Source organism: Spea bombifrons, chromosome 5 (genome assembly GCF_027358695.1).
Source record: "Spea bombifrons isolate aSpeBom1 chromosome 5, aSpeBom1.2.pri, whole genome shotgun sequence".
NCBI classification, from domain to species: Eukaryota; Metazoa; Chordata; class Amphibia; order Anura; family Pelobatidae; genus Spea; species Spea bombifrons.
In genome coordinates, this window is record NC_071091.1 from 65129494 (window position 1) to 65255505 (window position 126012).

Sequence of the window (126012 nt, forward strand, 5' to 3'; positions counted from 1 at the left end):
TTGCGCTCCCACCACAAGACTTCATCAAGATACTGAATTACAAAGGAGGGGGTAGAAGTGGGGAGAGGAGGTAGATAGAGAGGAGGGGGTAGATGAGGTAGATAATGAGAAGTAGGGAGAGGGGGTAGATAGTGAGAAAGGGGATAGTAAGAATATTGAAATAAATAAAGCATAAGAATGAATGAGAGAATGAATTAATTAATGTGTGGATGAATTGCTTGATTTGTGAGAATGCATTAATGAATATGTGTAAATGATTGGTGTGAATGAGTGAGAGAATGAATGATTGTGTGAGTGAAAGAGTGAATGAGTAAGTGACTGTATAAGTGTTTATGTGTATCATGGATGTTTAAGTGATTTGGGGAAAGGCAAAGGTGGCACATGCAGGATAGGCTGTTTGCGGGCAAAGATGTTTTACGCTGGGCTGTTTGGGGGCAAAGTTGGCTCAGGCTGGGCTGTAATTTGTGTGTGTAATCTGAGTGCTGGTCAAGTTCTATGTGGATGCCAGGGCTGGCCTTTGGACTGTGCAACCTGTGATCTATGCCTGTAATTTAGGGTTTTTTTTAATCTATACCTTCAATGCTGAGTTTATATGTGATTTCCAATTGATCTATACCAGCAAAACTGGGTTTGTGTGCTATTCTTTTAAACCATAAGAAACCATGGTTTCTTTTAAATACCTGCTATGCTATGTTTCCATACATTATTTATGTATACCTACAAATAAAGGGTTTGTATGTCTTATTCAGGTGATGCAAGTGCTGTTTACATCTGTTGTTTATTTGATCTATAGTTCACAGGGAGGAAGGAAAAAAAGAGGTGTGGTTTAGCGAATGAGGGGACAAAGGGTCAAATTTTTTAAATATTAAAAAACAAAATTTTGTTACAAAGATTAGCTGTTTTTTTCTTATATTTAATGTATATTACTGTTACCAGTGTTTCCAGTTATATATTATTGTACTTGTTTGCACTTGCACACAAATAATCTTTAAATTAGTTTTTGTTACAAGATTTTTTCCCTTTCTTTCTTGTGGGATAAGGGGGGAGACAAAGGAGTAGTCCACACATAGGTCGCCTGAACACCTAAGGCCAGCCCTGCTCAAGCCTCTCCAGTGATGGAGGGTTCCGTCACAATGACTGATCTGGGGAAAATGTAAGGCTTATACACTAAATGGACAAAAGTATTGGGACACCTGACCATTACGCCAAGAGGGATTTTGATGACATTGCATTATAAATACATAGGTATTAATATGTAGCAGCTTTAACAGCTTCGACTTTTCTGGGAAGGCTTTCCACACAATTTTGGAACAGTTGGATGAGACGCAATCTCCATCCCAGTTCATCCCAAAGGTGTTTGATGGGGTTTAAGTCAGGGCTCTGTGCAGGCCAAACAAGTTGCTCCACACCAAATTTATCCAACCATGTCTTTATTCACCTTGCTTTGTGCACTAGGTAACCATAGCATTATCCAAAATGTCTTAGAATGCTGGAGCATTAAAAATTTTCTTCACCGGGCCTAGCCCAAATCTTGATTTCAATAATTAAGAGGTGTGTCCTAATACTTTTGTCCAAATAGTGGTCCACAAAGCAAGGTCCATAAAGACATGGTTGGATGGGTTTAGTGTGGAAAAACTTGATAATTTGTTTTTTTTAGTGGCCACATTTGGATAAAAAATCCTGTGTTATCAATGGTGATGTATTCTTTAGGGTATGGTTCATCAGACAAATCAGACAGACTGAGCAAATTACATAAGGCAAACATTAAGATTATATAAAACCATTTTCATCTTAAACTGAAGCAATTATGTAAAATGATGGCATCTCCTATTTAGGAACCTTGATACTTGGATGGCTGAACATGCTTCCTCTGCTACCACTGATCATATATTTCAGAAACGCGGTCTGTTTGTGTCCTTGTACCCAACATTATTGAATGAGGGGGACACATGCTCCTGCAAAGAGTATTTTATTTCTTTTTAACTTTCATCATCCCAATGTGCCAGGGGTAAGTATATGATGGAGGCAAAGGTTTCTATTTTATAACTTTATGCCCATTCCACCAGGAATATTCTTTTTTTAAATATTATATAGGAATATAGGTTAATAAACCCCTAGAGTTTTTAAATTAGCCCCCACTGAGGACAAGGCAGGGGGGAGGGGGTAATTGTTGATACTCCCTTGGTTAATAGGAGGGTCCTAGAGATCTAAATTTATTTTGTTTAATGTAGTAGGAGGGACTTATAGGTTACATTTGGGTGCTCAATGTGAAGTTTGTGAGTTGGAACTCAGCAGCCTACCAAACGAGCTCGAGAGGTTTGCCTCAGCTGCAAGGCGGCAGAGCCGTAGCTAGCTTTTTTTTTTTTTTACAGAGGTTATTTATTTACTGTCTCTACACATACCTGCCCATAAACACACATATACACATACACTGCCCTTACACGCTGCCTTTACACATACCTACCCATAAACGCACATATACACATACACTGCCCTTAAACACTGCTACCTTTACACACACATATGCACATACAGATACACACACCAGCTTACAAACATACATTTACCTACACTGCTCTTACACACACCTGACCATACACACTGCCCTTTCACACACCTACCCATGCATGCTGTGGTTATGGGAGTAAGCAAGATTGATGGTCTGACTCAGTGCACATCTTCCTCCATGTATGCATGCCTGGATGAATCTGTCCAGGGTCCTGTGGCAGGTGTGAGCAAGTAGCTTCTCTGGTAGCTCATATTGGAGATCTGGAGAAGCAGACTTTTAGATTGACAGGAAATCAACTACTGGTTGGGATATGTTATAAACCACCTAATGTTAATACTGATGAGAAAGAACAACTGTTAGAGCAAATTGAGAAAGCTACACATCTGGGTAACACGTTAATTATTGTAGATTTTAATTACATAAATTGGGATAGAGAGACCTGTAGTTCTGCAAGGGGATTCGGGTTTTTGAACATGTTAAATAACACCTTCATGTCACAACTGCTCACAATCACAAGAAATGATTCTTGTCTGGATCTTGTTATAACAAACAATGTTTATCTACTGTCAAACATTCAAGTGGGGGAGCACTTGGGTAATAGTGATCACAATATGATGTCTTTTGAAATAAACTCAAAAAAGAAATTGCACATGGGGGATAATAAAACATAATTTTAAAAAGGCCAATTTCAATAAGATAAGGGTAGCTTTACAACATATTGACTGGCATAAAAACGCTGAGGAAAAATTTTGTATTTTCAAACAAATATTAGAAAGGTATACTTCTCAGTATGTACCATTGGGTAATAAATATAAAAGAAGCAGATTTAAACCAATGCGGCTTAGTGGGGAAGTAAACCAAGAAATTAAAAATGGCTTTTAAAGCATTTATAGTAGACAAATCAGAGGCATCTTATAAAAGAATATAAGGAAGCCAATAATGCATGCAAAAAGGTGATTAGATGGGCTAAACTAGAAAATGAGAGAGGGATAGCCAAAGAGGGCAAAACCAAACCAACCCCAAAAAAATCTTTAAGTACGTAAATTCTAAAAAAAAAAAAAAAAAAAGTGTAGGTACACTAAAAACAGAGATGGGAGTGTTAGTTAACGATGACCAGGAAAAAGCTGAAAAGCTAAAACTTTAAATAACTTTTTCCTCAGTATATATTAAGGAGGAACCTATGGCAATAGTGGCCATTTTATGGAAATAAATAAAATAGACCGAATCTTAACTCCTCGGCATCGATGTGTACTGGATAAAGATGACATCAGTGCTCGGTAGATAATATAGGATAGAATCTTATGTGATGGGATTGGGAGTAATCAGTACACTAAAAAAAAAGTCATCATACATGGGATGCCTGAAGCCACAATTTAGTGCCACTAATCCTTTTTAATAAAATAGAGTAAATAACACAAAACCTGTACTTTTCCTCTCACTGATTTCTGAGCCAAGAAAGTTTTGTCCTCTGAAGTGACTACAAATTCAGGAGGGCGTTTTATCTCTGGATAAGTAAAAATTAAATAGTTCTATTTATTCCTGCAGTAAGTAAAGTGCCAGAAAACAGACAACCAAATATACACCAGGAAAGGTTCTGCCACACTGACCCCAAAACACAGGCACCAGGACAGGCTCTGCCACACAGGACGCCCAAACACACAAACCAGAACAGGCTCTGCCATGCTGACACCCAAACACACACACCAGGACATGCTCTGCCACGCCGACACCCAAACACACACACACACACCAGGACAGGATCTGCCACACCGACACCCAAACACACACACACACCAGGACAGGCTCTGCCACACCGACACCCAGACACACACACACCAGGACAGGCTCTGCCACACCGACACCCAGACACATACACACACCAAGACAAGCTCTGCCACACCGACACCCAGACACATACACACACCAGGACAGGCTCTGCCACACCAGCACCCAAAAACACACACAAGGACAAGCTCTGCCACACCAATACTCAAACACACACCAGGATGGGCTCTGCCACAGTGACACCCAGACACACACACCAGGACAAGCTATGCCACACCGACACCCAGACACACACACCAGGACAGGCTCTGACACGCCAGCACCCAAACACACATACCAGGACAGGCTCTGCCACACTGATACCAAAACACACACACCAGGACGGGCTCAGCCACACAGACACTCACACCAGGACAGGCTCTGCCACACCAACACCCAGACACACACATCAGGACAGGCTCTACCACACCAGTACCCAAAAACACACACCAGGACAGGCTATGCCACACCAATACCCAAACACACACCAAGACGGGCTCTGCTATACTGACATCCAGACACACACACACCAGGACAGGCTCTGCCACACAGACACCCACATCAGGATGGGTTAAGCTACACCAAGCATAAAAAATGCTTTCCGGGGGGCGTGTCCGGCCACCAGGGAAGATGGCCGCTTAACCTCTCTGCTCCGCCGCCGCCCGCCAACTTACCGACGACCGACAGCACGTACCAGCCATGGGTCGCAACAAGAAGCTGCCTGCCGACCCTCCCACCCCGGGTGACCGTTCCCGTGGGTCTTCCTCGTCGCTCCGTGAGTTTTTTCGCACGCCCGCCGACCTTGCTTCCCAGGCCCCGGAGAACCACGAGGCGCGATCCCCTGCCAGCCTGTCCTCTGTTGATGATGGCGCGCCGGCGCCGCTCCCGCCGCCTGACTCCCTTGCACCGGAGATCTCCCGGATTTTTTCCTCGGCACCGTGGAGGAACGACTTCTCCACCTTGATCCTGGAGTTAAAGCAGGTGGTCCGGGACGAGGTGTCAGCGCTTCGTACGGACCTCACGTCCTTACAGCACAGAGTGGGGGCTTTGGAGGATGCCTCAGCACAGCACCAGCTGGCTCTTCAACAGGCCCGGCATTCTGCGGATCATCATCTCCACTACCTGCAGCTCATACGGCGCAGGGTCGAGGACCTGGACAACAGGGGCCGCCACCACAATGTGAGGATCCGCGGGGTGCCTGAGGCTGAGCCTCCTGAGGATATCCATGCCCTCTTGTCAACTCTGCTCTCAGACCTCATGGGCAGATCCATTGATGCAGAGACTGCCGTGGATAGGGCTCACCGTGCCCTGAGACCTAGGGGCTCCGCTGCTCACCCCCCCAGGGACATCATCTGTCACTTCGGTGACTTTCGTTTAAAGGAGGCTATAATGGCCCGTGCGCGGGAAGTTGGCACGTGGCCCTTGGAGGGTCATGCCATTTCTTTCTACCAGGACCTGTCTGATTTGACCCTGCAGACGCGCAGAGCTCTGCGACCCCTGACAACAGAACTTCAAAGGCTCCGTATCCCATACCGTTGGGCCTATCCCTTTGCCCTGTCTATCCTTCACGGCGACTCTTCCCTCGTTTTGCGCTGCCATCAAGATCTTCCTGGCATCCTGCAGGCACTGGGGCTGCCAGACCTTCATATTCCTGATTGGGCCCTATTGGGCCTGGAGCCTGGCGGTGCCCCTCCTAGACCTCCTCTGCCACGTCGCCCTCGTCCCTCTGCAGCACCTGGACGTCCCCCGGTTCGGCTCGGGACTGCCCGCGGCCCTGGATCGTCTCATCGCGCCAGGGAGGCTGAGGAGTGATCAGTGACTGCTACGGTTTATTTTTCCCTTTAAGGGGGTTCTGTATATATATATATATATGTCTTTGTTTTCACGTTGATTTCTCGGATCTTATTGTGATTTCTCCTTATGGTGACCCTTCCACGGGTGCTGCTGATGTTTGCTGCATGCGTTCCTCGGCGCATATGTTATATCACCCACTTCATGGCTGCTACCGCAGTCCTTAATGTGGCTCACCGTTGTGATGACTTTTGCGTGTGCGGGGTGCGTTCGCCTGTACCATACCTGCACCGTACCTGCACCGTTTCTGCACATTGTTTTTTTTTTTTTTTTTTCAGCACTTATTGTGGTTAACCATTGCGGTGCCTCTTGCGGGGGTGCTATGGATTTTCGCTACATGTGCACCTTTGCGGCGCCTCGTGCTAGGGTGCTGTTGATGTTTGCAACCTGCGTTCCTTGGCACGTATGCTATGTTACCCACCTCCTGCCTGCACCGTTCATACCCGCTGCTACCGCGGTTCTCACTGTAGCTCGCTTTTGTGTTGCCTTCTCTGCGCGCGCCATGCCTCCATTCGCACCCTGCCTGCACCGTTTCTGCACATTGATTCAGTAGCTCTTATTGTGGTTAATCATTGCGGTCCCTCTGCAGCAAGGGTGCTATTGATGTTTGCTGCATGCGTTCCTCGGCGCATATGTTATGTCACCCACTACATGGCTGCGCTGTTTATACTCATTGCTGCCGCAGCCCTTACTGTGACTCACCATTGTGTTGACTTTTGCGTGTGCGGGGTGCGTTCGCCTGCGCCATACCTGTACCATTTCTGCACGTTGTTGTTTTTTTTTTTTTTTTTTTTTTCTTTCATTTCTTATTGTGGTTATTCATAGCGGTGCCTCTTGCAGGGGTGCTGTTATCCATTGCGGTGGCCCTCGCAGGGGTGCTATTGATGTTTGCTACATGTGCTCCTCGGTACATATGTTCTATTACACACCCCATGACTGCACTGTTCGTACCCGGTGCTATCGCAGCTCTTATTGTGGCTCACCGTTTTGTTGCCATTTGCACATGCGTGGTGCGGCCGTCTGTACCATGTATGCGTCATTTCTGCACATTTATTTCTCAGCCCTTATCGTGATTCACTATTGCGATGTCTATCACAGGCATGCTCTCGCTGTTTGTTACATATGTTCCTCGGTGCCTGCGTTCACTTCCTCACCTCATGGCTGCGCCGTTCCTGCCCGTTGTCCTCGCAGCTCTTACTGTGTACCTTACTTACTGCGCCATGCCTGCACCACTCTGTAGATTTGTCAGCTCTTCCTGTGGTTGACCTTGCGGTGCCTCTTGCTGGGGTGCTAGTGGTGTGTGCTACCTGCGTTCCTTGGCGCCTATGTTCTATTGCCCATCTCATGGCTGCGCCATTCATACCCGTTGCTCCCGTGGCTCTTCCTATGGCTCACCGTTGCGTTGCCTTTTGCGTGTGCGGGGTGCACCCGTCTGCACCATCTTTGAGCGTCGATCTCTCAGCTCTTACTGTGGTCGGCCGTTGCGGAGTCTCTTGCAGGGGCTCTGTCGCTGTTTGCTGCGCTCTTCTCGGCTCGTGTATTATGTTACCCACCTCATGCTTGCACCATCTCTGGCTGGGATGCTGCTATGTTATATTGCGCACTTTGGGTTTTTTTTTTCTTCCTCCCTCCCTGACAAATGCACCACTCACCCACGTTGGTCCCCCGGGCCCGTCTGGGATGATGCTATGGCCTCCTTTCTATGTGTTAGCTCTGTGGAGGGTCCTATGGCTGTTTGCCACAAGCATGCCTCGGCACTTACATATATATATATCATGTCTGACCCCTTTCTTTTGGCCCTCAGAATTCGTTTTGCGCTATATTATGTTGTTTACCTTTGTTTTGCAATATCTGCTTTGTCCTGTCTGTTCCGTGTTGTATGCAGTTGCGGGCGGCGGCTCGCGTTTGGTTCTGTTTATTGGTTGTTTATTTTCATTTTTCCTTATTTCGCGTAGTGGCCCTCTCTTTTCTCTGGGCTGGTTCTCCCCCTTCACGGTAACGCCCGCAAAATACCGGTTCTGTTTTCCCGGTGGGCGTGGTTGGTGTTTTTTCTATTGGTTTGTGAGCTACTTGCTCCTCCCCTTTCTCTTCTCTTCTCCTTCTCTCCTTTTTTCCTTCTTATCCTCTCCCCTTCTTTCCTTACCCTATTGTCCCCTCCCTGTGCCTTCCTGTCTGCTTCGCTTAAGTTGCTCTCTATTAACGCTCGTGGTCTGAATACCCCCGAAAAGCGCTCCACCCTCTCTCGCGAACTGAGACGGGGACGGATCGATATCGCCTTTGTGCAGGAGACGCATTTCCTCGAGACTTGTGCTCCTAAATTGACCGGCAGGTCCTTCCCAATTGGTTTTTATAGTAATAATCTGTCAGCAAAGACTAAGGGTGTGGCTGTGCTCTTCTCTAGTCATGTCCCCTTTCAAGTGATGGATACCCATGTCGATCCGGAGGGGAGGTTCCTTTTGGTGAAGGGGACGATTCTGCATCAGTTGTACACTTTTGCGAATGTGTATTTGCCCAATCGGGGACAACATATCACCTTACGCAATGTTTTGCGGCAGCTGGAGGGCTTCCAGGAGGGGATTCTGGTGCTGGGAGGTGATTTTAATGTGGCCCTACATCCTCCTCTTGACACGTCTGCGGGTTCTACGAGAACGCCCCGTCGCGTCTTGCGGTCGATCTCTGGTCTTCTCTCGGACCATAAACTGGTTGACTGCTGGAGGGCCCTGCACCCTGCCGATAAGGATTTCACCTTTTATTCTACACCACACCATTCCTATTCCCGCATTGATTATTTTTTTCTCCCGTGCCGTTATGCCTCCCTTTTACGTGGCTTTTCTATCGGGGTTGCCACCTGGTCTGATCATGCCCCGGTTTCCATATCCCTGGCCTCCTCTCTCGCTCGCCCCTCGGAGCGCTCGTGGCGTCTCAATGAGGCAATCTTATCTGATGCCACGGTTCGGGCGGAGGCTTCTAAGTTACTTGCTTGTTATTTTGCTGAAAATTTGGTGCCGGGGACCCCAGGGTTAACTGTTTGGGAGGCCCATAAATGTGTGCTCCGGGGCCACTTTATCAGTGTCTGCTCCCATCGTAAACGCCAGGAGGCGGCAAAGATTGATGAGCTTTATAGTCAAATAGCTAGGGCTGAACAGGCTCACAAGGCCTCTATGTCGGGGGACGACCTGCAGCTTCTGCTGACGCTGCGTAGGGAGCTAGCCACAATCCTTAATCAGAGAATGCACCGGTCTTTCCTGCGCACAAGGGCCTTGTTTTATGAACATGGCGATAAGACGGGCAAATACCTGGCGAGGGCCCTCCGGGCCACTCGGAAGCCTACCTATATTTCCAGGATTCGCTCCCCGGATGGTCAGGTCCGCTCTCCCCCTTCCGACATCTCTGCCTGCTTTCATGATTATTTTGCACGGCTGTATAATCTCCGCTCTGGTGCTTCTGGCCCGACGTCTCCTGATGGGTCAGGGGAGATTCGATCCTACTTGGAGAGGACGATCCGTCGGAAAATCACTGCAGATGAGGCGGGTTCTCTTGACTCTCCACTCACGCTACCTGAGCTTATGCTGGCTATAGCGTCCTCACCCCCTGGCAAATGCCCTGGCCCTGATGGATTCCCTCTGAAATACTATTCGGAATTTAGGGACCTCTTGGGTCCCCATTTCGTGAGCGCTTTTAATTCCATTTTGAAAGGGGGCCCAATTCACGATCATACCCTGATGGCTTCCATCACTCTGCTCCCCAAGGCAGGCAAGGACCCAGAGCAATGTGGTAGCTATCGCCCTATTTCCCTACTGAATGTTGACTTAAAGCTATTCGCCAAGATCCTTGCCAATCGAATAAAGCCTCTTATGATGTCCCTGATCCACCCCGACCAGACTGGGTTTGTCCCTGGGCGTGAGGCCCGGGACAGTACCATCAGAGCCCTATCCCTCATGCACTATGCAAAACTTACCCGTACTCCGGCTCTTCGGACGCAGAAAAGGCCTTTGATAGGGTGAACTGGTCCTTTATGTTATCCACCTTGACGCATATGGGTTTTGGCCTGGGTCTCCTTACCTGGATCCGTTCTCTATATTCCACCCCTTCAGCCCGCATCCGCATTAATGGTTCACATTCGGCTCCCTTTCATATCCGTAATGGGACCCGTCAGGGTTGTCCCTTGTCCCCCTTGTTGTTTGTTCTCTCCCTGGAGCCTTTCCTTCAGGCTGTGCGGTTGAATCCGGACGTCAGTGGCCTTCGGGTGGGGGGTACCCAACATAAGATCCTAGGATATGCGGACGATCTCCTGTTCATTGTCTCCCGCCCCAACATTTCGCTCCCCAATCTCCTCCGGGAGTTCTCGCTCTATGGTGCCCTCACGAACTTTCAAATTAATGCGTCCAAATCGGAAATCCTTAATGTGAACCTGCCCCGTGGCGAGGTTGACTCCTTAAAGTCGTCCTTTTCTTTTGCCTGGTGTTGCCCTAAACTGAAGTACTTGGGGATATGGCTCTCTCCCGACTTCCCCCAGCTGTTCCATTATAATTTCTCACCCTTACTGTCAACGTTACGGGCGGATTTATTATCGTGGCGGCGTCTGACAATTTCCTGGGTAGGGAGGATTAATACTCTGAAAATGACCATCATGCCCTGCATTCTCTATCTCTTTCAGACTCTCCCCATATCTATACCCCCTTCCTTTTTCTCCTCCCTCCGCACTGCCTTTGCGCGATATGTATGGGGCCCTCGGGCACCGCGCATCCGTTTCTCCACGTTGATACTCCCCAAGTCTAGGGGGGGTCTGGCCCTACCTTGTCCCCGCTTTTATTACAGGGCATGTCACCTACTTCGAGTGCTCGAGTGGTCTCATGGACCCCGGTCTAAGCAATGGGTGGGGATCGACTCTGAGTTGTTAGGTCTCCCCGCAGGGGTCTTACCATGGCTGCTCATCCCGACGGCTAGGAGCCTGGCTGCGCCGCACCCGTTTATTCATGCTACTTTGGGCATCTGGTTTTCCATTGTCCGGAAGACCCGGCTGTCTACCATCCCCTCCCCCCTTACCTCTGTCAGGGATAATCCTGATTTCCCTCCTGGACAGGGCATTACTCTCTTTTCCACCTCCTCCCCGATGCAGTCCTCGTGTATTCGCTCGTATGTGTCCCCGACCGGTCTTTCCTCTTTGGACCAGCTTTCGTCTCACCATCCACCTACTTTCTCGGAGGTCTTCCGATATGCTCAGCTGCGCCATTTCTATCGGTCTTTGCCACAGAAACACAACTTGTCACGTGCCCTTACGGCTTTTGAGGAACTCTGTGTGGCCCCTACTCTTCCGGCCCATGGCGTTTCCCGCCTCTATGGTCTCCTCCTTGATGCTTTCAATCCTACGCCCCCATCGTTCATGGGGCGTTGGGAATCCGATTTGCAGGTCTCTCTCACAAAGGAACAATGGGACAAGATTTGCACTCTTACTCACCGCTGCTCGCGGAGCACTAGAGACCAGGAGATGGCCTATAAACTTCTGGCCCTCTGGTACTGCCCACCTGCGGTCATCTCCGTGTACCGTGCGGATGTGCCCAATCAGTGTTGGAGGTGCAACGCCACTCCGGGATCTCTTCTTCACATATGGTGGCCTTGCCCACTTATCACCCCTTTTTGGGAAACTATCTATTCCCAGTTCCATCACTTTACAGATGAGATCCTCCCCTTCACCCCGGAATTCTTTCTGCTCCACCTCACGTCTCACTCAATTAGATGGTTCCGGAAATCGGTGATCCGCCACCTCCTGGTGGCGGCTAAAGCCTTGATCCCTCTGCATTGGGGTGATCCCGCCCCCCCACCTTCAGAGACTGGGTTCTTCGAGTTGAGCAGATACGGATGCTGGAGGAGTTGAGTCTCTCTGCTGACGGGGGGCATGGGCGCTACTTGGCCACGTGGTTTTATTGGCTGTTGTATGTACAAGATCCTCTTATCCGCCCTCTGCTTGCGTAATTCTTTGTTTGTACTGTCCCTTTCTCTCCCCCCCCCTTTTTTTTTTTTTATTTTTTTTACCCCTCTTCCCCTGGTCTCCTTTTGCCTCTTCCCAGCACCTGTACCCCTGTTTCCCCCCTTGTGGATATGCTCTTGTTCTTCTTCTCCTTACCTCACTCTGTTCTTCTTGACTCCCTTGTCGTTTTTCTATCGGTCTTTGCCACAGAAACACAACTTGTCACGTGCCCTTACGGCTTTTGAGGAACTCTGTGTGGCCCCTACTCTTCCGGCCCATGGCGTTTCCCGCCTCTATGGTCTCCTCCTTGATGCTTTCAATCCTACGCCCCCATCGTTCATGGGGCGTTGGGAATCCGATTTGCAGGTCTCTCTCACAAAGGAACAATGGGACAAGATTTGCACTCTTACTCACCGCTGCTCGCGGAGCACTAGAGACCAGGAGATGGCCTATAAACTTCTGGCCCTCTGGTACTGCCCACCTGCGGTCATCTCCGTGTACCGTGCCCAATCAGTGTTGGAGGTGCAACGCCACTCCGGGATCTCTTCTTCACATATGGTGGCCTTGCCCACTTATCACCCCTTTTTGGGAAACTATCTATTCCCAGTTCCATCACTTTACAGATGAGATCCTCCCCTTCACCCCGGAATTCTTTCTGCTCCACCTCACGTCTCACTCAATTAGATGGTTCCGGAAATCGGTGATCCGCCACCTCCTGGTGGCGGCTAAAGCCTTGATCCCTCTGCATTGGGGTGATCCCGCCCCCCCACCTTCAGAGACTGGGTTCTTCGAGTTGAGCAGATACGGATGCTGGAGGAGTTGAGTCTCTCTGCTGACGGGGGGCATGGGCGCTACTTGGCCACGTGGTTTTATTGGCTGTTGTATGTACAAGATCCTCTTATCCGCCCTCTGCTTGCGTAATTCTTTGTTTGTACTGTCCCTTTCTCTCCCCCCCCTTTTTTTTTTTTTATTTTTTTTACCCCTCTTCCCCTGGTCTCCTTTTGCCTCTTCCCAGCACCTGTACCCCTGTTTCCCCCCTTGTGGATATGCTCTTGTTCTTCTTCTCCTTACCTCACTCTGTTCTTCTTGACTCCCTTGTCGTTTTTCCTGTGGCTGGGGTCTTCTTCGTCTCCCTCATTGCCTACTCCCACGGCCGTGATTGCCGGTTGGGTCACATTGTTGATTGGTATTGCCTGATGCTCGCTTCCTGTTGTACTCGCTTGTCGTCTCTCTTCGGGGCGCAGCCGCCGCGTTTACACCTGTGGTATGTTCTTGTGACCGTACTGTTTTGATGTGTTATATTTTACGCCACCTCCAAGGTGTCTTCCTTGCTATTGAGCACCTGCTCTATTCACTTACTGCCTCTCTCGCGGACGAGGACGCTAGGTTTTCGTCTGTTGAATGCTCTTGTGACCGTCCTGGCTAGATGTGTTATATATTTTATGTCAACTACGTTTTGCACTTCTTGCTATCCAGCCCATGTTGTATTCACTTGCTGGGAGCATTGTTGCTCTTTCTTGTATCTCAATTGAATCCTCATGCCATTTCCCCCCCCCTTTTTTTTTCTTTCTGTACCCCTCTCCCTTCGTTAAAATACAAAACTTCAATAAATATTGATTTACCCTAAAAAATGCTTTCCACACTGCTTTGTTGTTTGTGTGTTTGCCCCCTTGTGTATTGATGCCCCAGCCAGGCGTTGACCGCCCCTGATCTATGTGTACCCTTGGTCTCATTTATTTTGCATATTAAGGTATTATATTATATATATCAATTTCGCCTCATGATCTGTTTGAATCTTAATTTATCGGAGATCAGGATTGCGACGACTCTTTTTTTCTTTTTTAGAAGGGATGAATCTGCAACTGAATTATAGTATTGAATTTTTGTTTTTTATTTAGATCTGCTGAAATACTTTACATTTCTTTGTTTGGATTGCTTATATGCTATTACTAGTGATACTCTTGTATGTGTATTGTTGTCATCGTATGCTCCATAACTCAAAATTTCCCAGTATAATAAAATCTTGCATATCTTATGAATTTGTTAACAACAGATTCAGGAGCATAGTTTAAAAGCTATAATATGACTAACAGTTTTCTATTTCTGTTAACACTGGAAAGCCAGTTATTTTCCTTGTTGAAGCCTTGAAAAAAGAAATTTCACTACTTTTTAAGGGCAAAATGACTAGAAATCCCCCTGGATTTTCAACATTTTTTTAATTATTTATAAAGTGTTTTTTTGTCACTTTGATTCCTTGTCTTATCTCCTTATCTGTTTATAACATATTGATCTGGAGGTAGGATAGAGCAATCCTGTCTTCTTGATAACAGTTTGTAGTCAGGAGGGGGAGGTCATCAGAGACCCTAGCAGGGTCTGTACATAGCACATCAAAGTAACCACCAGTCAATAGTTTAGAGCAGTTTATAAAACAGTTTAGACCAGTTTGTTTTCTTTAATAAGAACTGCTTATGACAAAGGTACATTATTGAGCACTACGAATTATAACTTGCTTTTGAAATGAAATCAGAGAAAACTAAATATCAATACAGATTAACTCACTATTTTCAATATGCATAGTACATTTACCAGTGATAGAGCCAGTGTAATTACTTTATACATTGGGTGCATGCTCTGCTGCAGCTTGGGTGTCTGCTTGCTGATTTTCCGAGGTTATTAGGGGAATGGTGGAAGTTGACTGGAAGGAAATCTCATGGGATTGCGTAGCCAGAGATGGTGTGTTAGATTATTCCTATTTTATATTAGATGTTATCATTGTCCTTATTTTTTATTATTGTTTTAACATTTATTACAGTTATGGTCAACATTATTGGCATTTAGTATTTTATACACACTATACTATTTCATACAGAACGGCAAAGTAAAAAATAATAATTCACCAGTGATAAACTGTCAGTACTCACATGACTTGAATTAACTAATCAATGATGACCTTAGTATTTAAAAGGCTACCTTTCCCTGTAAACAATGGTGAAAACAAGAGTGCTCTCTGAGAGCTTTAGAAACACTATTAACACCAAACGTAAATATTCTAAAGGGTCCTAACAGGGCGTGACTGGGAATAAACACCAATATTTGGACACCTGCCAATTATATTTTATTGGGTGGTCAAGCTCATGTACCACAGGGCCCCAGGGAACCCCACAATGCCATCTCTTCCCTCAAACATGTCTGTGTCATCTTTGCCCCAAAGCAACTTCTCTGTGCCATCTTTATCCCCTAAACAGCCTGACTGTGCCATCTCTGCTCCATAAACAGCCTGCTTGTGCCTGTAAGGACTTACCAGGAGTTGGAGCCCAGTTGCAGGAGATGGCGCACACACTTGCAAAACAACACTGCTCAGAGCAACAGAATGGAGAATTCACTTGAGCAGTGAGAGTGTGCACGTAGACAAAACAGGTATGCGGTACAGACAGGGAATATCCAGTAGCAGAGTCAACCAAATGCAGAGGTCAGGGCCGGCAGACAGGGTTCATAAATGTGTTTCAAAGCAGAGGTCAAAGTCCAGTAAATCAGGCATATAATTCTAGCACCTCCAGCAGCAAAAACACACAACCAGATACTGGGCTGGAGGTGAGGCTGATCTTTAAAGCTTGTGGACGAGGCCAGGTGAGAGATGCAGGATTCAGTCCATAAAAGAACTAGGTAATGACACACCAGTGAGTATAATTCCAGCCAGGCCTCTTTAAGGGGCGGCCACACCTTGCGGTCTGTGGGACTCTGGATGATGCCTGACAGTGCCACCTCTCTCACTGAAACTGCCTACCTGTACCACTTCTACCCTCTTAACAGCCTGTCTGTGCCACCCCTGCCTCTGAAACAGCCTCCCTGTGCCACCTCTGCCCCTTAAACAACCTGCCTATGCCAGCACTGCCCTTAAAACAGCATGCCCGTGCCACCTCTGCCCTTAAAACAGCATTCCTGTGCCACCTCTGTCCCATAAACATCCTGTCTCTGCCACCTCTGCCCCTTAACAGACTGCCTGTCCCATTTCTGCCCCCATAACAGTCTATCTGTCCCATTTCTGCCCCTAAAAAAAGTATACATTTATTCACCCACTCAACCTTCCGTACTCCCTTACCTCACTTGAGGATTTCTCTGGTCCAGAAGACAGTCGAACAACACTGGGGCCACATTGATGCCAAGCAGGAACCTGGGCAGCAAAAGAGAGCAGTAAGCTCTAAAATATGATTTCCCTTTATCACTCAACATATTCATCTATATTTTTCCTTCCAAAATTTCCCCCCTTGCATTTGTCTTTGCATCTCAGTAGCCTCATTTTGATTACTTGTTTTCACCCTATATACACAGAAACTCACAGAAATGCAGAAGATTATGGGTTTAGCCAAGCCATGGTGTTAAAACAAAACAAATGTGAATTTAAAATTGCAGCTGTAATGGTGGTAACAGTGACTGCTTCCAATAATAAAGTTCATAAAGTTATAAAATCACATTTTCTACCCCTTTACTAGAAGGTCCGATAAAAAGGCTTGTGGCCTATGGGGAATTGCTTGTCTTAAATTTGGCACCTCTAGGAAGATTTCCATGAACTGTCTCCATGAAAAGGAACATCCAATTGACCTAAATGACCTAAAAGCCAAGCTTGACTAATGAGGTATTATATATCAATAAGGATTCTGTTAAAAAGTATAACAAATGATTACCACGTCACCCCATTTCTCTTAATACAAGTCCCACAATTGTTCCAATACCAAAAATGATTCATAAGTGAGGTTGGTACAGTGAAACTCCATAGTAGAGGAGTCAGACTACACACACTGGATGACAGCATATAGTCGCTGGGCTTAACACCTGTTCAGTATAAGTAATGTCAGACATCAAGCCGGGAACATCAAGTCCAAATTAGAATGCTTAGCACTAGCTAACACTAATGAAAAATAGTCATCTCATTTACTTGATGGAAATTAATACTTCTCAAATACATAGCACAATTAATCAGTTGCTGGCGTTGACAACATAAGTGCATAAAAATAAACCCTCAAAATAAATCATATACTTATAAGAGGAAAACAATGTATTTTTATAGATATCATCCAATGTCTTACAGTAAATTATAATGATATCTGGATTTCAGTGGAATAAGTTCATGCTGAGACTTGTTATGACTGATCCTGAAGAAAGCCTGAAGAAAGCCTGGCATGAAATTCAGGCAATTAGGAAAAAATGTGAATTCTCAATAATACGAAACGTAATTTTCACATATGTCTACTTTATACATACATTTTTATGTGTGCTGTTGCATTACATTAGCTAAAGCTATACAGAATCTGCTGGCACTGTAAAGTAAATCTAATATAAATTATGGGCTACATTGCACGTGCCTGAAGAGGGGATTTTTATATTTAGGTTGATTGTTTTATCTTTATTTCTTGCTTTAGAAGTACATTAGTGTCCATGGGTGGCTGTGGGGGCACTTGCCCACTGGAGAAGCAGCAGGGGGAGAGAGAAATGTAGGCTGTTTAGAGTAGGTTGACATAGTCATGATGCTGCAAACCTGCACACTTTCTGGCTCTGGCTACCCAGAGTCCCCCTTGTGCGATGCTAACATTTGTTGGTTGTTTCTTCACTATTTGACTAAAGCCCCCTGGTGGCCAATCCAGGATTGATCCATCCACACGCATTGTAATTCACATCCATACATTACAAGCATTACTTTAACTTTTAGTATTTTCCTAGATTTGGGGTTTTCCATGGTAAGCCATCTTAGTCAACCCCTTGCAATCCTCTTGTTACTGACTGCTAAAGACACACAAACCTTTTGAACCCCTTAATGACAATACTGTTTCTTACTGGTAGTATATTGTGGGACAATGACTCTTAAATTTTTTCAGTGTTGCTGTTTAGCTGTGATTTTCTTCTTTCTGATTTCGTGCTCCCACACATATTATATTATATTGGGTTTTTTTCAGGACAAACAGGGCTTTCTTTAGATATCATTATTTTTATCATATCATCTAATTTACTATAATAAAAAAATAATAAAATATGGTGACTTTTTTGTTAAATTACTTTTTCTCACTTTTTAAACAAAAAACCTTTACTCATCAGCAAAAACTAATGAAAAAAACCTGCTAAATAGATTCTACTATTTGTCCTGAGTTTAGAAATACCCAATGTTTTATGTTTTTTGTTTTTTTCTGCACGTTATGGGGCAATAAATACCAGTAGCGTTTTGCTATTTCAAAACCATTTTTCCCCCAAAGCTGGTCATTCTGCCCCATGTGCTATTTCGGGTATCTTTGAATCCAGCCAATGAAATTTACCCCATCAAACCATATAGTTTTAAAAACTAGACACCTCAAGGTATTTCAAATGCTGGTATTTTAACCATTTCCTTGCACTGACTTTAACACCAGCCTTTGTCAAACTTTATGGTAGGAGGAGCTCGAGACCCTCTGTGAACTCATTCAGTTTTCTATTGTTGATGCCATCTTGTGAATGACGGCAACGTCATTTACATGATGGCACTTGTGGTTGCTCTTCGGGGCAATCACAAGACTATCGTGGTAGGGGGTTGTGTTGCTACATGCCTCGATATCGAGGCATGTCAGCAAAACAGTTTATGCTTAGGAAGCGATTCTGATCGCTTCCTAAGCTGTTTTAGCCGATCTTTGATGATCAATGCGGCGGCGGCCATTGTTCTTGCGGGGAGGGCTTTCCTCCCCTGATGCACGGTCAGCCTCACTTGTGAGGCTTCCGTGGATGCTGCAAAGCCGGCGATCGCAGAGAAAACACTGCAATCGCAGCGATGCAGTTGTTTAATGGCAGCCCGTACATGCACGGGCTTTGTCGTTATCATGTTGCACTGCAAGCCCGTACATGTACGGGCTTTGTTGTTAAGGGGTTTAAAGCTGTTTCTGTTATACTATGCTCACCTTTTCTGCCATGCAGTGTGTAAATATAGGAGGCACATACTGAGGGATGAACTGTCTTGCTTTCACTAATCATACTGCATTTCACACATAACTACATGAAATGTTCTCTTTGACCTATTGGTATTTCTAGTCATACATTAATACAAGTCACAAGAACACTTAATCCGTGACAGTTTAATATACAAATCCTAGGATAGCACATCTTAAGCCTGAGTATTTAAAAAATGGGTTGCAGTAAATGTTTAAAACCATATAAATGTAATGCAGTAAATGTGGCAGAAACTAGAACTACTTTTACAAAAAAAATAACAAATGAGACATCTTATATATCCAGTTCCATGATACTTGTATTTAACCAATGTCAGTTTTATGTTTATCTTTCTTTAAGGTTAGATATGTTACAGCTGCTGCTACCCCCAAGAGTTTCTTTATAGTAATTTCAGGGGGGGGGGGCTCATATTATTACAGCAGTGTCCAAGCATTTACACCTCTTGTTGCATAGTCAGTTGTTCTTCAGGAATAGGTAACTGTAATGTTTATTGTCAAACATAGCCTTCTTTCTGCTGGTATGTATGGATTTAAAAGATAACAGAGTCTTAAGGCAGTGGCCACAAAGCAGCTCAGCAAACAATTACCCCTTTCCCCTTTAGCCAGTCCTCCCCTGGTTAACAAGCAAGGGCATGCAGGATAGGGGTGCCGGAGACATAGTGTGCTTAGGGTGCAAGAATCCTGGTGGTTGTCTTGTGCAAGATTTTTAACCCAGAAAGCAAAATATTTGATGATTTTGGTGTAATTATTTACATCAATACACATGTATTACAGTTTGTGGTTAAATGAAAATATTCCATTATTCTAAATTAGATTTCCATATTTACAACAGTGGGAAGAAGTAGAAGATCAATTGTTCCGCCTCATTCAGTTATAATTTCTATGACCACCATGTATGTTTATATAAGCAGATGTTAGACCTGTATCATATTTTAAAGGTTAAAATTGTTGATATTTGTTGATACTACCTGGCTTTAAGCACTATTCACATGTGTATTTTCAATATACATTACAGGGGTGGTGCACAACTTCAGTTCTGAAGAGCCACAAACAGAGCACAATTCTTAGATATACCATCTTGAGCACATGCATCTCAATTAAAGATTAAATTGTTTTTAGTCAACAATACACAAAATCCTTGGACTATTTGTCAAATTTTCATAATCAATTATACCTACGTGAAATAGGATTTGGAGGGTATACATCTTCTATGACTTTGACTTCTATCTGTAGAAAACATAGAAATAGATATTATTTATAGCTAATAGTCTGTATTGTGTAATTAGATTATAATTTAACAAACATGGCTCAGCTCTTTCAAATTTAAAAGACCAGTTATTATTCATTGCGTAGGAGTGCCAAAAACAGCACAAGATAACACAAGTGGTTTGAGCAACTGAGTACAGTCAATTATATTACACTGTACTAGGGAACAGTCATAGTTTATTGGTATTTGGCAAGCATTAAATCTGGAACTAATGTGCCTGTGGCAATAAACCATAACAGAGTCAGAGCATAATGACAAAAAAATGAGTATTTCTGGAATTTAAAATAAGGCAGTGAGAGATTTGTTTTCAGTCAAAGATTTATTCAACAAGAACTAAAACAAATGTGACATTAAATCAAACACAGCTTCAAATCCACTAGAGATAAAAATACACCAGCAATGCTGAGTAATCAATCCTCTTATTATATGTAGCTCATTCTGTTACTAAGTTATGATGGAAAAATTATAGCTTAGTAGGGTGCAACTCAAATGAATATAAGTGGTTTCTAGTGTCAATTCACTGTTCTTTAATTATTGAATCACTTTTTAATCTACTTGGCTAGCATGATATTATTTAAATATAATAGCAGCTTATTTTGCATAATTCCTTACATTTAAAATTAAGTAAAATATTTGGCATTGATACATGATACATATTTGTCAATACTTATTGTCTCAGTGTTTATTATTAGCTGTAAACAACTTTTATTTGGTAATTATTATTACTTAGTAATCCCTGGCAAGGAGCAGTCATTATAGAGAGTCTCTGCAACGAATATATTGTCCATTTATTTAGCTATAGTACGATGGCTGTGCTCTTAATTATTATATGTCTAAACATTCAATGTATGCAAAATCTTCGGCTAGAACTATTCAACGTATAGATTACATTTTACCTGGTATACCTTCCCTTGGGTTTAGATATTTTGTGCCTGAAGCAGAACTTGGGAGTCAGATTTTCGATGACAATCCAAGCTTCCAAACATGCACTTTAGAACCAAGTTAAGACATTTAGAGAATGTATTTACTACTGCTCCAGTCAGTGGCCCCCCTAGGTTATTCCTTGCCCCCCGCCGAATTTGGAACCACCCAAAGGATTGCCCAGGACAGTCCCGCAATGGGACTTTAAGTCCCAGGCAGCCTCAAACGCTTTTTTTTTTTTTTTTTTTACGCGGAGGAGAGGGGTGCCTACCAACAGTCTCCTCCACGAGGCCGTACTTTAGCTATAGTACGATGGCTGTGCTCTTAATTATTATATGTCTAAACATTCAATGTATGCAAAATCTTTGGCTAGAACTATTCAACGTATAGATTACATTTTACCTGGTATACCTTCCCTTGGATTTAGATATTTTGTGCCTGAAGCAGAACTTGGCAGTCAGATTTTCGATGACAATCCAAGCTTCCAAACATGCACTTTAGAACCAAGTTAAGACATTTAGAGAATGTATTTACTACTGCTCCAGTCAGTGGCCCCCCTAGGTTATTCCTTGCCCCCCGCCGAATTTGGAACCACCCAAAAGGATTGCCCAGGACAGTCCCGCAATGGGACTTTAAGTCCCAGGCAGCCTCAAACGCTTCTTTTTTTTGTTTGTTTTTTTTTTTACACGGAGGACAGGGGTGCCTAGCAACAGTCTCCTCCACGAGGCCTCTACCTCAGTCGCGGTGCCGGCGTTTCATGCTGAGCACCGGAATATGAAATCATATCTGGCGCTCAGCAGTGAAGCAGCGCGCGCCGCGGCAGAGCAGGAAGACAGAAGCCTTGTTCTCCCGCCGCAGGACTTAAAGGTGAGTGAAATACAAAGAGGGGAGGGTAGATGGTGAGTAGGGAAAGAGGAGGGAGAGGGGCTAGAAAGGGATAAGGGAGGCAGAAGGGGTAGAAAGTCATAAGGGAGGGAGAAGGGGTATAAATGGATAAGGGGGAGAAGGGGTAGAAAGTGATAAGGGAGGGAGAGGGGGTAGAAAGTGATAAGGGGAGGGAGAGGGGGTACATAGTGAAAAAAGAGGGTAGTAAGAATATTGAAATAAGTAAAGTGTGAATGAGTGAGTATGAATTAATGTGTGGATGCATTGTCTGAATAAGGGAGAGCATGAGTTAATATGTGGATGAATTGTCTGAATGAGGGAGAGCATGAGTTAATATGTGGACGAATTGTCTGAATGAGGGAGAGCAAGAGTTAATATATGGATGAATTGTCTGAATGAGGGAGAGCAAGAGTTAATATATGGATGAATTGTCTGAATTAGGGAGAGCACGAGTTAATATGTGGATGAATTGTCTGAATGAGGGAGAGCATGAGTTAATATGTGGATGAATTGTCTGAATGAGGGAGAGCATGAGTTAATATGTGGACGGATTGTCTGAATGAGGGAGAGCAAGAGTTAATATATGGATGGATTGTCTGAATGAGGGAAAGCAAGAGTTAATATGTGCATGAATAGTCTGAATGAGGGAGAGCACGAGTTAATATGTGGATAAATTGTCTGAATGAGGGAGAGCATGAGTTAATGTGTGGATGAATTGTCTGAATGAGGGAGAGCATGAGTAAATGTGTTTGTGTGTATCATAGATGTATAATTGTGGAATGGCAAAGATGGCACTAGCAGGATGTTTGAGCCTTGGGGACCAAGATGGCACAGGCAGGGTGTATATGGGACAAAGATGGCACAGGTCAGGCTGTTTGGGGACAAAGTTGACTTGTGCTGGGCTATTTGGGGACAAAGATGGCAAATCTTATGTGTGTTATCTGGGTGCTGGCCAGGTTCTATGTGGGCAGTGTGGATGCCAGGGCTGGCTTTGGGGTGTGCAACCTGTGATCTATGCCTGTAATTTAGGGGGTTTTAAATATACCATTATTGTCGTGTTTTTATGTGAATTCCAATTGATCTATACCTGTAAAGCTAGGTTTTTGCATTATTCTGTAGATCCATATCTGCTATGTTATGTTTCCATACATTATTTATGTATACCTGGGTTTGTATGTCTTGTTCAGTTGATTAATACCTGCGATGCTGTTTCCATGTTTTTATTTGATCTATACCTGCAATGCTACGTTTCATATATTATTATTGTATACCTGCAAATACAGGATTTGTATGTCTGATTCTGTTTATTTGATATATTCTGAGATCACAAGTGAATTTCAATTGATCTATACATGCAAAGCTGGGTTTGTGTGTTAATGTGTTGATCTATACCTGCTATCGGCAGCAGGGTCTAATATTTATATATATTATATCTAATATATATATATATATATGTATATCAGCAGCAGGGACTAATATTAATAAATATCAGCAACTGGAGCTAATATTAATATATGTGGGCAGCAGGGGCTAACATTTATATATATATCAGCAGCAGGATCTAATATTTATATATATCAGCAGCAGGGTCTAATATTAACGAAACTGCCATTTAAGATGTGATTTTGAAATCATGTTTCAATCATAGTCTTTACTTCAAAGAGATAAGTACTCATTATGTAGTTAAAAATGCATGTCTAACACGTATATGCGATGGGGCCATCACATAAATCAATAATAAAGGGTGGGGCTTGTTGGGGGCATTAATACAAATAGTGGTGGCTGGAGGCGATCATACAAGGGTGTGGGGGCACCACATTAATCTATACTAAAAGGGTGCTGGCTGGGGCATCAGTACACAAGGGGAAAAAACACTAAGGGGGGTATAAACAACAATGCAGTGTGAAAAATCCATCCTAATGTAGATGTCTGTGATGTAGATTGTGTCCTGCTGTTTGTGTGTTTTTGGTTATCAATGTAGCAGAGCCTGTCCTGGGGTGTGTGTATGGGTGTTGGTGTGGAAAAGCCTGTCCTGGTGTGTGTTTGGGTGGCAGAGCTTGTCCTGGTGTGTGTGTGGGTGTGGGTGTCGATGTGACAGAGCCTGTGTTGGTGTGTGTGTTTGGTCATCTGTTTCCTGGCACTTAACTTACAGTAGGAATTATTTCATTTATACTTATCCAGAGATAAAATGCCCTCCTGAAGTTGTAGTGACTTCAGGGGACAAAACATTCTAGGCCCTGAAATCATTTAGTGGAAAAGTTAAGGTATTGTGTTATTTACTCTAATATTTATTTCAAGGATTAGTCGTACTAAATTGTGGCTTCAGGCTAGAGCCCTGCGCGGGACGGCTTTTTTAATCCCGCTCCCGCTGTTTATTTATCCGCTCCCGCAATGTGGGTGTTCTACTCCTGCCCACTCCCGCCACATTTGTGGCCAATCACGCCCATCTCCTTACGTGAACTGCAGAGTGGGCACACAAGATACCACAGTCAAACTGGGGGGGGATTAATAATTTCCACCACTGAAAAACATACATACATATATATATATATATATATATATATATATATATATATATATTGCCAAAAGTAATGTGCTATGGAATGTGACGTCACTTCCCGTGACTCCGCCTTGTTCCTGGGCGGAGCAAGAGAAGAGACGCTGTGAGGGAGCAGCGAGAAGGCAGCCTTGCGGGACTGCGCGGGATTACTGGGACCCGCAGGTACAGTACCTGACTGCCTGCAGCACCAGCAAGAACGCCCGCGCCCGCAAGTCCTCTACTTCGGGCTTCCCATGTTGAATGATCAAGTATTATGTTAATCCAATAACAAAAGTGGTCTTCTACAGGTGTGTCTGTCCTTTTTCTGTTCACATTATATCTATGTGAATTAATCCAACATTTTAGGGTCTGGCCTGTTTCACCTACGTAGAGTCCAGAATTGGGACAGCAAACACACATTATGAGGTATACCACATTGGATGATTTGCACGAGAAGGTACCATTAGGTCCCATTGCACAATGGGCCAGATACAGCGCAGCTTTCATAGACTGCATTAAAATGATTGTGATTTATTTTTCATAAATGTCACTATAAAGGCTTTTTACTCTGTTGAGTTATGAGCAAATGATTCTGTGTTTATTTTGTGCAATAGCTTGTCAATCATACATCTATGAAGCATTTTCATATTAAACCTTCACTCTTGTGTATTAACATTAACAGTTATAATTGGCTGTTTTGTTTTACTAAGCTACCTACCAACTTAGCTGTCGGCTTGTGCACGCCTTTTGAATAATCAACCTTTCCTATAACATAATAATTTGTTATAATACGAATTAATAAATAATCATTTATGGTAGCAGTTTTTTAAGATACAAATTACAGCAGCTCGGCAGTAAGTATGGCACATATATCGTATTTGCTCGATTATAAGACAAGGTTTTTTCCAGAGCGAATGCTCGTCTTATAATCGGGGTCGTCTTATAATCAGACCTCAAATAGGTCTGACTATGAAACTAAGATCCAGATCCCCCGCAGCGATGCGGGGGACCTGGATCCTCCTGTGTTATGCCCCCCCCCGGTGCTTAGTCTGGGCAGCGTGTAGAGCTCTACCCGATTTGCGTAGACAACTTCCGCTGCAGCTGTAGAGCTCTACACGCTGCCCGGACTAAGCACCGGGGGAAACACCGGTAAGTTGGGGGGGGCATAACACAGGAGGATCCAGGTCCCCTGCATCTGAGTCCCCGGTGCTTAGTCCGGGCAGCGTGTAGAGCTCTACGCGATTCGCGTAGACAACTCTAAACGCTGCCCGGACTAAGCACCGGGGACTCAGATGCACCGGTAAGTTGGGGGGGGCACTGGGGACCTGTATCCTTCCCCCCAACTTACCAGTGCTTCTGAGTCCCCGGTGCTTAGTCCTGGCAGCGTGTAGAGCTCTACAGCTGCAGCGGAAGTTGTCTACGCAAATCGGGTAGAGCTCTACACGCTGCCCAGACTAAGCACCGGGGACTCAGATGCACCGGTAAGTTGTGGGGGGGCATAACACAGGAGGATCCAGGTCCCCTGCATCGCTGCGGGGGATCTGGATCTTAGTTTCATAGTCAGACCTATTTGAGGTCTGATTATAAGACAACCCCGATTATAAGACGAGCATTCGCATAGACAACTTCCGCTCAAGCGGAGGGGAAGGGAGTGTTAAACGGGGGGCATAAGGCATTTCTGGAGGCAGAGTGCTCTGTGAAATGCCTTTTACCCCCTTAATGCCACTCTGCCTCCAGAAATGCCTTTTAACCCTCTATACGCCACTCTGCCTCCTGAAATGCCTTATACCTCCATATATGCCACTCTGCACCATAATATGCCTTTTAACCCCCTAAATGCCAGAGTGGCATATAGGGGTATAAGGCAATTCTGGAGGCAGAGTGGCACATATGGGGTCAAAAGGCATATCACGTGGCACAGTGGCATATAGAGGGTTAAAAGGCGTATCATGGGGCACAGTGGCATTTAGAGGGTTAAAAGGCATATCATGGGGCACAGTGGCATATAGGGGGTAAAAGGCATTTCTGGGGCAGAGTAGCAAGCCTGGGGGCAGATGTGCATAACTGGGGGGGGCAGGTTGTAAAAAAAGGAAATAAAAACAAAATATTTTTCTCAATCATAGCTTTTATTAACAAAAAAATGTTCACATAGTTTACATGAATTAACATTTACTGGTAAAACTTTTTTCCTATAGGGTCGTCTTATATTCAGGCTTTTTCTTTTTTTCCTAAATTAATATTCAGATTTTGGGGGAGTCGTCTTATAATCAGGGTCTTCTTATAATCGAGCAAATACGGTAATAAGTTTATTCACACTCTGCATTTTCCATTTAGTGGCACTTCATACAGCAGAAAATTATAAAAATATATAACATCCAGTGGCGTATTCTGACCTAGACTGCCCAGACTTAGGGGTGCAGGTCCAGGAAGGGTGAAAGCGCCTCTGCCTCATAACAGGCAGCCTATAGCCCTCCTGGGCAATCAGGCTTCGGTAGCACCGTTCGAGGGGCCGGTTTAAAGGGATATCACTGATATCATGGGTCAGGAACCAAGATGGGTAATCATACAAGTCAGGGTAAGTTATATGAAGATCAGCGATGTCAGGAACAAGCCAGGAATCAGGAGCCAGGAGGGACATCAGAAAAAGCCAGGTCATGCACAGGTAATCAGCAGCACAGAAGAATCCACTTGCAGCCAGAAACAACTAGGGCAAGTAGGAAATGAGATTACCTTTTAAATTGCCAAGAAGGGGTTGGCTGATAAGAATCAGGTGGGTATCCATGGTAACAGAGTAAAGACAATGTGTTAATATGAGCTGAGTCAACCTCACACAGGGAAGAAAAGCTGCTTGCTATGCATCAGTTGAGTGTAAAAACACAGAGCAGTTCAGTCAAACCATGACAGTACCCCCTGTCAGGGCCAGGTTTGAGGGGAAAACCTGCATGGAAGGCACAGATGAGGATGGGAGCATGCACATCCGAGGCTGGAACCCATGAGCAATCCTCCGGATTGTACTTTCAATGGACTGTCACGGTAATCTGGAATTATGGAGGGCTAAACCCATAATTCACCACGAAAGGGGAGAGCCAGGTGGAGGCAGAGACTGCACTATAATGTGCAAATTTCGCCCAGGGTAGCAGTTCTGACCAGTTGTTTTGATGGTCTGTGATGTAGCACTGCAGGAATTGTTCCACTGCGCCATTCAATTGCTGGTGGTAGGCTGAAGCAAAGGAGAGTTGAATGCTTAGTTACGCACAGACAGCCTTCCAGAATATTAAGATAAACTGGCTACCCCCAGTTGAAAATGACTTTATGAGCCCTGTGTAGCAGATTTTGATAAAGACTGTATAAAGACTCTTTGATAAAGACTCTTTGATAACTCTTTGATAAAGACTCTTTGATAAAGACTGTAGCCAACTCTTTAGCAGATGGGAGCTTTTTGAATGGTATGCAGTGAATCATCTCAGAAAAACAGTTGACAACCATGAGGATGACTTAGTCTGCTGGCAGACTGGATAGGCAGCCACAAAGGCAACAATATGTTTGCTGTCCTGGCCGCCAGAAGAGACAGGAAACCGTTCAGAGAAGCTGGTTCTTCCCGGGATGCCATGCTGACTTAGTATTATATAGGTAGAAAGTACCTTGATACAGAAGTTCACAGATATGAAACAGTGGCCTGAGGAAGTTTCAGCAGGTGCATCTACTTGAGCAGCCCGTATTCTCTCCCAGTGGGAAGATGTTATGCAAGCACGTATGGTGGCCAGTACTCGGTACTGAATAATCTGACTAGGAGGACTCTCTTCAGGAGAAGGACGTTGAGACAGGAGGGCACCTACTCCTGTATCAGACGCATCGACCTCAAGTATAAATGGAAGTTCAGGTTTCGGGTATGCCTAAATGGGAGTTGCGGCAAAAAACTCAAAGGCTTTGATGGCTTCCAGTGACTAGTGCAGTGATGGGCAACCTTTTTGGCGTGGTGTGTCAAAAATCGGCAAAAAATCGAGCATAACTCGCGTGGTGTGTCACTTCGACAAAAAAACATAATTTTGCGCAATTTATAGTTTAAACTACAAAAATGTATAATTGCAATATATAATTGTATTTAATAAACCAAAAACAAATTATTTAACATACCTGCTTAGTAACTACTTACCTTTCAGGAATCCTGCGGTGGAGGTGCAAGGCCTCTGTCTCCCAGCTCTGCCACTGTATGGAACAGTATAGAGTGATGGGAGTTATGATGTACTTTTAGAGCATGAAAAAGACATTGGAAATGGTACAGCATAACACCCATCACTCTCACACACTTACCAATCCACACATATATACCAATCCACACATATATACCAATCCACACACATTTACCAATCCACACACATATACCAATCCACACACATACCAATCCACACACATATACCAATCCACACGTATATACCAATCCACACATACCAATCCACACACATACCAATCCACACACATACACCAATCCACACACATACACCAATCCACACACATACACCAATCCACACACATACACCAATCCACACACACATACCAATCCACACACATATACTAATCCACACACATACCAATCCACACACACATACCAATCCACACACACATACCAATCCACACACACATACCAATCCACACACATACCAATCCACACACATGCACCAATCCACACACATGCACCAATCCACACACATGCACCAATCCACACACATGCACCAATCCACTCTCACTGTATGCTTTCCTACCTTTCCTCTTTTCTCCTTACAGCTCCTTTTCCTGCTCTTCGCTTCTCTTCTTCTTCAGTTCTTCTGTCTTCTTCCGAGGGCACGGGGTTCAGAGGGCACGGACAGCGGTGGGCGCGGCTTCAGTGTTGTGCGCCGGGACAACAAACCCCGGCGCACAACAGCTGTTGCCGCGCGGATCCCTTGCGATCCGCGCGGCAACAGCTGTTGTGCGCCGGGGTTTGTTGTCCCGGCGCACAACACTGAAGCCGCGCCCACCGCTGTCCGTGCCCTCTGAACCCCGTGCCTTGCGAGCCTGCTCCTCCACCGCCCCCGCTAGGTACGCTACTGCACGTCCCCCCCCTTTTTTTGGGGGGTGACGCGCAGGATTTCCTGCGATTCATCCTCGGCTCCTGCACGGCCGCCGAGGATGAAAGAATCTGTGCTGGAGGAACGGGTCCTCCAGCACAGATTCTTTCATCCTCGGCGGCCGTGCAGGAGCCGAAGATGAATCGCAGGAAATCCTGCGCGTGTCACCCCAAATGGCTACGCGTGTCAGCACTGACACGCGTGTCATAGGTTCGCCATCACTGGACTAGTGAGAGGCGTTACCATCTTTTTTTGTTATGTCAGTGTTTAACAACTAGCTAACTACTACATGAAATTCATTTGTAATTTTTCCTTTAGTAGTTAGCTAACCCGAGGAGCCGTTGAAGGGAGCAGAGACCTACAGGTCGCGACCACTTGAGAGGCCATCTTCTCTGTGACAGAGTGTAAACAAGTTTCCAAGAGGATCTCCCAAGGTTGAATAAAGGTACTGAATCCAGTACCTTTATTCAACCTTGGGAGATCCTCTTGGAAACTTGTTTTTTTTATTTAAAGTGGCGCTGTCCGGAGCGGTCACAGTGCTTCCTGGGGTAGGTGTTCAGTGTCGCTGAATGGCTCGCTATCGTTAATTGCCTCCTAAACTCATTTAAAACAGGCGTCCGCCGCCATACAGTGCATGGCGGACGTTGACGCCCCGGGGATGCCGATCTCCATCGAGGTATAACATCAACACCGGCACAAGACTGGCACTTCATTGGTCATTAAGGGGTTAAACTACAGATGCCACACTGTCAACCCTTCTTCTAATTTACTTAAATAACTTGCCAATTGGCTTGTTCATCAGGAATGTCTACCCTGTTGCAGAACTTTGTATGATCTGCAAAAAGACCCTACCATTATTATGATTTTCATCTCTAATATTAAAAAGTGTAGGTCAGATCATTAAAGTACCCCTCTAGTGACAAGACCTCCCTCTGAATGTACATCATTAACTACAACCTTCTGTCTCCTGCCACTCAAACATTGCCTTATCCATTCAATCATTTTAACATCCAAAACACCTAAACAGTGTAATTTATTTATAATTATTTTACAAGGGGCAGTGTCAAATGCCTTACTGACATCAGGATAGGCTTTATCTACTGCTCCTTCCTGGTGTATTATTTGAATCAATCAAAGAAAGATCTGCCTGTATATACCAATTATGTTTCTGATCTTGCAGCCCATTTACATCCAGATCTTTAAGATTTTACTTTAGCATGATTTCCATTTATTTTCCAACTACTGATAGCAATTGGTGGTTAGTAGTTGGCTAAATCTTTCCTGAAGTGGTACCACAGTTGCAAACTTCCAGTTCTTTTGGAGGCAAATAATTAAGAGGAAATTGCTAACATAAAATGGCCTAAAAGTGTCAAAAAGGTCCTAGTAAAATACTCTTGGTTGTCTTCCTTTCAGCAATGTGGTATTTAATCCCACGATGCAATCTTTTTGTAAAAAAAAAGTGATGTGCAACTTGTAAAATTTCCCAAAATAGATGAATTCGAAATCAGGGCAAGATATTAAATATACATTTGGTATTTTTTCCCCACCGACTATACCTGTGTACTATTTATATAAATGTAAACACTGTGGGGAAAAATGTACATAATTTGTACATTTGGTAAAAAGGTTAAAAAAAATATTTTTGGACATCAGGAGGTTAAGCATCCATTCGATATTTACTTTCATTTCGTTGTTGGTTTCCCGCTAGCCAAAAGCATTATAGTTGAGAATCTGACACACAGTGGTCACACTCTACCTAAGGAATGTGATAGAACGTCTTCATCCAATCAGGAGTGGGAATTTCAACCAATCAGATGAGCCGTGATATCTTTCCGTGCATGTATGTAATCCTTCTCCTGAAGCCTTTGGTTGAAGGCAGTTGACGTCATTGCTGTAAAGACCAGTTCGTACCACAGAGGACGCTTAGTACAACTCATGGCTACTTCCTTATTTTGTGCACAGAGGTGTTGGAGGCTCCCATTTCCTAGAGCAATCAGGTGAGCGCCTCCTCATGCTCCTTTCCTGTGTACGAAGCTCCAAGTCCTGCAGCACGCGTAATATATATATTTGTGTTGTGTTCATATCGAGAAACGACCAGCTTTGTCAATCAGTGACACATCGTACGCCCATATTTTACTGCAACACTCCCTGAGAAGTGTTTTGCATTTGCCTGCAGTGTGTTCATTAGTAATATTCCCAAAGTTGTGTAACAAATAATTAAAACCGTGAGGTCATAATAACTGTTTACACTATAATACTGAATGACTTGTAGATTGTATTCATTGTTAAAAACTACATCAAATCGAAGTGTCAGGCCACATAGTCAAAAGCTAATGTGCACCGAATAAAGATTATTTTGACATCTTGAAGGCAATCACTGTTTGGCGAGATTGTATGTTAGAGACCAAAGCACGAGTGTAGTTTACCTGCCTCTAAATTCATTATACACGTGAAAGAGACTAGGTGAAAATCGGAATCATTTAGGAAAGGTGTGGGAAAACAGTGCCACCTACCTCCTGGAGTGTGAAATGCGGCATTAAAAACTGAACCGCAAGAGAGGAGTCTTCCGGAAAGACAAGCGCTTTGGGGGCGGGGCTTAGGTACAACAAGCCTGTAGGACCTGGAACAGAATAAAATACTTTGCTTGAAGGGTGTTCCACCTTATCTGGTATTTGGAATATTGTTCTTAGTGGTTTTTCACAATTCCAACAGCTGGAACACTGAGCTGGATTATGCTTCAGCTGTTCTGGAATCTGGAACACCACTATGTTCCGTCAGCATGTTCCAACGATTTGCCTACCAGGGCATTATGCCTGCAGTATGTTCTAAGTATCAGAGATCATTGCTTGAAGTATTCCGGCACTTTGTGTACAATGCTCTTACTAATCTTCTGGTGTTCCAGCAGCCAAAACAATTGCTCAAACCATTTGGGAAGACAGAACACTAAGCCGACTATGCATCACATTAAAGGAAACCACCACTCCTTCAATAAATAAATTATATTTCAATAAGATACAAATATGTAGAGATCTTCATAGATTTAACAAAGCAAGCTAAGTGGTCCAGCTGCCGGAACCACTATAACACACTCCAGGCTTCCAGAAAATCTTGAACATGCTACAAGTATAGAGTTTCAGCTGCACAAGAAATCTAAGGTTTTCTACCTATTTCTACTTACCAGAACAGCTGCAGCACATTGAAAGCACAATGTTCCAGCTATTAGAAAGTCTAGAACACAGTCCAGGAATAGTGTTCTAACCAGGGGCAGACTGAAACATCCGGGGCCCCCGGCAACAAAAAGTCATGGGCTCCCAATGGTGATGACATGGGCTCTTCCAGGTTAAGCCTCTCCCTTTCCGTTAAATTCCCTCATATCTAATTTTTCAGTCTTTGTAGTAATTCAATAAAAAAAAATGGTTTTAAACCACCAATCAAAAAAATTATTTGTGGATTTTTTTAAACAGTTCGTCATACAAAGTTCAACCATGTTCATTTTTGCCGAGGCAAGAGGCATAAAGCAAGCCACTGTTTTTTTTTAGTAGACTTTGAAAAGTGGTCTTACCATCTCACTTACCATTGAAGTCTTTTTGATTGGAGCATTCTTGTGGTTGCCATGGTGATAAAGCCATTTTTTCAAACTTTACACACCATTTTTTTGTATATCCATATCCACCCAATTTCTGTTTTTTCCATGTGTAGGCAGCCAGAGACTATTAATATACAATTTACTTAGTATCGTGAGGTACAGCATTTTCATTCACTAGTATACAGCTCTCATGTATTCAAAGCAAACATGTGAAGCTCTTATACACACAAATATTGAAATAAAAGGCAGGCAACAGCATTGCACAGATTTTGGCATGCTGGCATACCAACAGTGTCAAATTGGATGTGACAGTCCCAACATTCTTGCCAAGTGTGTCTGCAAATGCCCAAGTAATTTGGGCTGCCTGCAGCTTACCCTGCGCAGTGTTTGAAACGGCTTTGTACATGCAGGTGAAAGGGAAGCATTGTGGTGTCTTTTGCATAGATTGCCCTGTGACATCTTGACTTTGAATGTGATGTGACAGCACTTCACCACCCTTTTTTTCATGAGCAGAGTCATGTGCCCTGTCATGTTTTAAAGTTGGCAACTATTCAACAGTGCTACCCATGTTATAAAATGTGACCATTTATAATAAGCAGAAAGGAGTTTGTAAAGTGCTACGGAATTTGATGGTGCTATATAAAATAATAATAATAAAGACATTTTATTAACTTGAAAAATCCAAAGCAATGTTTTCAAAGTATAATGCATAGATGAATTGGTAAGATGACGTTAAAAAGCTCACCTCCTTACTGTTCATACAGATCGCCAGTTCTGTTCGGCATTGACTAAAATAAATGTAGCCAAAATTTAAGTAGAAGCCAAAAATGTTTAGCACCTAAATAAAACCTTAGCTGTAATACTCATGCCTGTGTAGTACCAAACGTTTCTAAATTAATGTCTACCCAAGAAAATATATATTGCTTGTATTGCTTTGCACTTTTCATGAGATAAATATTTAAATAGTCCCCTTTGTGAAGTCCTTGTAGCTAGACTCACAAATAGAGGGCGCTAGTCCACCACTAGTTCTGCTGTGGTACTGGCTATGACTTCATAACTCCAGATTGGATTAGATGTAACATGACCTAAATACATATGCACCCAATCAATAGTAGTAGACTAACACTAATATTGTTATAATTCTGCATGAGGTCCCTTATTGATCACCTGGTGACAGGTATATTCTCCTGCTGCCTTTTGGTCCTCACACTCTACCTGCTTCTGAACATATGGTGGTGCAGGAAAAAACCTCTGAATCGGTGTCCCTTCATTCCCAGCATGCTGAGCCAAGATATAACGTCATTTCCCAGCATTCAGACACAGGCAGCATGTGATAAGTGAAGTGTTGCAACCATGGCTTAAAAGCAAGCTGTTTTTTTTTTCTCCTTGTTTTAGGTACTTGAGTATAATACGCACCACATTTTCAGGACACTTGAAAAAGGGGTAAATTGTGTGTGTTATACCCAAGATTTTACAGTATGTTATCAGTTGACAAGCAGCTCCCCACTCTCACACGTCTACCACACAATGCAGTTTTCTTTCCTTTGGTACTGGAGAAGTAATGTGAAAAGTGCTGGTCACTCTGCGATTATAAAACATCCTGGCAAAAATAATTCTTGATAAGTTGGAAAACCTACTCGCAATAGCAACAAAAAAGGTTACTTAAAGGGGGGGTGAAAGTGCTTACCTACAAAATGAGATCTCTGTATCCTGCAAGCATTTACCATGTTAGTAGCCCTCTGCCGAATATCAATATCAGATTTGTAACGTGGTATAACCAAATCCCCGCTTCTACTAATGAGTCCTGTTATGCATCCCAGCACCCTGGTTGCTTTCTGTCAACTTGTTGCATTGTGTGTGTTTGTGTGTATAATATAATTGGTATTTAACAATACCTTATAAACACGATGAGCCTCTGCAATGGTATGGTGGATGATGTTATAGACCATGATGGCAATGTCCTCCTCCGATGGCAATGTAGCATCCATAACCTCTACCAATTAAATTGGTGAGTGGTTCGGCATGTTCCTACTGTATTCAGCGAAGCTTATACCATAATTCTAGAATCTGAAGGTGAAATTAGACTTGCCAATGTTTGCTTTATGAAATGCAAATAATGTGTTTGTTCCCATACCCCCAGTGCTCCATGGCAGGAACACGTGCATTAACGTCTGTTTTTTTTTTTCTCATTACCAGTATGCCTAAAGGCTTGGTGAGTTTTAATTAAACCAAGTTAATCTCTGTGCTTTTACATGGGAAAGGGAAGCCATTATTTACTAATCCTGTCTTATTAACTGAAAATTGGAACACATTAACATCTTCTATAGAGCTCACAGGATTTTTTCAATCAGATTTAATAAGACATAATTTCATTCTGTTGGGGTGTGCATTGTTTATAATTTATCTATAGTTGATGACTGGAATTTATTATATTCTGAAAAAAAATCTGTTAACAGTATCCCTGCTAGATGAGGCCCCTATCCCCTTGCATCTAAAAGTAGCACTGCTTACCCTTTAAAATAACAAAGTGCTTCAGATGTTAACCAAAGCATTCAGATTTCGCTTTCCTTGCAATAGGGTTTCTGTGGGCATCAGGTGGAAGGAGATAATAACCTTTATGCTTTTTTTACCTGCAAACTTTTTCCAATGTGTTTATCCAAGTGTTCATCAGTGACCATACAGGTGCAACTCCATTTGTAGTGCCCTGTCCTGAGTAAGCTTGTTTATTGTGTCTTCTGTGTACTGAACCCTTCTTAGAATCATGGCTGCTTTCTGTGTACCAAACCTGGTGGATCCATATGGCCTCATCATGTTTAATCTGGTTACCAATTTAAGCATGTTTTAATCCTGTTATTTTGTACACACTCAGGCAGTGAGGTTCTGGCAAGCACCTGAACAAATCCCTAGACAAATTTCTAGTACCTGCAACAATGTATTTGATGGATTGCCAAAAGATAGAGAGACAAACATAGCTACACATAACTGTGGGATTTTCACAATTGTAATAGTTATGTACCTATGTACATTTATTGTGGTTCCATAATAATCCCAACCATGGTATGTTTTGAAGAGGGACCTTCTAAAAAGCTGGAAAGAATTATCGGTTTTAGCTTAATAACCATTAGGCTTATAATGTCCTAAGTCATCTTCTCCTTTTAAAATGTTCCTGCTCTGGTGCATTTTACAAATGAGAGCCATGTGTTGCCTTTCTATTCTGGAACTTAAAAAAGGCTCAGGCTCAAAATGCAGAGTCTCCACTAGAGTCTTCACCAGAGTCTTCCTGGGCAGTAGACCAGGGCTTAGCTGTTTTTCTGTTTAAAAAAAATGAACAGGCCTTGCATTTACTCAGTGGATGATTAGTGAGGAAAAGAGGAGAAGTACTGTTCTGATGATAAACACTTATACTGCACTGCATAGTAATGGGGAGCACACTGATTGTTCCAACAGTCAGTTGTATGCCAACACTGGTTGGTATGATAGTTACGATGTGTGATTTAAATTGTATCCTTATAGTTTCCTTTTGTAGGTGCTAATTTTATGGTAAAGAATTAACTCATGTTGGATTACTGTCTCACATTTTTTCAATTCAGTTTCAGTAGAGCCAGAACAAGCAGGAATCTCACAGCGCTTCAAATCCACACCACAGCGGGATCCATGCAAGCAAGTCAGCAAGACTTTGAAAAAGCACAAAACAATCTGAAATTGTTGAAAAAAGACCCTGGCAATGATGTCAAATTGAAGCTATATGCACTGTTCAAACAGGTCTTAATACCTAAATTTTCTTACATTGAGAACTGTAGTTGACTTTCAGAGGCAGAATAGCTATTTATGTTGTGTCAGTCTTCCCATGATTTTGTCAACAAAAAAAATACTAAATGTCCAGTATTCACTAAACAGTTGCTGCATCATCGCTAAATCATACTCTGTATACAGAGAAATCTGATTTCTCATAACGCTGCTATGTCATAAGCCACATGCCGCCATACACGCTATGTGCCAGATGGCATAGCCCTTTATACTCTTTGCTGTGTCAATACCTCTACATACCCCCAGCTGTATAATGAATTATACCCACACTGTGCCAGAAGCCTCAACAATGTTGAGCCCCCACGTTCTCAGGAGCTACACCTGAATGGCCCCTCTTTGTCAGGAGCCATATCTGTTCAGTACTAGGAATGCATTACTCTATTTACTAGTATTAAATATATCTTGATTTATATTAGGTATTTTCTGGACAGTGATGTTCATTAATGATCACAAGAAAACTGTGTATAATTTTAAAATATGTAATGTGCTGTGGTCTTTTTTATTTACTGTATGTTTGGCTTTGTATAAATATTGCTTTTTTATCTTTGTATACGTAGTATAGCAACTGTTATTTCATGGTTCATAAATCTGTGCTTGCAACATACTGATATCTATTCTAATTGTTGACCTCCGTACTTTGCCCTCTTTTAAAGATAAAGCAGTCATACGCTTTTTCACTTTTTTGCAGGCAACACAAGGCCTCTGTAACGCTCCTAAACCCAGTATGTTGGACTTTGTCAATAAAGCCAAATGGGATGCATGGAAATCTTTAGGTGGCATGACCCAGGTAAGCCAATTATAATTTTACAACTCTCAATATGCTGCAGATATACACATGCACCTTTTATGCTAGTCATCTCTTATTGTAATTAAGAAATATAGAGATCATATTTGCATTTCATCACAGGTTATTTATGCTAAAGTTCAGCAAAAAAGAGACCAAATCCCTCCACAGTACAGAATACAACAAGTAAAATAACATACACTTGTGGCCATATGGGGTTGTCTAAAAATTGTTTAAAAAAATCTTGCTCTAAATTCACAAAAGTGCAAAGTGAATTCTTTATATTTTGCATGGAGTCACTTAGGTAAGAACACAATGTATCTCAGCATAGGTGTATTTTATTTTGTTTTTTATCTTAACTGTTATTTTTTATTATACAGATATAAGGAGTTATTTGACAATGTCATGAATGCCATAAAGCATAATTGATGTGGAGAGATTTCTTGAAAGCTATGTTACTGATTTGATTATACATTATGGAGAGCCAGATCAGTCCTTAATGCAAGAGACACTCTCTGGACCTGACCTTCATGATGGCTAGTGATATCAGGGAATTGAAGTATTCAGTAATCCTGTAAACTTTAGGTTTTGTGTGAATTATACCCAATTATCTAAAATCTGATCACTCTACCTATTATTGAGTTAATGGCAGGTTTGCTTTAAGAAACTATTATACCCAAATGAGTCACCGATTCAAGTGGCATGGAAAGTATGATTGAGAAAACAATACTGTAAAATTAGGCAAGAATTATGCCACTTTGATGTCATTGGTCAATCATGCTGATGGTGCATGTGCATACCTAAGAACTTCTTGGCTCTGGCCACCCAGAGCCTACCCTTGCAGGACACAGCCGGGACTGCCCACTGACTGAATCGTAGAATATGCTGGAATGTAAATGTCTGAGTGACATTAGACATCTAATTGTTTTTTACCCACCCTGATAGGTAAGAATCCCTGCCTGGAGGGCTTCTTTGTGAGCTTCTTACAATCAGTGGGAACAAATGCCTGGGCTGGGCATTACTTTGTGTGTTTTCTCTTGCCAATCCATAATATCCAATGTACATACCATTTATGCAATATACAATTCCTCTTTTAATTAGATTAAGACTTATCCAATTACTCACAGTGGAACCTCCAGGCGGGGATTCTTAATACAGTATAATACAGACATTACATTCTAACATATTCTGCTGTTAATGGTACACTTGTGGGAAATCTGCCGCAAGGGTGTTCAGTCTTGATACGCTTAGCTGCAGACAAAGGGATGTTAATACCAGGTTTGTGTAATTGTTTCTTCGAGTTAGCTAATGCATTTCTAATGAAAAGGTGAATCATACTAAAAGCCTCACTGCTCATGCCATGAAATGACATTGAAAGAGTCTGGGGTTTTAAAGGTGCTTGGGTTTTGGAAAGTGCAGTGAGAGCCTTTTTTTCCAAGTTGGTGTTGAAGTAGGTCCCAACACAAACTGGAAGTCAAACAGTGTGTGTGACCGTTTCTTCTCTCTTATTTACCCTCATCTCCTCTCCTATGTACCCTCATCTCCTCTCCTGAGAGTTTGCTACTTGTATAAGGAGGTTAATCGTGTTTAAACAAAAAAAAAAAAAATAACAATATACATATATCATAGCACAATTATTTTTTTTAAGCACATTTTTTCTTCAGGATGATGCAAGGCAGTCCTATGTTGAACTTGTTTCAAGTTTGGTGTCCTCTGAATCCAACACAGAGGGTAAAGCATTGTCTAGTTCTGGCCATCGGTCGTATGAAACTCTCCAGGTTATATGTGAAGACAACATCACTAAAATAATATTGAGTCGGCCAGAGAAGAAAAATGCCATTAACATGCAGGTAAAGTACACGTTTGAAAGGTTATTATGTAATGCACAATAATAAATAAGTGAAAACTAAGCTTTTAACATTCAAAAATGCCAGAAATGTATTTGCTATAAAGATATCTTTTATCCCAGATTAAACCCCAAAGAAAAGACTAACTAAGAAAAATAGATATAACTCATAACTGTATGTGAATGTCCCAACTGGTTCAGGATTGCTATTTTATTCCGAATATCTTTACCACCTAACAAATTGTTATTAAGGAACAGTATTAGAATAATTTTGTTTTCATCAGTAATGTGTTGCTACATTGGAATATTTCCGATGGACTGTTAAGAGTTAATATTTCAAGAGTCTCAGGGGAAGCTTAGTGTTTGTGATTTACCTGCTCCCCAAGCATTATTGTATAAATTAATTTCATATAAAGAGATGTATTTTTCTTTATTCCATGGCCCACATAAATGTATGATTTTTAGAGATTTCCCAAAACATGTTGGTTTAATAAAGCAAAGTACATGTTTTACATCACGTTTCAGATGTATCAGGAAATTGGCCAGGCCTTGGAAGAAGCTGGGAAAGATGAGTCTACTTTCACTGTCTTAACAGGTATTCTGTGTTATAGGATTTGGCTTAAAGTTTTTTTATAATTTGTCGAGATGTCTAATGATTAGGTTAACAAATCCTTTGTGGCACTAAAATGCTGATTGCAATTACACAAGACACATTACTGTTTGTCAACAAAATACTTTTTCTTTTACATTAATAAAAAATGACATTGTGGCAGTTTGTAAGGGTAACATATCTCCTATATATTGTGCTAGCCAACTGGCTTTGAAATTTAAAGGAGAATATATTTTTGACATTTTAACCCCTCTTCCCCCAATTATCTTGTAGCTTTTATAGGGATAAAAATTACAAACATGGCTAGGTACAAACATGGGAGGTAAGGTGTATGTATGTATGTATATGTATATGTATATATATATATATATGTGTATATATATATATATATATATATATATATACATATATATATATATATCTGCATGCTATGGGAACAGCCATCTTAATGTCCTGGTGATTAGTAGATTAGGGAAGGGAGAAAACTTCATGACAGGAAATGTAATAAATTGCTATTCAATGGGAGAGGGTGCCCCTTTAAATTCACTAGTAATGCACTTGTTTTTGTTAATATTCTACCCAGGACTTGGAGATTATTATTGCAGTGGCAATGATTTAAACAATTTCACCAACATACCTCCAGAGGGCAAAGAAAAAATGGCAAGTGATGCAGCTGTGATTCTTGAGTAAGTACATTATTTCTAAGAGTACAGCAGTAATAGTCATTTCAGACCTTGGGCTGTCTTGGGACAGCGTGCAAAAAGGGGAGCTATTGGCAGGGATATTCAGTTTGTTGTTATAGTGATAGCTACACTTTTCTTGCAGCCCTATAGATCAGCACATCCTGACTTTGTTTCAGCGTCAGGGAGATCTGGCTATCTATTGACAGACTGTACTCTCCCTTGTGAGCAGAAGCCAGCAAGTGCTTGTACACCATTACATAAGGAACGCCCGATCACACTGTCGGGTGTTCCCTTCCAGTAGACATCACTAATGGCGCTCACCAGGTCACTGGGGGGTAGGATATTGCTTTTATCAAAGTAAACATAATTATGTTTGACAATAAAATAAACTGTTTTGCTCATAATTTAATACACATATCCGATAGATGGAGAATATTCCTCATAGCAGCCACACCTTGTTGGTGATTAATACAGGTATAGAGGGAGGTGTTACCTATCTATAAGCTCATTTCCATTCAATGTCTTCCATTGTTACACATGGTTGTAACAAAAACATCATGTTAGTGGAGATAGATTAGATGTAAGTGAACCTACCCCCACAATGATAGGCCTCCCAGAGGGATGTTCAGAATGTTTGTAGATTTTTGGTAGAAACTAAAAATGAAGAACATCGGGATGTTGTGTTTGAAGGAAATTGAGCTATCCCTCATCTAAAATACCTTTTTCTTTACGTTCATTTGAAAGTGTACAAAATTCACTTACAAAATGTATCTCACCTCATATGGCTAACTCATTAAACTCATGCAGATTGCATCATTGTATCTGTCTTTTTATTTAAAGAGACTGTATGTTCACTAAGTATAGAACTTTTACTATACATATACCAAATTTGCTCTTGCAGGGCCTTTGTCAGTAAAATCATTGATTTTCCTAAGCCTCTCATTGCCGTAATAAATGGGCCTGCAGTTGGGATCTCTGTGACGATGTTAGGGATGTTTGATATTGTGTATGCAACAGATAGGGTAAGTCCATTTTTATGATATACTTTACATTTTTGAAGTACATTAATAAGCCTACATTCTGTAAAAATCAATAAAAAGCAATTTAGAAGCAGATGCAGCGCCCCATATATGATCTATGATATATATTTTGTGTCAGTTTTTTTATGATTTTTAACAAAACTGTAAAATAATGTCAATTTCCAGAGCTCAAAAGATGTACTTTTATGCTGTTTCTTTTTAATTTGAGAATTATTTTATCAAGCGAACAGTTTTGATGAAAGAAAATTGTCTATTAAAACAAAATCTATGCAAATAAGATTTTAAGTAAGTCTCGCATTAAAAATGTATATATTTTTTTTACGTTTGGCTATTTGGTCAAGTTGTGTCAATTTCATTGAGGGTTATCTGTTAGAAACTTAGGTATATTAGTACGGGAACCTGTGATGCATTAACAAGTGTATCTATTTCACAGTTATATTGGTCATAAAGGAAATGTTATAGACCACTGTACATTTGGCACCATCCATCGCACCAGTATAATGTACTTGTCATGTCATTTTAGAAAATGCTAGGTTTGTTTTCTGGATTTCCGCTTATAAGAGAAACAAATCCTATTCTGATTTTCTGCCCAGGCCACATTTCATACCCCTTTCAGTCAGTTGGGACAAAGTCCAGAAGGCTGCTCTTCATACACATTCCCGCAAATAATGGGCTTAGCCAAGGTAAGTCACAGTGCATGTAATTCGTTTGTCGTCACATCTATTTATATATGATGGCAGAAAAGGGAAATAAAACAAAATGATGTATGATTCCTCCAATTGTGTAGGAGCCATTGAACACTATTTATTTAAATAAATCATGTTATTGAGGACACTTACTGCCGTTGAAATGTACCACCTATTTGATGTCATCTTGAAATATTATTTTGCAGTGAATGGTTCTTTTATTCGTGGGCAAGAGATGTTTTTTTCTCAATAAACAGGTCATAATGGAATTCATGATCAAAGGTCACCACTTCACCATATGTCAATTAATATGACGATTTTTTCTTATTATTTAGCGTCAAATTAATGTATTTTATGACATTCTCCACCTGTGTATGTATATGCCATTTGTATGTCTAACATGCTTACCAGCTGCTGGTGGCTTACAGACCCGTCGTGCCCCCCAGGGCAGGGTTTTGTATGCAATCCTGTTATATTGCATTCCACAAATTAGTTGATAATGTCTGGTACCCTATACCTTTTTCATTCTGAGCAGTGTATGCCCCCACCACCAGTGTTCCCTCTAAGCTGTGCGCTTGTGCGCACGCACATAGCTTTTTTAGAGAGCGCACATGTCTAAAAATTGTGCGCACAATCGTTTTTCCCAAAAAAAGAAAAAAAATATAATTTTTTTGAAACTTTATGCTGCGTGGATATTGTGCGCACAAAATTTTTGCTCTGTGAAAATTTTTGCACGAGAAATTTTCTGCACACGCCAACTAAGAAAAATTAGATGGAACATTGCCCACCACATAACTAAATGTGGACAAAATTAGTTATGATGTGCCTGTAACACATAGCTTTAGTAATATGCATAAAAAACTGACAAAATTATTATTGTTTAGGCTACAGAGGTTCTGCTTTTCAATAAAGTGTTGACTGCACAAAAAGCTTGTGACCTGGGACTGGTAACAGAGGTGTTTCCTGACAGCGCTTTCCAGCAAGAAGTTTGGTCAAGACTGAAAGAATATGCCAAGCTCCCCAAAAACGTAAGTATGGAAAAGTGTCTACTGCTACCACAACATATGACATGAAAGTGTGAATCTTATATTCTAGGTCGTATTATAATTCAACCTCAAATAGAGGTCTGATTATAAGACTATGATGCAGCGCGAGGTATGAGGCATATCTGGGGGGCAGAGTGGGAAGCCAGGGAACAGATGTTCATAACTGGCGGGCAGGTTAGCAAATAAAAGGAAATAAAAACAAGAAATGCAGTTTTCTCATATTTTCTCATATTAACTATGAAAAACTAGTTTACATGTGAATTAATATGTGCTAGTAAAACTCTTTTCCTATAGGGTAGTCTTATATTGAGTTTTTTCTCCTAAATTAATATTCAACTTTTGGGGGGTCGTCTATATATAATTGTAAGATATACGTCTGCTTTGCATGCATTCAAAGTCACTGAACAATGTAATAATCATGTAATTTGAAATGTAATATATAAAAAAATTACAGGAAGTATTTAAAAATTTACTGAACTATTTTAGCATTTACAAAAATATAGATGTGCTTGTATATATCTCCCAAATATTAATACAAACCTAAAAGTTGAACCCCATTGTTAACATTTTTTGTATATTCTACCGTTACATTATCCAACAGTCTTTGGCTTTCTCCAAGCAACTGATTCGTGAAAATGAAAAAGAGAAGCTTCATGCTGTGAATATCCAAGAATGTGAACGCCTTAAGGAGCGCTGGTTATCAGAAGAATGCATGAATGCCATAATTAGCTTCTTCCAAAATAAATCAAAGCTGTGATTTGATTATACTAAACTTATATTTTTAGCAGAGGGAGTCCACTTTGTTATGTAGGCTTTATCGGTAGCAGCCATGTAAGTTGTTAAATAAATTATAGATATATATATATATATACCTTGTTTGTGTTTGTTTTTGTAACACTTTGGTAATGCATTTCATTTGACAAAAATTGTAATCACTAAACAGTGGTCCAAGGGAAAATTGTAAAATTTCCAAATTGAAAAATGCGCGTCTATCAAATGTGGCCTTTTAGCCGTCAAACAACCCATCAAACCTTTGCATGGGTGGTATCGCTGTACTCAAGAGATGTTGTTTGACAATGACATATACCAGAAGCTGTAAATGCAGACCTGAAAAAAAAATGCAAAACAAATTGTGCATGGAAAGTGTTGAAATACCGTGGTGTGTCTAGTTTTCCAAAATATATGGTTTGGTGGCTGTAAATTGAATTGGTCAAGATAAGACATGGGCACGGGACGACCAGATTTTTGAAATAGCAATATGCTATTTGTACTTGTTGCGCTATAACTTGTAAAAAAAAACTTTGGGTATCTCTAAACTCAGGAAAAATATTAGAATCTATTTAGCAGTTTTTTTCATTAGCTTTTGTAGATGTGTGAAAGATGCGAAATTGGTCGGCAGAGAAGGTAGGGAACCATTTAGAGAGCCAACAAATTTCATTCGCGAATCAAAAATGCCAAAAAGGAACTGAAAATTTGTCCGAAATGTTTTTGGCCCATTTGTACATGTCTGAAAAGGGGGAAGATATAAGTTCTCCTTCACTTTTAAAATAATGTAACAAAAAATGTAAACATATGGCAGGAGCAAGAAGAAAATGTTAGAAATAGCAAAATATAACTCGAATCTACAACTCTGCTCTTTCACATAGTCTGCATAGTCAGCCTTGGTTTTTTCACCTCCCCCACATCGGGGGGACCAAATGAAAAGAACAAATGGGGCTTGTGCAGATCGTTCATGTATTCAAAATCCCGAGTTTTACAGTTCTATATACAAAACAATTAACATTACTATGTTTACATATTAAAGTAAGAATACTTTTCAACATGTAGCCCCATTAAGGACCAGGGCAATTTTTTGTATTTTTGATATGTTTCTTGAACTGCAATTTCCTTTCTCATTTAGTGCACCTACGCAACTTATATATTTTTGGGGCATGGACCATATTCATATGGGGAAATAAAAAAAAAAAAAAAAAAACATTCACAGTTTTACGGATGTACAAATTATACACAGCTTGTGCAAATGGACACTAAATATATATTCGTTTAGTTTGTCCTGATCCAAAAACCACCCTATAAACACACGATTTTAATTTATTTTAAGGTTTGGGTTTTTCTTTTTTCTTTCGATTACCTTTACCTCACCCTACCTACCAAATTACCCACTAACAAGTGAACCACCGCATTAACAATTAACTATAAAAAAAATAACGCCTAGGACCATTTTCTTTTTGTATTATTATTATTATTATTATTTATAAATCTCTCTCCAGCTTGTGACCACAGTAAGAAGGAGAGAGACAGATAACGGAGACCAAAGTAGTACATACAAGCATTGCTTTTGTAGTCTGATGTTACCTGTGTTATTTGCTGTAGAAACAATCGGAAATGTGGGGGATTTCTGTTGCTGTTTCCATACACGTAAAACATTGTAATGCATGTATACCCGGCAAACATTTTGGACAGTCCATTTTAAATATAGACACTTGGGAGGTATGAATAAATAATATATTAGAACCTTACCTTATTTGTATATCTTGGGCACAGTCATCTTAACGTTCAGTTCTTAGAATCTGCATGATTATTCCTCCCCATTGAGTTATCTCTTCTGTGTTGTTAAATTGCAGACTGTTCTGATTTCAGGCAGTGTTTGTAATGGTAGAGGAGAAGGGGGGAAATAACTTTGGGCAGAAAATTATTTAGACGATACTGCCACATTCAGATAGAATTCTCTCTTCCAGATTAACATTTAAACTAGATGATGTAGATAAATGATTAAAGTAATTACAGGGATAGCCAGACAAAAAGCACAAGCGATAGGCAGTTTTAATTAATAAAGTTAATATAAAGAGATGTTCTGGTTCAACTACGGTAATCTGCAATAACATTAGTTGCCTACTAAATAAAGTAAATGGTGTCAATCCCTTTCAAAGCACAAAGAGCTAGCAATAACACCCATGTTTTTGGGCGGAACCGCTTCATATTATTTCCCAATCACAAGGGGATACGTTTTACTCACAGACATCTTCATTATGTAAAACCATAAAATAATCCTCAGCATTCCTTGAATCCATTAAGTTGTGTGTGTTCTGTTTTTCTGCCCTTTTCATTCTTCAGCGGAAGCAGGATTAAAACGGTTTAACAGCAAAAATTCTGAATTGTTGTTACTAGCGGTATTGGTAAGAAACATTAAACATAATTGGTAAGTACTCAATGTTTATTTAAATTTCAGCTTTTTAAAGACACTTTTTTGTAAATGATTATACACTGGTGCAAGAATAAAGTAGTTCAAGAGTTAGATATGCTAATTTAAAAACAAAATTGTAGAAGTCCTTTATAAATAGACTGGGCTCAACAAATGTTTTGCCCAGATTAGAAGAATATTACTTAAGTATTTATTCTACCTATGTGTGTCTATGCATTGAATAATACATTAGAAGTATAAACAAAATGTAGCCGTTTTTCCAGCAAGTAAAAATTGCAAAATGTAAATTGACCATAAGCACTCTAGCACGTATACAACGAAGAACAATTTCCTTAACAGAGCTAGATATATGAATACATAGCAAATGCAATTCACAGAACAAAATAAATGATAATGTAGGGTGCGGGAAAAGAAACAGTCTTAATGCTTGCACAGACTAATAAAAACAGCTTAAGCACTGGCAGCCAACAATATAAGCCTGTGATAAAGCTGGAAAATAGAGAAAAGTAATGTTAGTGATAATGTTCACACATGGCTAAATGTAACAATCCTGCATCACCTACCTGTCATATTCCACGGGTTTGTTGGGCATGCATCCCGGGACGTCTTGAAAATGATGCTTTTTCCTTTTTGTCATACATTACTTCTTTGAAGCTTATTATAGTTTATAATGCAAAGCTTGACTGACACCAACATTAACAGATGACCTAGTTTTGACAGACATTTTAACCCCTTAATGACAACGCCCGTACATGTACTCAAAATGCACTGTTTTCAATGGGTTTAGGGACCGCCAATTGTCCTTAAGGGGTTAATAAATGCCCCATACACCACATACTTCTAATAGACATGTCATGGACATCTATGTTTGAAGGAGAGTTGCCAAGCGCTTATCTTCAGCACACATTATAAAAGGTCGTATGTGACACATGTCTGCAGCAAAAAGGCCTATATGTCTCTATATAAAGTGAAATGATGAAGTACAGGTTGAGCAGCAGTGAAGTTATGAAGCCTATGTGTTTTTTGTTCAGCAAATTGACATACGATAATGCAACACAAATAAAGAAAGTTCACAGTAAAGTTTATCTTTAAACACACATTTGCTGTAAAATATGTAAAATTTAAAAGCAAATGTGGTTGAAAATATACTTCCTCGTCAGCTTGTTTGTTACAAGGATGGATGTGCTGCGTTATCTGTAACATCATATACCCTCAGCTCCCCATAGACTCCCAATTTAAAATGTATTTTTTATTATCTTATATTTATGTAGCGCCAACAGTTTACGCAGCGCTTAATACAATACATATATTCAAGGGGTATGACAAGACGAGAATAGACAGACTAAGACAAACCGATATATTAGGTGGAGAGAGCCCGGCTCGCAAGCTTACAATCTTATTTCTATTAGAGTTTAAATCACAATGAATACAAATTGGTTTAAAAACATGTAGCTCTTCTCCAAGCATGTTTTGTACTGGAGAATTACCATTCTGCTAATAGCAGAAAGACTTTGACCTTTGTTCTTAAACGATAAAAAACCAGTTCTACAGTTAAACACATACCAGAGGAGCGTTAACATTTTATTTTACATACAGAATCACTAGAGGAAAATGAGGAAATCTACAAGCTTTGGTAAATGGAATTCTATGGGTCATTTATCTGAGGTAAGTTTTTTCTACGCTGTTTGATATGCAAATGTAAAAATTATGAATCATTGTGCATAGATTAATTTAAACTAAACTACATTATTAATCCTGGCCAAAAATATTGCTTGCTAGCATTTTGCCCATATATCCCCAGTCCTGTGTTGTCCCAGCCATCCTGGGCAATGTCAACTTTATTGAGACTGTTGTGAACGTTTCTATCCACAGTGTCTGAAATGTACACCGTGCATACAACTGTCACAATCACAAGCCTAGTAAATAGCCACCCTAACCACATCTACATCCACATTCTACAAAATTGCCCTCTTAAGCAATTACTAATGGAATGGGTGAATTAACTTATACAGGCTGGCTGTTAAGGGGGCAGCGGTGGCACATACAGGCTGATTAGGAGGGGCAGGTGTGGCACAGGCAGGCTGTTTGGGGTCAGAACACATCTGGCTCTATACTGCTTTGGATTTCTTGCTCAATGTATGTGCAAGTACAGAAACCCCCCAAGTACAGCGATGCCTCACATGTATAGGTTTGGCATGTTTTGGGTTAGCTATGGGGCCAAAATTGGAACATGCGCATTTTTGTTTTCAAACTTGGAATTTTTACAGACTGTTTTTCAGGGCCCATGCCAAGTATATTTAACTATAATAGTTTTTGCACTTTTCCTGCAGCTGTTAATTCACCAATATGTGCCAAAGTTTGTGGTAACTTTATTATTGAATGTTTTTTATATATGTATTTTGTTGGATGTCTTACACAGCAAACATACAACTGGACAAAATACCCACATGTGTGAGCTTGGCATATTTTGGGGAACTTTAAGACCCATGGATGCACAACATATGACTTTACCTATGTCTTGGTGTTGCGTTTCTGTTTAAAATTCCAAATTAGACCACCTAAAGTCCATTTTTACATACTAGAGCACTTCACTAAAAGCATTTATTTGATTTGATGCCATTATTACATGCCAAAGTTAGCTGTATTGTAAACTGTCATCTTCCCAAATGCACGAATGCATGTTTTAATAGTGTTTTTTCACAAATAAAAGGTTGTCTTTGGGAAATAGATGTATGAGTGCTGCCAGCATTGCTGCAGAGGTTGAAGGGGTGGGGGGTCAGTCTGTCAGTGCTCAGACCATACACCGCACACTGCATCAAATTGGTCTGCATGCCCGTTGTCCCAGAAGGAAGCCTTTTCTAAAGATGATGCACAAGAAAGCCTGCAAACAGTTTGCTGAAGACAAGCAGACTAAGGACATGGATGGTCTGGGCCTGCATGAGTGTTGCCGGCACTGGGGAGCTACAGTTCATTGAGGGAACCATGAATACCAACATGTACTGTGACATACTGAAGCAGAGCATGATCCCCTCCCTTCGGAGACTGGGCCGCAGGGCAGTATTCCAACATGATATCGACCTTAAACACACCTCCAAGATGACCACTGCCTTGCTAAAGAAGCTGAGGGTAAAGGTGATGGACTGGCCAAGCTCCGTAATGTCGTCATGGAGGAGTGGAAGAAGACTCCAGTGGCAACCTGTGAAGCTCTGGTGAACTCCATGCCCAAGAGGGTTACGGCAGTGCTGGAAAATAATGGTGGCCACACAAAATATTGACACTTTGGACCCAATTTGGACATTTCCACTTAGGGGTGTACTCACTTTTGTTGCCAAGGTTTAGACATTAATCGCTGTGTGTTGAATTATTGTGATGGGAAAACCAAATTTACACTGTTATACAGGCTGTACACTCACTTTACATTGTAGCAGAGTGTCATGTCTTCAGTGTTGTCACATGAAAAAATATAATAAAATATTTACAAAAATGTGAGGGGTGCACTCACTTTTGTGAGATACTGTATGTGTAACTTTGACAACCATTTTGTGAATTTATGAGCCTCATGGTACTGAATATGGATCATGGTATGCTGTGGCATTGATTCTGTGCCTAAGCCATTTTTAAGTTACTTACAGATGCACCGCTTGAAACATGTGCCGATGCGCAAACCCAATGTGAAGGGCACATTGCAAAGTTAAACTTGATAAACTTTTTTTCAACCTAAATCACTGTGTTCTTTTTTTCTGTGGATTAGTACAAAAGCTTTTATTTATTTTTTCTTCCATACTCCTCTTATCATACTTAATCTTATTATTTTTTTCTACAGAAGATTAATGCTCAGGGAGGTCCTTTATTGGCCGAGGAACACATCACCGCAGTACCCAGAAGCAGCCAATTAAACTATGAAACCCTGAAGGTTACAACTCAGGACAATATAACAACTATAACAATGAACCGGCCAAAGAAAAAAAATGCACTTAGTCTTCAGGTATAATGGTTTCTGCAAGATCTGTAAATCCAAAACCCTTTGGATTTAAAAAACAGCTATTTGTAAAGAACTTATTCAACATCATAACTGAAAATAATTATTGAAAATAATGACTGAATGGATTAACTGGTTAAAACCAGGAAAACTACAATAGAGTTATGTATATAAATGCTCCTGTTACAACCTACGGGCATTTGCTTATGAAGTCTATTTTTTTTTCATCTCAAATGCACAGTAGGTAAGGATTCGATTCGGGAAAAGCCTATGTGTCCATTTAGGTAGGAAATCCGGGCTTAATGCAGGAAATCCTGTTAAAAGAATGAAGCATTTTTATAGACTAGTTACAAAATCAGTCATGTGGAACAGGTCACAAATCAGTTATACCACAAAATGTTACTATCAATAGAGTAAACGCTCTCCAGTGTAACCTTTTCTGGTGCTAAGGGTGTCCCAGTGAAGCCTATGTGCAATGTATATACTTAACCTTAGTACACAACATTCTGGAGTGATAGTCTAAATGGGCCTTTCCCTACTAGAGCTCTTACCTAGTACTCAACAAGAAGAATGCACAACGTAAGTGTGTTGGGGTGAGTGCTGTTAAAAGAGTGGATGTTGAGGAGAACCTGACACGTTTTGCCAATACTGGCTTCTTGAGAGATAATGTATTTAATGGGTATGGGAAGCACACCCACTGAATATGGGTTATATATCATTGCATACGTGTGTTAAAAGGATTAAGAGATGTTATCCTTATAGAAGCAGCCACTTCTTGTGGGAAAACATCTTTGGGAACCACTTTCAACATTTGTATTTGTATTCGGGAAAGCTATGTTGCACGTTTCAATATGATCTAATTATCAACGTGTATATTTCTGATCCTTTTTATGCAATTAATTGTTTTTTTATATGTATGGAAAAGAAATGATTACATTTATTGCTTGTATATTCCAACTGCGTAGTAGTTTTGACAGCGCTCACCCTAACGCACTTACGAAAGTCATCAGTTTGCCTGATAGCCAGTCTGAAGCTTGAGGGAAATATGACTCCTTATTTATCATTGCCCTGTGTCTTTATGATTTTGTGTTTTTTAGATGTATAAAGAAATTGCACTAGCGCTCGACGAAGCAGCAAGAAATGATTGTGTTCTTACTGTTCTAACAGGTATTGTATTGTTGGCCTTTTAGATTATCTGTGGCTTTAAGATGACTGGCCATGTAATGGTTCTGACTTTTAACATTGAGCTGAAGTCTGCTCAAAACAAAAAAAATTGTTTCAGCGTATGAGGTCAAGGTATGAAGACGGGATGCCAGTGATGCTGATATGGCCTAGATTGTTTTTTTCCAAACGAATATTGGTGAAATGTTCTGAAATGTATCCCACTCTGGTTTATATAACTCATAGGCACATTGTATCGCAAAATATCATGCATCTTTAATGGATGTTTAACTTTATTCAGGTTTTCTGATTTGGGGACTTTTACAAATGTGAATCTGTATAATGCAATTTGAGATTTGTCTGTCTCTTTATGCAGGATTTGGTGATTATTTTAGCAGTGGTAATGATCTTACCAACTCATTGAAGAGAGTCTTTGAAACAACTGAAGAAAAGATAAACACATCATTTAATCCTTTTAGGTAAAAGTGAATCTTTCTAGACTGATCTGAAAGTTCTGGGTGCCCCAAGTAGGGTGACCACATTTTATTTTTGCCATTTAGGGACACGCTATGAGATGAGATTACACATCCATATATTGTAGGTATATCACATACACATTGATTCGCATATGCACACCATCACATACACATAACAAACATTTTTTATTATATATCTCACATACACACTGATTTACATATACACAACATCACATACACATAAAATACATGTTGATTTCAGATTTAATAATATATTTATATTATAATATACATACAATCATTACAGACATGAGCTGTTTCAGAGAATTAACCATTCTATTACCAGACATTACACACACACAGTCACATAAACAGACACACACAGTCACACACATATACTTGGTGCTGGCTGCAGTTTACAGTGAGCTCTGTGTGAAGGAGGGACTCGGCCTATCAGGAGAGCCTTCTGAACCCAGGAGAAATCTGGTGAGTTGAGAAGTCTCATCTGATTGGCTAAGACCTCCTTCACTCAGATTCTTCGTTCCGGGAAAAAATGTATTGTCCCAGATTGAGGCTGCCAGGGACCCAGGACTTAAAGTCCCATTGTGGGACTGTCCCAGGGAATCTGGGACATGTGGTCACTCTAGCCAAGTTGGGTGGCAACCACAGTTTGGTTACTGTATGGTAGAAGTTGCTTGCGACAGCTCACAAACCCCACATTTAAATATATAAGCTGGACTTAGAAGGAAATATGTAGCTTTAATTAACTTAAGAGTGTATTCAGCTTAACGTGATTTGGCAATGTAATAAAGTCTTCTTCCCATCATGTGGGTGATTAGTAGATTACAATTATTACCTGTTAATGGAAGTCATAACCTATACGTGACTATTTACTATATCTATGTGTGTGTATAGTATAAGTTTGTATTGTGTATGTGTGTATATACTTTATATATATATAAATGTGAGTATATGTATAATATATAACCAATAAATGTAGTCACTATTTATTAGTCCAATCAGCATTCAACGGTTGACATACAAATTCTATAATTAGAGGCACTCAGTTCAGCATAATAACAGCCCATGAGGGCCTTATTTATGATATTTGAATTTCCAGGGTTTTTTTTACTGTTTTCTGTTGTATGCAGGGATTTGGTGAGTAAAGTCATTGACTTCCCAAAGCCTCTCATTGCTGTTGTGAATGGTCCTGCCGTTGGGGTCTCTGTGACAATCCTTGGTCTCTTTGACCTTGTGTATGCTACTGACAGGGTAAGATATTGATGCCTTAATTTGTTATGTATATAAACATTTACTGTTTAGCTTTCATTTTTCAGAAATAACTTAGGTATTAAGCAACAAAATAAGGCACTTCCACTAATTATTTTATTAAAACAGTCTGAGTAGATTTTATTTACTGTGGCTCAAATCCATGTAAAGGCGCTTGAAAAACCATGATGACCCAGATGGGAAAGAGTTATCTATCATCTTGTGAGGAATAGCAAGACTGTCTTTGTCTAGGAAAAAAACGATAGTGAACATTGTACAATGGGATCTGAATGTTATATTTTTAGCCCACCAACACAAAGGAAATAAAAGCACCTGACATTCAACAGGAAGCAGGAACAGATTAACACAATTAACACATAACACAATAGCAAGGGATAACACAGACAATGGCACCAGAGTAATCTCTTTACACAGACAACAGCCAATACACAACAGAAGTAAAAGTATTAAGGAAGTAACACTTTTTTTAATACATATACAAATGGCAACAAGGGGGCAAAAACACAAATTGTTACAATTTAACTCCTGCAAGTCATTGTAAAATTTCAGTAGCAATCATATTTCTAAAAAAGGGTCCTGAATGACACTTTCCTAAAAGCAATTTTTACCAATCAATTATAGTGACTGCTTGGATGGTTCCCTAGAGTGCCCCTATGTAGGAGATTCTTAGTAGGCATCTTGGGTCCACTTTCACCGATAGGTATCTCCTACATAGATGACACTCTAGGAATTATGTCAAGCTTCCCAAGTTATGCCCCTAGCAGTATTGGTTTTGATTTTGTTAACTATATCAATATGGTGTGGTGTGTGTGTTTGTCTGTCAACAATATTTTGAATATTGATGTTAATTGTGGCAGAAAATGTGAAAAAAATATTTGCAATTGCATTTGTATTTCTCTTCTTCCCAGGCCACATTTCAAACACCTTTTAGCAAGTTAGCGCTGTGTCCAGAGGCATGCTCATCTTATACATTTCCTAAAATAATGGGCTTAGCCAAGGTAAGTAATTTAGTCATAAAATAAATTTAACAAACACACATTTGAGGAGTTTCAGTGTCATTGAGCAGTTAGAGCTTTTCACTTGACTATATGCTTGAATTGTGGGTCATTAAATCTGGGACAGTGTCAGACATACTATATCTCTATTACTAGTTGCTATCAGACTTTTTTGGAACATATCCAGGAGTTATTGATACATAATATTTGGTACTTTAGTGCATACCTTGTGATTAAAATCCAGAGTGATATATTTGCATATAACTAAGATTTCCTGAGCAAAATAAATCACATTTACCAAAATAAATCATAATAATCTAAAAGGATACATTTTAAACTTTTAGAAAAAAAAATGTATAGTTATAGAACTTTAAGAATATTTTAATACATGTCTCTAGAAAGTCAAATTTCATGATGGCCCCAATTATTTTTGTGATGTCCATTTAGCAAAACTATGCTTTGCTTTCTGATCTCTTTCAGGCTACTGAAGTACTAGTGTTCAACAAGATACTGACAGCCCATGATGCTTGCAACTTGGGGCTAGTTACTGAGGTCTTCCCAGATAGTAGTTTTCAAAAGGAAGTCTGGACAAAAATAAAAGATTATGCGAAACTACCCAAAAATGTAAATATGATATTTTATTTAATCACTTAATAACTAGGGGTCATATAGTCAGTGGAGAGTTTGACATGTTTTTGGGTTTCTTCACTTCAAGAAAGAGTTTGCAGCAGAGCTGTAGTTTCATCTCCCTGATTTCATTATTCATTGTTATGGTACAATAGTAAGAGAAAGGATGGGCTTGCCCTGTGTAATGCATAATTCAGTGTGTACTTTGGAGACATTTCACTGATTTAATTATACAGTATACAGGACCAGCCAAGTTCTTCCTGCAGCAGAAGCCCCTCTGGGTTGGCCCTTCATGATGAAAAAAATGTTAAGTTAAAACATAACCCTCCTGCAAACTGTCAACTCTCCCTTTAGTGAGTAAACCCAGTTCTTATGTGAGGCAACTAGAAATCTACTGCTGTATTTACTTTACAGTTGTGATCCATACCACAAATCTGTTTCTTTTATTTCTCTACCTACTCTCTAAAGCCCACTTTTCTTTCCCCTTCTTTTTCTTTCCCCTTTCTCCCACATAATTCAATGTCCCTTTACACATTGAGCTTTATTATAATTTCTTAGAAACACACAAAAATATAGATCAAATAATATTACATATTCATTTCCTAAACCAGTTCTTATTTTAAAGTCCCTCTATCTGGCATGTTTTGAAGTTGCCAATAAAAGTCCATACATTCTAGCTGTGTAGTACCTATTTTGCAAGTGAATAAGGATTCTGCAGAATTCACCCCCTATGCATTTGCCCCTTTCCCTGCCCCAAAACAAAGAAAATACCAATATTGTTGACCTCAGAAAAAAATATTGAAATAGACTGTGGTTTAATGGCACCCTAGGAAGATCTAGTTCTCATATCTTCCCACTTTACATGCTAACCTTTCAGCAGGTGCATTTAACAATGAGTGAATACTGACAAACACAGTAATTATGATGTAAATTTAAGGTTTATTTTATTTCTCTTAGGCTCTGGCATACTCCAAGCAGCTGATTCGTAATGTGGAAAAGGAGAAACTTCATGCAGTTTGTGAGAAGGAATTGGAGCTTTTACACAAAATAGCGACTTCTGATGAAGCTATCAATGCTGTTATGCAATTCTTCAACAAATCAAAGCTGTAATTTTGAATGAATTCGGGAGGTTCAGAGAATGCAGGATGAATGGTTATTTCAACATATCCTACTATTGCATACAAAACCCCTCATGAAATTAGTGCATAAAAACACATTTAGGATATCTTATTTTGTTTTAGTGACAGTTGTGTAACAATAATGCAGATGATAGTTGCTGTAAGAGGTCCCAGTCAATTTACACAGGTTCTTCCTTACAAATGAATGGGAGATTGCGCAGAATTTCAAGCCACTCAAGTTTCTCCACATCATATTTGTCAAACCATGACTTTCTGGACATTGCTTTGCAGTAAAGGCCTTTCCGAAACTGGTGCCACAAAGTTGGAGGTATGGAGTTGTCTAAAATGTCTTTGTATGCTGTAGCATGGACTGGAACTAAGGGACCTAGTCCAAACTCTGAAAAGCAGCCCCAAGCCATTATTGCTCCTCTACCAAACTTTATGTAGGCATTATGCATTCTGGTAGGTAACATTCTGGTACCCACCAAACCCAGATTCATCTATCAGACTTACAGACAGTGAAGTGTGACCTATCACACCCTAAAGAACACAATTCCACTGCTTCAGAGTCCAGTATTGGTGTGCTTTACATTACTCCAGGTGATGTATGACATTACACATAGTGATCTTCAGCTTGTGAGCAGCTGCTTTGCCATGAAAATGCATTTCATGAATCTCTTGATGCACAAGGCATGTGCTGATGTTGTCTCTATAGGCAGTTTGGCACTCTGGAGGAGTAGAAATAATAAACATAGCAAAAACATTTCTAAAAAAAAATATTTCACTCCCATTTAGGGTGCTGCTTGTGCATTCCTTACACCGAAGTGCATAACTTTGCATTTATCCCGCAATATGCCACTCTGTCCCATGATATGCCTTTTAACCCCTATATGCCTCTGCCTGCAGAATTGCCACTCTGGCATATAGGGGGTTAAAAGGCATATCATGGGATAGAGTGGTATTTAGGGGTATAAGGCATTTCTGGAGGCAGAGTGGCATATAGGGAGTTAAAAGGCATATCATGGGGCACTCTGCCTCCAGAAAAGCCTTATGCCCCCCCCATGACTTACCAGTGCTTCTGACTCCCTGGTGCCTAATGGGGGCAGCGGGTGGAGGCTGGCGTTCGTTCCGCCAAGGCTTCTATCACTGAGCACCGGAAGATCACATGACACCGGTGCTCCGTCATAGAATCCCTGGCGGAAGTGCCAGCAGCAGAAGGGGTTGTCTTCGTCCATTACACAGACCTTCCCCTGCTGCCAGAGAAGAGAATTCCCCACAGCGCTGCAGGGAATTCTCTCTGGCAGTCGGGGAAGGTCTACGCTATGCACGTTCATCGGCACTCCGTGATAAAAGCCCTGGTGGAAGTGCTGACAGCAGCTGAGGTTACCACACAGTAGGATCCAGGTCCCCTGCAGCGCTGCGGGGGCTCTGGATCTTAGTCTCATAGTCAGACCTCTATTTGAGGTCTCGATTATAAGACAAGGGGTATTTTTCCCCCAGAGCATTTGCTCTGAAAAAACGTATAATCGAGCAAATACGGTAATTTCCTGCTCACAGCGTATTACCGTATTTGCTCGATTATAAGACGACCCCCCAAAATCTGAATATTAATTTATGAAAAAGCCTGAATATAAGACGACCCTATAGGAAAAAAGTTTTACCAGTAAATGTTAATTCATGTAAACTCTGAACACTTTTTTTTAATAAAAGCTATGATTAAGAAAAATATTTGGATTTCCTTTTTTTTTTTTTTTTTTTTTCCAACCTGCCCCCCCAGTTATGCACATCTGCCCCCTGGCTTTGCCACTCTGCCCCAGAAATGCCTTATACCCCCTATATGCCACTGTGCCCCATGATATGCCTTTTAACCCTCTAAATGCCACTGTGCCCCATGATATGCCTTTTGACCCCCTATGTGCCACTCTGCCTCCAGAATTGCCTTATACCCCTATATGCCACTCTGGCATTTAGGGGGTTAAAAGGCATATTATGGGGCAGAGTGGCATATAGGGAGGTATAAGGCATTTCAGGAGGCAGAGTGGCGTATAGAGGGTTAATGGGGGGCATAAGGCATTTCTGGAGGTAGAGTGCTCTGTGAAATGCCTTTTAACCCCCTTAATGCCACTCTACCTCCAGAAATGCCTTATGCCCCCCATTTAACACCCCCTTCCCCTCCCTCCTGCAAACTTACCGGAGCTTCTGAGTCCCCGGTACGTAGTCCGGGCAGCATGTAGAGCTCTACGCGATTTGTGTAGAGTGCGGTTTGCGGGGGGAGGGTTGTCTGCGTCCATCGCGCAGACCTTCCCCGGCTGTCAGAGATCACGGGGAACTCTGATCTTTAAGCACCGGGCAGCGTGTAGAGCTCTACGCGCTGCCCGGACTAAGCACCGGGGACTCAGAAGTACTGGTAAGTTGGGGGGGGACAGGAGGATCCAGGGCCCCTGCATCGCTGCAGGGGATCTGGATCTTACTCTCATAGTCAGACCTAGTTGAGGTCTGATTATAAGACAACCCCGATTATAAGACGAGAGGTATTTTTCAGAGCATTTGCTCTGGAAAAAACCTCGTCTTATAAATTGAGCAAATACGGTACTTTAGAGTTTAGTGTCATCTGCAAACACGGAAACATGACTTTCAATGCCTACTGCAAGATCATTTATAAATATGTTTAATAAAACTGGTCTCAGAACAGAACCCTGCGGGACACCACTTACCACTTTTATCCAGCTTGAAAATTTACCATTTATAACTCTCTGCTCTCTATCTCTAAGCCAATGTTCTACCCAAGAACAAGAATTTGCATCAAGACCAATTTCTTTGAGTTTGAATACTAACCTATTGTGTGGAACCGTGTCAAACTTCTAATTAAATTAGTTTTACATGACAAAGTTTTCACAAAATACCATCTCCAAATGCACAAGTAGAACCTTGAAGCAGATGGGCTACAGCAGCAGAAGACCAAACCGGATGCCACTCCTGTAAGCTAAGGACAGGAAACCGAGGCTACAATTCGCACAGGCTCACCAAAATTGGACAATGGAAGACTCGAAGAATGTTGCCTGCTCTGATGAGTCTAGATTCCAGATATTCAGATGGCCGGGTCAGACTTTGGTGTAAACATGAAAGCATGAATCTATCCTGCCTTTTATCAAGGGTCCAGGCTGGTGGCGGTGGCGTAATAGCATGGAGGACGTTTTCTTGGGCACACTTTGGGTCCCTTAGTACCAATTGAGCATCATTTAAATGCGACAGCCTGAATATTGTTGCAGTAACCCATTTTCTGATGGCTACTTCGAGCAGGATAATGCACCATGTCACAAAGTTTACATCTCAAACTGGTTTCTTGAACGTGACAATGAGTTCACTGTACTCCAATGGCCTTCAGTCACCAGATCCCAATCCAGTGGCGTACCCTTGGGATGTTGTGCAACAGGAGAGTCGCATCATGGATGTGCAGCCGACCGGGGTGATGCCATCATTGTCCATGTGGACCAAACTCTGAGGAATGTTTCCAGCACCTTGTAGAAAGTGCCACTTAGAATGAAGGCAGTTCTGAAGGCAAAAGTGGGTCCCAACCCGGTACTAGCAAGGTGTACCCAATAAAGTGGACAGTGAGTGTATATTTTATGTAGTCATTTTGAAGGAGACAATTTTACAGATTAATCCTATTAATGAATGAACAGCGAGTCTAAGTGGAAACATAGCTTGTTTGCAATTTCCATCACTAATCCATGAGTAAAACAAAAAAATGGAACAGCAATAACATATCCAACAAAAATGCAGCACAAGCCAACTATGTTTATTAGAGAGGACCACATCAGTAGTATAACATCAATGTAAAGATGATGCTTTCACGTCAGTGTAATAGTTGTAGGAATTCCCAATCCGCTTACCCTACAAAACAAAATGGGAAAAAATGGCTTTTCTTAAACATTTCACAGCAAAATTCTTCATAAACTCAGATATTGGCTTCACTTAACTACCTTATTCTTTACCTCTCTAATACCAAATCTGCAACAGAGCAGCAAGTAAAAATAAGGTATACATAGTTTCCATCAATACGGTTTGCTAACATACAATCGCAGAGTTTGCATTTTTTACATCCGAGCTCCTTCTGAAAGATTATTTGCATTGGTACACTATTACATTGTCTACAACTTACAGTGCTTCCAGTATTTAAAATCTTTCAGAAAAGCAAAAACTTGCAGCGAGTGCACAGATGCAGAAATAGATTTGTAGTTCATGCGAACGCACAAAAGAAACCTTAGCTTTGCGACACAATAAATGGTACTTTTTAGCATAAACACACTATAGCAACTAGATGACTATTACATTCATATTAAAGGTAATATAGCAGTCTATAGACAGGCCTGATGCGTATCAAGTCGCCCAAATGTTGGCTTTGTGCAGCCCATTTGTAAAGAGTAAAAAGTGTGTCTTTGGGTATTAGGTTGATCACATTGATTAATATGGAAAGTCATCAAAACCTACTAAATAAAGCATTCCATGATATATAACTCCAAAATGTAAAAGGTAGACATTGAAACTATGTTCCTGTTTACTACAGGGACATGGAGCTTTTATACATAAGTTTCAGATTTCCTAAAATTTAAATTTCTGCCTTCATCAACATATTTGAAATGCATCCATCTTACTGTAAAAGTAACAAATCCAGTATTTACAATATCGGAATTTAGTATCTAGAACTTGATCGTATCCACTTAATTGCAAGGAAATGCGCATTTTTTTTTTCTATTTCATTAACAGAAACCTTGTTTCAGGTCTTCTTTTCATCTTCTTCTTCCAGACTCCATCTAAAACACAAAGAAATGGGTGAACCAGCAACTTTGTTCTTTCAAATGTATTTCCAAAACCCAGACTTTTTTTTTTTTTTTTTAAACCATTGTGCAGTTTTAGCTTTTACAATATTAGACATGGTTCCCTATGTGCCCATGGACACCTACTGTTACTCCCAGAGCTTAACTGTTTTTCCCTGTAGCAAAGAAAACTAATGAACATTACAACGCATGTCAACCTTTTCCTGTTCAGAATGGGATCTGCTTAAAATGTGAATTCAAATATTTCACTTGTAAGCACATATTTGTCGAGACAAATTTGTTTGCAGTGTTGTTGGCGAAGGAAGGAATGTCCTTTACAGTCGTCCACAGATAGTGGTACAGATCTACTTTTAGCTTGTACTTTTTGTGAGCATAGTTTTTTTTTTATTAAATGCTTATTTACACATGCTGTCAAAATGACCTTGTGAGGAAGGTGAAGTTGGTTTCTCAGCAAATCAGCTGTTGGGAGGCCTTGTCTTGCTTTCCTTTTTTCTTTCCGCACCATCAAGAGGAAAAGTGAGAGAACAGCACAAATATTAGTAAAGACCATGTCCCTTAATACATAATCTCTCTACTGTGAACTTGGGAACGGACATGTTTATTGAATACTTTTAATGTCACTAGCCACCTGTCGTAAGCCAAATAGGCAAATTTTGGCAATATAGAGAACTAATTACTTACTATAGCAAATATATTCATTACATTTGTGGGTTTATCAGCTCAGAAGAAAATAAATAAAAAAAATCATAGAAATGGCTACAAATATCTTTTTCACAAAAGACTTTATTATCTAATGATGCATACTGAAAACATACAGATATCTGCATGGTTATCTGTACATGCAGCAGAACAATCTTCACTTTACAATAAGTGAGGCTCAACTGTTTATGCGAAAGAACATTTTTTTAACATTTTTGTTTAAAGAAAAGATTCATTTACAAATCAAATAAAAAGGTAAAGAAGCAATTACCGCTTATAAAAAGCAGCTGCTTTTGTTCAAGAGTGGAGCGTATATGCCCTGTATTGAAAGACAACATGATCACAAGAAATGAAACAATTAACAAAATCAAAGCACATTAACCAGAAACTGCAATTAGTACCAAAACATTTAAAAGCAGTTATAATCAGATGAAGGGAAATCCCCTGGTACTGACTAGATATACACAGAAATACATTTGATACATAGAATGTATATATAAAAAAAAGAAAAAAAAAAGGAAAATACAAGAACTTGAAGTTTACCCAATTATAACATTAACTGCAACTTGCGCACAAAGTACTGGATTATATTACAGTGGAATCTTTTCAGAGATAAGTAAATTTAAAAAATATATAGGAAATAAAAAGTTTAAACAGTACACTGAAGGCGCTCCTTCCATCAAGTGCGCTTACTCCATCTTAACGAAATGGAGAGATGAAAAAAAAACATGGAATTAAACTGCCACAAATATTGACCAAGTAACATTTAAGTAAAAGCGCAACAGTAGGCCACTTGTGAAACATGCAGGAGAATTACGTTGCCACAACCTGCTCTGATTTTCTGTTCGTCCGCTGACAAAGAAATGTACACACAGACTTCTTAAATGACCAAGATGTTGATGGTTAGCTTACCTTCAGTGTACTGAAAGTTGTACGCAACCTGCTTTAAAAGAGGACACCATCCCTGCAGGAAGGCTCAAGAAGAAATAGGCCCCCTTTCGGCACTGACTACACCAAGGGCATGCTGCTGAGGCCTGCGCACACAACCTAGGAAAACGTGAATATAAACAGCATTTATGCTGGTCATGTTTTCTCGCAAAACATAAAAATAAAAGATATACATCTATATATGAGCCGTGACTGCTAAAAATAAAATATTAACATCCACGCATTCAATTGAAATTTTGTTTTTAAACAAATATAATTTTTTTTCCCCTCACACAAACTGCATAAGTGACATTTTATGCAGTTTACAGACAATCACTACTGTGGCGGAAAAGTTGTACAGGTAACAAAATTTGTGTCAGACAACTTTCTTCAGAAAAAAAAAAAAAGAAAAAAAAATTTCATGCTTTCAAAGTTTTCAGGGGAAATATTTATGTTTATATACATTAACAGGCTGCTGTGAACGTGTCTTCAGTCCTGACGTGTGAACTAGCCAAACCATTTGCCATATTTCAGATCTTTTCCTGGATAAATGGGTGTTGGAGAGCTTGGTTAATGCTTATTCGTTTGGCTGGATCTAGCATTAGAATCTGATCCAATAAGTCCTTGAGCTGATGGACTTTTTTACGCTGATCTTCTGGAAGCCGCTGGCAACCAATTAAATCTGCCAGTAGATCCTTGGTGGGGTTAATGGTACTCATAACAGTAACTTTTTCCTGAAAGGCAAAAGAAAAGAAGCGCACATTTTTTTAAATAAAAAAAAAATATTTGCCGTTAAGTCCTTCGCAAACATCTCAAAAGACAAATGTTACCAACCAAAATACACGGAGATTTTCAGAGCACTACAGGTAATGCAGCATTTTGTTTTTCTTTTAACAGGGTAAAACATGTCTAATATGTATATATGAAGCTTCTGCTTTAATGAATGTCAAGAATGGCTCAATTATGGCTAAATGGAAAAAATAAACCACCTAGTATATAAAAACACACATTATAGTCAAGAAAGCTCCTATAAAATCTGAATATGGTTCACAGTCTGCTCTCTTTTGAAGCTGAGATTTAAAGCCTGCTTCTACTACTAAACGATGGTTAAAGTTTGGATGCTATCCGGTCTATAACTATTTGTTCAGGAAGAGAAAAACAAACAACGAAAATAGAAAATACGTTGCTAACCAGCCGTCCTTAAACGAAACAGCATTTTATTTCTGGAATCATGTGAAAGCCCATAAGCACACAATGGGATTAACCCAACCCTCTCCATGTGCTCTTACAGCTAGGGCCTTCCACATTGTCTGTGGAGTTATTTATCCTATTGTTTGCATAACCCAATGTGCAAGGCAGAACCTGTTAAACAATAATGTCCCCTGGTGTACATTAAGCAGATGAAAAACTTCTGTTACTAAATGATGGATTCCCCCCCCCACACACACACACACCCCAACTACAAAACTCAATGTTCACAGAAAAAAAAAAAACCTGAAGAAAATGAAAATATAACATACCCTTTCTGTAACTTTATCTACTTCGATGTACATGAAGTTGAGATTTGCATCAAAATGCTGATCTTTAAAGACACCTTTCCGAATCATCTATAAAACAAAATTGCTTTATTTCCCATTTCAAAGAAGCAAAAACAGAATGAGCATGCACAATTGATTGTACCTAAAGAATCCATAAATTGAGATTTGATACATAAAATCAAATCTCAATTATTTAAGCATCCCACAATACTATTAATCAGGAGTCAGAACAGATGTTTCCATAATCATAGTAAGTTGACTTGAGTGCAGTTTTACAAAATACTTTTTGATTAAATAGTTTAACAAATAATTACATAGCTGAACTGCATTTTACTGGATTATGGATTAAAAAAAAAACATCTGGACAACAAAAAAAAGTTTTAGCCTTAAAATATTGTCAACTTAAGTATTTCTATTTAAATCAGATCTGGAAGCAGTTTCAAATGACAATTCACTATTTAGTAAAAAGGGCTATAGGGATGCCACCAATCCATTGGCCGCTAAGGTTATAAGACTCATTTTCTAACTTTGCAATAGAACCAGTTTTTATACAAAACGTGCCTCAGTGGGTTTTTATCAAAGATGGAGAAAATAAGTTACCTTGTTTGGCATTTTTCCTTTAAGGTCCATTGCTAATTTTAGCATGTGATTATTGGTTTTGCCAGGAAACAAGATCTTTCCATTGTAAAGTTCATATAAGGTGCAGCCAACAGACCACATGTCTATACCATAGTCATACAGTTTTCCAATGACTAAAAGAAAAGAGTGACATTGGGGGAAAACATTAAAGAACAAAAAACAAATACGTAATCCAAACAGCTAATGAATTAAATGAACAGGTTTTTTTTCTCCCGTAAGTCCCTCTCTTTTGCACTCCCCCACCAAAAACAAACAAATCAAGTCCTTTTGGAGCTACATTAAACCCGCTTAAGTACTTTTACATAAATCACTTTAAAGTTGATAAAGAAAAGTGTTCATGCTTACAGAGGTCAAATGACAAGTTTTCTTGTGGCAATTTGTCCGTTGTAATATACCGTATTTGCTCTGAAAAACACCCTTCGTCTTATATTCAAGGTCGCCTTGTTATCAGACCTCAAATAGGATGTCTGACTATGACACTAAAATCCAGAACCCCAGCAGTGCTGCAGGTTACTCTCTGGTAACCTCCACTGTTGCGGTGGCTTCTATAACTGAGTGCTGGCGTGACATGACCTTCCAGTGATCCATCATAGAAGCCCCAGCAGAGGTTGTCTGGGTGCATTGTGCAGATGTTCACATGCTGCCAGAGACGAGGATCCCCCTCAGCACTGGCATCGCGAAGACATCCACAGGCTGTCCCTCTAGACACCAGGGAGTTTGGAGCACGAGTGACAAGTCTGGGGATGCACTGAAAAGTTGGGGGGGGGCGCGCGCTATGTGACATGGGAAGGTATGCGGCAATTTAGGAGGCAGAGTGGCATATAGGTGGGCATAAGGCATTTCTGGGGGGCAGGTTGGCAAAGAAAAAAAATTTAATTCTCAGTTTTTACTAAATATGAAAATATTGTTTACATTAATATTCATCAGTAAAAAAAATTCTTATAGGGAAGTTTTATACTGAGGCTTTTTCCCCTAACTTATAAAAATTTTGGAGGGTCGTCTTTAATCGAGCAAATACGGTATTAAACATGCAGCAAGAAATAACATTCAAGGTAGCAAAAACAAGTACCCGTTCTTATGCAATACTTAGAAATGTACCACTGCAAACTTTTCTTGCTTTACATACAGGTTTAACATTGGTAAAACGACGTATCTTACAAATTAATGACTCCTAAGGATATTTTAACAATGTTAAACTTACCGATTTCGGGAGCTCGATAAAATCTACTGACAAGATATGGTGTTATATCATTATCGGCAACATGAGATGCAGAACCGAAGTCACAAAGTTTCAAAATTGTTTTGGATTCGTTTACCTAAGGAAAAAGGCACAAAAAATAAATGTAACAGTTATGTAAAAAAAACATTTTAAAATTGTGTAATAAAATCAAATGGGAAATAGTCATATTTTTCGAATCTTAAATCACTTAATCATTTACAACACACAGACAAAAAAAAAATTCATAAAAAGCAATGGATCCGCTTTTTATATGTCAAAACCGATGATCTAGATTTCATGCCCAACTGGAAAACGTTTAGAAACATCCTGACATTAACACTATATCAGAGCTGGAGGGACAAACTCCACAGATCCCAAAAGAAATGTTACTCCTGCTAAACTGATGCCACATCCAGAAATGTAGCAGCTTAAATACACATACAGCATTAACCAAATAGCCCAGCAAGAACACTGTAATAAACAATACATCTAAAAAGGCAAGAAAAGGGTGGATCTAGGACGCTTACCAGTATGTTATCAGGCTTAATATCCGCATGAAGTATATTACATCTTTTCAGTAGTTTCAAAGCCAGAAAAAGTTGTTGACTATATGAGCGTACTGCTTTGATATGAAGACCTACATCTTTTCCATATTTCTTCAACACTTCTCGCAAATTCATGCTGAAATATTAAAAAACAAATGCAAAAAAAGAAAAAAGCTAATTACTAAAATAAAGTATGCTATTTAGTATTAAGAGTACAGAAAGGGAAATATAGAGAAACAGTCAAGAAGGCTGCATCCTATTTGTACTATTGGAATCACTCGAAAAGAACGCAGTGATGTTTTTTGGACCATTTACATAAAAGCCACCATGTGACCTATTTGTGTCCACACGATAAGGTCTCAAACCCTCCTTCAGTGAATTAATGTTGGTACATGCACTCTAGGGCTGCAACTAACTTATCTTCCGTTTAGTTAAGATAACGATGTTAACAACAAACAGCAGAATAAAATCAAACTGAGAAAAAAGCATTTCTTATTTTTATTTCCCAACCTGCCCCCCCACCCCAGTTATGCACATCTCAGCCCAGGCTTGCCACACTGCCTTCCAGATATGCCTTACACCCCCAGATATTACATAGAGCCCTCTGCTATGCCTTATATCCCCTTATATGCCACTGTGCCCCCCCCCAGACTTACCCCCGTGCTCCATACTCCTAAGTTTCTAGTTGGGGCAGTTGGCGAACGTCTGCGTGATGTGCATAGATAAACCTCTGCTGCTGGCCGAAACATAGAAGCTGGAGCTTCTATGAATGAGCACCTGAAGGTGATGTGATGCCGGCGCTCCATCATAGAAGCCCCAGTGGAAGTGCCAGCAGTAGCGGAGGTTGTCTGTGCACATCGCACAGATGCCCACCGGCTGCCTGAGAGGAGGATACAGCTCCCCTGCAGCGTTGTGGGGGGGGGGGAATCAACCTCTCTGCCAGCCAGTGAACGTTGCGCAATGCGCGCAGACAACCTCTGCCGCTGGTACTTCCGCCGGGGAAGGTCATGTCACGCTGGTGCTCGATCATAGAAGCACCAGAAGGAAGTGAAGGATGTCTGCACAGACGCCTGCTGGTTGTCAGAGGATCCAGGTCTCCTGCAGCGCTGCGGGGGATCTTGATCTTAGTGTTTGAGGTCGGATTAAAAGACCTTCTTATATTTGATAAAATCAATTCAACTAATTGATAACTAAATTCGTTGGCAAAGATTTTCATTATTGGTTATATCGATTAGTTGTTGCAACCCTAATGCACTCTCATACTCATGCCCAACGTAGGATATTTCACAGCATGCACACTAGACAATTTTAGGGGTATTACAAGAGGGGAATGGGGAGGTTAATTACAGCAAGCACACACAATGCCTATGTATTACATATTTTGAGTTAGCTCACTTCCTCCAAAGGCTCCACCCATTTATGGTCATCATACAAAGGCCTTGCTATATTTTGTTAAAAGCATGGGGTGGCAACTCCAATATTTTAAGAATTAATGCATTGATTGGTATGCATGCAGTGGAGCCCATACACAAGAAGCATATTGGAAAAAAATGCACCGTGAAAACAATTAGTACCATACAAAAAATGCAGTAATGACTTACCTGAGTGGCTCAAATACTAAACACAAGTGCTGCTTGTGATAGAAGTGCCTAAACAACCTCAAACAGTGGAACTTGTCATCTGGATCCGCATCATTCAACTTCTTCAAGAACTCTAATTCTTTGAGGCCTGTTTTTTGCCTGTGGATATTAAGAAAGAAGTCCTCATAAAATAAGACACTAACATTTAGGCATTTCCTGGAACCTTGAACAGGACGCTGTCATTACTATACAATGTGTGTATAAATTACCGTCTACTGAAAAACGAAGACAGGAAAGCCAGTATTTTCCCCGCTTATGTTAATAAATTCCCTTGATATTCTTATCAGAATGCATGAGAATCTGTTTTATAAAAGAAAAAACAGCTGAAAACTGGGGCTCACACCATTCATAAAATTGCTTTATTTGGAAATACATAGTGATATCCATATATATTATTGGCAACCTTGCGAAATATGAGCAGAGAAGGCTGTGAAAAATGTATATTGTTTAACCTTTGGATCTTTTCTTCCAACAATACAAAAAAAAAAAAAATTCTGCTCTTATGGATTAACAATTACAAACACAGGCCAACCAGGAACAGGAAATTGTTCAACTGTGACTTCCTGTTTCAGAGGAGTATAAATATTAGGTAATTAGGTATTCATGCCAACGTGTAAGACCAAGGAATATAGCTATGATGTGCGACAAAAGGTTGTTGAGAGTCACAAAGCGGCTATAAGAAAATAGGAAAAGCTTTGAAAATGCCCATTTCCTCCATCATGCCAATAACTAAGAAATTCCAGTCAACTGGGAATGTTATGAATTAACATGGAAGAGAATGTGTCTATATTGTCTCAACGCACTGTGAAGAGGAGGGTTTGAGTGGCCAAAAAACCTCCAAGGATCACAGCTGAAGAATGGCAGAAGGTAGTTGTGTCTTGGGCTCAGAAAGTCACCAAAACTACAATCCAGTGTCGCCTACATCACAAGTTGTTTGGAAGTGTTTCAAGTAAAAAAGCCCTACTCTCAAAGGAAAACAAACAACCGTCTTCAGTTTGCCAGACACTACTGGACGTTCAAACCAGGTTCTATGGTCAGATGAAACCAGAGTTTGGCAATAAACACTAGATAGGTAGCCATATGGAAAAGTACCTCATGCCAATGGTTAAATATAGTAGTAGCTCCTTAACATTTTGGGGCTGTTTATCTGCCAGAGGATCTGGACATTTCTTTTAGGATACATGGCATCGTGAACTCTATCAAATAACAGATATTAAATGAACACCTGGCTGCCTCTGCCGAAAGCTCAAAAAGGGCCATGGTTGGATCTTCCCTTGCCATGTATTCTCCAACCTGATCAGACATTATAGAGGACAACCCACAGTTATCTAGCAAAGGGAGGTTGCACAAAGTATTGACTAAAAGGGTGCCAATAATTGTGCCACACATATATTGAACATTTTTTGGGGGGATAAACCTGTGTTGTATCGGCAGTTGATATCCATTGGAGCAGAGTATTTTTCTATATTGTTTTAAGAAAAGATCAAAAGGTTAAACAATGAAGAATTTTTCAGTCGTCTTTGCTCATATATACCAAGGGTGCCAATATTTATGTTGGGCACTGTATAGCTGCAGCACCACCATCAGGGGTATAGCCATCCGTAAGGAGTGCAGCTTCCAGAGACCCCCAAAATCCCACACTGGTATATTGCCCCCTGCATTTTGAATTCAGATATATAATTTGTCAGGGGTCACTATACATAACAACCCTAAATAATATGAACAAGAGATTGACTGCTCTGTGTTTAAAAAGCCAATGAACAACGTAATAAAACTTTTCACGCACATAAATGTTTTAAAGTCATTAATACTCACATAAGCTCATTGTTGCGGATAATTTTCACAGCAACTTCCTGGTTTGCCCTTGCCATATCTCTGGCACGTACAACATTACTGAATACACCCTGGCCCGTATATCCATACACATTGTAACGTTTCTCCAGTATCTCTCCTATGTTGACGCCTATGGCAGGAAAATAAATCAATTTTGCACAGAAATATAAATTAGAATTAAATATATAATTTTAAGAGAGGAATTTTACAATAATATTGTATTATATATATATAAACACACATCTGTATTTCTTTTAATCCAAGCTTAAAATGTGGCCAGCATACCCAGAAAATAGTTTCACAAAAACATTCAACGTTAAATAAAATTTTAAAAATGCTTACGATAGTATCCTTCAGCATCAGTCCAGTTATCCCTCAGGTTGGGGTTTTCCTTGAAGTCTTTTCCAATGCCAGCAGCTCTAAATCGAGCACTCTGCAATAAAGAAAGTTTTATGCATTGAAATGAGTACAATTTTGATTTGGTGCATAAGGTTTAGAGCCAGGCACTCAAACATGCACAGCAGACAAGCATAAAAAGATTGATAGAACATGCCACATTGTGGATGATCAAGCCGGCTCAATGCATAGAACACACGTTCATCTATGTGAAGAACATATTTTTTATTTATTAGGGTGAACCACGTTTTACCTAATCAGCTGAGCAATGGGTCTCATAACGAGCTGAAATAGCTGAAATCTTTTGATTAAAAACATTTAAAATGGCTAGAAAAATAAGAAAATACTTACATCAAAATATGCTGCAAACATATCATCAGATTCCGTGAACATGTCAGGAGCCATTATTTTCTTCTGTGCAGCTCCTTAAGGGGGAAAAAAGCACACAATTAATTCTAACAAAAAGTATGGCATTATGCATTTGTAGTGTCTTGCAATATCTGAAAATGAAGGCTTGCGTTCTGAAGCACTGTGACTCATACCATTATTCTGTTCAGTCATGAGGTTGTGTTTGGCCTTCACAGAAGCCTCAAATGTGTCTACATTCTCCCTTTCATATTCCTTAACATCTGCAGCAACTCTTTCTAGAATGTCATCTGGAGAGGCTGATCGACTTCGTGAACTGCTCTGTGGGCTACTGGGCTCAGAAGGCACAGACATATTGCTGTCGTCATTCAAGTACTTGTATTTCTGCAATATATGAGAAACACAGAAATTTCATTGAAATTAAAAGGTTGTGAGTATTAAGTCTATTAGCTATGCTAATTAAACATCCACCAGAATGCATTTCACACAATTGTTTTCTAAAAAAAAAAAAAAAGACAAGTATGATACCCACACAATGTGCTGTACAAAAATGATACTTTACACAAGCATGCTTATAATGGGAAACAAAAAAACTCTACCTGTACAATTGCCAGCCTCTGCAGTCGTCTCTGCTCTATAAGAGCTTCTTCATCCTCTTCTTCAACATCAAAGTCCTCAAGACTAGATAAAATACATTGCAACATTAGGAATACTATAAGACAGGATTTGAAAAGTCTTCACCAGGTAAGAACCAAATACTTGCAAACATAAAATATCACAGAATTTCCAAAAGGCTAAACGTATATGCATAGAAATGAATACACTTTAATACAGGCTGCGTTAAATATAGATTTACTTCATACTTTTCATCTGAAGACTCCTGTTCCACTTTCATTCCTTCAGAAAGGCTTCCTTTAAATTTATCTTCTTTATCTTTGCTTCTGCTTCTCCTTCTTCGACCACGTCCTCCTCGAGAGTGTGACCTCCTCCTAAGACGGGATCTACTTCTTCGATTACGATCTCTGCATAAAACAAAACACTAATTTGTTCTGCAAAGAATATTACATCCTATGTGTCCCACAAACAAAACCACAACGAAAGTCTCCTTTGGTGACCTTACACAGAGCTATTTGATTCTGCTAAATAACAGCACCTTCATATAATCTTCACAGCAAGATGAATCTCATTTGTACAATATGGCTTCTTACCGCCTATGAGGAGACCTGCTTCGTCTCCAGGGAGATCTGCTTCTCCTGAGCGGTGAACGAGACCTCCTCCTAATTGGAGACCTACTTGGCCGTCTTCTTGAAGGGGACCATCTTGGTGGGCTGGAATCTTTTAATCGATCGTGTCTTGCAAGAGCATCATCTCTAGATCGCGTCCTAAACATGACAGTTATTAGTAACACGTGATTAGCACAATTTAGTCATACAGGCATAAAAAGAGAAAAAAAAAGTTAGAGTAAAGTTTCAAAACAGATTAACAAAAAACGCAAAGGTTGACCCAGCATTGTTTTTGAAGGGCTGGGCAGGATAAAAAGTATAGTTCAGCCTATCTAAGAAAAACATTTCATGTAAAAGGATGTACAGATTGCTTACGAATAGCTGAATTGGCCCTAGAAGAAAAACATGGGTTAGCAGCTACACAGAAGCTGTATATAAGGTTGTTACAAAAATTTTAGAGTAAGGGTAGCTTTCTGTCAAAACCTGCATATATTTCTAGAAAACTACAATTAAAGGACAAATTGTGGGGAAAAACAAGGACCACAAATAATCATGTATCCTTCACAATGCTTTTCCACACCATCGACCTTTTAACAACATTCAACGTGCTTTACATTACCTTGGAGATGATAGCCGCCTCCTCTCCATCTCTCTTCTTTTCCTTTCAGGTGATTTGCTTTTTGCTCTCCGGGAGGGTGACTGTATTCGAGGTGGGGATTTAGCCTTTCGATCGTGTGGAAGTGGAGATCTGCTATGCCTCAAAGTCCTATCACGTTGTTTAGGAGTCAGGCTTCTTGCTCGTGGACTGCGGACTGCCCGACGACCTGGTGAACGATTTTCTTTTCCAGAAGAGGCATCTTTGGTAGGAGATTTAAGAGGTTTCTTGTCCCTCTCTCCATCTGATCTCCTGGTTTTCTTCTCTTTTGACCTTGACCGTCTCTCTTTAGATTTGCTTCTTCCAGCTGCAGGAGATTTAGACTTCCTGCTTCGATCTCGGCCTCTGCTTTCACTGGCTACTGGAGATTTCTTCTTGTCTCTTATTTTTATCCTTTCATCTGGAGGAGGAGACTTTGATTTTACATTTTTTTCTGGGGACTGACGCCGCAGTACTGGTGACCTTTTCAGGTGATCTTGAGACTTATTTCTTCTGGCTGGGCTTTTGGACTTTCTCTTCTCCTTCGATTTGCTCCTAGGTACTTTTTCTTTAACAGCTTCAGAATTGGCTTTAGGCTTTTTCTTCTCCGACTTGTGTTTTGTCTTCTCGTTGGACCTACTCTTGCTCCTCCTTTTTAAACTAATTTTGGAGTCAAGCTCTTGCTTCCCCTTGGCATTTGACTTGGAAGATTTTTTCCCATTGCGGGCTTTTTCATTAATTTCGCCTTCCTCCTCTGAACCAGAGTTGTAGCCTTGTAAAATTAATCCCATACCAGACTGAACTTTACCTTCCATTAATTCATTGTCAAGCTCAGCTTTAATCATAGCTCTCTGTTTCTCCAAGTCTTCCAACAAAGCAAAGTCATCCAGTTTAGCCCTCTTTGAAGGGGAAATGTCATCTTTGTCATTACCAGTAACCTCTTTCCTTTTGTGCTTCTTGTGTTTGTGTTTATGTTTGTGTTTTTTGTCTTTATCCTTGTCTTCTTCAGATGAATGCTTGTGTTTCTTGTGCTTACTCCGATGCTTGTGTTTCTTCTTTTTGTGTTTACTGTGCTTATTCTGCTGTTGCTCTTCTTCAGAAACTTCACCATTTTCCTCCACTGCACTTCTGTCTGAAGTGTCACCATCTTCCATTCTGAAAACAAAGACATATTTTGAATCTTATGTGCATTGGGCTATGAAAAGTAAGATTACTCCGAACAAGAAAATCATTTTTATTGGTTATTACTTTGCTCAAGAAAACCAGAAGGCATTCATGAAGATTAAATGTTGGCCTACGCACTAGCATGTTGGCTACTACAGCACTCAATGTACTGGAAAAGCAACTCAACGTACTGGAAGAACAGCTGCAATGCATACGGATGGTTAACAGGTCCAGTGTTGGCGCACAAGGCATACACAATAAGCATTTAAAATATTTCGTCTAAAAATCTAGCCATTTATGTAACAAAGTTCAGAGACTGGCTTGTGAACTGTGTTTAGAAAAGAGGGAAAAAAACAAGGATTACTGGATTTTGCTATGTTATTATAAATGTTTTATGAAATAAAATGTTCTTGAAACCTTTCCCACGATTCCCTAGCGCTGAAAATCGCAGTCATGCTCTGTTCACTGAAAGCGTTCATTTAAAATTAAGACAGTATATACTGCATTGGCTATAGGATGTAAATTTAATTGGCCACCCCATGTCATCAAAAGGAAAATAAATGCATTTCAAATTACATAAAGTACAAAACACTGGAGGTGGAAGAACGTATTAACAGTTTTAACTAATGCTGTTACTATAAGCCATTGTTAAAAGGCTGACAAGCAGGCATCACTGGTGTCATTAAAATATTCTAATAAATGCATTTGAATATTTTTTTTTTCCAAAGCCACTCAATAAGTCACTGTGGCACTTTTTTTTTTTTTTTACATCAAATCAATGTGGCCCTATCTACAAATGCCAATGATTTGTTTACTTTAAAATATATTATCAGGCATCGGAAAGATCCCTAAGTTTAGCACACAAAAAGGGAAGGTTAGATCCTTTCTAGTGCACCGCAGCATTGTGTTATTCGCACAAGTGAGTGGATTTGGGAAAACATCCAGTCCTGATCATCATCATGTCTGGTGTGTAGTTTGTATGCTTGCTTAACCTACATAGGATGGTATTCCACATTTTTAGACTTTTATATTTCTAACCTAAGAGGTTATTCGCTCTTGGTCAAGAACATCATTCCTCAAGCAGTTAATTAGCTAAAACACTAATTTTCATGTTAAAATAAAACATGAGCGGACAATTGCAAACTCCTGCCTTTAACTTGTAGGCATACAGATGAGAACCTAAACAGAAAAATAGCAAATATTTAATCCGTGAATTTCCCATAATTCGCACCACTAATTTAGTTGACGGTAGGCGATGCCTCACTGTTTACACAAAATCTAAGTGAAGATACAATAAGCTAAAGCAGGGCAATGTGCTTGTGCTGAATGAGTAAAAGCATATACAGAGGAAAGTAAGCCCTTACTGTATAAAACATGATATGCAGGGTTAAGACATCCACATAACAATAAACTATGACAAAATTATGGATTATCGGTAAACAAATGATGTTCAAGTTTATGAGCCCATACGGTAAGCTCATCTCCACAGTAACCCCTCCTTCCTCCCCTGTCTATTGTTCGGTATAACGATCACCTATTGTTTAGTACCGAGCCCGGAAACGTAACTACATTAGGTAGGAACGCTAGCTACTCTGCTGTAATGGATGCCAAAAGTATTGTTTCCGCGCGTTCTCTCTTCCTCGCAACTACTCCCTCGGCCCCCACACCGATATCTATAACTTCATGGGTCCAGGATTCACACAAATAGACTTAAACTATTACTAAATCCAGACTACGCGCCCAGTATCGCCTAAAGGAGTTTACGCCTTGCCAACGACTCTTACTCGAGATCGCGTATCTCCGACTCCAAGGCCGCCATTTCCAACTCACAGCAAAACGCTCAGGAGGAGATGAGGTTGCCGTGAGCGGAAACGGAAGCTAGACGTCAGTTCCGTCTCTGGAACGAAAAACTTCCGGCAGTGATTGGCGACTTGGTTTCCGTATGTTGGTTGGCTGTGTGTGAATTGCTTGGTAACACAGTCCAAATAGGGTTCACTAGCCCCTGTTATCTAGCTTAGCGATCTAGTGTTGTAGTTTTGTTTTGAATCACTAATACGTGTTTAATACTAAGGGGGTACAAAATTTGAAAAAGTGGACTCATCACCATAGGTAACCATTAAAATTGGGCCAGTGGTTTGATTGCTATGGAGGTAAGCAGCAGAAATATTTTTTATACAAATACCCCAGAATTAAAGTTATATAAACACAACTAAAATATGGCTGTAATAACAGGTATACTAAAACAAAATCATCTGTGGTGTATTAAACAGTTGCTATGGCAATATTAGATGCCTGTCAACATTTCCATCTTAAGAGTCAGTTTTCAGCTTTTTTTTAGGCTTACACATTGTCATTCGGACCTGGAGAAATAAAAAGACAAATTTTTTTAAAGTAAAAGACCTTTTTTTTAAAGTTCTAATGCTGAGACAAACTATATATAAATTCTCATTGTAAATATCTAATTGAACTGTCCCGTCTCGTTACAGCGTGGACTCTTATCGCATGTGCTCTGATGCAGTATGGTGCTGTGTTTATGTTAATAAAGCTTGTTTAAATAAATGAGTGGGAGGGAAGTGCGGCTCGTAGTACTGGAGACTGAGCACGAAGCAACAGGCAGATGGTAAGGGACGGCTCAGTGCTGCCGGAAGCACGATCATTTTTGTAGGGGAATGTGACACTACAGTGACATTAGATACAGACTCTGTGCCGTTAGGTTTGTTCCATTTTTTTCTTTACTAAATCCAACTAACGTTATACTCTGAAAACTTTTGCTTGCTGGAGTTGTATGTTTCTGCCAGTGACCTGGAAGTTGGGTCAGGAGGTGATAGCAATGCATCTTCTGTTGCACTAGTTAAAAGATGCTAGTGAAACTATTTTTACTAATATAGTTTGATCAGAATTCATATTTTATGTCAGATTTAAACTTTATTTTGTATCATCACCATACTAACAGCGCACATTCTTCTCTGGTTGCCTTTTTTGCTTGAGTATTCACTTTAGGATCACACCTACTTGGTCCCTCTTCTCGCCTGATGTTATTTGCCCCTGCTTTAATGCCTGCTTGTCATGCTTGTATACAAGATTTCGCTGAGATTACTCTTAGCCAAGAAGCCCATTAGGACGTACAGGTATGTCCTGCGGCAGCATGGACAGCTCTCTGCCACTACATGGGAGATCAAGCTGTCTATTGAGAGCCTTGACCATCCGCTGTCACCTGAAGCCAGCATCTCTGGCTTCCTGCCGACCAATCACGTAGCATGCCTTAAATAGAAGGAATGCCAGATCACATGTTCGGTTATTCCCTACCAGTAGGTGACCATGCTGACACCAACCGGAATTTGATTCGTTCACAGGAGAGCCAATGGTCTCCGATTGCTCCCCCTGCTGAGAGATTGCAGCTATTGTGATCAGCACAAATGGATCAGGAGGAGAAACAAAGTTTCTCCCCTTCCAAAAAATAGGGGAAAAGTGAAATATAAATACATAAATAAAATGTAGTGGGAGCCTTTAAAAACGTACGAGCGGTCCAAGCCATACTGCACCGGGAGTAGTGCAAACCAAAAAAGGAGAAGATAAAAAAATTATTTATATATTTTTTTTTTTAAAGTGCCCCTTAGCCCTACCACGATAAGAAAAAAAATTACTACCCATAACCTCTTAAGCTAATATTTTAAAAATTTTTATATATTTGCCTTCTTGTGGGTCAAAAGCAGGAAGGATAGGTAGAAGGGTTGAACTTGATGGCCTTTTTATTAACCTAAATTACTATGTTACTATGTTAGAGTAATATGTAAAGCAAACATATGGCCTCTTGAACATAAAAATATGTTGGGTATGACTGTAATCAGGAGATGTTGCTGAACATACATTTGGTCATTGTTCAGCTGGAGTACCTACGGTATAGAAGACAATAAGTTAAGGAAAATTGCAAAAATTGGCATTTTATTTCTGTTTTAGTATAGGGTTTTTATCTATTATCACTAATAATTATTATATTTTAGGTATTTCTATAGGATTTTAAAAGAAGGCCCTACTTCTACTGAACAATAAAGATGTATAATTTGTGTGGGTACATCAAATATGGAAAGGGGGAATCATGGTTTAACAAACATGGTAAAAATGACAGAAAATAATCTCTTGCCTCCAGTGCTTTAAAAAAGACCCATTTATTCAAGCACAACTGACAGGACAACTCTCCTCCTATTACTGGTTTCCATGTCTCACTCCTGCTCTCGCCATACCCTCTTGTTCTTCAGTCAGTCTGCACGTGTGCCTTTTAACATTTAAACAATGTTTTTACACTGAGTGTGGCGGTTAAATCTCACCATATTTGTTATTTTGACCGTGAACACCTAATTGTCATGTGACACAGGAGCAGGCACTGATGGGTTGTTTCTATAGAAACAGAAGAGGGTTTCTTAAAAGTTTCTTAGCAATTAGGCAACCTGTAAAACAAAAACAAAACACCACAGCTGCCGCACAACTCCCCTTCCATGGTACTGTTTTTGCACCGCTGATTGGGTTGAAGCAGCCAGCGAGTAGCAGGAACAAGCATACCCATGGAACACTTTCCAAGCTAGCTTTGGAGATTACTGGCAGCAAGGATACCATGTGGGTGCAAGGCAGCGCAAGATTAAAGTATTGGGACACCTGACTGTTACACCAACAGGGACTTTTATGACATTGCATTCTAAATACATAGACCTTAATATATAGTTGGTCCCCCCTTTAAAGCTATAACAGCTTCCACTCTTCTGGGAAGAAGGTATTCCATACAGTGTAGCTGGAGGTGGGTGGGAGAGGTAAATCCAAAGGGGGGGGGGTTATGCTGAATCCCTCCATCCATTTGCAACAGGGATCTCACAGGTATTTGAAGGGACCACTCATTAAAGTGTATATGATAGCCATAGTATCACTTTAATGTTTTAGTGGGGCACCATTTATTTTTCCTAAGCAAAGCTGGATTATACCCTGTTGGCAACTTGTGCGTAAATGTACATGTTGTTTTACAATGGATACGTAAGATGCTCTTTAGAAATTGTACTTAATAAAATATTGTTTTAGCACTTAAAAAGTGGTAGTGAAATGAAATCCTACCAAATGTATATGTTTGCTTCTCGTCTCCCAAGCCCACTGTATTTTTTGTTTAATAAGCCTCTACTGTCATACTTTTTCAGGTGACAACGATCCTTTTGTTTCATTTGTTTTTGTTATTTACAGGTAGCTATTAAATCCACATTTGTATTAATGCATTTTTTTTATTACAGGTGCATGACACTTTGTGAGAAATGAGTCAACTGAAGTGTAAATACCAATGTGTCACACCTACAACTTTACATATCAATGCAGAGATTGCAACCTCGCAGTTTCACAGTTCAACCCCTGAAGGTTTTGATGCTCAGATAGCCAATCTGGTGGAAGTGTTTTTGTTGGAGATTTATAGATGCAAGCTATGTCAGTTCACCAGCAGCCTCAAAAATAAAATGTGTCTCCATGTGTCCGATGTCCATCAGCTGGAAGAAGTGCACTTTGTTCCGGTGGAAATTGGGACCGACCAAGAGGAAAGCAGTTCATATGGAATAGATGATGAAATTGCTCAGGAAAACAAAGAGAATGAAGAGAGCCTAGAAAAAATGCCCTTCTTTTCCCCAATGTACCGGATGCTGAACACAATGAGCCCGGACTCATGTGACATCAGTCTTGAAGATCACAGCAGCACTACAAATGTGGTCAATGCCAATGAAGTTAGTTCACTCTTCGAAGAGGAAGCATCTCAGTTCCAACTGGATGAACCTGTACCTGGTGACTCTGTTGCACCTTCAAGTAGAGCTAATTCTCCTGTGTCCAAAACTCGTAAAGACGAGAAAGATGCCCAGTGCGAGCATCTTTTATCTCTTGGACTCTGCCGCATTTCTAACGTCCGGAAAGATTCTTCATCAGCCAAAGCAATAGATTTGAAAGATGAAATAAAGGAACCTTATAAGGACCACTCCAGTATTGTAAAAAACAACCCCCTGGAGAGTCGGTCAGTAGAGCAATATCAAGGAAAAAGTGATATTCACAAAGTACAATATTTTTGTATGTCTTGTCGGCTAGAGCTAAAAACGAAGGGTTCTTACAAAATTCACATGCAGTGCCACAAAGCAGATGGGGGATTCAAGTGTTTTTATTGCAGTTGCTCCATGAGTGAATGGAGCCTAATGGAAAAGCACATACAAAGTCACAAGCACCTGAGAAAAAGCTATCAGTGCCAGGTGTGCGAGAAGCGTTTTATGACACAAAGAGCCTGGAAAGCCCACATGAAAAACCATAACAGAGAAAGCAGCGTTTTCCTCTGCACAAAGTGCCCTTCCTCCTTCGAAAGCGAACACATCAGAAATCTGCACCTGTCGTGCCATCAGGACGATATCTTCAAATGTTTACAATGCGGAATAATATGTAAGTTCTTACACCTTTTTATTACTTTTTATCGAATGTGTATTGTGTCCTCTGTGTGATTAAAATACACTAAACACGAGTGCAGCGAGCAGCTACTTGTGGTGTAGACAAGCAGTAGAATAAGGTGATTAGTTGGCATCCTCAACTGGGGACACTTCTGGGGAAAAATGCGGGGCAGCAATTGCTTTAATTTGGCCCTGCAATATTCATTTTCTCTAAGCCCCCAGGTTAATCTGGTCACCCTAAAAAAGATGAATCATATTATCTCAATTTATAAAGAAACTTGTCGTGATTATATATATATTTTTTGAGGAGGGTCACGTAAAGTATCTTTTTCACATAGAAATATCAATACGGCTTGGACATTAATACGGTTTATTTGTATATCTTTGTGTTTTAGTCTGTCCTTTTACACTTCCAGTTAGTATCTAGTTGGTATTACCGTTTCATCAAGCTTGGTCATTTGTGATACCTTGTGATACAACTTAATCTAGTCTGATTTGTAAAATAGTATAGAATAGTATACAATTTATTTCCATAGAGTATAATACATAACCTGTCATTTTTTCTGTATGTATTTTAAGACTGTTTGTAATTTAAATACAGATCATGAATGGAACAAAATGTATGAACATTTGTGCAGTCATGACAACATCCTTAAACCATACATCTGCAACATTTGCAACCAAAGATTCTTCAGAGAGTAGGTATTCGCTTCTGTCTTTGTGTTGTGCTGAATTATAGCGATTTCCGCATGTAGACATGAGACAAATACGTTTTTTATAACTATGTTTAGTTTGGAACTGTGCTGTATTTAAGTATAGTATATTTCATCTAATAGAACTGTATATCTTAACGTTGTTCAGTCTTAATTTCTCTTGATTAATTACTTTGTTATGAAGCTTTTTGGAAAAAGGGATAGTATGGATGTACAAATAAATCATTTGGTCAAGAATGATGTATTATTAGGTACTTTTAAGCCAGCCAAGATTGACAATTCTCTGTAGGTTTTAGAAGCCAGCCAGACGATTTTTCTAAGTCAGCATCTTTTTTTTATTTTTATTTTTGAAACCAAGGCAAAATGAGCATCGTCAGATTCTAAGAAGGTTACCCGAAAATACATATACTGAATGATGTGGCTGTAGTACTATGTGACTAAAACATTCACAGATAAGGACCAATAAACACTGCGATGGGTAAAAATAACAGTATCCATGCCGTCCCCATCTTAAAAACATTGCCTGACATTGTCCCTTCCTAACACTAGATGCCATTAAGGATCTTGTTCTTGCCCTAATTATCTCCCGCCTTGACTATTGTAACCCTGTCTTAGCCGGTCTCCCTCATACCTGTCTACAGTCCCCCATGAATGCTGCTGCCAGACTTATCTTCCCCAAGATATGTGAAGGGCTGTCCCTATCCTCTGCAATGCCGTACCCCGGTTTATCCGCCTTTAACAATTGTCTTCGATCCTTCAAAAATATCCCACAAGACCCATTTCTTTAAGGACGTTTACACTTTAACACCCTTCCTCCTATGTTCCTTTAGCTCCCCTTTCCTAGTCCCTCTCCTGCAATACTTATACTAGTGTGGCTGGTCTATCCCTAACAACGGCACTTTTATCTATTGTGTAGTACACCCTAACCGTATCTAGATTGTAAGCTCATTTGACCAGGGCCCTCCTCACCTGTTTCCGTAAGTCAAATTATGTTATATACAACTTCTTATGTCCTGTCTACCCATGTTACAGTGCTACAGAATATAACAACGCTATATAAAATAATAATAATAATAAAATAAAATACAGAGCAATTAAAGTGAAATAGTGTAATTAAAATAACCCTTTTAATTACCGGTATTTTGTAGACCTTTGTTTTGACAATAGTTACTGCAGTGATCAGTCTCAGCTAAACACTGAATTTGCAGCCTGGGCCAAAAAATGCAGAGCGTTTGTAAAACTTAATAAAACGGCTGTGTTCATATGTAAGGTAATTATAAATAGTAGTACAATTAAATGGGGAATTTATTGAAAGGAATGTTGTAAAAATCTCTCCTGGACTCCTGACTCACGGAAAAAGAGATATATTATGTATAAGTGAAAACAGCCTTTCAATAGAGGTTCCAAATTTTCCAAATGAATTCCCGGATCTTCAGATTTGACTCACTTTAGGAATTGGTTCAAAAAGGATTGTGCGAGTCCACTAAAAATTAACCAATCATTAGTGATGGAGAGGTCCCTTAACTATTTTATTGCTGTAACCATATTAAAACTTATTGTTTTTTTATAACATTTGAAGCCAGAAACAAATAATGTCTCCATTGAAATAACATGCTGTACAGTTTCATGCGTCACAATGATATGGAAGGGTTGGTAGTTTACATTTCTTTGTAAAAGTCATATGGTTTTTTTTTTAAATTAAATGTATTTACAGTTAAAGAAAAATTGAGTACCAAATAAACCATTGTCCTTTATGTTTCTAGAGCTCAACTGAAAGCTCACTCTTCAAAACACAGATCACTTGAATGTCCGCCATGTGATATCAGATTGAAGACAAAACGTCAAGCGGTCAGACGTGGAAAACTTTTCCACCACAAACCAAATAATGGTGATGGTGAAAGAAAGAAAAGGAAGAAAAAATCAAAAAAACAGATGTCTGTCATAGAGCCTAACGCTCCCGCAATGCTGTCAACAAATACAAAAAGAGAATTCATCTGTGAACTGTGCCGCAGGTAATTTTTTTTTCTTTTGTCCAAAATCAATTATTTTCTTTTGGTGCAGATCTGAGTGACACCGGGCACTACCGCCTTAGCACTGTGCTAAGAACAACCACCTTAGAACTTTAACTACGTTTAGAAAGAGCCTCTTGCACTAGATTGATTAGGGTGACCTTCCCCAGATATTCATATGAATATTTTCTTCTGTTGTCATCATGGTTAATCATCTATTGAGAAGTTAGCTGATGTGTATTTATGTTAGTGATTAATAAAATGTCAACCCTTATGTGGAATATGTGGTTGGCTGAGTGGTCCCAGGGCACCAACCATATATCCCATGCAGCAGCACTCTGAAGCCATCTCTCGGTGATTGATAAAAGTGAATGTAGAGAGACGCTTTCTGTAATGTGGTGAAGCTGATAACATCTAATCACTGTGCGCTGGCAGCTGATTTATTTTTTAGATCAGCTTCTCAGCATGCAGGAGTATTAAAGGAACATTGAAATTGTGACATCACGTGACATAACGTGCACCCATTTCATTAAATAAATTGATAAAAATATATTTTTTTTAACAGCTCTTTTATACTATAACCATAAGGATCAATATGTGAGGTCAGGGCTTTTAAAAAAAATATGTTCCCTTGGTTGGCTATAGAAACACTACAAAACTCAGCCTGGCTTGTCTTCTTACTTTGCGTTTGAAACCTTACATTATTTTGGCCAAATGAAAAGGCAAACTAAAACAATACATCAATGTGAATGCATTTCATGGTTAGCCTGTGTCATCAGCAGCTTTGAGTGAGTACAATCTCTTCTTGTTTATGGCCAGTGTAAAGGTCACACGGTCTTTTCAATCTAGCCTTAGTTTATGAATTTGCATTCAAGTTTGAGCAGCATGTGATTTTCTCTAAAAGCACTCTATCTCAGTAAAGTACTTATTTGCATACTGACACTAAACTTGTACAAATGGACCAAAAATAATTTCATTTTTGGTCCATTAATTTTTTGCACAGCAAATTCAGTTTCCTGACCATTCGTTTCCCCTGATTCTCGTCTGACTTTACATTCTTGTGTGAGGGAGAGTCAAAGAACCAACAAAATTTAAAAGAGAATTCACAGCTCTTTGCTTTCTTTTCGTTTGTTTTGTTGTGGACTTCCGCTCGTTTCCGTGGATTCAAACATTTGGCCCTAAATTGGCAAACTTCTTTAAAATTGCAGTTCGTACAAATACGGATGTACGAGTCTAATCGACACAGTGTTTTGTTTGGAGCAGGGCATCAAGGTTTACATCAATCCTTCAGCAGCACTTATGGAATCATAATGTCCATTGGTGTTATGGACCACAACATATTGTTTTTGTTATTTACAGATTCCAGTAGGTGTCAGTAAAACAGCTAAGCATCTTCTTTCTATCCTCTGAAATGTTTATGAGTTCATTTTGCCAATCACTGCTTGTGTACCGTATTTCCCCCATGTATAAGACGCACCTTAACTTTGGGGCCCGAAATTTGAAAAAAATTGTATTATCACAGGGCTTGACAAATTTGTTGTGAATCTAGGCGCCAGCTAAAAAAGTTGGAGCCAGGATTTTTTTTTTTAACTCTTTCAATGCTGATGTTCCATTGGAGCACAGCATTGACTGATATTTAGTCCCCACAAGCTTTTGGGGACAAATGTTAACCCCTGCAATGCCACGAATGTGTCATACACATTTGTGGCATTGAAGGGGTTAACGCTGCACTGTCGCTCTCATGGAGCGATCAGGCAGCAGGGGAGGGTTGGGGCTGGCCTCCACACTCATGTGGAGACCAAAGAACCCTCTCCCCCTGTCCCTGAAGCTGCCTCTGGCAGCTGGGATGCAATTGCTGGTCTATAGACCAGCCATTGCAGGGGGGGGAGTCTCTGATGACTGCTGTAGGCTTCCATGCCTACAGGAGTCATCAAAGGGCTTTTGGGGCTCGTTTTTTGCTGTTGCTGGTCTGCCTGGGCTTCTAGGCAGACCACCAGCAGCAGAGCCCCTTACAAAACGGGAATTAACCCCTAAATGCCGCGATCGTGGCATTGAAGGGGTTAACGCTGCACTGTCGCTCTCATGGAGCGATCAGGCAGCAGGGGGGTGTTGTGTCAACACACAACCCCCTTCCCTGAAGCTGCCTGTGGCAGCTGAAAACACGATTGCTGGTTTTCCTGCAACCTCGTTTTCAGCCTACAGGATCACTCCGTGGGAGTGATCTCAGGCTCGGGGGCGGGCTCTGAGTGGCTGTGCTGTCTGCCCAGACTCCTGGGCAGACAGCAGCAGCAGCAGCGCCCCTGCGTGGTGCCATCAACCATAACCGCCCCTAAATTAACCCTAAACACCCCCATTAACCATAACTGCCCCTAAATTAACCCTCACCTCCCCTAACTTTCAGCAGCCCAAATATTAATTTTATACTTACTGTTAGATGAGTTGGCCACTATAAGAAAAGGGGCGTGGTCAATCGTCAGTGAGTCCGAAAGGGGCGGTGCCAATCATCAGTGTGACTGCAGGGAGGTACTGGGAAGTAGTAACTGCAGTCTACAACCACTGTATAAGACGCACCCAGTTTTTAGACCCCACATTTTTTTTGGTGCATCTTATACAAGGGGAAATACGGTACTTATAATTTAACGCTAATCTACAAAATAGCATTTTTATTATGTAAATCACATTTTATTGCATGCATTCTTTAGTTATTGAAGTTAGAGAATTAGTTAGTGAGAATTATGTGTCATTTGGACTCCTCCCTGGCTTTCTCTACTGTAATCAGGAAGCATTAGTATAGTCACTTCTTCCACGCGCTCAGTAGCTTTGGTATAAGCAGCCAATTGCTTGTATGTGCTACATATGTACAAGAATTGGACATACAAATGATGGGGGCCAGCATTAATGAACCTGGTGCCTATATAGGATATGATTTTGAACCCATTAACGCATAACAATGTAAAGGAAAAACATTGTTATGAAGCTGCGCAATCTGAATCGCACGTAGTTGGCCAACTTAAACACCAGCCTGTTTCCTGCTGACAATTAGGATGCTGTAACCCTCTAGATTGTAAGATCCTTTGAGCAGGCCCCCCTCACCTGTTGTCTCTGTAAATCAGATTATGTTACATACTACTTGTTATGTCCTGTCTACCCATTGTACAGTGCTATGGAATTTGATGGCGCTATATAAAAAATAATAATAATGTCTGTTTTGGTTTACCAGATTACACAAAACGGTGTTATTTGCATGCTTGAGATGTCTGAATTGGAAAGGCAGGGGTTTATTTTGCGCGTTTGCCATTTGATTATTTATTTCCTAATTGTGAGTCTGTTTGGAAGTTTGACAAACTGACTCGGGTAATATTTCTTCGTGTCTGTGTTAATGCAGCATGGAGTTTGGCTAAGTAGTCAATGATTTGTTTATTTTGGTATGTACCCGAGAAATGTGTAGCGTCCACGTAATGTGCAAATAAAGGACATGCATGTTTGGAACCCTTTGCCACTGATTACAAACACGGCAGTATACATTTAAAAGCTGAAATGTTTTCTAGTAAATATGAGCTATTTTAATTATATTGTTTGACATTTTAAAACGTTAGATGAATTTTAACATTTTTCAGGGGGTTATAAGTTAAATACTAGATACATGTATGGATGTCTGACTGGACTAACCTCAGACTATGTGACTCTACATCTTTAATTGTAGCCTTTGTGTGCTGAGTAATATCACATGCCATATAATATGACATCATGTCTTGGATTATTCCTCGATCGCCTGCAGCCACGCATACAGCTTTTAGGAGATGTATGGAGGGTCACGGGCAACAGGAAACACAGGACAGTAGATCATATACAGCATGCGTAGGTATTTGTTGTTTTGTTTGCTATGGTCAGCAAAAACTAATATTATTGTTTTATAGGAGACTTAATATTATTTTACACCAAATGGCGTAATATACATTCTGCAGGTCGAGTTTTTATCTCCAAATGAATCTAAATATAGGTGTTTAATGTCCGCTTTCTCTGTCACTCCTTTACTTAAGGACTAAGTATATATATCTATATATATATATATATATATATATATATATATATATATATATACACTAACATACCGTATTTGCTCGATTATAAGACGACCCCCCCAAAATCTGAATATTAATTAAGGGGGGGGAGTTTAAAAACCTGAATATAAGACGACCCTATAGGAAAAAAGTTTTACCAGTAAATGTTAATTTATGTAAACTATTTTTTTTTAATAAAAGCTATGATTGAGAAAAAATATTTTGTTTTTATTTCCTTTTATTTTCCAACCTGCCCCCCCAGTTATGCACATCTGCCCCCAGAAATGCCTTATACCCCCTATATGCCACTGTGCCCCATGATATGCCTTTTAACCCTCTAAATGCCACTGTGCCCCATGATATGCCTTTTGACCCCCTATGTGCCACTGTGCCTCCAGAAATGCCTTATACCCTATATGCCACTCTGGCAGTTAGGGGTTAAAAGACATATTATGGGGTAGAGTGGCATATAGGGAGGTATAAGGCATTTCAGGAGGCAGAGTGGCGTATAGAGGGTTAAAAGGCTTTTTCTGGAGTCAGAGTGGCATTAAGGGGGTTAAAAGGCATTTCATAGAGCACTCTGCCTACAGAAATGCCTTATGCCCCCCATTTAACACCCCCCCCAAACTCACCGGTGCTTCTGACTCCCCGGTGTGTTGTCCGGGCAGCGTGTAGACGTCTCTGCGATTCGCGTAGGCAACTTCCGCTGCAGCCGGGGCAGACCTTCCCCGACTGTCAGAGAGAATCCCCCGCACTGATGTGGGGAAATTCTCTCTGACAGTCGGCGAAGGTCTGCGCGATGGACGCAGACAATCCCCGTTGCTTACCGCACCTCCTTCCGGCTGCAGCGGAAGTTGTCTACGCGTTGCCCCGGCTACATGACCGGGGAGTCAGAAGCACCAGTAAGTTTGGGGGGGGGGGGATGCTAAATGGGGTGCATAAGACAGGAGGATCCAGGTCCCCTGCAGAGCTGCGGGGGATCTGGATCTTAGTCTCATAGTCAGACCTATTTGAGGTCTGATTATAAGACAAGGGGTATTTTTCAGAGCGTGTGCTCTGAAAAAAACCTTGTCTTATAATCAAGCAAAAACGGTAAATCTCACTCAAATCATGCCCAGGCAATCAGTAAATACTGGAATCTGGGTATGCCTGGGCATGATAGAAGTGTGATTGCGGTTAGCAATCTTATATATTTAATATAGCAATCACACTCCTATCATGCACAAGCGGCCAATACATGAATACAGATATGTTTTGGCCACTGATATTAAGGTGCATCCCTATTAAGACTAAATGTTTTTCTAACTTGTTTTTAGGCATAATTTCCCCATCTCTCATTTAGTTTAACTGCACAACTACATATTTGTCCTAAACACAGTCGTAAACACCTTTTCAGTATATTCAATACACTACTATGCCCAGTCTCTACAACCCCCATCCACTTGCCTTTCAGTCTCTGACCTGATACCTGGTATCTCTTAGTCACTCCTGTCCCTACCCTAATTAACATCTTCAATCTCCTCTTCTACACTGGATGCTTCCCATCCTCCTTGTAGCGTGCTATCGTAACTCCCATCCCATATCTCTCCTCCTAACTTCTCCAGGCTTCTTGAAATGCTTGTACATAACCGGCTAACTAACTTTTTTGATTCTCTCTTCAATGTTAGTTATGCTTTTGGCACTCTACCGAGACAGCTGTTGCTAAAGTGACCAACAATTAACTAAATCCTTTGAGTTAAAGTACCACCTGTGTGCTGATGAAAACTAAATCTACCCTTTTTTCCCCTCTAATCATAATGAAACCCAGTCTCTCTAAAACTGAACTTCTAATCTTCCTTTCCTCTCCTAACATTCCTTTAACAATCTTTCTCAATGTCAGTGGTGAAACCACCATCGCTACTCCACATACTTACTGCATCACTGTCACCATTGAGTCCGACATATCTTTCAACTCTTACATTCAATTTCCAAAAACTGCTGAGTACATCTTAAATCACTGCTTGTATTAACTCCTTACTGACACAAGATGCAACTAAAGCTCTTGCTTTTGCACTAATTATATCCTGTCTTGAAGACCGCAACTCAGTCTTTGCTGGCCTCCTTTATACCACCCTGCCCCTTTATAATCCATCATGAATGCTGGCTCTAGGCTTATCTTCCTTACCTTTTGCTCCACTAACATCTCTCTCTACCTTAACACTTTCATAGCAGTTTCCATATTTTCATCTCCTCGCCAAATATACTCTTACCATGTCTCTCCTCTCACCTTTATGATCTCTCCCTGTCCTGTACATTTCTTTCTCAATCAGTAAATTAACAGCGAGAAGTAAGGCCAACACAATATGTATTTAAGTCTTGTTTCCTATGACATTTACTGGCTCTTTAATTTGGGAGCCGTATTCCTGTACTCAAACCGTATGAGCAGTGGCGTCGGCAGGGGGGGGGCAGAGGGGGCCATGGCCCCCCCTACATTATGCTGTGCCCCCCAGTGTGCCCCCCCCAATTGACCTGGCTCACCGCCGGGAAACCGGGACATTTCCCGGTGTGCAGGCACATTGAGCTGAAATTGCAGCCGATGCGGCTGACAATTTCAAAGCTGCTGTAAAACCGAAGGGGGGGGGGCCGATAATAGAAAAATCCCCCCCAGGGCTGTAAGTGGTGCTGCCCGATCAGCAGCTGCAGCGTGCAGGACTGGTTGGTGAGATCCGTGTGCTCTCTGTCACTGAGCGCCGGGCGATGGGATATGACGTTTATATCCCAGCCCCGGCGCTCAGCATAAACAGAGTGAGCGGCAAACCAGAAGGAAAGGAGGAAGAGCAAGCAGAAAGGAAGAAGAGAAAGCAGAAAGGAGAAAGGAAGAAGAGAAAGGTAAGAGATGTGAAGAACGAGGGGGGGGGTCTGATGTGCAAAACGAGGGGGGGGGTCTGATGTGCAAAACGAGGGGGGGGGTCTGATGTGCAAAACGAGGGGGGGTCTGATGTGCAAAACGAGGGGGGGGTCTGATGTGCAAAACGAGGGGGGGTCTGATGTGCAAAACGAGGGGGGGTCTGATGTGCAAAACGAGGGGGGGTCTGATGTGCAAAACGAGGGGGGGTCTGATGTGCAAAACGAGGGGGGGTCTTATGTGCAAAACGAGGGGGGGTCTGATGTGCAAAACGAGGGGGGGTCTCATGTGCAAAACGAGGGGGGGTCTGATGTGCAAAACGAGGGGGGGTCTGATGTGCAAAACGAAGGGGGGGTCTGATGGTAGATATGTGTGTGCATATACAAATGGTGAGGCATGTATTCGGGCAATGTTTATGAATGTGTATGGGCACTTGGCCAGGCATGTGTGTGTGTATAGGGCAGGTGTGTATATGTGCATGTATGGGCACGCGCATATATGGGCACTGTATGTGCATACGTGTGTATGGGCAGTGTATATGTGTCTGTATGGGCAGTGTATATGTGTGTATATAAGGAGTGTATTTGTCTTATAGTGTATATGTCTGTGTAAGTATGTGCAAGGGCAGTGTATATTTATGGGGAGGCATGTGTGTGTGAGCAGTTTATGTATGTTTGGGCAGGCGTGTATAAGGGTAGTGCATATGTGTGAGTACTGGCAAGTGTGTATGTGCAGGCAATTGCAGCGTATATGTGTGTTTTTGTGGGCAGGCCTGCGTAAGAGCAGTGCATATGTGTGTGTATGAGCAGGCATGTCGTACTTAAAGGGAAGACAATGATTCCCTGTAACACATGTTTAACTCAGGGGCACCTAGGGTTAAATCCAGGCCTATTTCTGGTTAAAATGAGTGTGTGTGTCACTGTATGTAGCATTTGGACACAAGAGAATATTGCGGGGTGCTACTTGATCTAGGGCATCACTAATACAAAGCGCCACGTGTTAAATCTACGGGTAGGCAGAGTAAGTGAATGATGTGTTTGAATGCGTTTGTGGGTGTGATAGCGTATGTTTGTGGGTATGTTATTGTGCACATGTGTTTTTATGGGTATGTTAGTATGTTTCCAGGTGTGTTATAGTGGGCATGTGTCTAGGTATATTAGGGTGGGATTGTTTTGGAGTGTATTATTGTGTGTGTGCATGTGTATGTATGTTATTCAAGTGTTTAAGTGTGTGGATATGTTCCTGTGTGCATGACGTGTTAGGAGTCTTAGATGGATCCTTCAATACATCATAGTAGTCTCTGTGGCCGTGTCCAGCGGGGTCCATCTGTGGTTGTAAGATTTTTCTGTTTCTGTGGGAATTTTCTCCCATTCATCTAGTAGAACGTTTTATGAGCTGAAGGTGATAAACCAAGACATTTTGGACAACACTATGCTTCTAACTTTGTGGGAACAGTTTTGGGGAAGGTCCTTTTCTATTCCATCATGACTGTGCCCCAGTGTACAAAACAAGGTCCATAAAGGCATGGTTGCAAAAATTCCCCACAGAAACTCTCCAAAATCTTGTGGAAATCGTTCCCAGAAGAGTGGAAGCCGTTATATCTGCAAAGGGGGACCAACTAAATATTAATGTCTATGTATTTATAATGCAATGTCATAAAAGTCCCTGTTGGTGAAATGGTCAGGTATACCTTACCAGTAAAAATGCTATCCCCCCCAGATTTTTAGGGGTTCCTACGCCCATGCATGCTAGGGAGCGTTGAGCGGGGCCCAAGAAAATGCTTGGGTAGGGTCCAATATTTTCACTATAAAATATATTGGCAGCAGGGTAAATATCTATATATGTTTTGGCAGCAGGGTATAATATTTATATATATTGGCAGCAGGGTCTAATATTAATATATATTTGCTGCAGGGGCTAATATTAATATATATCGGAAGCCGGGACTAATAATATATACCGGCAGCAGGGTCTAATATTAATATATATATCAGCAGCAGGAGCTAATATTAATATATATCGGAAGCAGGGGCTAATATTTATATATATATATATATATATTGGCAGCAGGAGCTAATATTAACATATATTGGCAGCAGGGTCTAGTATTTATATTCATATTGGCTGCAGGGCCTATTATCAATAAATATTGGTTGCAGGGGCTAATATTTATATATATATTGGCTGCAGGGACTAATAATATATATCAGCAGTAGGGGCTAATATTAATATATGTTGGCAGCAGGGTATAATTTTTATGTATATCGGCAGCAGGGTATAATATAAGTATGTATCCGCAGCAGGGGCTAATATTAATATATATCCACAGCAGGGGTTAATATTAATATATATCGGAAGCAGGATGTAATATTTCTATATATCTGCAGCAGGGTCTAATATTTATATATATTGTCAGCAGGGGCTAATATTAAAGAATGAAAAATAACTGTCACTTTAGCTGTTATTTTGAAATCATATTTCAATCACGGTCTTTACTTCAAAGTGATAAGTGCATATTATGTAGTTAAAAATGCACTGGTGCTAAAAAAAAAAAAAAAAAAAAATGCACGTCTAACGTGTGTGTGTATATATATATGTGTATATGTACTGTTTTATAATTGGCCCCCCTACTTTGGTCCCTGGCCCCCCATGTGCCCCCCCTAAATATGAAAGCTGGAGACGCCACTGCGTATGAGTTGCAATGTCACAAAGTATTTTATTTTACAGAATTTTACGGTGGCATTTAAAGAAATGTTTACTTAGTAAGTTTGTCATATGTGCTGTTTACATAATGTCTTTTAGGTCTAGACATAGTGGGCTTGCAGAAGCGTGAAAGTTTCTGCAATCGCAGCAGGGAGTTACTGCTATATAATAAGGAAAACAATATTTTTTCGCCCCAGTAGTTTTTGCCTCTTCATTTTTTTCCTTTTGTACTTTCAATACACTCTGAATCCAAATGCATTAGTGTGTTTCTTTATTTGCCTCAAGCTGATCCCATCCCTCGGTGATCTTTGTATTTCAGAAGCACATTGCCTTTGTGCCTCGTCCTTCTGTAAGCATGTTAACTCCCTGCTAATTGCAGCTCACAGTAAATGTATTCTGTTTATCCTAACAGCATCTTAATACGTGGTGCTTTGAAGCAGATCCATGCGCGAGAGAGTGGAAATTTATACTACAAACTGATTGTAAATGCAAGTACTATAAAGGAGTAACAACGAAATTACAAAATGTGTACAAGTTTCAATATTTTGTTGGAATCAAAGAATTACTATGCTCGCTCTGCAAGATATTTATTCAGCGCTATTCAACACGGTATTATATGCTATAGTTCACACTGAAAGTAGAAGAATAACAATGAGAACCAAAGGAATTTCCCCAATTAGCTTCACGTTTAGTGCTTTTCATCAGGATTCTTCTTTATGAATATACATTATTACATTCATTTGGTTTTGTCACTTCTTAATTCTCTCGCTTAGAAAGTGAGAAAGCTAGCGGTTCAAAGTGTCTGTGTGACAAAAAACGTATAGCTTTCTTTTTCACTTAGTCTGTTCACAACATGTCTAGTAATTTTAACTGCTGCAACTTTAATATTACTGCTAATTGTTAGGCGTATACAACAACTGAAGCCTGACTGCATGCACAGAGGCTGCAAGCTCCAGAGCTGGCGTATCATTTCGTCTTTGTTTTTTAGACTGAGTAGCCACTAAGTCAGGGGCGTCCAACCTGCGGCCCTCCAGCTGCTGCAGGACTACATCTCCCATCCTCCTCAGCCAGCCTCTTAGCTCAAAGAGCATTATGGGAGATGTAGTCCTGCAGCAGCTCGAGGGCCGCAGGTTGGACGCCCCTGCACTAAGTAATGATCTCCTACGCTCTGGCTTTAAAGGAGAACCCTTTCCCTACCATGGGATTTTAGTACCCTAAATACTATAAAAAAAAAATTGTCACTTTTAACATATTTTGGTTTAATCAAGATTCCTCTTTTCGGGGTTTGATGTATCCACACAAATTAGACATACTGCAATAAGTTGTCGTTTTACACAGTAGAATGTGTCTTGTACACAGTAGGGTGCCACTGCTGAACAGTGAACTCATTTATGTTTGGAAACATTCCCTGATTACAGTAATAAACCACATATATAGATAGTGTTATGTTCTAGAGGGCCACATCCACCCCTTAAGTATTACCCTATATTGTACTGTTTTGAATACTACTGTTTTAACAGGTTATGGGTAGTGAAGGTTTTTATTATTAGTATTATTGTTTTTACATGTAGTTTTAGGGCAATAGAGTGTCAGGGCACTTTTTATAATTAAAAAAAAAAAATCATTTTTATTTTTTTTGCATTGTTCTCAGTGCCATATGGATAGATCTATGCATTTGGGAAACTCTAATATATCGTATGGAAGCCAATGATGTCAGTGACATCACTGAGGTTTTTGATTTTTTGTGTTTTCATTTTGATTTATATTTTATTAAAAAAAAGTTTTTTTCCTCTTTTGGATCTCCCCTGCACTGATCACACTGTGATCAGCAAGCATGGCTCCATAGACAATGACAGCCTCTGGGTTTGCAGATAAAGGAAGATTATTAGAACAAAATGCAATAAAAAGCGGGTTTATGTCGATGCTAACACGCATAGCTGTATACATCACCGGCTTTTTTTCATGGGAACGTTCCCTTTAATAAGCTAAACTCTAGTGTGTGAGCCTGTCCTTTCCATCTTGTCACCTAATATTTTAGTTCAGTTGATATGTTATATGTAATGTTGTTTTTCTAAATAGGAAAATACGTGGCAATAAAATCTTTAGGTGATCAATTACTCCAGTCATAATGAGCTCACACTCAAGAAAAAAAGAGTTTCTTGGGGTTTTTTGTTTTGTTTCTTTTTTTGTGACTATTTCATTTCTGCTTACACAGGAAATGTTCCTCTAAACTGGCTCTACAGAGGCACATGGGAGTACATGCCGGAGAAAAACCTTTTCACTGCCAATGCTGCGATTATAAAACCAGACTGAAGGCTTCATTAATACAACATATGAGAATTCATACTGGTAAGATTAACCTGAATAAATAGTACTGAAGGAGAAAGACCTCACTAGCAGATGCAACACCTTAACGCAGAATGCGCTTGGCACAGAAAAAGCACCTTGTTGAGTTAGCTACGCAAATGTGTAAGCATATACCCGTGACCAATGACCATAGATCTATAGGGCTCAAACCAACTAAACCTTAACGGGCTAAAAATGCATAGTTTGCAATTATCTAAACTCAAGGATGAATTATTGAATGAAATTGAATGCATAAAGCAGTTACCTTTTCAATGTGTCGTTTTCATCATAGTGAACTGAAAGTGTTAAAGTAGACGTGTCACAAAACCAACACATCCGTCAATAAGGCATGAACATATTTTTTTGTGTTATTCTATGTAGCATAGTCGACCTGCAGCCCCCTTCCTAGTAGAAGTCTTCCATGTCTAACTGTGCATGCAAGGTTTTTGTTAAAGAGGAAAGCCTTGCATTTACAGTTATACATGGAGGCTTCTTCAGAGGGACTAATGGGGGGGGGTTGTTGGCGGACGGGTTTTTATTTTGTATTTTTGACATTATATCTTATGACTAATTTGTTATTGGTTAAATTGCACACCTGAAACATATATATTTTCCGGGGACTCAAAGGGTTAACACAGATTTTTGGTCATCTTACCTTACATGAGCGCTTGAAAAGTCTTGTTTTCTTCTCCGACTCTTGCTGCCTTTGTAGGTTGGTAAAACTGAATTGGAATTGCCAACATTTGTGACTTGCATACTGTGCTTCCTGCTTCCTTATTTTTGTGTTTTAGGTGAGAAACCTTTTAAATGTGAGCTGTGTTCCTATGCTTCAATAGATGCCAGTTCTCTGCGTCGCCATAACAGAACACACACAAGCGAGAGGCCTTATAAGTGCCAAAGCTGTTCTTATAGCTGGTGAGTATACCTCTCACTTGCCTTATATGGTAGAAAATAAATACAATAGAACTTAAAAAAAGTTTAGGAATCTCTAGTCAGTTAACCAGACTTCCGCAGAGATTCAGATAATACCTGAACATTGAAAATAATGGTCTTGTTTGTTCCTCTTTGTCATGTTAAGGCTGTATTCAGCTTATCTATGACAGGGTCAGCTTTGAGATTGGCTTCATGCTCTTCCCTGACACACTTCTGTTCTATAGGTTTCCATGCGGTCTTCAAGGTAGAAATAGCATTCATTTTCTAAACACAGAAACCAGGATAATACATTGGAAGAATTGCACATGCAAGCCTCCCACATGAGAAATGACAAGGGAAAAGGTCCATGCAAGAAAAAATAGTAGTATTCCTCTAAGCACACAAGCAGTTCATCAGTTTCATATATTACATATATAGTATAATTTTAAAATTAAAAATATATTAAAGTATATATATGAATTGTGTCACTATATCATAGTCGGTTTGGTGATTTTACCAAGCATTACATTTTGCAGTCCATTATACTAAATAAACCAGAGGAATGGTGTTCACAAGTTAAATATATTTACTCATTTTATATGTATACAATGGGAGCAGCCATCTTAATTACCTGCTTTCTGGGTTTGTTCCCTCCTATAATTATTCCTCCACTTTTGTTAAGTTATTGTCCCTCTTTGGTGACAGCTGGTTCAGGAAGCCTTTATAAGGGCTGTGTCAGGAGAAGGACCCGGACTTCAAGGAGTTCATTGATTATGCTACTACTACTGCCAACAAGGTTCTCGAACAGATCTTGGTAAAATATTCCTATGTTATTATTTTTGAACCCACTCCAAAACAAGTAAAAATACAAGCAATAGGTAGTTTTAATAAATTAACTTACTAAAAAAAACGTGAAGGTGGCAGTTCTTTAAGACAATGTGATCTCCTTTTTAAATGATCCCCTTGGTAACAGCTGGTTCTGTGTTCTTGTTATTGTGCAGTCAAATCCCACAACCTTTCAGAAGTCTTCGTAAAGTGTTCTCACTGTGACAACTATCCCTTTCTTTGCAGTATTCAGAAGAAGAGCCTTGACCTGCACATTCGCCGTCATCACACTGGCGAGATGTTCAAGTGCAGCGTTTGTGAATATTCTTCTCCTGACAAGCAGCTGTTGCATAAGCATGTAAAAAAGTACCATACCACAGAGAACTCAAACAGCTAGTGTCAATTTGCCCCTTACGTGTTATTACATTGCCATTTATTGCACGACTATGGATGCTTAAGGGAACTGTTTTAAATTAAATGTCAAACCTGCCATTACCACTGTCTTCTTCTGATAGGCGAAATTTGGTTCATTGAATGGTTAATTCATGAAACTGGTGGCCTGGTTTTCTAGCATTTTCATGAAGCCTTTAGGGTTGTAGCCGAAATTCAATCTAGTGATTTGCAGCTGTGGAGTCCATCACTAACAGTAATTTATTCTATTTATGTCTCATGGGTGGTTTTTGTAATATTGATGGCAGATCAGAACATAATAAAAGATCAATTTAAGATGTGGGATTTATATTATGTAATATTACAACCAAAAGTCAAAATTAACAAACGGCTTCATTTTCAGACAATAGACATATATTTAAACCAACTGATTTTTATAGCTGTATTTGTAGACACTATAGACACTTTATGAAGTTAAATGAAAAGTGGTCAGTGCTGTGTTTGCTTTGCAGTACATTGCTTGCTTCTCTAGAACTAAACTATTTAATTCACAGAGCTCAATTAGATTATATTGCTTTTATGAGCTGATCTGTTGGTTTATTAGTATTATTATTATTATTTTACTCTTTATTGGGAAATAATTTAATTTTAAAGCACTGGTGACAGGGGAAGCACAAAACAATGCCCGAGGGACATTCAAGGATGGACGATTTCAGGGGACTTAGGTTTGTCAGCTCACATACTGGTTAAGCTTCATCAAACCACACAACACCTTTCATGTTCATTTGATAAAGGTTTAAGCCACCCATGCCTAATTAAACCACGTTCCGGACTTAATGTACTCATTTGCTGAACTAGAGTAAACTTGTACTTGATGTTCTCAATCCAATAAAATGCTTGAAAAGAAATCAAAGAAAAAAATACCTTTTGCATGAATTCCTTTAGTGTTGGTAAAGGATATAGAGTTGTACCGTACTACCCATAGACAGTAAAAGAGCAAATATGATAAAGATGATTGCAAGCTTTTAAGACTATCTAGGTTCCTTTTTCATTATACATACATTGCTCATACATTTTTACAGCAACATACAGACAGTCACAGCAGAAATCGAGATTACATTAGTGCCAAAGGGTCCTCTTGAGTCTTGGTCCATTTTTTCCATTTCCTGCCTATTCGTTTTGGACGGAAATCTGGGCTTTTTATATTTTATTTATTTTGGAAAAAAATTCTCGTGCTCTCTGTCTCATTAGCTCTCTCTCTCTCTCTCAGGATATCTTCCTACTTTTAATTTTCTTGTCTCTGTGCCGCACAGCCCATCTTCTTACCTTGCATCTTCTTGTTCTTCTCTCTTCTTCTGCTGTTCCAGAAAGTCTATGTCCACTTCTCTGTGGCCAACAGAATGGGGGCACGACCTCCGTTGAAATTCCACAAAATGGCAGAGCTTCCAGGCACATCCTCTCCCCTGATCATCCAATTGTGAATTGTGGTAGATGAGGTTCACGGGGTGGTCATGTCCCTGTTCTGTTGTCCACGGAGAAGCAGACGAAGAACAAAGACTTTGAGCAGCCGAAGAAGACAGAAGAGAGAAAAAAGAAGGCAAAGGAAGATGCAAGATCAGAAGCGGAGCTGCGCCACACGGAGACGGGGACACAGAAGCAGTCGACAGAAGGAAGGGAGACATTCCGAGAGTAATTGAGAGTGGGTGAGTGAACGAAAGAAACAACAAAATGTTAACTTTGTGCTTCATTTTCTTTTGCAATCTGATTGGCCTCAAATTTATTCTACAGCATGACACCGACCCCAAACATACACTTAAATTCATTAAGAACCATCTTCAACATAAAGTAGAACAAGGAGTCCTGGAATTGATGTATGGTCCCCACAGAGCTCTGATCTCAACAGTGTCAAGTCTGTCTGGGATTACATGAACAATTTACCTGCTTCGTTCCTTAAAAAACTGTTCAAGTGTATCTAGAAGAATTGATGCGGTTTTGAAGGCAAAGGCTAGTCACGCCTAAGTACTAATTTTGTTTAACCCAATGTGATTAAGATACATATGTAGCTTTACAATTATGGATACATGTAGACTGTTTGTTTTTTTCTTGAAATGCCCATCATATTTGCATTTCTCACAGGTTTCCTGTTTTCAGATTCAGATTATAGTCTTCCTGGAGTTCCAGCTCTTATTTCGTCACTGAAATATTGAAAGTTATTTTGGTAATTCTTTCCAGATGACTCAGTTCTTCATTCTTGACTTGTTTTCTTGGGCATTGGTTCTCAGCTTTTATGATGCTAAGGTTGCATATTAGTCTCTCAAGCTTTTGAGGCCTGGTGATTATTGCAAGAGAATTGGTTTCTGCATCTTAATTTCCGGTTGTCGCTTCTAATAGTCAAATAAATGAGCCTATTACAACAGATTAGAACAGAAACTGAGGTTGTACTCTATAGTTTTTTTAATTACTTTTAGCTAATATCTTCATGATGAGCTGTTCCTCTTCGTTTGATAAGTAGCTATACTCATTTTACAAAAGCCAATTTGTTCTTTGCATGATTGATGTGATCAGATTGTAAGCTTGAGCAGGGCCCTCCTCACCTGTTTCAGTAAGTCTAAGTGTTATGTTATTTATTACTTGTCATATCCCATTTGTACAAAATTATAACTAATAACAATAATCCTAGCTGTAGTGTGTGAACCATTAAACAATCAGCCCATCACCTGTATAAGGCTAGTAGGAGCAGACAAAGCCACTAGGGCAAAAATCAGCATGGGTTTCCAAACAGAGGGGCAGAAAGGAAGAAGGCATTATGAAATACATTTATGGCTGTTTGAAGCAGCCAATTGGAGGAAGGAAAGAGCTCCTATTACAATCAATTGGAGTGGTTGCCATGTAGTTGCACTGGGATCCAAATAGCGTTTGCAAGCCAGTACTGGTCCTGAATGTGTTCAGCCAAACAAATGTACTGCATTTAAAATAGCTGGGGGCAAGGAAGGGGGCGAATACATATGGTGGAGATTCTGCAGAATCCCCTCATACATTTGTATATTACATTACATTTATTTATATAGCGCCAACAGTTTCTGTAGCGCTGTTATAATCAATGGAATAACTTAAAGTCACACACAAAAACAAACTGGTACAAAAGGGGAAGCGGGCCCTTCTCTTGCAATGCTACAATAATAGTGCATTATGATTTGGAGTGCCTCTTTAACCCCTTCACTACAAAGCCTGTACATGTACTGGGCCGCGATCGGCGGCTTTTCAGGATCCAAAAAATCACCATGTTTTAGTTTTTGTAGTAAATTAGATGATATGTTAAAAATAATGGTATCTAAAGAAAGCCCTGCTTGTCCTGAATTAATACAATATATAATGTGTGTGGGTGCACAAAATGAGAGAGAAGAAAATTACAGCTAAACAGCAACACTGAAAAATGTTAAGAGCCTTTTTCCCAAAGTGTACTACGAAAAAGAAACAGTCTTGTCATTAAGGGGTTAAACAGATAATTATTTGTCCATTCTTTTCACCCAGACAATGACAAAATGAACTCCCGGGCCCAAAATGTCGGTATCGTATCCTCAAAAGAAGTATGCATAAAGGCTAGTTATTCTCTTTAAACATATCATTATGCATCAGTTCTAAAGCGCTTGTGGTAGCTTTATAAATCATCCCTAATGGTTCTAAAAAAAAAAAAATGATTCCAATGGCAAACAGGATACTTTTGGCTTCTAACATAATTTACTACATTTGTGGGTTCATTTTATTACAAAGTATAGTTTGAGTTAGAAATAACAATATTCATTAATTATTGATCTTTTATCAATAAACTCGTTTTAATTGCATTGATTCCGCAATCTTCCACACCGCAAAGCTGTTAGGCAGCCCATTTGCTATACCGCTAGCTAAGAACAGAAAGCTATATTGAGAGAATGTTTATAGGGCACTGAAAAACTGCACATGGATTTTCATTTATTTCTAGTTTAAATTAATAGGGAACATATTTGTTTCCTCTGTATCTGTCTTCAGTTTCCAAAGTATATGTGCAATAAATGTTTGAAGCTGCAATTAAAGATTAATAGAGGCTATTAAACGGACTACTTAAAATGTTAATTTGATCCCGCAGAAGGGATGCAACATTTTCTGACACAATTGCCTGATTCCTGGAAAATGTGTACGGTGAAAGTGGAGCATATATCATTCTGGAGTGTTACAGTCAGCAAAAACAAGTCCTTCATTTAAAAAAAAAAAAAAGTATAAAACTAAGCTTTTTCACTTTGCATGTCACTTAAAGCAATGTTGATTTGTTCCATGCCTTACATATAGACAATAAAGGTTCTGTATACTACACCAAGCCTCATAGAGACATTCTGTAACAATCCTGGTAAGATCAAGTGCCTCGGCAGAGACATGGAAGGGATAAATCCAAAGCTCTGTACCACAAGAAAAAAAGACTGTTAAAATCTCCATTTATTCAAAAATATATTAAAATAAAGTAAATATAGAAAGTGGTGGGAAATTAAATTGTCCCTGTTATGAGGATGGTGACTCCCTTGGTCTGATTGCAGGGACAATCCGATTTTGCAATATTTCCTATTTTTACGGTTTTCATATATTTTTGAATAAATGGATATTTTAAGTATTTTTTGTAGTTTGTTATTTTTTGTATGATTGATAGGGATTTAGTTCCCACACTGTATACCTTCATATTTTACACGGGGAAAGGGGGTCAAGCCATCAGAGGCTAAAAATGTTATCAATTGGGTTGTCTCAGAGGGGGAAATAAAAGGTAGAATACCACCATTTGCTCTACATGGGCATACAAGTGAAGTAAATAACCTTATATGTAGATTTACTGTAAGTTGTATACATCTCCTGGTTTAGTGTAACAAACGTATAACACAAGGTCCATTGTGTTTAGTTTGAGACGTTGTTTAGTAATATGTTTGTAGCTGGCATGTAATCTCGCTAATCACTCTGTATGACTTGAGCAATGAATCAAGTCCAATCATGAAGTTACTGTATGTCTGTTGGCTTTGTTGCCTGAAGATTACTGACCCTGTGCTTAGAGAAAAGCAGGAGTAGTATCTTGGGTTGAGAAAGGAAGCATTACAGATCATAATAATAATAATAAAAAATGACGGCAAAGGGAATGTAGAATAACTTCAAAAAGTTAAATTGTTTTTCCACTACAGAGCAGGAAAATAAATATAATTTAAGGCTTTGTTCTACAGCCTAAACATCATGAATTAAAAATATCTAATTATATGTTGTTTATAGCACGGTTACTGTGCTGAACACCAGATTTCTATTGTATCCAGATTTTACAATCTGTTTGTTTTCAGTTATGGAAGCAGTTTGAAAGGAAAAATCTGCTGGCATGTATGTGGTTGCTAAAATGTTGTGTATATTAATGGGATACAAAACAAAGGAACCATACAATCATAAATGTGTGACCTACAGTGGCATTTTAAAGATGGTACTCTTATGCAAAGAAACCCCAAATAAATAATGTTCTTACAGGCTATAGTTATGTAAAAGACAATGCTTTAAAATTACAGAATTTACAGAGCACATCCATAATTATACAACTTGGTGAGGTTATTTAAATGAAAAGCAATATGGGTCATTGAGTGATCAAAAACAATAATGAGGAGGCAGCATGATGTAAATCTGAGTCAGCTCTGGTAAATTACCATGCCAAAAAATGGAGGCCAGATAGAAGAGAGAAGTGCTGTAAACATTAGAATTCCATTGGTATTAAGAGGCATCCAAGAGATTTTCTTTTTCCTCTGGAAAATATCTGCACCATTAAAAGGCAATCCAGTCACAGCTTTTAAAAACATTTTGGATATTATTTAAATGGACACCAGCCATCATATGCACTTTAATGCATAGGATAACTACATGGTCCCTTTATATTTTCGTAATGCCTTCTTGCAAATTTATTGTGGGATTCTGCAGGATTCCCCCATATACATTTGTGCCTTTCCCCGTCCTCCCCATCTATTTTCTGTCCAGGAAATGTGTTCATCTGTACGCATCGCCATGAACATGTTATTTTAACTCCAGTTCCCTACAGCAACTTGGACTGTTGGGGAGATGGTGGAATCCTCACGTGGGATACAGATAATATGAGTTGGGGACAGTAGCTCAGTCTTTGAGCTTCAGGTAGCAATTCCATGCTTGCTGCTTTTTCAGAGAGACAGTTGTGAGTCGAGCTAGAAGAGAGGTTGAGAGGTCAGGACAGAAAAGGAAGGTTAGCATGCCATCATTATATATGTGGTACTGATGCTATCTACAAGATGGAGGTGTAGATAGAGAAAGGCAGAGGCCCCAGAACTGAACCCTGATGCACACCAAACGAGAGAGGTAGGGGAGATGAACAAGTAATAGAGAATGATGCACTAAAGGCATGGTTAAAGAGCTGTGTCGCTAATAGCATAGGAATTAAGGATTTGCAGGTGGATGATGTGGTAAACAGCACTGAATGTTGGTCCAAGAGGTGACCTTTTGTTCTGTCAGTGATTGTTAATATCAGTTTATTTTATTCTCACTCTACATACACTAGATAACTTGTGTCAAGCCCCACTCATCAGTGAGGAAAAGTAAGTCCCCTTCGTAAAATAACGGCCAGCTTTTTATTACGGCCTCAGGCCACGCTGAGCACTATGATCAATGTGTGGCTCGCTTTATAAAAGCTATATAAAAACGTGAGTTGTTTTGCTGGAATCCAGCATGGACAAGGGAATTTTAAATTGAGAAAGAAATATTTTGGGAGTTTCTACTGATTAAAATGTGTAATAAAAAAATACCCAGATTTAATAAGCAAAAAGTGTAATTTATATGAGAACAAACCCGTCCAAATTGGTTTACTCTGCTTATGATACAGCTACATGATTACATTTTTATTTTGTATCGGTTAAGTAGACATAACCAGCCAAAGAATATCCTATCTAAAATTACAAAGCTTATAACATTTAACTGAACATTCCCTGTGAAAAATGTTTCTTTCCAATGATTCATTCGTAGCCTTATCTGTTTCCTTAATGTGTCCCTGAACTTTTAGCACAATGTTGCTTTTTTTCTATCCCCTCACATTTGAAGGCCGTTTCCTATCAATCAATCATTGTTGCCGAGGGCTTACGACGTTGCCATGTAGTGTGCATCATGAGCTGTATGTGTAATCTATTGTTTAAGCTGTATCCTATCCCCAGTACATGTGTCCAGACACTGCATCTGTGCACAGCTGTTGTAGCTGTCCTGGGATTTAAATGTTATTGAGGTAGAAGCAGGCAGATGCACTTCTTGGAAAACTGGTTCTGTAGCTTCTAATGTCCTGACCCAAAACAAAGAACATATTCACCGAGAGCAATTGTAGAGCCAAAGAGGGGGGATTCCTAATAATGAATATGTATTTACATCTTCATCATAAACTCTCACTTCACCTAATGTATTATACCACAACTAGTATATTTGATGTGTTGTATTGTGAATTATCATACCATCTAGAAATGTTTATGCAAAGTGTCCCATTGTGGTATTCACCCTAGTGTGCATGTAATGATTAACATATTTTAGTTATTTTTTTTTGTTTTTTAGATTTGCACCTAAATGTTACACTACGGTCTTGTGCAATGCGTTTTTTATTTTTTTACTTGGTTGCTTGGGTAAATTATTTCACACATTGTCTCCCAGGTTTAAAGATAAAATGGGTCTACAGATGTATAATAATAAAATATGTTAAATGTTCATGGGGCAGCACATATACAAATACGCAGCTTGTGATTTAAAACTTGCATTTCATCCTATGACTCTACATACGCCTGTCAAAAGACTGCCTAAGCTGGTGGCTCCACTTGAATAAATAATAACAATTGATTAGATGATATTTTATGCTATACCCACCTTTTTCCAATACTACTGTTTGAATACACATCGGAGTCACTGAATATGCAATTGGCTATATTATTACATTACATAACACCTTAGCTGCCTGTCTCATCTTTTTATAAATGATACAAATCACGCAGTTACTAATGCAGCTGCAGTAATTTTTCATGGGTTAAGAAGAATGTGAAAAATGTTATTGTTCACAGACTAGCTAAACGGTTGGTTGTGAGAAAAATATTAACCATATGTTAGAAGAGGTAGTGCTATATGTGTAACGTTATTGGAATGTGCTGGCACTTATCCAGTTTGACGTATGGTTTCCCACATCTTTTGGAGTATTCTGGAAATCATTGAAAACACCTGGTTGAAGTGAACTTTATAGCTATAACAGACGTAAATTGAGTATTGAACAGCATAATGTAATACTGACAGCTGTTCCAGATATATCCATCAAAGCTCCTATACTACTCAAAAAACAGACTATGCTGTCCGGCATATAGAGGTAAATTATGCTAGGAATGTTAAGGGAGAATATAAGTATGCTCTTCTACCACTCAAAAAATATGATTTCTTTGTTGTATATATTTTTAATTATGATAAAGGGCTGTTGGAAGTGGTTAAAAGGCCATCTGGAAATGTATATACCATTTACCAAAGCCCTAATACCAGCTTATTCTAACCGATTTTACCATTGGCTTTTTTTTTTTTTTTGCTACTCCGTTCTGCACATCTGTATTTTAATTGTACACTTTAGCTACATTAGCGATCCTAGCTCATATAAGCCGTACATGCTAGTAAAATGAAATATCTCCCACGTTAGTGATATTTTCTCTTTTAATAAAACATTGAAATGGTCCTTGATTCCACTTCATCTAGATTAGAAAAACCAAGATTATATTCTGTGAACCTACAACCTACTCATGTTAAGGTTCGAATCAATGCAAGGTATTTAAGTGCCTTGTTAAGCTGAGTAAATAGGAATGTCATATATGAGGTCTGTGCATACTGTACGTTCCAGATTCCAGTGTATGAAAAAATAGGGCAACACTTATGGAATAACATTTCAGCCTACTATTTTCTATCTCTACAAAGCTTGGTTTTTCTAATAATTATGTTGTGGCGTTGAACCGGACGTTTTCTTTAATGTGTTCCTATCTTTTAATAGTAAATAAAATGTTTATGTATTCCTCCATATCCAGGGAATTATTAATGATATAAAATATTTTAACTTTACGGTCAAGCTAAGTTACAATTATATAAAATAATAAAGCAGAGTTCTGAATATCAATAAACCTAAGAGATTTAATGACCAAACCAAAATTTTAAATATGTGGTTCTATAAAGGTAACAAATATACTTCTATTCAAGATACAATACACACATTCTATAAATTCCATGGTCTGTAGGCTTTTGTCTCTACTTCTTGCATTCTCTGTCTGTCTATCTATCTAAAAGCCAGTTAGCAGTTGAAAGGCTATGTGGTTTCATTTCTACATTCAACATCTCAGACTATAAATCAATGACTTTACAGAACCCAGAAGAGATACCTACTCTTATCATGAGACTTGGATGAATTACTGTGGCAGTAATAACTACAGCATTCTTTGGAAGTTCATGAAGTCATTTTTTTTCTGGACCTAATAAAAGATCTCGTACTGATGCACATGTGGCATGTACATCCATTCCTAGAGGATTACTCTAGACTACATCACAAAAGAAATCACTACAAAAAATTAATGTTTCCAAGAAACACGGTTCCTGCTAAGGTTACTGTTTCACATGGATCAAGTGCTTGCACATATCCATGTAAATGATTCGCCTAGATACAATGCAAAGTGGTAAAATGATATTTTAACCATAGCAAGCAATAGGGTATTCCTGGTGATTAATGAGTGTGCAGCAGTTCTTTTATGAATTGCCACCACTGCGTATCAAATGGAACATTCTTATGATCTTATTTTTTTGAGTGGCTTCTGATTAGATATTCAGTACAACACATACACTGTTCAGATTTTAGTGATGCATATAAGGATTGAAAATGCCAAGAACTGGAAGGAAGCAAATGTTTAGATGCTTAGATGTTTAGAAATTATCTTTCCAATAATATAATTGGGGCTACCTGGGGCATGAATAATTTGCAGGTGTCTTAAGGGGCAAGCAAGGCTGCTACTTTCCCTCATGCTCATTTTCTCTGCAGGTCTAAAATATGTAGTGTCAGAGGAAAGTTGCCACACTTTGACCCCAGGGCATGCAAAGCCAAATGGCCCATGCCCCCCTCATTTACATAAACTGCTTTGTAAATTTTCCCACCATCCCCAACAGTTGGCCAGACCTGTTCAAAGAATGTTGCTATTGTATGACATTATATTTCAGTGCTCTGATTTACTCACATCTGGAGACGCAACATTAGAGACCCTTAATTTGTTTTACATAACATGCGCACATATTGCATATATGGTCATGAGGGTGTGTTCCATTAAAAGGTTTTGTGCAGTTGGGGACACTGGATGGAACTTAGCAGGTACAAGGTCTTTACCTGAGCAGTGGGGAAATCGGATCACAAAGCACCTTGCCAGTACACCCAAACGAAGTACCGGTGGATGAGAACGAGGAGGCCATTGCCAAATTCATGATACTTGATTAAGTGCATATGGCTCTCAGAAAACAAGAAACCGTAAGCTTTGTATAAAATGCAGGGAATTGTAGATGAATTGGTGCTTGGTGTAATCCAATAACAATGGTAAAATGTTTTCCCATTAAAGGAAAAATATCAAGGAGAAAGAGAAGTATTTTAAGCTTATATTGACTTTGAGGGAGACATGGATGAAATTATGATATCTATGTGCTGAGTATACTGACGAACCAACAATAAGAGCAATCCATCAAATTAAAAGAAGTCAACTTATGATACTTTTGTTAAAGAATTCAATGAGAAAAGTTCTTAACAACAGAAAAGACATGTCTGTAGACAATCTCTAAGTAATAACCTGTGTGTGCCTCTCTGAAAGACACTTGAGATACTTCAGTTCCTGTGGTGATAATGCTGGAGTCGTGCAATGAGGAAGAGTTCATAAGAATCCAAGAGAGACTAAAGAATCAAACTTTCTTTTATTGTTTAATCCAAGATGTTTTTTTTCTCTTTTATACCATCTTGTTTGATTTCCATTCTCCTCTTGTTAACTGTTGCAATAAATAAAAGTTCTCGACTTTGTCCTAAAAAGAAAAAAAACACAACTTGTTATAACTTGATTTATTAGAAGTAAACATTTGAGTTTATGAATAGCTCTTCTCAGTGTAGAACAACCATTTGTGTATTGCAAAAGTGACCCATGATGTTTCGTAATGAGTTACACACTACTAACACTAAGTGCTGATTTGTTAATAGAAAATGTTAACAGGAGTTGAAAAGTGAAAGTTTATGCAATTTTGTTAAGTGTTGTGGTTCTGTAGACCAAATGTAGCTATACAACTTAAAGCTACATTGGCACATACTGGTAGATGTTGTTTAATTGTGGTTAAAAACCATATACATGAAGCCGAAACTTGCTTACCATCTTAATTCTTTTTGAGCCCAATTGGTAATTTCTTGCAACAGTAAACCATCTTATTTTTGTTGTGTGTCTTTATATAATTTTATTATATATATATATATATATATATATATATATATATATATATATTATAATGTTTGAACTTCTATATTGCAAAATACAAAGTCATCCATACTAGGAATGAGATTTGCCTGAGAAGGAGGAAATAAAGCCAGGATGACATCATTTGGCACTCATCTAAAGCCTGGAATGATGCCATCCTAACAACTTTAGAGTTTGTCTCAAAAACTGATGGTGTCTGTTTCAGTTTGGCAAAGTTCCCTTGTTTTCACTACACAGGACTTTTGATTTCTCAGCCTTGTATCTATGAAATGTGTATATAATAGGCTTTTTTAGACGTTTTGGAGAGATTGCATATTTTGACACAACTTACCCATTTATTTCAGTACAGGTTCTACAAACGTGTGTGACATGATGTATAGCTGTAGCAGACATCTGAGACAGAGCATAAAGAGAAGCCCTGAAGGGGTTAAAAATCCCCAGGAAGGCAACATGACTGGGGCTGAATAGGACACAAAAGTACACTCTCTTTGTATTCTATGGTTTTACATATCAGGACGCAATACCAATCATTTGTTCCTTAGCAGGTCTAAAAATTAGGTAAATACATCCTCATACGAACAATAACACATGACATATTACACGTGTCATGATTTATTCAACAAATGTAAAGCCAAAATGGACAAGAGAAGCAATTGTTGCTGCCCATCAATCTGAGAAGGGCCGTTTTGAAACAATTTAAAGTCCATCATTCTACAGTGAGAAAGATTATTCAAAGTGAAAGACATTTAATACAGATGACTCTGACTCTACATGCCTCAGCAAGGTACTGAACAGGTATTGTTGTTTGGAAGGGTTGCCTGGGGAGAGCCTCTTATCACTACAAAACAACATGGCAGCACGGCTTAAGTTTGCAAAGTTGCATCTGAAGAAACATTACTTCTAGAACAATGTCCCTTGAACAGACAAGACCAAAGTGGAGATCTGGGGAAACCAAACTCAGCATATCAGCACAATCAGCATGTGTCATACCAATCACTCGTGGTGGAGGGGTGATGATTTGGGCTTGTTTTGAAGCCACAGGATCTGGGAACCTTGCAATCATTGAGTGGACCATGAACTGTCTGACAGCTAAACCTTGGCCTAAATTAGGTCATGTAACAGGACAATGATCCCAGGCACACCAGCAAATCCAGGGCCGGCCCAAGACATAATGCCACCTGGGACGAAGTTTAAAATGCCGACGCAACCGCCCCCCCCCCCGGCGACGCCAGGGGTCATTATCTACTTTTCCTCCCCCCCTTTGTACTTACCTTTCAGCAGTCCTGCGGCGAGTCTCCCTGCTCTGCCACGGTGCACGCTGCTTTACTGCTGAGCGCCGGAAATTACGTCATATTCTGGCGTTCAGCATTACAAGCCAGCACCGAGACCGAGCGAGAGGGCTCGCAGAGGAGAGAGAGGGGCGCCGAGCAGGTACTGACAACTTGGTAAGCGAAAACCACTCGCCACCCCTCTCTCTCCTCCGCTTTAAAAAAAATGAAATAAAAAGCGCTTGGGGCAAAGTGCCGCCTCTTCAAAAGTGCCGCCTGGGGCAATTCCCCCACTCTGCTCCATGGTAGGGCCAGCCCTGAGCAAATCTACAAAAGAGTGGCTGGAAAAAAAGAATTAAGGTGTTGCAATGGCCCAGTCAAAGTCCTGATTGTAACCCAACAGTTGTGAAGGATGTTTACAATCGAATGTACAGTGTTCTCCACTAATATTGGCACCCTTGGTAAATTACTTTGTGACTTTGTAACATGGGCACAAACTGTAAGGGTAAACTAACACATAGACCATCATTTAATTAAGTCTTCATTTACCTCTAGATGTGTTTCATGCTAACACAGCAATTCTAGCTAAATGCGGGACTGCTTTTTATTAAAAGAAAATTCTAGTGTCATACTCATGAGGAGTTCAAGAAAAACAATTTCATTATAGCTAAGCTGGGGAGTGACATTCCCATGCAAATGAAACGTAGCCTGAATACAGAAAAACTGGTTCTGAAGTCGCTTGTATACTTACAGAAGAGTAATCATAGGTCCAGCAACATCTGCAACAAAATATTCTAAGTAATACATTTATGAACAGTAAAAATAGAGTGATCGGCATATCTATAGCTGCATTAGTAAGGGGGCGAAACCTTTGGTAAGTTTCCAAATACTGGTGAGCTAAATATGTTGAGGCAAAAGTAACCTCAGGATGCATGTTTCAGCTCCATACAGTGTCGACTCGACTATGTCTGTAGGTTCAGCCAAAGCCTGAATGTCTCCACCATAGACTTATTAACCCCTTAATGACGAAGCCCGTATATGTACGGGCTCAAAATGCATTGTTTTCAATGGGTTTAGGGACCGCCCATTGTCCTTAAGGGGTTAATGCATTCATCAAATTCCTTTTTTTTCATTTGTTCAGTAAAGTTGTATATCAATTCATGTGATCCCCCAGTTGCTAAGTTACCCAGGGATGAGCCTAGGGTTAGTGGTGCCTGGACTCCGTATACGAACAATTACTCACCCTAACACCAAAAAAATGTTCTCCAAGTCCTGTTCTCTTCCCTTCTCCCAGGTACCGCTGCCCCTAGGCTCCTCCATACATGCTAACACCATACACTGACACACACCCCAAATACTAACACATACACGATAACGCCCTGTGACCCGAAACATTGTTTTTCTCTACTCTGGAATAAATTGATTTTTGAAGAGTGCTCCCTACATTTTCTATGGGCTGGTTTGTCCTACCTCCCTTTGCCAAGAGCTCCTCTCCAATAATGCCTGATGAGGGAAGAGAATACATGGCAAGGGATTTGAGATCCTTCCTTTATACAGAATCTCTTCAGATCCTCCAAATTTCGAGGTTGACGCTGTTGGACTCAGCTTTTCAGTTCACCCCAGAGGTTTTCTCTTTTTCTATTTTCCCATAGCCACTTCCCATTTTGTGAAGCTCAAAAACCTTTTGTCGCACATCATAGCTATATATTTATGTGTTACCTAATATTTATACCCCTGTGAAACAGGTAGTCATGGTTGAACAATTTCCTGTTCCTAGTCACCAGGATGTACTAAAATTCTAAAATATCAATCGGAAAATACTTCAAATATATTTTTCTCATATTAATTCATAGTGGTGCCAATAATTGTGCCACACATATATTTAACAATTTTCTTTTTTGGATAAACTTGTGTTTGTAATTGTTTGATATCCATGAGAGCAGAGGATGAAACAATAAATATTTTCCTCCTTTGCTCATATTTACCAAAGGGGGAAATATTAGTGGAGGGCACTGTATACATTTCCTAAACTTCTGTTTTACATTTCAAATATATATATATATATATATATATATATATATATGTATATATATATATATATATATATATATATATATATATATATATATATATATATATATATATATTAAATTAAAGATAGAAGATTAACAAGGCCCAATTTTGTTGAATTGCACATAAATATTCCAAATAACAGACATGTACACGAAGAGTATTGTTAGGAAAAAAGTAAATAAATATAATTATGTATGTTATTTACTATGTTACTTGAAAAGTCCTTTAAGGGTGTAACTTGAATGTTTTTACATAACAATCTTATTTAATACTCAGCAGGATTCACACTTATTGCTCAATATGTAATTTTACATTGGAGTAGTGCAATTTGTAATACCAAATTTAGAGTTATTAAATTCCCCACAAGAAAAGATACTGAATCATGACTGACCATTGAAACTGTACATGGGGTTGATTTCCATTCTATCCGCAAGGAGCTGTAAACGGAAAATGCGACTCGTAACTTTTATCACCAGTGAAACCCTGCAGCAAAGCAATTAAAGCCTTGAACCTGACAAGTGAGAAAATATGTCTCTCATTAGAAAATGCTAAGCCCAAGAGCTGAGAGAAGTCCTTTTTCATTTTGAAAGGAGAATAAAATGTTCCCACACAGAGAAAGGCAGCTTCCTTACCTTTATAATCAATATTAAGAGGAAATAATGTAGAGTCCCATGGAAAAATGCTTCTCCTTGAGCATTAAACACAATGCTGTATACAGTAATGAAGGCATTGCTAGTGTTGTCAGTCAAATGATATTTACCAAACACCTGATTTAATCTTTTATCAAGTTCACTTCTATAAGTGGTAGCGGCAATATGTTGCATCCTCGAGCTAGGCGCTCATATCTTCTGATCCTTCTCAGGGGCTTTGTACACCATATACAGATGAAATAAGTATCTTGTGATAATACCTTTTTCATTGGAGTAACAGAATTTTGGAATGACAAGCTTCCGGGAGCTTTTCTCCCTTTCTCAAGTCTAAAACATTTCTCAACCTTTCAACAGCTGTCAAGAGCAACTCACATAGCAACTTTTAAGCACTCACATCAAGGCACACCTGAGTCTGGATTTTTGAGTAGCGTTACGTCAGGTTTCCTGTCTCCTGTTTTCTTGATAGTCTTTGTGTAGAGGATTAACCTTGGCACCCACCCTCTTTCAGTTGTTCCCCCAGCTGTGTTGGTGGTGGTCCAGGCAAGGGTGCATCTTTTCCTTAAGGGATGAGTCAATCAAAGTCTCCTTTCTACTCACAAAGTGCAGGATCCTAGAAACCACAACCCAGACCACAGGTCAAGCTGCTGAACAAGCTATTAACTACATGGAGCATACTAGATGCCGCATTCCACCGTAACAAGTGTTTAAAATTCACATATGTAGGAGTTAAATTTGTCCTAAATTACAGTGTGATAGAGACAAACCATGTGGACTTCTCAGCAACACCGCTATATGATTTCTCAGTAATGCCACTAAGATGGACACTAAGCTGGTCCAATATAGGGCACTGAGCTCTCCTACATTATTAAGCTAATGGATGCAAAACAAGAGCACTAAAAACATAGTTCGCCTAGGGCACCACAAGGCCTTTCTATAGTTAGTTCAAGTTCATGGTTTCCACAGCACAAATTAACAGAAATTGAAAGAAGAGAAAATGCAGTCTATGATGGCTAGTTACAAGGTTATGTTCAGAAAGACTTTTACAAACTGCTTGCTTCCACCCAGGAGTCTGGAGCAGAATGACTCTGCTGAATTCAGTTTTGTAACAAAATATAGCATTGGAACCATTATTACTAATAATTACAAATCTCCATACATCACAGTGATTAATCTACAAAGTCAGGACATTTCTAATAATGTTCTTTACTGTTCTTTAAAACTGGGTAATAGGAGTAGCACTAATAACTGTGTTGATATGTTACTGCCTGCTGGTTCTTATTCCAATTAGACCAAAATAGAGGTTAACATCTGATGGCACCTTTTACCAAATTAACAAAATGGTTACAAAAAGACTGAATATGAAATTTCTTGTGTATTATATATATATATAACATGATTATATGTTCTAAAAAAAAACCCATAATTTTTAATGTACAACACACTTTCTGATGCAGAGCAAAGATTTCCATCCAGATTTACCAGACATTAAAATTACAAATAAAATGTTTTAAGACATAATTGTGGTTTTAGCAATGGTGTTGACTTTTTTAACACAGCAATTACAGCAACTGGCAGACAGCATGATTAGGAGAACTGGAATATAAATGCAGTGTTTGTTAAGAAACAGCAGTGACTATCTCACTCCGTTACTCATTATAAGCAACAGATATTTGAATGTATTTAATGAAACGCTACTGTGAACAAAGCAAGTCATTTTATGCAAAACTGTACTTTTATACAACATAATGTTTTTCGGAAGATATCTAGTTTCAATACTAATAGGGAAATGTTTATAGGGAAATATATTAGTAATTCGTATATTTATTCAAAGACTTTTGATTACAGTTCATACCATATTCATTTATAAATTATTTCATAGAAAAGAAAGATAAAACTGTATTTCCTTTGAAATTGAGTCTCCGATCTGTGTGCTCGTAAGTTTGCAGAGAGTTTATATAACTTCTGCTAGTCCTGAAAATAATGGGTAATATTGCTTACATAATCAGCTATCTTTAGTAGGCTAAAACATTTAATGATCATCATCTGAATTGTCAAATTTAGTCTTTGTCCAATTAAAATATAATAATTTTTTGTGTAAAGTTATGGCTCAATATAAGGGATTCCGAATCATCATTTAATAACTACATGTATGCAGTCCTGTGCATGCTTATGCATATACCTCCATGATGTGGAGTGGACTGTAGGCGATATACAATTTAGTGTTCTAAAATTAAACCTTCAGTATATTTATCTTTTAAATTAAAGCTATAATTCAGCAGCGTTGACAGCACAGCAGTTTTCTGTTCATACACTCTGCTTGCACCGACTGTGTTCCAGATGTATTATTGTATAGTGGTTTTCGGCTGTTATTTATTTTTTTTGTTAATTTTTTTTTTTTTACAGGAAGCTTAGCTTATTGTGTGTTTTAAAGGAAACTGCCCAACAGAGGAAGTTAAGATGTCTCCCTCTCAGTAATTAATTCCAGTTGTCTTTGCACATGTGATTTAGATGGCAGGGGAAGAGGAGATAAAGTTCTTGAAAGTCAGGGTTTCTATTCAGAACACAGCTGGATACAAAAAGATGAGGTCCAAAGCAAAGGTGCATCAAGTTTCAACCACTCCTTCCAAGTAACCACAAAGAAGAATATGAAAATCCTTTGTTAACAAACATTGCACACAGAAATAGGAGATTTCTGCTGAGAATGTAACCTTAAAGAGAAATTATAGTCCTCCCAAATCCCTCTAAAACAGATTACTACAATGTTATTTGATGTTTGAAATCCAATTCTTAAACATTCATAACTATTCTGTATGCAGTCGAATAAAAATGCAGAAGATCCAAGTTTACTACACATCATAACTCAACCACTCATTATAAAATAATTATAATGCAAAAAAGAAAAAAAATCATTATCACCACATCACAAAGCAATTTTTGCTTGAGCTTTTAACTTTAAAGGTTCCTGTGTCTGCATGGTGCCAGTGCTTGCTTTCCTAAGTAATAGATTCAAGATTGGAAGTAGCCATGATATAATATATATGCACACATTTACATTTCCCCAAAATGTTCTCCTTGCTTCCACCTAGGAGTCTGAGGATAAAAAGCTTACACTCAGTTATAAAAGGTGTATGAAATAAATTTTGGCAATACGAAACAAACATATCATTTTGATGACATGAGTTCTCTGCTAAAAGTAATGGTTTTGCTTTACTATATAACTGTAGCGTGAGACAGCCACCCCAGCTAACAAAAGTATAAACTTGAGGACCACGTCAAAACAACAGGCCACCAGCTACAAATCTGTGATTTATCACTTCTGAAAATATCTTAATACTTTATTATTATTATTACTATCATAGAAACCTAGAATTTGAAGGCAGATACGAACCATTCTGCCCATTTAGTCTGCGCTAATGTAGACTTGGATCTTAATCTGGGCTTGGTTTTAGATTCAGAATATCTTTATGCATTTCCCATATTCCTTACATTACATCTAAACCTCTGACCCTGTAGTTTTATACTATGACCTCTTGTTCTACCATGAAATAAACTTCCCTCCCAACATTTAAGTATTTCATCTCTCCCCTCTCTCATCTTTCCTCCAAGCTATACATATTAAGCTTCCTTAGTATTTCTTAATATTTTTATCCTGCAAACTATTCATAATTGTGGTAGCCCTATTCTGGACTCTCTCCAAAATGTAAATATCATTCTACAGATGGGGTCTCCAGAACTGTACACAATACTCTAAGTGAGGACTGACCAGAGATCTGTAAAGCGGCAGAACCACCTGACTCTTTCTGATACTAATGCCTTTAGCTAAACAACCCAGCAACCTGTTTGCTTTTTCCAACATATTATTGCATTGTCTGTTTACCTCGAAGAGATAATTATTTCCAAGTCTGTCCCTTATGTTGTCACTGACAGAACATTGCCCCGATGCTGTATTCTATTTTACATTACAAGTGCATTATATTACATTTATCAACATTAAACTGCAGCTGCAATACTCCAGATCATTCTTCTTATTTACTTAAGTTGCATCTAGATAGTACCCAGATTGGATATCCTTGTTAATACACTAGAAGTATGTAAATAGCAACTTTGGTACAAACCTTTTAAACAATAAAATAAATTACATTTTTTTTCTGGTCAATTATATATAGAACTGGATAGAATGCTGCAGTCTGGCATTGGGGTTTATTCACTATAACAGGAGGTTCTAAGATGTTTTATAATAAAATAAGAGTATACATTAAGTTCATATCTGATCATTCTTTACTGGTCACAATTGTGCTATTGCATCATTTTACAACTTTTGTATTACAACTAAAAAGACACTCCAGCAATCATAGACACATTAATGCATACAATAGTTGAGTGATCCTTTTATATTTATTGGTGTTCTTTTAACAGATCCTTTGGGAAATCTGCAGAATCCTTTCAAAGGCATTAGTCCCTTTCCCTGTCCTCAGCTATGTTATGCGCAGAAGATGTGTTCAGCAAACACATCTCACTGCATGTCATATTCCTACTGCCAGCTCCAGCACTGGCTCAGTGAATGCTGCAGGCAGGAATCTGTTCAATCAGAGCACTTTCCTGCCACTGATTAGCCGCTTAATGTTGGCCCGTGGAGGTTTTTTTTTGTTTTGAAGAATGCATATTAAAGTACTTTACTATGCATCCCTTTTTAATGGAGGTGTCCAGGACATTAAATTGTCCCTTAAATGTGCTTAGCTACTACTCATAGTTTCTGTGTCTACTCCAAAATAGTGGAGAAATATATCTCATCCCTTTTTACACCGAATGGACTCACTGATCTAGCTATTCACTTGTTAGGACTAAAATGTCTCTTTCTAAAACAGGATATGATAAAGAGTATCTCTGTCTTCATGCTTGTATGGATGTAACATCCATGGCCAAAAAACAACTTGACGGTATTGGTCCATCATGATGCATAAATTGGTTAAGTATGTGTGCTGAAATGGAACATCACATGTCACCTTAAAAGCTCACTGACTTAAAGATAAATGTAATCTGCAAAGTTGACAGACCTTTCATGAGAGGCTCATACCAGGGAAGCCCTTCTGGGTTTCATCCAGAGACTCCAAGTGAAGTGTCACTTCTCTTACATAGTTACATAGGTTAAAAAAAGACATGCGTCCATCAAGTTCAGCCTTTCCCATATCTGTTAATTTCTTGCTATTGATCCAAAAGAAGGCAAAAAAAAAATCCAGTTGTGGCTCTTTCCAATTTTTCACAGACTAGGGGGAAAAAATCCTTCTTGACCCCAGAATGGCAGTCAGATCTCCGCCTGGATCACGAAGCTGTTTCCCCATAATTTAAAAATGATAACCCTGAATATTTTGTTTTTGCAAGTATTTGTCCAATTGTTGTTTAAATGTCTGTACAGATAAAACTACATCTGCAGGCAGAGAATTACACATCCTTATTGTCCTTAATGTAAAAAAACCCCTTTCCTTTGCCTTAGACTAAATCTCCTTTCTTCCAGTCTAAATGCATGACCACGTATCCTATGCATAGTCCTGTTTATCAATAGATTTCCACATAATGGTTTTTATTGGCCCCGAATATATTTCTATAATGCTATCTCTGGGTTGCGTTAGTGGTATTTAGGGATGACCTACTCCCCACCCATTTCCCATCCTACCCCTTACAATTTAAATGAGTTTGGGGCTTGTCCCACCCACAATAGCATTGGCTCCACTCACTCTCATAAGTAGGTCCTCCCTCTCCCATCAGCGGTCCAGCCTATTGACATTGATGGCCCCACCCACCCTCATCCCAAAGAGGTACGGCTCCGGGTAGCTGGAGCCTGCATGATCCCAGGTACAACCACAAGACCTGGAATATTCAAGTATAGCCCTTTTCGCAAATGCTACTAGGTAGACGCCTATGAACACACAAGTTGAATGCTATAAGTATAGTTCCAATAGTCTTTATACGTCTCTGTCTTTTGGATTGCCAGTTCCACTCAGTTACTGTAAATGACTGCCCAAACCTAACATTTACATTCATGGCTGCCAATGTGACATTGTTTATAAACCAAAGCAGTGCTTAGAATTCAGTGCATTTCTTCCATTCCATTCAGGCATCTTGGCAATACAATCTGTGTCCCCATGAACGAGCCGTCTGCAATGCACAGCATTAAAACCTCCCGTAGCAGATTTACTGTAGACGAAGCAAAATCTATATACAGTACTGTGCAAAAGTTTTAGGCAATGTGAAAAAATATGTATTTATTATTCAAAGTATGAATGCTTTCAAAAATAGACGTGTTAATAGTTTGATTTTATCATTTAATAAAATGTAAACTGAGTAAACAGAGGAAAAATCTAAATCAAATCAATATTTTGCAAGACCACTTCAAAACAGCATGTTCTCCTAGTCACACTTACACACAGGTTTTTAAGGCACTCAGCAGGTAGGTTGTTCCAAACATCTTGGAGAACTAAACAATTATTCTCTGGTTTTAGGCAGCCTTGGTTGCTTCTTTCTCTTCATGTAATCCCTGACAGACTTGATAATGTTGAGATCGGGGCTCTGTGGAAGGGTCATACCATAACTTCAAGGAGTGCTTGGTCTTCTTTACTCTGTATATAATTCTTAATGACTTTGGCTGTATGTTTGGGGTCATGCTGCAGTATACAATTGGGGATCAGATGCCTCCCTGATGGTATTTCATGATGGATAAGTATCTGCCTGTACTTCTCAGCATTGAGACCATTTATTCTGACCAAATCCCCAACTCCATTTGCAGAAATCCAGCCCCAAACTTGCAAGGAACCTCCAAAATACTTTACTGTTGCCTACCGTTGCCTTCTTTCTATATAGGAGGTATGGCTTTTTGGGCACAGGTCCCGCATGTAGACCACTTCTGGCCAGACTTATCTGGACAGCAGATGGTGTGCCAGGGTCCCACTGTTTTCTGGCAATGCTGAGCGGATGGCACAGCTGGACATCTTCCAATTGTGAAGGGAAGTAAGCATAATGTGTCTTTAATTTACTGCACTAAGTTTCCTTTGCTGACCATTGCCCCTATGATCCTCAACATTGCCTGTTTCTTAGTGCTTCTTCAAAAGAGCGTGGATGCAGTATAACTACATTGTGTCTTGTTTCTGTGCTCAGTCTCACCATGGTGTATGACAACCTCACCTTGTTAGTGAGTTTGACTCTTTCTCACTCAGTTTTATTCCTCATACTGTACACAGCTGTTTCTGTTTCAGTTACTGATTGATTTCAGTCTACATATTAAATTGATGATCATATCATCTGTTTGGTTGTTATTGTTAACTCATACATCTAACTATGTGCCTACAAAATCCTTGACTTTGTGTACCTAGATTGGATGCTGTTTTGAAGGCAAAGGGTAGTCAAACCAGGTATTTAGATTTTCTTCTGTTTACACACTATCCATTTTGCTAAATGATAAAATAAACTATTAACACGTCTATTTTTTTTAAAAGCATTCTTACTTTACAGCATTTTTCACACCTGCCTAAAACTTTTACACAGTACTGTATCTATACAGTCCCATTTCTCCTTCTGTACCAGTGTATTTGATAATTTTTACTCCTTGTCATAGGTACAACCAACACACTACCTCTCACCCTTTCTCTGTGCCTTATGTTTGTCACCCCATTCCCTTAAGATTGTAAGCTCGCGAGCAGGGCTGTCTCCACCTAATGGATCGGTTTGTCTTGGTCTGTCAATTCTCGTCTTGTCATACCCCTTATATGTATTGTATTAAGCGATGCGTAAACTGTTGGCGCTATATTAATAAAAGATGATAATAATAATAACTGCCCCTCTGTTGTAATAGTGGTACGTAACCTGTTAGTTTCACCTGTGCAGTTACTGTTACTAGTATACATAATGAATGTAAATAGAAGTACATCAGTAACTTACATAACCCTTAAGTTTAAGTCTTGCAAGGAGGTTAAATAATTGCAATTACAACAATGGCAATATCCAGGTGTCAACGTTTATGCTTCCTTAAGACAGACTGCTTCGATCTTAGTCATAGTAACTATTGATGTGGCTAGTGCTTGTGCTAACATGTTCTAGATTCCATGCTGGGTACAGTGGCTGGCAACTATCCCAGTCTGTGACCCCTATGAAAGCGACTTCCTAGGAAGGAAGAAGTAAACTGGGATCACTAAAGGAATTGCTTGGAATGCTATATTCAACAAGGAATGCCATTATAACATACAATGCATTAGAATGTTGTTCGCCCAAGTGACAATATATATTTATATACACATTTATACATATATTTTATATATATATATATATATATATATATATATATATATATATATATTTACAGTATTTCCACACATTCTACATTATTTGTTGCCGAGAACGTAGAATGAAATATTATAAAACAAAAGATTTCAGTGAGAATCATACATCTCTGGCTTTAATGGTGATACAACCCAGAGAACGAGGCCTGGACATTAGCCAGTTTTCCAGCACTTCAAATTCCATGGAGAGACATTTATGATTCTCCAAGTCAAAAGTGCTGCAGACACTTGCAGAACATTCTTTTTTTCTTCTCCTTTTCCTCTATACAGATTTACTTAACATGTTACTCATGGCTCTAAGCTTTAGGTATGAGTCACAGGTACATTTGTCAGAAAAAAAACTATTGTAATGTTATGTTTTGGCACAATCCCTTCCTTAAATACTTCCCATCATGTCCGATACAGCCACACAGGGTCTATTTAGCAAGCAAATATTCTTCACAGATTTTGGAGGATAATTGGAAAGCATATGTTATAAAAAAAAAAAATACAGAACTTGAAAAGAATTGAGTTTGATGGATAATTCACAAATCAGCCTGAGGAAAAAAAAAACTTTGCTCAAAGCCATCATCCGACTTATTCACAATCCTAAATTTGGCACCTATATAACTATTCTAAAAATATTTATCGCATTTTTGTTTTTTACTGTTTTATGATTATATATATGTATCATCAATAATGCAATTGACAAACATTTTTCTAAAAAGGACAGCAGGAAGCCATGGAACATAGTCAATAGCGTCCTTCACTCTAATTGGTCCTTTTGGGAGCCCACTTTCTCCAGATAATCTCCAGTAATATCTCTCAAACTTGTCAATATTAAAAGGAAAAATATAATTTATATGCAATATGACGCCAAATCATGCTTTAAATTGCTGTTCTGCCCTTAAGTAGCCCTGAAGAAATTTACAAAGGAATTGTGGGGATGTAAACAACAAAAAAAAAGGATGTGTGGGAATTCTCTGAAAACATTGCACATGTTCGCCTATAGTCATGCCCTCTGGGCTGAGCTGCTCTGATTTAAAGATTTTGTTCCATTGTGCAAAGCTTTTCTGAGTTCTTTATAACAATTTCATATATAGCCTCCTAGATGTCTACAGCAAGAGGGACTTTACATAACATTTCCATAACGGCTAGATCTTCTTTAGCCACTTTTTAAGGCTGTTCTAGACATTGTTTTTTCTGTAAATGTGTTTTAGACATGACTGAACAGAGAATACGGAGTGTTTTTTACCAGATGTTGGTGCTGGTTTATTACTGAGCCATTTGGCTAGACTGGTCCCTGAGTTGAATGTTGATAGCCCTCCCATGCCTATAGTGGAGCTTTACTGGCAGATATGATAAATGTAGGTAATCTGTATCATTAATGACTATTTCTCTGGCAATATGTGGATAAAGGCTTAGTCATAACTAACATGAAATACTTGCAAAAAGAAACGGCTGACTTCCACTGAAATTCCAACCACATCCTGCCAACAAAAGAACTGTCTTGGTACATGCCTAAATATTTTGTCTTCCTGCATGCTACACCACAAGTAGAAATCTAGCAGTCCCTCAAACAACCAAAGCATGCTATGCAATAACCACATTCATACTATTTAGAGCTTTTATACAACAACTAATAACTCACGTAAAGGGAAAGTCTACACAAATGTGTTAGAGCATTCCTATGTAAAGTTATTATACATCATTAATTTTCTTGCTATTAGAGCTACATGTTATCACTTATAATATATAAGTTGAGGTTCACGAAATGGCACAAGTGAGCTGAAGCTTGGGATGCTCCTTTATGGAAAGCAAACTATTAAGCGGCTGTTTGTTTGGTTGAGTTGTTCTCAAACCCTTCCACTTGGTATGTCTTTATCCTGCCTGTCTCCATTCCCTGCTTCTCTCAAAGGGTTAAATTTAGAGCCCTCTAGTCTAGCTTACTGTATTTGCTCGATTATAAGACAAGGTTTTTTCCAGAGCAAACGCTCTGAAAAATACCCCTCGTCTTATAATCGGGGTCGTCTTATAATCAGACCTCAACTAGGTCTGACTATGAGACTAAGATCCAGATCCCCCACAGCGATGCAGGGGACCTGGATCCTCCTGTCTCCCCCCCCCAACTTACCGGTACTTCTGAGTCCCCGGTGCTTAGTCCAGGCAGCGTGTAGAGCTCTACGCGATACGCGTACACAACTTCCGCTGCAGCCAGGAGGAGGTGCGGTTAGCAGCGGGGGTTGTCTGCGTCCATCACGCAGACCTTCCCCGGCTGTCAGAGCTCTACATGCTGCCCGGACTACGCACCGGGGACTCAGAAGCTCCGGTAAGTTTGGAGGAGGGAGGGGGAGGGAGTGTTAAATGGGGGCATAAGGCATTTCTGGAGGCAGAGTGCTCTGTGAAATGCCTTTTAACCCACTTAATGCCACTCTGCCTCCAGAAATGCCTTTTAACCCTCTATACGCCACTCTGCCCCCTGAAATGCCTTATACCTCCCTATATGCCACTCTACCCCATAATATGCCTTTTAACCCCCTAAATGCCAGAGTGGAATACAGGAGTATAAGGCAATTTTGGAGGCAGAGTGGCACATAGGGGGTCAAAAGGCATATCATGGGGCACAGTGGCATTTAGAGGGTTAAAAGGCATATCATGGGGCACAGTGGCATATACGGGGTATAAGGCATTTCTGGGGCAGAGTGGCAAGCCAGGGGGCAGATGTGCATAACTGGGAGGGGGGGCAGGTTGAAAAAAGGAAATAAAAACAAAATATTTTTCTCAATCATAGCTTTTATTTAAAAAAAATTGTTCACATAGTTTACATGAATTAACATTTACTGGTAAAACTTTTTTCCTATAGGGTCGTCTTATATTCAGGCTTTTTCTTTTTTTCATAAATTAATATTCAGATTTTGGGGGGTCGTCTTATAATCGAGCAAATACGGTAATTGCATTTGTTAGCCAAGGTGTGAACCATCTGCCTCCTGTATGCAATCACCTTATCTGATCACTTGTGAGGTAGCCCTATATATTCCTAGGCCTCACTTGGAAACACGCTTGCTTGGAAATGTAGCTGCTGTGGCCTCATCATAAGTGGATATTTAAGAGTTACACTGGAGTTAAACTGGAGGGAAACAACATACCAGGTACCACCTCAGAAAGCGGCTACAACATCATCGGAACCAGATCAACTCATCCCCATCCAAGCAGTCCTCTCCTATTGTTTCACTCCCCTCAACCACCGACTAGATTGTAAACTCGCAAGAGCAGGGCCCTATTCTCCTTTGCACCAGTTTGTTATTGTATGTCCTTTTTGTATGTGAAATTGTTCTACTGACTGTAACAGCGCTGTGGAATCTGCCGGCGCTTTATAAATAAATGTAATGTATGTGATCTAATAAAGGTATCACTGTTTGGACTCAGCTGGCCTTCATTGGTTCAAGAAAAAGAATATTTGGCCAGCAGGACATCTGTAATTGACTGACCTGCAAAGGAAGCCATTTATGGTTCACTGGAAGAGGTCTGTGGTCCCCTATTGTGATTTTGTTTGGCTTCTGTATGCTGGTAGCTGATGGATTATGATTTATATTATGAACATATACACTGTACCATCAGTTTGCCAGTACAGGATATTACCACCTACGGTATGAAGGGTTACATGTTCTAAAACAGGAGCACATGAACAGTATTTGTGTCAAAGATGTGTTTAATGGATTAAAGTTCTCATACATATATATTTGTATTGATAATTCCAATTAATCTATGACATTGACCAGGAGAGGATAACTCATAGGTACGGTCATTCTTCACACTTATGAAATCTAAAATGAAACATAAGGGTCGCATGAATTGTTACCGTCATATACCGTCAATAATAATAATAATAATCATCATATACTGATTTACATTGGTTTGATAAAAAAAATATCCTAAATGAACTGTATAGCATTTTGTACATTAACAAAAAGAGATGACAAAATGTCTCTTTTTATAAACCCTTATTGTCCAACAGGGACCAACAGAAGCTTTTTGTAGCGCAGTCATCCTTTACTTAACTGCTTTAGAATGTCTGATGAGTACTGATGGTTATATGAGCTCCTACCTGTAATGCACAGTTATATTAAAATGTCGTTAATGCATGCATAGAGTAAATAAAATAACTAAACTGTCTTTTAAATGACTAATTTCACTACGGAAATAGCTCATGATGCTATTTGGGTTTTCAGTGATTTCCTACAATACACTAATGCATTTGTAAAAGCTAAAAATCACATACCGACTATAGTAAATTACAGTTTTATTTTATTAATTATATGTTACATCTGACAATACCATAGCTTGCAAATTCCAGTTTTTCTATTGTAACAAAAAAAAAATATATAGTATATATATATATATATATATATATATATATATCCCATGATTCTACAGAGTGTGTTTGGCTGGGTGTAAGGA

At 39.6% G+C, this 126012-nt stretch overlaps 4 protein-coding genes and 1 long non-coding RNA gene across 6 annotated transcripts; 4 read left to right on the forward strand and 1 right to left on the reverse strand.

The window, feature by feature from the left end:
* The first annotated feature begins 31694 nt into the window (after positions 1 to 31694).
* ECI2 (enoyl-CoA delta isomerase 2) lies at positions 31695 to 44788 on the forward strand. The gene is made up of 10 exons (XM_053467586.1): positions 31695 to 31828; positions 37017 to 37179; positions 37913 to 38011; positions 39673 to 39858; positions 40380 to 40449; positions 41048 to 41150; positions 42049 to 42169; positions 42781 to 42870; positions 43758 to 43901; positions 44521 to 44788. Exons 1-10 carry the CDS (start codon positions 31767 to 31769, stop codon positions 44674 to 44676), a joined length of 1194 nt encoding a protein of 397 aa, XP_053323561.1. The 5' UTR covers positions 31695 to 31766; the 3' UTR covers positions 44677 to 44788.
* A 2048-nt stretch (positions 44789 to 46836) lies between these two features.
* LOC128497493 (enoyl-CoA delta isomerase 2-like) lies at positions 46837 to 57088 on the forward strand. The gene is made up of 9 exons (XM_053467590.1): positions 46837 to 47118; positions 48718 to 48786; positions 50945 to 51106; positions 52198 to 52267; positions 52638 to 52740; positions 53889 to 54009; positions 54936 to 55025; positions 55503 to 55646; positions 56607 to 57088. Exons 2-9 carry the CDS (start codon positions 48733 to 48735, stop codon positions 56757 to 56759), a joined length of 897 nt encoding a protein of 298 aa, XP_053323565.1. The 5' UTR covers positions 46837 to 47118; positions 48718 to 48732; the 3' UTR covers positions 56760 to 57088.
* Positions 57089 to 58081: 993 nt separating this feature from the next.
* Positions 58082 to 58468, forward strand: LOC128497494 (uncharacterized). The gene is made up of 2 exons (XR_008354319.1): positions 58082 to 58287; positions 58353 to 58468. It is a non-coding gene; the product is annotated as an uncharacterized LOC128497494 (long non-coding RNA).
* Positions 58469 to 62372: 3904 nt separating this feature from the next.
* PRPF4B (pre-mRNA processing factor 4B) lies at positions 62373 to 76319 on the reverse strand. 2 transcript variants are annotated; one of them, XM_053467582.1, is made up of 17 exons: positions 76213 to 76319; positions 73250 to 74419; positions 72616 to 72789; positions 72271 to 72429; positions 72007 to 72088; positions 71584 to 71791; positions 71393 to 71466; positions 70988 to 71078; positions 70628 to 70775; positions 68774 to 68911; positions 67155 to 67308; positions 66610 to 66724; positions 65370 to 65521; positions 64752 to 64838; positions 63695 to 63965; positions 63217 to 63351; positions 62576 to 62623 (listed from the first exon to the last, which is right to left on the reverse strand). In XM_053467582.1, the coding sequence occupies exons 1-15, from the start codon at positions 76245 to 76247 to the stop codon at positions 63762 to 63764; spliced, it is 2991 nt and encodes a 996-aa protein (XP_053323557.1). In that variant the 5' UTR covers positions 76248 to 76319; the 3' UTR covers positions 62576 to 62623; positions 63217 to 63351; positions 63695 to 63761. The 2 variants fall into 2 exon arrangements, with proteins under 2 accessions (XP_053323558.1, XP_053323557.1); XM_053467583.1 differs by having other exon boundaries at positions 62373 to 62623; positions 63217 to 63965.
* A 671-nt stretch (positions 76320 to 76990) lies between these two features.
* LOC128497487 (oocyte zinc finger protein XlCOF6-like) lies at positions 76991 to 98111 on the forward strand. Its single transcript, XM_053467584.1, has 7 exons — positions 76991 to 77048; positions 79696 to 80866; positions 81473 to 81569; positions 83348 to 83596; positions 95457 to 95590; positions 96379 to 96502; positions 97571 to 98111. Exons 2-7 carry the CDS (start codon positions 79717 to 79719, stop codon positions 97719 to 97721), a joined length of 1905 nt encoding a protein of 634 aa, XP_053323559.1. The 5' UTR covers positions 76991 to 77048; positions 79696 to 79716; the 3' UTR covers positions 97722 to 98111.
* Positions 98112 to 126012: the final 27901 nt, after the last annotated feature.

Coding starts and splice junctions, on each gene's coding strand:
- ECI2 (XM_053467586.1), top strand. CDS start 31,767: ATGGCTACTTCCTTATTTTGTGCACAGAGGTGTTGGAGGCTCCCATTT. Junction 37,180..37,912: donor TATATGCACTGTTCAAACAG/GTCTTAATACCT, acceptor ACTTTTTTGCAG/GCAACACAAGGCCTCTGTAA. Junction 42,871..43,757: donor AAATAATGGGCTTAGCCAAG/GTAAGTCACAGT, acceptor ATTATTGTTTAG/GCTACAGAGGTTCTGCTTTT.
- LOC128497493 (XM_053467590.1), top strand. CDS start 48,733: ATGAGGAAATCTACAAGCTTTGGTAAATGGAATTCTATGGGTCATTTA. Junction 54,010..54,935: donor TTGTGTATGCTACTGACAGG/GTAAGATATTGA, acceptor TCTTCTTCCCAG/GCCACATTTCAAACACCTTT. Junction 55,647..56,606: donor ATGCGAAACTACCCAAAAAT/GTAAATATGATA, acceptor TATTTCTCTTAG/GCTCTGGCATACTCCAAGCA.
- PRPF4B (XM_053467583.1), bottom strand. CDS start 76,247: ATGGCGGCCTTGGAGTCGGAGATACGCGATCTCGA. Junction 72,089..72,270: donor CAGGAGTCTTCAGATGAAAA/GTATGAAGTAAA, acceptor TATTTTATCTAG/TCTTGAGGACTTTGATGTTG. Junction 67,309..68,773: donor TTAGTATTTGAGCCACTCAG/GTAAGTCATTAC, acceptor TTAATATTTCAG/CATGAATTTGCGAGAAGTGT.
- LOC128497487 (XM_053467584.1), top strand. CDS start 79,717: ATGAGTCAACTGAAGTGTAAATACCAATGTGTCACACCTACAACTTTA. Junction 81,570..83,347: donor AACCAAAGATTCTTCAGAGA/GTAGGTATTCGC, acceptor TTATGTTTCTAG/AGCTCAACTGAAAGCTCACT. Junction 83,597..95,456: donor ATCTGTGAACTGTGCCGCAG/GTAATTTTTTTT, acceptor CTGCTTACACAG/GAAATGTTCCTCTAAACTGG.